The sequence below is a fragment of the Nerophis ophidion genome, unplaced genomic scaffold (assembly GCF_033978795.1).
Source record: "Nerophis ophidion isolate RoL-2023_Sa unplaced genomic scaffold, RoL_Noph_v1.0 HiC_scaffold_68, whole genome shotgun sequence".
NCBI classification, from domain to species: domain Eukaryota; kingdom Metazoa; phylum Chordata; class Actinopteri; order Syngnathiformes; family Syngnathidae; genus Nerophis; species Nerophis ophidion.
The window spans coordinates 60,709-204,887 of record NW_026906990.1 but is presented as its reverse complement, the minus strand read 5'-3'; the positions used below and the strand labels follow the sequence as shown (position 1 = coordinate 204,887).

General features: G+C 35.6%; 1 protein-coding gene across 2 annotated transcripts; it reads left to right on the top strand.

Annotated features, from left to right (window-relative positions):
- Positions 1 to 56,083: 56,083 nt before the first annotated feature.
- On the top strand, positions 56,084 to 120,330 carry LOC133547145 (oocyte zinc finger protein XlCOF6-like). Of its 2 annotated transcripts, XM_061892971.1 has the most exons (4): positions 56,084 to 56,495; positions 65,209 to 65,463; positions 117,591 to 117,689; positions 117,781 to 117,922. In XM_061892971.1, exons 1-3 carry the CDS (start codon positions 56,393 to 56,395, stop codon positions 117,680 to 117,682), a joined length of 450 nt encoding a protein of 149 aa, XP_061748955.1. In that variant the 5' UTR covers positions 56,084 to 56,392; the 3' UTR covers positions 117,683 to 117,689; positions 117,781 to 117,922. The 2 variants fall into 2 exon arrangements, with proteins under 2 accessions (XP_061748955.1, XP_061748953.1); XM_061892969.1 differs by lacking the exon at positions 117,591 to 117,689 and having other exon boundaries at positions 56,087 to 56,495; positions 117,781 to 120,330.
- The last annotated feature ends 23,849 nt before the right edge of the window (positions 120,331 to 144,179 follow it).

The window sequence follows — 144,179 nt, the reverse complement described above, 5'->3', positions numbered from 1 at the left end:
GTGTTATTATGTTGTACATTCCAACAGTAGTTATTATGTTGTACATTCCAACACCTTTTATTATGTTGTACATTCCAACAGGTGTTATTATGTTGTACATTCCAACACCTTTTATTATGTTGTACATTCCAACACCTGTCATTATGTTGTACATTTCAACAGGTGTTATTATGTTGTACATTCCAACACCTGTTATTATGTTGTACATTTCAACAGGTGTTATTATGTTGTACATTCCAACACCTGTTATTATGTTGTACATTCCAACAGGTGGTATTATGTTGTACATTCCAACAGGTGTTATTATGTTGTACATTCCAACAGGTGTTATTATGTTGTACATTCCAACAGGTGTCATTATGTTGTACATTCCAACACCTGTTATTATGTTGTACATTCCAACACGTGTTATTATGTTGTACATTCTAACAGGTGTTATTATGTTGTACATTCCAACAGGTGTCATTATGTTGAACATTCCAACAGGTGTTATTATGTTGTACATTCCAACAGGTGTTATCATGTTGTACATCCCAACACCTGTTATTATGTTGTACATTCCAACACATGTTATTATGTTGTACATTCCAACAGGTGTTATTATGTTGTACATTCCAACAGGTGTTATTATGTTGTACATTCCAACACCTGTTATTATGTTGTACATTCCAACAGGTGTTATTATGTTGTACATTCCAAAAGGTGTTATTATGTTGTACATTCCAACAGGTGTTATTATGTTGTACATTCCAACAGGTATTATTATGTTGTACATTCCAACAGGTGTTATTATGTTGTACATTCCAACACCTTTATTATGTTGTACATTCCAATAGGTGTTATTATGTTGTACATTCCAACACCTTTTATTATGTTGTACATTCCAACACCTGTCATTATGTTTTACATTTCAACAGGTGTTATTATGTTGTACATTCCAACACCTGTTATTATGTTGTACATTTCAACAGGTGTTATTATGTTGTACATTCCAACAGGTGTTATTATGTTGTACATTCCAACAGGTGTTATTATGTTGTACATTCCAACAGGTGTTATTATGTTGTACATTCCAACAGGTGTCATCATGTTGTACATTCCAACACCTGTTATTATGTTGTACATTCTAACAGGTGTTATTATGTTGTACATTCCAACAGGTGTCATTATGTTGAACATTCCAACAGGTGTTATTATGTTGTACATTCCAACAGGTGTTATTATGTTGTACATTCCAACACCTGTTATTATGTTGTACTTTCCAACAGGTGTTATTATGTTGTACATTCCAACAGGTGTTATTATGTTGACAATTCCAACACCTGTTATTATGTTGTACATTCCAACAGGTGTTATTATGTTGTACATTCCAACAGGTGTTATTATGTTGTACATTCCAACAGGTGTTATTATGTTGTACATTCCAACAGGTGTTATTATGTTGTACATTCCAACACCTGTTATTATGTTGTACATTCCAACAGGTGTTATTATGTTGTACATTCCAACAGGTGTTATTATGTTGTACATTCCAACAGGTGTTATTATGTTGTACATTCCAACAGGTGTTATTATGTTGTACATTCCAACAGGTATTATTATGTTGTACATTCCAACAGGTGTTATTATGTTGTACATTCCAACACCTTTTATTATGTTGTACATTCCAACAGGTGTTATTATGTTGTACATTCCAACACCTTTTATTATGTTGTACATTCCAACACCTGTCATTATGTTGTACATTTCAACAGGTGTTATTATGTTGTACATTCCAACACCTGTTATTATGTTGTACATTTCAACAGGTGTTATTATGTTGTACATTCCAACACCTGTTATTATGTTGTACATTCCAACAGGTGTTATTATGTTGTACATTCCAACAGGTGTTATTATGTTGTACATTCCAACTTGTGTTATTATGTTGTACATTCCAACAGGTATTATTATGTTGTACATTCCAACACCTGTTATTATGTTGTACATTCCAACACGTGTTATTATGTTGTACATTCCAACATCTGTTATTATGTTGTACATTCCAACACCTGTTATTATGTTGTACATTCCAACACCTGTTATTATGTTGTACATTCCAACACCTGTTATTATGTTGTACATTCCAACACGTGTTATTGTGTTGTACATTCCAACAGGTGTCATTATGTTGTACATTCCAACACCTGTTATTATGTTGTACATTCCAACACGTGTTATTATGTTGTACATTCTAACAGGTGTTATTATGTTGTACATTCCAACAGGTGTCAGTATGTTGAACATTCCAACAGGTGTTATTATGTTGTACATTCCAACAGGTGTTATTATGTTGTACATTCCAACACCTGTTATTATGTTGTACATTCCAACACCTGTTATTATGTTGTATATTCCAACAGGTGTTATTATGTTGTACATTCCAACACCTGTTATTATGTTGTACATTCCAACACCTGTTATTATGTTGTACATTCCAACACCTGTTATTATGTTGTACATTCCAACAGGTGTTATTATGTTGTACATTCCAACAGGTATTATTATGTTGTACATTCCAACAGGTGTTATTATGTTGTACATTCCAACACATTTTATTATGTTGTACATTCCAACAGGTGTTATTATGTTGTACATTCCAACACCTTTTATTATGTTGTACATTCCAACACCTGTCATTATGTTGTACATTTCAACAGGTGTTATTATGTTGTACATTCCAACACCTGTTATTATGTTGTACATTTCAACAGGTGTTATTATGTTGTACATTCCAACACCTGTTATTATGTTGTACATTCCAACAGGTGTTATTATGTTGTACATTCCAACAGGTGTTATTATGTTGTACATTCCAACAGGTGTTATTATGTTGTACATTCCAACAGGTGTTATTATGTTGTACATTCCAACAGGTGTCATTATGTTGTACATTCCAACAGGTGTCATTATGTTGTACATTCCAACACGTGTTATTATGTTGTACATTCCAACACGTGTTATTATGTTGTACATTCCAACACGTGTTATTATGTTGTACATTCCAACACCTGTTATTATGTTGTACATTCTAACAGGTGTTATTATGTTATACATTCCAACAGGTGTCATTATGTTGAACATTCCAACAGGTGTTATTATGTTGTACATTCCAACAGGTGTTATTATGTTGTACATTCCAACACCTGTTATTATGTTGTACATTCCAACAGGTGTTATTATGTTGTACATTCCAACACCTGTTATTATGTTGTACATTCCAACAGGTGTTATTATGTTGTACATTCCAACAGGTGTTATTATGTTGTACATTCCAACACCTTTTATTATGTTGTACATTCCAACAGGTGTTATTATGTTGTACATTTCAACGGGTGTTATTATGTTGTACATTCCAACAGGTGTCATTATGTTGTACATTCCAACAGGTGTTATTATGTTGTACATTCCAACACCTGTTATTATGTTGTACATTCCAACAGGTGTTATTATGTTGTACATTCCAACAGGTGTAATTATGTTGTACATTCCAACACCTGTTATTATAGTGTACATTCCAACAGGTGTTATTATGTTGTACATTCCAACAGGTGTTATTATGTTGTACATTCCAACAGGTGTTATTATGTTTTACATTCCAACAGTTGTTATTATGTTGTACATTCCAACACCTTTTATTATGGTGTACATTCCAACAGGTGTTATTATGTTGTACATTCCAACACCTTTTATTATGTTGTACATTCCAACACCTGTCATTATGTTGTACATTTCAACAGGTGTTATTATGTTGTACATTCCAACACCTGTTATTATGTTGTACATTTCAAAAGGTGTTATTATGTTGTACATTCCAACACGTGTTATTATGTTGTACATTCCAACAGGTGTCATTATGTTGTACATTCCAACACCTGTTATTATGTTGTACATTCCAACACGTGTTATTATGTTGTACATTCTAACAGGTGTTATTATATTGTACATTCCAACAGGTGTCATTATGTTGAACATTCCAACAGGTGTTATTATGTTGTACATTCCAACAGTTGTTATTATGTTGTACATTCCAACACCTGTTATTATGTTGTACATTCCAACAGGTGTTATTATGTTGTACATTCCAACAGGTGTTATTATGTTGTACATTCCAACACCTGTTATTATGTTGTACATTCCAACAGGTGTTATTATGTTGTACATTCCAACAGGTGTTATTATGTTGTACATTCCAACAGGTGTTATTATGTTGTACATTCCAACAGGTATTATTATGTTGTACATTCCAACAGGTGTTATTATGTTGTACATTCCAACACCTTTTATTATGTTGTACATTCCAACACCTGTCATTATGTTGTACATTTCAACAGGTGTTATTATGTTGTACATTCCAACACCTGTTATTATGTTGTACATTTCAACAGGTGTTATTATGTTGTACATTCCAACACCTGTTATTATGTTGTACATTCCAACAGGTGTTATTATGTTGTACATTCCAACAGGTGTTATTATGTTGTACATTCCAACAGGTGTTATTATGTTGTACATTTCAACAGGTGTCATTATGTTGTACATTCCAACACCTGTTATTAAGTTGTACATTCAAACACGTGTTATTATGTTGTACATTCTAACAGGTGTTATTATGTTGTACATTCCAACAGGTGTCATTATGTTGAACATTCCAACAGGTGTTATTATGTTGTACATTCCAACAGGTGTTATTATGTTGTACATTCCAACAGGTGTTATTATGTTGTACATTCCAACAGGTGTTATTATGTTGTACATTCCAACACCTGTTATTATGTTGTACATTCCAACAGGTGTTATTATGTTGTACATTCCAACAGGTGTTATTATGTTGTACATTCCAACAGGTGTTATTATGTTGTACATTCCAACAGGTGTTATTATGTTGTACATTCCAACACCTTTTATTATGTTGTACATTCCAACAGGTGTTATTATGTTGTACATTCCAACACCTTTTATTATGTTGTACATTCCAACACCTGTCATTATGTTGTACATTTCAACAGGTGTTATTATGTTGTACATTCCAACACCTGTTATTATGTTGTACATTTCAACAGGTGTTATTATGTTGTACATTCCAACAGGTGTCATTATGTTGTACATTCCAACACCTGTTATTATGTTGTACATTCCAACACGTGTTATTATGTTGTACATTCTAACAGGTGTTATTATGTTGTACATTCTAACAGGTGTCATTATGTTGAACATTCCAACAGGTGTTATTATGTTGTACATTCCAACAGGTGTTATTATGTTGTACATTCCAACACCTGTTATTATGTTGTACATTCCAACACCTGTTATTATGTTGTACATTCCAACACCTGTTATTATGTTGTACATTCCAACACCTGTTATTATGTTGTACATTCCAACACCTGTTATTATGTTGTACATTCCAACAGGTGTTATTATGTTGTACATTCCAACAGGTATTATTATGTTGTACATTCCAACAGGTGTTATTATGTTGTACATTCCAACACCTTTTATTATGTTGTACATTCCAACAGGTGTTATTATGTTGTACATTCCAACACCTTTTATTATGTTGTACATTCCAACACCTGTCATTATGTTGTACATTTCAACAGGTGTTATTATGTTGTACATTCCAACACCTGTTATTATGTTGTACATTTCAACAGGTGTTATTATGTTGTACATTTCAACAGGTGTTATTATGTTGTACATTCCAACAGGTGTTATTATGTTGTACATTCCAACACCTGTTATTATGTTGTACATTCCAACAGGTGTTATTATGTTGTACATTCCAACAGGTGTTATTATGTTGTACATTCCAACAGGTGTCATTATGTTGTACATTCCAACACCTGTTATTATGTTGTACATTCCAACACGTGTTATTATGTTGTACATTCTAACAGGTGTTATTATGTTGTACATTCCAACAGGTGTTATTATGTTGTACATTCCAACAGGTGTCATTATGTTGAACATTCCAACAGGTGTTATTATGTTGTACATTCCAACAGGTGTTATTATGTTTTACATTCCAACACCTGTTATTATGTTGTACATTCCAACAGGTGTTATTATGTTGTACATTCCAACACCTGTTATTATGTTGTACATTCCAACAGGTGTTATTATGTTGTACATTCCAACAGGTGTTATTATATTGTACATTCCAACAGGTGTTATTATGTTGTACATTCCAACAGTAGTTATTATGTTGTACATTCCAACACCTTTTATTATGTTGTACATTCCAACACCTTTTATTATGTTGTACATTCCAACACCTGTCATTATGTTGTACATTTCAACAGGTGTTATTATGTTGTACATTCCAACACCTGTTATTATGTTGTACATTTCAACAGGTGTTATTATGTTGTACATTCCAACACCTGTTATTATGTTGTACATTCCAACAGGTGGTATTATGTTGTACATTCCAACAGGTGTTATTATGTTGTACATTCCAACAGGTGTTATTATGTTGTACATTCCAACAGGTGTCATTATGTTGTACATTCCAACACCTGTTATTATGTTGTACATTCCAACACGTGTTATTATGTTGTACATTCTAACAGGTGTTATTATGTTGTACATTCCAACAGGTGTCATTATGTTGAACATTCCAACAGGTGTTATTATGTTGTACATTCCAACAGGTGTTATCATGTTGTACTTCCCAACACCTGTTATTATTTTGTACATTCCAACACATGTTATTATGTTGTACATTCCAACAGGTGTTATTATGTTGTACATTCCAACAGGTGTTATTATGTTGTACATTCCAACACCTGTTATTATGTTGTACATTCCAACAGGTGTTATTATGTTGTACATTCCAAAAGGTGTTATTATGTTGTACATTCCAACAGGTGTTATTATGTTGTACATTCCAACAGGTATTATTATGTTGTACATTCCAACAGGTGTTATTATGTTGTACATTCCAACGCCTTTATTATGTTGTACATTCCAATAGGTGTTATTATGTTGTACATTCCAACACCTTTTATTATGTTGTACATTCCAACACCTGTCATTATGTTTTACATTTCAACAGGTGTTATTATGTTGTACATTCCAACACCTGTTATTATGTTGTACATTTCAACAGGTGTTATTATGTTGTACATTCCAACAGGTGTTATTATGTTGTACATTCCAACAGGTGTTATTATGTTGTACATTCCAACAGGTGTTATTATGTTGTACATTCCAACAGGTGTTATTATGTTGTACATTCCAACACCTGTTATTATGTTGTACATTCCAACACCTGTTATTATGTTGTATATTCCAACATGTGTCATTATGTTGTACATTCCAACACCTGTTATTATGTTGTACATTCCAACAGGTGTCATTATGTTGAACATTCCAACAGGTTTTATTATGTTGTACATTCCAACAGGTGTTATTATGTTGTACAGTCCAACACCTGTTATTATGTTGTACATTCCAACAGGTGTTATTATGTTGTACATTCCAACAGGTGCTATTATGTTGTACATTCCAACAGGTGTTATTATGTTGTACATTCCAACACCTTTTATTATGTTGTACATTCCAACAGGTGTTATTATGTTGTACATTCCAACACCTTTTATTATGTTGTACACTCCAACAGGTGTTATTATGTTGTACATTCCAACACCTGTTATTATGTTGTACATTTCAACAGGTGTTATTATGTTGTACATTCCAACAGGTGTTATTATGTTGTACATTCCAACACCTGTTATTATTTTGTACATTTCAACGGTTTTATTATGTTGTACATTGCAACACCTGTTATCATGTTGTACATTCCAACAGGTATTATTATGTTGTAAATTCCAACACCTGTTATTATGTTGTACATTCCAACAGGTATTATTATGTTGTACATTCCAACACCTGTTATTATGTTGTACATTCCAACACCTGTTATTATGTTGTACATTCCAACAGGTGTTATTATGTTGTACATTCCAACAGGTGTTATTATGTTGTACATTCCAACACCTGTTATTATGTTGTACATTCCAACACCTGTTATTATGTTGTACATTCCAACACCTGTTATTATGTTGTACATTCCAACAGGTGTTATTATGTTGTACATTCCAACAGGTGTTATTATGTTGTACATTCCAACAGGTGTTATTATGTTGTACATTTCAACAGGTATTATTATGTTGTACATTCCAACAGGTATTATTATGTTGTACATTCCAACAGGTGTTATTGTGTTGTACATTCCAACACCTGTTATTATGTTGTACATTCCAACACCTGTTATTATGTTGTACATTCCAACAGGTGTTATTATGTTGTGCATTCCAACAGGTGTTATTATGTTGTACATTCCAACAGGTGTTATTATGTTGTACATTCCAACAGGTGTTATTATGTTGTACATTCTAACAGGTGTTATTATGTTGTACTTTCCAACAGGTGTTATTATGTTGTAAATTCCAACACCTGTTATTATGTTGTACATTCCAACAGGTATTATTATGTTGTACATTCCAACACCTGTTATTATGTTGTACATTCCAACAGGTATTATTATGTTGTACATTCCAACACCTGTTATTATGTTGCACATTCCAACAGGTATTATTATGTTGTACATTCCAACAGGTGTTATTATGTTGTAGAATCCAACACCTGCTATTATGTTGTACATTCCAACACCTGTTATTATGTTGTACATTCCAACAGGTGTTATTATGTTGTACATTCCAACACATGTTATTATGTTGTACATTTCAACAGGTGTTATTATGTTGTACATTCCAACAGGTGTTATTATGTTGTACATTCCAACAGGTGTTATTATGTTGTACATTCCAACAGGTGTTATTATGTTGTACATTCCAACACCTGTTATTATGTTGTACATTCCAACAGGTTTTATTATGTTGTACATTCCAACACCTATTATTATGTTGTACATTCCAACAGGTTTTATTATGTTGTACATTCCAACAGGTGTTATTATGTTGTACATTCCAACACCTGTTATTATGTTGTACATTCCAACAGGTGTTATTATGTTGTACATTCCAACAGGTGTTATTATGTTGTACATTCCAACAGGTGTTATTATGTTGTACATTCCAACTGGTATTATTATGTTGTACATTCCAACAGGTGTTATTATGTTGTACATTCCAACTGGTGTTATTATGTTGTACATTCCAACAGGTGTTATTATGTTGTACATTCCAACACCTGTTATTATGTTGTACATTCCAACACCTGTTATTATGTTGTACATTCCAACAGGTGTTGTTATGTTGTACATTCCAACACCTGTTATTATGTTGTACATTCCAACAGGTGTTATTATGTTGTACATTCCAACAAGTGTTATTATGTTGTACATTCCAACAGGTGTTATTATGTTGTACATTCCAACAGGTGTTATTATGTTGTACATTCCAACACGCGTTATTATGTTGTACATTCCAACAAGTGTTATTATGGTGTACATTCCAACAGGTGTTATTATGTTGTACATTCCAACAGGTGTTATTATGTTGTACATTCCAACACCTTTTATTATGCTGTACATTCCAACAGGTGTTATTATGTTGTACATTCCAACAGGTGTCATTATGTTGAACATTCCAACAGGTGTTATTATGTTGTACATTCCAACAGGTGTTATTATGTTGTACATTCCAACACCTGTTATTATGTTGTACATTCCAACACCTGTTATTATGTTGTACATTCCAACAGGTGTTATTATGTTGTACATTCCAACACCTGTTATTATGTTGTACATTCCAACAGGTGTTATTATGTTGTACATTCCAACAGGTGTTATTATGTTGTACATTCCAACAGGTGTTATTATGTTGTACATTCCAACAGGTGTTATTATGTTGTACATTCCAACAGGTATTATTATGTTGTACATTCCAACAGGTGTTATTATGTTGTACATTCCAACACCTTTTATTATGTTGTACATTCCAACAGGTGTTATTATGTTGTACATTCCAACACCTTTTATTATGTTGTACATTCCAACACCTGTCATTATGTTGTACATTTCAACAGGTGTTATTATGTTGTACATTCCAACACCTGTTATTATGTTGTACATTTCAACAGGTGTTATTATGTTGTACATTCCAACACCTGTTATTATGTTGTACATTCCAACACCTGTTATTATGTTGTACATTCCAACAGGTGTTATTATGTTGTACATTCCAACAGGTGTTATTATGTTGTACATTCCAACAGGTATTATTATGTTGTACATTCCAACACCTGTTATTATGTTGTACATTCCAACACGTGTTATTATGTTGTACATTCCAACATCTGTTATTATGTTGTACATTCCAACACCTGTTATTATGTTGTACATTCCAACACCTGTTATTATGTTGTACATTCCAACACCTGTTATTATGTTGTACATTCCAACACGTGTTATTGTGTTGTACATTCCAACAGGTGTCATTATGTTGTACATTCCAACACCTGTTATTATGTTGTACATTCCAACACGTGTTATTATGTTGTACATTCTAACAGGTGTTATTATGTTGTACATTCCAACAGGTGTTATTATGTTGTACATTCCAACAGGTGTTATTATGTTGTACATTCCAACACCTGTTATTATGTTGTACATTCCAACACCTGTTATTATGTTGTACATTCCAACACCTGTTATTATGTTGTACATTCCAACACCTGTTATTATGTTGTACATTCCAACACCTGTTATTATGTTGTACATTCCAACAGGTGTTATTATGTTGTACATTCCAACAGGTATTATTATGTTGTACATTCCAACAGGTGTTATTATGTTGTACATTCCAACACATTTTATTATGTTGAACATTCCAACAGGTGTTATTATGTTGTACATTCCAACACCTTTTATTATGTTGTACATTCCAACACCTGTCATTATGTTGTACATTTCAACAGGTGTTATTATGTTGTACATTCCAACACCTGTTATTATGTTGTACATTTCAACAGGTGTTATTATGTTGTACATTCCAACACCTGTTATTATGTTGTACATTCCAACAGGTGTTATTATGTTGTACATTCCAACAGGTGTTATTATGTTGTACATTCCAACAGGTGTTATTATGTTGTACATTCCAACAGGTGTCATTATGTTGTACATTCCAACAGGTGTCATTATGTTGTACATTCCAACACGTGTTATTATGTTGTACATTCCAACACGTGTTATTATGTTGTACATTCCAACACGTGTTATTATGTTGTACATTCCAACACCTGTTATTATGTTGTACATTCTAACAGGTGTTATTATGTTATACATTCCAACAGGTGTCATTATGTTGAACATTCCAACAGGTGTTATTATGTTGTACATTCCAACAGGTGTTATTATGTTGTACATTCCAACACCTGTTATTATGTTGTACATTCCAACAGGTGTTATTATGTTGTACATTCCAACACCTGTTATTATGTTGTACATTCCAACAGGTGTTATTATGTTGTACATTCCAACAGGTGTTATTATGTTGTACATTCCAACACCTTTTATTATGTTGTACATTCCAACAGGTGTTATTATGTTGTACATTTCAACGGGTGTTATTATGTTGTACATTCCAACAGGTGTCATTATGTTGTACATTCCAACATCTGTTATTATGTTGTACATTCCAACACCTGTTATTATGTTGTACATTCCAACACGTGTTATTATGTTGTACATTCCAACAGGTGTCATTATGTTGTACATTCCAACACCTGTTATTATGTTGTACATTCCAACACGTGTTATTATGTTTTACATTCTAACAGGTGTTATTATGTTGTACATTCCAACAGGTGTCATTATGTTGAACATTCCAACAGGTGTTATTATGTTGTACATTCCAACAGTTGTTATTATGTTGTACATTCCAACACCTGTTATTATGTTGTACATTCCAACACCTGTTATTATGTTGTACATTCCAACAGGTGTTATTATGTTGTACATTCCAACACCTGTTATTATGTTGTACATTCCAACAGGTGTTATTATGTTGTACATTCCAACAGGTGTTGTTATGTTGTACATTCCAACACCTGTTATTATGTTGTACATTCCAACAGGTATTATTATGTTGTACATTCCAACAGGTGTTATTATGTTGTACATTCCAACACCTTTTATTATGTTGTACATTCCAACAGGTGTTATTATGTTGTACATTCCAACACCTTTTATTATGTTGTACATTCCAACACCTGTCATTATGTTGTACATTTCAACAGGTGTTATTATGTTGTACATCCCAACACCTGTTATTATGTTGTACATTTCAACAGGTTTTATTATGTTGTACATTCCAGCACCTGTTATTATGTTGTACATTCCAACAGGTGTTATTATGTTGTACATTCCAACAGGTGTTATTATGTTGTACATTCCAACAGGTGTCATTATGTTGTACATTCCAACACCTGTTATTATGTTGTACATTCTAACAGGTGTTATTATGTTGTACATTCCAACAGGTGTCATTATGTTGAACATTCCAACAGGTGTTATTATGTTGTACATTCCAACAGGTGTTATTATGTTGTACATTCCAACACCTGTTATTATGTTGTACTTTCCAACAGGTGTTATTATGTTGTACATTCCAACAGGTGTTATTATGTTGACAATTCCAACACCTGTTATTATGTTGTACATTCCAACAGGTGTTATTATGTTGTACATTCCAACAGGTGTTATTATGTTGTACATTCCAACAGGTGTTATTATGTTGTACATTCCAACACCTTTTATTATGTTGTACATTCCAACAGGTGTTATTATGTTGTACATTCCAACACCTTTTATTATGTTGTACATTCCAACACCTGTCATTATGTTGTACATTTCAACAGGTGTTATTATGTTGTACATTCCAACACCTGTTATTATGTTGTACATTCCAACAGGTGTAATTATGTTGTACATTCCAACACCTGTTATTATGTTGTACATTCCAACACCTGTTATTATGTTGTACATTCCAACAGGTGTTATTATGTTGTACATTCCAACAGGTGTTATTATGTTGTACATTCCAACACCTTTTATTATGTTGTACATTCCAACACCTGTCATTATGTTGTACATTTCAACAGGTGTTATTATGTTGTACATTCCAACACCTGTTATTATGTTGTACATTTCAACAGGTGTTATTATGTTGTACATTCCAACAGGTGTCATTATGTTGTACATTCCAACATCTGTTATTATGTTGTACATTCCAACACCTGTTATTATGTTGTACATTCCAACACGTGTTATTATGTTGTACATTCCAACAGGTGTCATTATGTTGTACATTCCAACACCTGTTATTATGTTTTACATTCCAACACGTGTTATTATGTTGTACATTCCAACAGGTGTTATTATGTTGTACATTCCAACAGGTGTCATTATGTTGAACATTCCAACAGGTGTTATTATGTTGTACATTCCAACAGTTGTTATCATGTTGTACATTCCAACACCTGTTATTATGTTGTACATTCCAACACCTGTTATTATGTTGTACATTCCAACAGGTGTTATCATGTTGTACATTCCAACACCTGTTATTATGTTGTACATTCCAACACCTGTTATTATGTTGTACATTCCAACAGGTGTTATAATGTTGTACATTCCAACACCTGTTATTATGTTGTACATTCCAACACCTGTTATTATGTTGTACATTCCAACAGGTGTTATTATGTTGTACATTCCAACAGGTGTTATTATGTTGTACATTCCAACACCTGTTATTATGTTGTACATTCCAACAGGTATTATTATGTTGTACATTCCAACAGGTGTTATTATGTTGTACATTCCAACAGGTTTCATTATGTTGTACATTCCAACACCTGTTATTATGTTGTACATTCTAACAGGTGTTATTATGTTGTACATTCCAACAGGTGTCATTATGTTGAACATTCCAACAGGTGTTATTATGTTGTACATTCCAACAGGTGTTATTATGTTGTACATTCCAACACCTGTTATTATGTTGTACATTCCAACAGGTGTTATTATGTTGTACATTCCAACAGGTGTCATTATGTTGTACATTCCAACACCTGTTATTATGTTGTACATTCTAACAGGTGTTATTATGTTGTACATTCCAACAGGTGTCATTATGTTGAACATTCCAACAGGTGTTATTATGTTGTACATTCCAACAGGTGTTATTATGTTGTACATTCCAACACCTGTTATTATGTTGTACATTCCAACAGGTGTTATTATGTTGTACATTCCAACAGGTGTTATTATGTTGTACATTCCAACACCTGTTATTATGTTGTACATTCCAACACCTGTTATTATGTTGTACATTCCAACAGGTGTTATTATGTTGTACATTCCAACAGATGTTATTATGTTGTACATTCCAACACCTTTTATTATGTTGTACATTCCAACAGGTGTTATTATGTTGTACATTCCAAAACCTTTTATTATGTTGTACATTCCAACACCTGTCATTATGTTGTACATTTCAACAGGTGTTATTATGTTGTACATTCCAACACCTGTTATTATGTTGTACATTCCAACAGGTGTTATTATGTTGTACATTCCAACACCTGTTATTATGTTGTACATTCCAACACCTGTTATTATGTTGTACATTCCAACACCTGTTATTATGTTGTACATTCCAACAGGTGTTATTATGTTGTACATTCCAACAGGTGTTATTATGTTGTACATTCCAACACCTTTTATTATGTTGTACATTCCAACACCTGTTATTATGTTGTACATTCCAACACCTTTTATTATGTTGTACATTCCAACACCTGTCATTATGTTGTACATTTCAACAGGTGTTATTATGTTGTACATTCCAACACCTGTTATTATGTTGTACATTCCAACACCTGTTATTATGTTGTACATTCCAACAGGTGTTATTATGTTGTACATTCCAACAGGTGTTATTATGTTGTACATTCCAACATCTGTTATTATGTTGTACATTCCAACACCTGTTATTATGTTGTACATTCCAACACCTGTTATTATGTTGTACATTCCAACAGGTGTCATTATGTTGTACATTCCAACACCTGTTATTATGTTGTACATTCCAACACGTGTTATTATGTTGTACATTCCGACAGGTGTCATTATGTTGAACATTCCAACAGGTGTTATTATGTTGTACATTCCAACAGGTGTTATTATGTTGTACATTCCAACACCTGTTATTATGTTGTACATTCCAACACCTGTTATTATGTTGTACATTCCAACACCTGTTATTACGTTGTACATTCCAACAGGTGTTATTATGTTGTACATTCCAACAGGTGTTATTATGTTGTACATTCCAACACCTGTTATTATGTTGTACATTCCAACAGGTATTATTATGTTGTACATTCCAACAGGTGTTATTATGTTGTACATTCCAACAGGTTTCATTATGTTGTACATTCCAACAGGTATTATTATGTTGTACATTCCAACAGGTGTTATTATGTTGTACATTCCAACAGGTTTCATTATGTTGTACATTCCAACACCTGTTATTATGTTGTACATTCTAACAGGTGTTATTATGTTGTACATTCCAACAGGTGTCATTATGTTGAACATTCCAACAGGTGTTATTATGTTGTACATTCCAACAGGTGTTATTATGTTGTACATTCCAACACCTGTTATTATGTTGTACATTCCAACAGGTGTTATTATGTTGTACATTCCAACAGGTGTCATTATGTTGTACATTCCAACACCTGTTATTATGTTGTACATTCTAACAGGTGTTATTATGTTGTACATTCCAACAGGTGTCATTATGTTGAACATTCCAACAGGTGTTATTATGTTGTACATTCCAACAGGTGTTATTATGTTGTACATTCCAACACCTGTTATTATGTTGTACATTCCAACAGGTGTTATTATGTTGTACATTCCAACAGGTGTTATTATGTTGTACATTCCAACACCTGTTATTATGTTGTACATTCCAACACCTGTTATTATGTTGTACATTCCAACAGGTGTTATTATGTTGTACATTCCAACAGATGTTATTATGTTGTACATTCCAACACCTTTTATTATGTTGTACATTCCAACAGGTGTTATTATGTTGTACATTCCAAAACCTTTTATTATGTTGTACATTCCAACACCTGTCATTATGTTGTACATTTCAACAGGTGTTATTATGTTGTACATTCCAACACCTGTTATTATGTTGTACATTCCAACAGGTGTTATTATGTTGTACATTCCAACACCTGTTATTATGTTGTACATTCCAACACCTGTTATTATGTTGTACATTCCAACACCTGTTATTATGTTGTACATTCCAACAGGTGTTATTATGTTGTACATTCCAACAGGTGTTATTATGTTGTACATTCCAACACCTTTTATTATGTTGTACATTCCAACACCTGTTATTATGTTGTACATTCCAACACCTTTTATTATGTTGTACATTCCAACACCTGTCATTATGTTGTACATTTCAACAGGTGTTATTATGTTGTACATTCCAACACCTGTTATTATGTTGTACATTCCAACACCTGTTATTATGTTGTACATTCCAACAGGTGTTATTATGTTGTACATTCCAACAGGTGTTATTATGTTGTACATTCCAACATCTGTTATTATGTTGTACATTCCAACACCTGTTATTATGTTGTACATTCCAACACCTGTTATTATGTTGTACATTCCAACAGGTGTCATTATGTTGTACATTCCAACACCTGTTATTATGTTGTACATTCCAACACGTGTTATTATGTTGTACATTCCGACAGGTGTCATTATGTTGAACATTCCAACAGGTGTTATTATGTTGTACATTCCAACAGGTGTTATTATGTTGTACATTCCAACACCTGTTATTATGTTGTACATTCCAACACCTGTTATTATGTTGTACATTCCAACAGGTGTTATTATGTTGTACATTCCAACAGGTGTTATTATGTTGTACATTCCAACAGGTGTTATTATGTTGTACATTCCAACAGGTGTTATTATGTTGTACATTCCAACAGGTGTTATTATGTTGTACATTCCAACAGGTGTTATTATGTTGTACATTCCAACAGGTGTTATTATGTTGTACATTCCAACACCTGTTATTATGTTGTACATTCCAACAGGTATTATTATGTTGTACATTCCAACAGGTGTTATTATGTTGTACATTCCAACACCTTTTATTATGTTGTACATTCCAACAGGTGTTATCATGTTGTACATTCCAACACCTTTTATTATGTTGTACATTCCAGAACCTGTCATTATGTTGTACATTTCAACAGGTGTTATTATGTTGTACATTCCAACACCTGTTATTATGTTGTACATTCCAACAGGTGTTATTATGTTGTCCATTCCAACAGGTGTTATTTTGTTGTACATTCCAACAGGTGTCATTATGTTGTACATTCCAACACCTGTTATTATGTTGTACATTCTAACAGGTGTTATTATGTTGTACATTCCAACAGGTGTCATTATGTTGAACATTCCAACAGGTGTTATTATGTTGTACATTCCAACAGGTGTTATTATGTTGTACATTCCAACACCTGTTATTATGTTGTACATTCCAACAGGTGTTATTATGTTGTACATTCCAACAGGTGTTATTATGTTGTACATTCCAACACCTGTTATTATGTTGTACATTCCAACAGGTGTTATTATGTTGTACATTCCAACAGGTGTTATTATGTTGTACATTCCAACAGGTGTTATTATGTTGTACATTCCAACACCTTTTATTATGTTGTACATTCCAACAGGTGTTATTATGTTGTACATTCCAACACCTTTTATTATGTTGTACATTCCAACACCTGTCATTATGTTGTACATTTCAACAGGTGTTATTATGTTGTACATTCCAACACCTGTTATTATGTTGTACATTCCAACAGGTGTTATTATGTTGTACATTCCAACACCTGTTATTATGTTGTACATTCCAACACCTGTTATTATGTTGTACATTCCAACACCTGTTATTATGTTGTACATTCCAACAGGTGTTATTATGTTGTACATTCCAACAGGTGTTATTATGTTGTACATTCCAACACCTTTTATTATGTTGTACATTCCAACAGGTGTTATTATGTTGTACATTCCAACACCTTTTATTATGTTGTACATTCCAACACCTGTCATTATGTTGTACATTTCAACAGGTGTTATTATGTTGTACATTCCAACACCTGTTATTATGTTGTACATTCCAACACCTGTTATTATGTTGTACATTCCAACAGGTGTTATTATGTTGTACATTCCAACAGGTGTTATTATGTTGTACATTCCAACATCTGTTATTATGTTGTACATTCCAACACCTGTTATTATGTTGTACATTCCAACACCTGTTATTATGTTGTACATTCCAACAGGTGTCATTATGTTGTACATTCCAACACGTGTTATTATGTTGTACATTCCAACACGTGTTATTATGTTGTACATTCTAACAGGTGTTATTATGTTGTACATTCCGACAGGTGTCATTATGTTGAACATTCCAACAGGTGTTATTATGTTGTACATTCCAACAGGTGTTATTATGTTGTACATTCCAACACCTGTTATTATGTTGTACATTCCAACACCTGTTATTATGTTGTACATTCCAACAGGTGTTATTATGTTGTACATTCCAACAGGTGTTATTATGTTGTACATTCCAACACCTGTTATTATGTTGTACATTCCAACAGGTGTTATTATGTTGTACATTCCAACAGGTGTTATTATGTTGTACATTCCAACAGGTGTTATTATGTTGTACATTCCAACAGGTATTATTATGTTGTACATTCCAACAGGTGTTATTATGTTGTACATTCCAACACCTTTTATTATGTTGTACATTCCAACAGGTGTTATTATGTTGTACATTCCAACACCTTTTATAATGTTGTACATTCCAACACCTGTCATTATGTTGTACATTTCAACAGGTGTTATTATGTTGTACATTCCAACACCTGTTATTATGTTGTACATTTCAACAGGTGTTATTATGTTGTACATTCCAACACCTGTTATTATGTTGTACATTCCAACAGGTGTTATTATGTTGTACATTCCAACAGGTGTTATTATGTTGTACATTCCAACAGGTGTTATTATGTTGTACATTCCAACAGGTATTATTATGTTGTACATTCCAACACCTGTTATTATGTTGTACATTCCAACAGGTGTTATTATGTTGTACATTCCAACATCTGTTATTATGTTGTACATTCCAACACCTGTTATTATGTTGTACATTCCAACAGCTGTTATTATGTTGTACATTCCAACACGTGTTATTATGTTGTACATTCCAACAGGTGTCATTATGTTGTACATTCCAACACCTGTTATTATGTTGTACATTCCAACACGTGTTATTATGTTGTACATTCTAACAGGTGTTATTATGTTGTACATTCCAACAGGTGTCATTATGTTGAACATTCCAACAGGTGTTATTATGTTGTACATTCCAACAGGTGTTATTATGTTGTACATTCCAACACCTGTTATTATGTTGTACATTCCAACAGGTGTTATTATGTTGTACATTCCAACACCTGTTATTATGTTGTACATTCCAACACCTGTTATTATGTTGTACATTCCAACAGGTGTTATTATGTTGTACTTTCCAACAGGTGTTATTATGTTGTACATTCCAACAGGTATTATTATGTTGTACATTCCAACAGGTGTTATTATGTTGTACATTCCAACACATTTTATTATGTTGTACATTCCAACAGGTGTTATTATGTTGTACATTCCAACACCTTTTATTATGTTGTACATTCCAACACCTGTCATTATGTTGTACATTTCTACAGGTGTTATTATGTTGTACATTCCAACACCTGTTATTATGTTGTACATTTCAACAGGTGTTATTATGTTGTACATTCCAACACCTGTTATTATGTTGTACATTCCAACAGGTGTTATTATGTTGTACATTCCAACAGGTGTTATTATGTTGTACATTCCAACAGGTGTCATTATGTTGTACATTCCAACACCTGTTATTATGTTGTACATTCCAACACCTGTTATTATGTTGTACATTCTAACAGGTGTTATTATGTTGTACATTCCAACAGGTGTCATTATGTTGAACATTCCAACAGGTGTTATTATGTTGTACATTCCAACAGGTTTATTATGTTGTACATTCCAACACCTGTTATTATGTTGTACATTCCAACAGGTGTTATTATGTTGTACATTCCAACAGGTGTAATTATGTTGTACATTCCAACAGGTGTTATTATGTTGTACATTCCAACAGGTGTAATTATGTTGTACATTCCAACACCTGTTATTATGTTGTACATTCCAACAGGTGTTATTATGTTGTACATTCCAACAGGTGTTATTATGTTGTACATTCCAACAGGTGTTATTATGTTGTACATTCCAACAGGTGTTATTATGTTGTACATTCCAACACCTTTTATTATGTTGTACATTCCAACAGGTGTTATTATGTTGTACATTCCAACACCTTTTATTATGTTGTACATTCCAACACCTGTCATTATGTTGTACATTTCAACAGGTGTTATTATGTTGTACATTCCAACACCTGTTATTATGTTGTACATTTCAAAAGGTGTTATTATGTTGTACATTCCAACAGGTGTCATTATGTTGTACATTCCAACATCTGTTATTATGTTGTACATTCCAACACCTGTTATTATGTTGTACATTCCAACACGTGTTATTATGTTGTACATTCCAACATGTGTCATTATGTTGTACATTCCAACACCTGTTATTATGTTGTACATTCCAACACGTGTTATTATGTTGTACATTCTAACAGGTGTTATTATATTTTACATTCCAACAGGTGTCATTATGTTGAACATTCCAACAGGTGTTATTATGTTGTACATTCCAACAGTTGTTATTATGTTGTACATTCCAACACCTGTTATTATGTTGTACATTCCAACAGGTGTTATTATGTTGTACATTCCAACAGGTGTTATTATGTTGTACATTCCAACACCTGTTATTATGTTGTACATTCCAACAGGTGTTATTATGTTGTACATTCCAACAGGTGTTATTATGTTGTACATTCCAACAGGTGTTATTATGTTGTACATTCCAACAGGTATTATTATGTTGTACATTCCAACAGGTGTTATTATGTTGTACATTCCAACACCTTTTATTATGTTGTACATTCCAACACCTGTCATTATGTTGTACATTTCAACAGGTGTCATTATGTTGTACATTCCAACACCTGTTATTATTTTGTACATTTAAACAGGTGTTATTATGTTGTACATTCCAACACCTGTTATTATGTTGTACATTCCAACAGGTGTTATTATGTTGTACATTCCAACAGGTGTTATTATGTTGTACATTCCAACAGGTGTTATTATGTTGTACATTCCAACAGGTGTCATTATGTTTTACATTCCAACACCTGTTATTATGTTGTACATTCCAACATGTGTTATTATGTTGTACATTCTAACAGGTGTTATTATGTTGTACATTCCAACAGGTGTCATTATGTTGAACATTCCAACAGGTGTCATTATGTTGAACATTCCAACAGGTGTTATTATGTTGTACATTCCAACAGGTGTTATTATGTTGTACATTCCAACAGGTGTTATTATGTTGTACATTCCAACACCTGTTATTATGTTGTACATTCCAACAGGTGTTATTATGTTGTACATTCCAACAGGTGTTATTATGTTGTACATTCCAACCGGTGTTATTATGTTGTACATTCCTACAGGTGTTATTATGTTGTACATTCCAACACCTTTTATTATGTTGTACATTCCAACAGGCGTTATTATGTTGTACATTCCAACACCTTTTATTATGTTGTACATTCCAACACCTGTCATTATGTTGTACATTTCAACAGGTGTTATTATGTTGTACATTCCAACACCTGTTATTATGTTGTACATTTCAACAGGTGTTATTATGTTGTACATTCCAACAGGTGTCATTATGTTGTACATTCCAACACCTGTTATTATGTTGTACATTCCAACACGTGTTATTATGTTGTACATTCTAACAGGTGTTATTATGTTGTACATTCCAACAGGTGTCATTATGTTGAACATTCCAACAGGTGTTATTATGTTGTACATTCCAACAGGTGTCATTATGTTGTACATTCCAACACCTGTTATTATGTTGTACATTCCAACACCTGTTATTATGTTGTACATTCCAACAGGTGTTATTATGTTGTACATTCCAACAGGTGTTATTATGTTGTACATTCCAACATCTGTTATTATGTTGTACATTCCAACACCTGTTATTATGTTGTACATTCCAACACCTGTTATTATGTTGTACATTCCAACAGGTGTTATTATGTTGTACATTCCAACAGGTGTCATTATGTTGAACATTCCAACAGGTGTTATTATGTTGTACATTCCAACAGGTGTTATTATGTTGTACATTCCAACACCTGTTATTATGTTGTACATTCCAACAGGTGTTATTATGTTGTACATTCCAACAGGTATTATTATGTTGTACATTCCAACAGGTGTTATTATGTTGTACATTCCAACAGGTGTTATTATGTTGTACATTCCAACACCTGTTATTATGTTGTACATTCCAACAGGTGTTATTATGTTGTACATTCCAACAGGTGTTATTATGTTGTACATTCCAACAGGTGTTATTATGTTGTACATTCCAACACCTGTTATTATGTTGTACATTCCAACAGGTGTTATTATGTTGTACATTCCAACAGGTGTTATTATGTTGTACATTCCAACAGGTGTTATTATGTTGTACATTCCAACACCTTTTATTATGTTGTACATTCCAACAGGTGTTATTATGTTGTACATTCCAACAGGTGTCATTATGTTGTACATTCCAACACGTGTTATTATGTTGTACATTCCAACACCTGTTATTATGTTGTACATTCCAACACCTGTTATTATGTTGTACATTCCAACAGGTGTTATTATGTTGTACATTCCAACACCTGTTATTATGTTGTACATTCCAACACCTGTTATTATGTTGTACATTCCAACACCTGTTATTATGTTGTACATTCCAACAGGTGTTATTATGTTGTACATTCCAACAGGTGTTATTATGTTGTACATTCCAACACCTTTTATTATGTTGTACATTCCAACAGGTGTTATTATGTTGTACATTCCAACACCTTTTATTATGTTGTACATTCCAACACCTGTCATTATGTTGTACATTTCAACAGGTGTTATTATGTTGTACATTCCAACACCTGTTATTATGTTGTACATTCCAACACCTGTTATTATGTTGTACATTCCAACAGGTGTTATTATGTTGTACATTCCAACAGGTGTTATTATGTTGTACATTCCAACATCTGTTATTATGTTGTACATTCCAACACCTGTTATTATGTTGTACATTCCAACACCTGTTATTATGTTGTACATTCCAACAGGTGTCATTATGTTGTACATTCCAACACGTGTTATTATGTTGTACATTCCAACACGTGTTATTATGTTGTACATTCTAACAGGTGTTATTATGTTGTACATTCCGACAGGTGTCATTATGTTGAACATTCCAACAGGTGTTATTATGTTGTACATTCCAACAGGTGTTATTATGTTGTACATTCCAACACCTGTTATTATGTTGTACATTCCAACACCTGTTATTATGTTGTACATTCCAACAGGTGTTATTATGTTGTACATTCCAACAGGTGTTATTATGTTGTACATTCCAACACCTGTTATTATGTTGTACATTCCAACAGGTGTTATTATGTTGTACATTCCAACAGGTGTTATTATGTTGTACATTCCAACAGGTGTTATTATGTTGTACATTCCAACAGGTATTATTATGTTGTACATTCCAACAGGTGTTATTATGTTGTACATTCCAACACCTTTTATTATGTTGTACATTCCAACAGGTGTTATTATGTTGTACATTCCAACACCTTTTATAATGTTGTACATTCCAACACCTGTCATTATGTTGTACATTTCAACAGGTGTTATTATGTTGTACATTCCAACACCTGTTATTATGTTGTACATTTCAACAGGTGTTATTATGTTGTACATTCCAACACCTGTTATTATGTTGTACATTCCAACAGGTGTTATTATGTTGTACATTCCAACAGGTGTTATTATGTTGTACATTCCAACAGGTGTTATTATGTTGTACATTCCAACAGGTATTATTATGTTGTACATTCCAACACCTGTTATTATGTTGTACATTCCAACAGGTGTTATTATGTTGTACATTCCAACATCTGTTATTATGTTGTACATTCCAACACCTGTTATTATGTTGTACATTCCAACAGCTGTTATTATGTTGTACATTCCAACACGTGTTATTATGTTGTACATTCCAACAGGTGTCATTATGTTGTACATTCCAACACCTGTTATTATGTTGTACATTCCAACACGTGTTATTATGTTGTACATTCTAACAGGTGTTATTATGTTGTACATTCCAACAGGTGTCATTATGTTGAACATTCCAACAGGTGTTATTATGTTGTACATTCCAACAGGTGTTATTATGTTGTACATTCCAACACCTGTTATTATGTTGTACATTCCAACAGGTGTTATTATGTTGTACATTCCAACACCTGTTATTATGTTGTACATTCCAACACCTGTTATTATGTTGTACATTCCAACAGGTGTTATTATGTTGTACTTTCCAACAGGTGTTATTATGTTGTACATTCCAACAGGTATTATTATGTTGTACATTCCAACAGGTGTTATTATGTTGTACATTCCAACACATTTTATTATGTTGTACATTCCAACAGGTGTTATTATGTTGTACATTCCAACACCTTTTATTATGTTGTACATTCCAACACCTGTCATTATGTTGTACATTTCTACAGGTGTTATTATGTTGTACATTCCAACACCTGTTATTATGTTGTACATTTCAACAGGTGTTATTATGTTGTACATTCCAACACCTGTTATTATGTTGTACATTCCAACAGGTGTTATTATGTTGTACATTCCAACAGGTGTTATTATGTTGTACATTCCAACAGGTGTCATTATGTTGTACATTCCAACACCTGTTATTATGTTGTACATTCCAACACCTGTTATTATGTTGTACATTCTAACAGGTGTTATTATGTTGTACATTCCAACAGGTGTCATTATGTTGAACATTCCAACAGGTGTTATTATGTTGTACATTCCAACAGGTGTTATTATGTTGTACATTCCAACACCTGTTATTATGTTGTACATTCCAACAGGTGTTATTATGTTGTACATTCCAACAGGTGTAATTATGTTGTACATTCCAACAGGTGTTATTATGTTGTACATTCCAACAGGTGTAATTATGTTGTACATTCCAACACCTGTTATTATGTTGTACATTCCAACAGGTGTTATTATGTTGTACATTCCAACAGGTGTTATTATGTTGTACATTCCAACAGGTGTTATTATGTTGTACATTCCAACAGGTGTTATTATGTTGTACATTCCAACACCTTTTATTATGTTGTACATTCCAACAGGTGTTATTATGTTGTACATTCCAACACCTTTTATTATGTTGTACATTCCAACACCTGTCATTATGTTGTACATTTCAACAGGTGTTATTATGTTGTACATTCCAACACCTGTTATTATGTTGTACATTTCAAAAGGTGTTATTATGTTGTACATTCCAACAGGTGTCATTATGTTGTACATTCCAACATCTGTTATTATGTTGTACATTCCAACACCTGTTATTATGTTGTACATTCCAACACGTGTTATTATGTTGTACATTCCAACATGTGTCATTATGTTGTACATTCCAACACCTGTTATTATGTTGTACATTCCAACACGTGTTATTATGTTGTACATTCTAACAGGTGTTATTATATTTTACATTCCAACAGGTGTCATTATGTTGAACATTCCAACAGGTGTTATTATGTTGTACATTCCAACAGTTGTTATTATGTTGTACATTCCAACACCTGTTATTATGTTGTACATTCCAACAGGTGTTATTATGTTGTACATTCCAACAGGTGTTATTATGTTGTACATTCCAACACCTGTTATTATGTTGTACATTCCAACAGGTGTTATTATGTTGTACATTCCAACAGGTGTTATTATGTTGTACATTCCAACAGGTGTTATTATGTTGTACATTCCAACAGGTATTATTATGTTGTACATTCCAACAGGTGTTATTATGTTGTACATTCCAACACCTTTTATTATGTTGTACATTCCAACACCTGTCATTATGTTGTACATTTCAACAGGTGTCATTATGTTGTACATTCCAACACCTGTTATTATGTTGTACATTTCAACAGGTGTTATTATGTTGTACATTCCAACACCTGTTATTATGTTGTACATTCCAACAGGTGTTATTATGTTGTACATTCCAACAGGTGTTATTATGTTGTACATTCCAACAGGTGTTATTATGTTGTACATTCCAACAGGTGTCATTATGTTTTACATTCCAACACCTGTTATTATGTTGTACATTCCAACATGTGTTATTATGTTGTACATTCTAACAGGTGTTATTATGTTGTACATTCCAACAGGTGTCATTATGTTGAACATTCCAACAGGTGTCATTATGTTGAACATTCCAACAGGTGTTATTATGTTGTACATTCCAACAGGTGTTATTATGTTGTACATTCCAACAGGTGTTATTATGTTGTACATTCCAACACCTGTTATTATGTTGTACATTCCAACAGGTGTTATTATGTTGTACATTCCAACAGGTGTTATTATGTTGTACATTCCAACCGGTGTTATTATGTTGTACATTCCTACAGGTGTTATTATGTTGTACATTCCAACACCTTTTATTATGTTGTACATTCCAACAGGCGTTATTATGTTGTACATTCCAACACCTTTTATTATGTTGTACATTCCAACACCTGTCATTATGTTGTACATTTCAACAGGTGTTATTATGTTGTACATTCCAACACCTGTTATTATGTTGTACATTTCAACAGGTGTTATTATGTTGTACATTCCAACAGGTGTCATTATGTTGTACATTCCAACACCTGTTATTATGTTGTACATTCCAACACGTGTTATTATGTTGTACATTCTAACAGGTGTTATTATGTTGTACATTCCAACAGGTGTCATTATGTTGAACATTCCAACAGGTGTTATTATGTTGTACATTCCAACAGGTGTTATTATGTTGTACATTCCAACACCTGTTATTATGTTGTACATTCCAACACCTGTTATTATGTTGTACATTCCAACACCTGTTATTATGTTGTACATTCCAACACCTGTTATTATGTTGTACATTCCAACAGGTGTTATTATGTTGTACATTCCAACAGGTGTTATTATGTTGTACATTACAACAGGTGTTATTATGTTGTACATTCCAACAGGTATTATTATGTTGTACATTCCAACAGGTGTTATTATGTTGTACATTCCAACACCTTTTATTATGTTGTACATTCCAACAGGTGTTATTATGTTGTACATTCCAACACCTTTTATTATGTTGTACATTCCAACACCTGTCATTATGTTGTACATTTCAACAGGTGTTATTATGTTGTACATTCCAACACCTGTTATTATGTTGTACATTTCAACAGGTGTTATTATGTTGTACATTCCAACAGGTGTTATTATGTTGTACATTCCAACACCTGTTATTATGTTGTACATTCCAACATGTGTTATTATGTTGTACATTCCAACAGGTGTTATTATGTTGTACATTCCAACAGGTGTCATTATGTTGTACATTCCAACACCTGTTATTATGTTGTACATTCCAACACGTGTTATTATGTTGTACATTCTAACAGGTGTTATTATGTTGTACATTCCAACTGGTGTCATTATGTTGTACATTCCAACAGGTGTCATTATGTTGAACATTCCAACAGGTGTTATTATGTTGTACATTCCAACAGGTGTTATTATGTTTTACATTCCAACACCTGTTATTATGTTGTACATTCCAACAGGTGTTATTATGTTGTACATTCCATCACCTGTTATTATGTTGTACATTCCAACAGGTGTTATTATGTTGTACATTCCAACAGGTGTTATTATATTGTACATTCCAACAGGTGTTATTATGTTGTACATTCCAACAGGTGTTATTATGTTGTACATTCCAACACCTTTTATTATGTTGTACATTCCAACAGGTGTTATTATGTTGTACATTCCAACACCTTTTATTATGTTGTGCATTCCAACACCTGTCACTATGTTGTACATTTCAACAGGTGTTATTATGTTATACATTCCAACACCTGTTATTATGTTGTACATTTCAACAGGTGTTATTATGTTGTACATTCCAACACCTGTTATTATGTTGTACATTCCAACAGGTGGTATTATGTTGTACATTCCAACAGGTGTTATTATGTTGTACATTCCAACAGGTGTTATTATGTTGTACATTCCAACAGGTGTCATTATGTTGTACATTCCAACACCTGTTATTATGTTGTACATTCCAACACGTGTTATTATGTTGTACATTCTAACAGGTGTTATTATGTTGTACATTCCAACAGGTGTCATTATGTTGAACATTCCAACAGGTGTTATTATGTTGTACATTCCAAAAGGTGTTATTATGTTGTACATCCCAACACCTGTTATTATGTTGTACATTCCAACACATGTTATTATGTTGTACATTCCAACAGGTGTTATTATGTTGTACATTCCAACACCTGTTATTATGTTGTACATTCCAACAGGTGTTATTATGTTGTACATTCCAACAGGTGTTATTATGTTGTACATTCCAACAGGTTTCATTATGTTGTACATTCCAACACCTGTTATTATGTTGTACATTCTAACAGGTGTTATTATGTTGTACATTCCAACAGGTGTCATTATGTTGAACATTCCAACAGGTGTTATTATGTTGTACATTCCAACAGGTGTTATTATGTTGTACATTCCAACACCTGTTATTATGTTGTACATTCCAACAGGTGTTATTATGTTGTACATTCCAACAGGTGTTATTATGTTGTACATTCCAACACCTGTTATTATGTTGTACATTCCAACAGGTGTTATTATGTTGTACATTCCAACAGGTGTTATTATGTTGTACATTCCAACAGGTGTTATTATGTTGTACATTCCAACACCTTTTATTATGTTGTACATTCCAACAGGTGTTATTATGTTGTACATTCCAAAACCTTTTATTATGTTGTACATTCCAACACCTGTCATTATGTTGTACATTTCAACAGGTGTTATTATGTTGTACATTCCAACACCTGTTATTATGTTGTACATTCCAACAGGTGTTATTATGTTGTACATTCCAACACCTGTTATTATGTTGTACATTCCAACACCTGTTATTATGTTGTACATTCCAACACCTGTTATTATGTTGTACATTCCAACAGGTGTTATTATGTTGTACATTCCAACAGGTGTTATTATGTTGTACATTCCAACACCTTTTATTATGTTGTACATTCCAACAGGTGTTATTATGTTGTACATTCCAACACCTTTTATTATGTTGTACATTCCAACACCTGTCATTATGTTGTACATTTCAACAGGTGTTATTATGTTGTACATTCCAACACCTGTTATTATGTTGTACATTCCAACACCTGTTATTATGTTGTACATTCCAACAGGTGTTATTATGTTGTAAATTCCAACAGGTGTTATTATGTTGTACATTCCAACATCTGTTATTATGTTGTACATTCCAACACCTGTTATTATGTTGTACATTCCAACACCTGTTATTATGTTGTACATTCCAACAGGTGTCATTATGTTGTACATTCCAACACCTGTTATTATGTTGTACATTCCAACACGTGTTATTATGTTGTACATTCCGACAGGTGTCATTATGTTGAACATTCCAACAGGTGTTATTATGTTGTACATTCCAACAGGTGTTATTATGTTGTACATTCCAACACCTGTTATTATGTTGTACATTCCAACACCTGTTATTATGTTGTATATTCCAACAGGTGTTATTATGTTGTACATTCCAACAGGTGTTATTATGTTGTACATTCCAACAGGTGTTATTATGTTGTACATTCCAACAGGTGTTATTATGTTGTACATTCCAACAGGTGTTATTATGTTGTACATTCCAACAGGTGTTATTATGTTGTACATTCCAACAGGTGTTATTATGTTGTACATTCCAACACCTGTTATTATGTTGTACATTCCAACAGGTATTATTATGTTGTACATTCCAACAGGTGTTATTATGTTGTACATTCCAACACCTTTTATTATGTTGTACATTCCAACAGGTGTTATTATGTTGTACATTCCAACACCTTTTATTATGTTGTACATTCCAACACCTGTCATTATGTTGTACATTTCAACAGGTGTTATTATGTTGTACATTCCAACACCTGTTATTATGTTGTACATTCCAACAGGTGTTATTATGTTGTCCATTCCAACAGGTGTTATTTTGTTGTACATTCCAACAGGTGTCATTATGTTGTACATTCCAACACCTGTTATTATGTTGTACATTCTAACAGGTGTTATTATGTTGTACATTCCAACAGGTGTCATTATGTTGAACATTCCAACAGGTGTTATTATGTTGTACATTCCAACAGGTGTTATTATGTTGTACATTCCAACACCTGTTATTATGTTGTACATTCCAACAGGTGTTATTATGTTGTACATTCCAACAGGTGTTATTATGTTGTACATTCCAACACCTGTTATTATGTTGTACATTCCAACAGGTGTTATTATGTTGTACATTCCAACAGGTGTTATTATGTTGTACATTCCAACAGGTGTTATTATGTTGTACATTCCAACACCTTTTATTATGTTGTACATTCCAACAGGTGTTATTATGTTGTACATTCCAACACCTTTTATTATGTTGTACATTCCAACACCTGTCATTATGTTGTACATTTCAACAGGTGTTATTATGTTGTACATTCCAACACCTGTTATTATGTTGTACATTCCAACAGGTGTTATTATGTTGTACATTCCAACACCTGTTATTATGTTGTACATTCCAACACCTGTTATTATGTTGTACATTCCAACACCTGTTATTATGTTGTACATTCCAACAGGTGTTATTATGTTGTACATTCCAACAGGTGTTATTATGTTGTACATTCCAACACCTTTTATTATGTTGTACATTCCAACAGGTGTTATTATGTTGTACATTCCAACACCTTTTATTATGTTGTACATTCCAACACCTGTCATTATGTTGTACATTTCAACAGGTGTTATTATGTTGTACATTCCAACACCTGTTATTATGTTGTACATTCCAACACCTGTTATTATGTTGTACATTCCAACAGGTGTTATTATGTTGTACATTCCAACAGGTGTTATTATGTTGTACATTCCAACATCTGTTATTATGTTGTACATTCCAACACCTGTTATTATGTTGTACATTCCAACACCTGTTATTATGTTGTACATTCCAACAGGTGTCATTATGTTGTACATTCCAACACCTGTTATTATGTTGTACATTCCAACACGTGTTATTATGTTGTACATTCTAACAGGTGTTATTATGTTGTACATTCCGACAGGTGTCATTATGTTGAACATTCCAACAGGTGTTATTATGTTGTACATTCCAACAGGTGTTATTATGTTGTACATTCCAACACCTGTTATTATGTTGTACATTCCAACACCTGTTATTATGTTGTACATTCCAACAGGTGTTATTATGTTGTACATTCCAACAGGTGTTATTATGTTGTACATTCCAACACCTGTTATTATGTTGTACATTCCAACAGGTGTTATTATGTTGTACATTCCAACAGGTGTTATTATGTTGTACATTCCAACAGGTGTTATTATGTTGTACATTCCAACAGGTATTATTATGTTGTACATTCCAACAGGTGTTATTATGTTGTACATTCCAACACCTTTTATTATGTTGTACATTCCAACAGGTGTTATTATGTTGTACATTCCAACACCTTTTATAATGTTGTACATTCCAACACCTGTCATTATGTTGTACATTTCAACAGGTGTTATTATGTTGTACATTCCAACACCTGTTATTATGTTGTACATTTCAACAGGTGTTATTATGTTGTACATTCCAACACCTGTTATTATGTTGTACATTCCAACAGGTGTTATTATGTTGTACATTCCAACAGGTGTTATTATGTTGTACATTCCAACAGGTGTTATTATGTTGTACATTCCAACAGGTATTATTATGTTGTACATTCCAACACCTGTTATTATGTTGTACATTCCAACAGGTGTTATTATGTTGTACATTCCAACATCTGTTATTATGTTGTACATTCCAACACCTGTTATTATGTTGTACATTCCAACAGCTGTTATTATGTTGTACATTCCAACACGTGTTATTATGTTGTACATTCCAACAGTTGTCATTATGTTGTACATTCCAACACCTGTTATTATGTTGTACATTCCAACACGTGTTATTATGTTGTACATTCTAACAGGTGTTATTATGTTGTACATTCCAACAGGTGTCATTATGTTGAACATTCCAACAGGTGTTATTATGTTGTACATTCCAACAGGTGTTATTATGTTGTACATTCCAACACCTGTTATTATGTTGTACATTCCAACAGGTGTTATTATGTTGTACATTCCAACACCTGTTATTATGTTGTACATTCCAACACCTGTTATTATGTTGTACATTCCAACAGGTGTTATTATGTTGTACTTTCCAACAGGTGTTATTATGTTGTACATTCCAACAGGTATTATTATGTTGTACATTCCAACAGGTGTTATTATGTTGTACATTCCAACACATTTTATTATGTTGTACATTCCAACAGGTGTTATTATGTTGTACATTCCAACACCTTTTATTATGTTGTACATTCCAACACCTGTCATTATGTTGTACATTTCTACAGGTGTTATTATGTTGTACATTCCAACACCTGTTATTATGTTGTACATTTCAACAGGTGTTATTATGTTGTACATTCCAACACCTGTTATTATGTTGTACATTCCAACATGTGTTATTATGTTGTACATTCCAACAGGTGTTATTATGTTGTACATTCCAACAGGTGTCATTATGTTGTACATTCCAACACCTGTTATTATGTTGTACATTCCAACACCTGTTATTATGTTGTACATTCTAACAGGTGTTATTATGTTGTACATTCCAACAGGTGTCATTATGTTGAACATTCCAACAGGTGTTATTATTTTGTACATTCCAACAGGTGTTATTATGTTGTACATTCCAACACCTGTTATTATGTTGTACATTCCAACAGGTGTTATTATGTTGTACATTCCAACAGGTGTAATTATGTTGTACATTCCAACAGGTGTTATTATGTTGTACATTCCAACAGGTGTAATAATGTTGTACATTCCAACACCTGTTATTATGTTGTACATTCCAACAGGTGTTATTATGTTGTACATTCCAACAGGTGTTATTATGTTGTACATTCCAACAGGTGTTATTATGTTGTACATTCCAACAGGTGTTATTATGTTGTACATTCCAACACCTTTTATTATGTTGTACATTCCAACAGGTGTTATTATGTTGTACATTCCAACACCTTTTATTATGTTGTACATTCCAACACCTGTCATTATGTTGTACATTTCAACAGGTGTTATTATGTTGTACATTCCAACACCTGTTATTATGTTGTACATTTCAAAAGGTGTTATTATGTTGTACATTCCAACAGGTGTCATTATGTTGTACATTCCAACATCTGTTATTATGTTGTACATTCCAACACCTGTTATTATGTTGTACATTCCAACACGTGTTATTATGTTGTACATTCCAACAGGTGTCATTATGTTGTACATTCCAACACCTGTTATTATGTTGTACATTCCAACACGTGTTATTATGTTGTACATTCTAACAGGTGTTATTATATTTTACATTCCAACAGGTGTCATTATGTTGAACATTCCAACAGGTGTTATTATGTTGTACATTCCAACAGTTGTTATTATGTTGTACATTCCAACACCTGTTATTATGTTGTACATTCCAACAGGTGTTATTATGTTGTACATTCCAACAGGTGTTATTATGTTGTACATTCCAACACCTGTTATTATGTTTACATTCCAACAGGTGTTATTATGTTGTACATTCCAACAGGTGTTATTATGTTGTACATTCCAACAGGTGTTATTATGTTGTACATTCCAACAGGTATTATTATGTTGTACATTCCAACAGGTGTTATTATGTTGTACATTCCAACACCTTTTATTATGTTGTACATTCCAACACCTGTCATTATGTTGTACATTTCAACAGGTGTCATTATGTTGTACATTCCAACACCTGTTATTATGTTGTACATTTCAACAGGTGTTATTATGTTGTACATTCCAACACCTGTTATTATGTTGTACATTCCAACAGGTGTTATTATGTTGTACATTCCAACAGGTGTTATTATGTTGTACATTCCAACAGGTGTTATAATGTTGTACATTCCAACAGGTGTCATTATGTTTTACATTCCAACACCTGTTATTATGTTGTACATTCCAACATGTGTTATTATGTTGTACATTCTAACAGGTGTTATTATGTTGTACATTCCAACAGGTGTCATTATGTTGAACATTCCAACAGGTGTCATTATGTTGAACATTCCAACAGGTGTTATTATGTTGTACATTCCAACAGGTGTTATTATGTTGTACATTCCAACAGGTGTTATTATGTTGTACATTCCAACACCTGTTATTATGTTGTACATTCCAACAGGTGTTATTATGTTGTACATTCCAACAGGTGTTATTATGTTGTACATTCCAACCGGTGTTATTATGTTGTACATTCCTACAGGTGTTATTATGTTGTACATTCCAACACCTTTTATTATGTTGTACATTCCAACAGGTGTTATTATGTTGTACATTCCAACACCTTTTATTATGTTGTACATTCCAACACCTGTCATTATGTTGTACATTTCAACAGGTGTTATTATGTTGTACATTCCAACACCTGTTATTATGTTGTACATTTCAACAGGTGTTATTATGTTGTACATTCCAACAGGTGTCATTATGTTGTACATTCCAACACCTGTTATTATGTTGTACATTCCAACACGTGTTATTATGTTGTACATTCTAACAGGTGTTATTATGTTGTACATTCCAACAGGTGTCATTATGTTGAACATTCCAACAGGTGTTATTATGTTGTACATTCCAACAGGTGTTATTATGTTGTACATTCCAACACCTGTTATTATGTTGTACATTCCAACACCTGTTATTATGTTGTACATTCCAACACCTGTTATTATGTTGTACATTCCAACACCTGTTATTATGTTGTACATTCCAACAGGTGTTATTATGTTGTACATTCCAACAGGTGTTATTATGTTGTACATTACAACAGGTGTTATTATGTTGTACATTCCAACAGGTATTATTATGTTGTACATTCCAACAGGTGTTATTATGTTGTACATTCCAACACCTTTTATTATGTTGTACATTCCAACAGGTGTTATTATGTTGTACATTCCAACACCTTTTATTATGTTGTACATTCCAACACCTGTCATTATGTTGTACATTTCAACAGGTGTTATTATGTTGTACATTCCAACACCTGTTATTATGTTGTACATTTCAACAGGTGTTATTATGTTGTACATTCCAACAGGTGTTATTATGTTGTACATTCCAACACCTGTTATTATGTTGTACATTCCAACAGGTGTTATTATGTTGTACATTCCAACAGGTGTTATTATGTTGTACATTCCAACAGGTGTCATTATGTTGTACATTCCAACACCTGTTATTATGTTGTACATTCCAACACGTGTTATTATGTTGTACATTCTAACAGGTGTTATTATGTTGTACATTCCAACAGGTGTCATTATGTTGTACATTCCAACAGGTGTCATTATGTTGAACATTCCAACAGGTGTTATTATGTTGTACATTCCAACAGGTGTTATTATGTTTTACATTCCAACACCTGTTATTATGTTGTACATTCCAACAGGTGTTATTATGTTGTACATTCCATCACCTGTTATTATGTTGTACATTCCAACAGGTGTTATTATGTTGTACATTCCAACAGGTGTTATTATATTGTACATTCCAACAGGTGTTATTATGTTGTACATTCCAACAGGTGTTATTATGTTGTACATTCCAACACCTTTTATTATGTTGTACATTCCAACAGGTGTTATTATGTTGTACATTCCAACACCTTTTATTATGTTGTGCATTCCAACACCTGTCACTATGTTGTACATTTCAACAGGTGTTATTTTGTTATACATTCCAACACCTGTTATTATGTTGTACATTTCAACAGGTGTTATTATGTTGTACATTCCAACACCTGTTATTATGTTGTACATTCCAACAGGTGGTATTATGTTGTACATTCCAACAGGTGTTATTATGTTGTACATTCCAACAGGTGTTATTATGTTGTACATTCCAACAGGTGTCATTATGTTGTACATTCCAACACCTGTTATTATGTTGTACATTCCAACACGTGTTATTATGTTGTACATTCTAACAGGTGTTATTATGTTGTACATTCCAACAGGTGTCATTATGTTGAACATTCCAACAGGTGTTATTATGTTGTACATTCCAAAAGGTGTTATTATGTTGTACATCCCAACACCTGTTATTATGTTGTACATTCCAACACATGTTATTATGTTGTACATTCCAACAGGTGTTATTATGTTGTACATTCCAACACCTGTTATTATGTTGTACATTCCAACAGGTGTTATTATGTTGTACATTCCAACAGGTGTTATTATGTTGTACATTCCAACAGGTGTTATTATGTTGTACATTCCAACAGGTTTCATTATGTTGTACATTCCAACACCTGTTATTATGTTGTACATTCTAACAGGTGTTATTATGTTGTACATTCCAACAGGTGTCATTATGTTGAACATTCCAACAGGTGTTATTATGTTGTACATTCCAACAGGTGTTATTATGTTGTACATTCCAACACCTGTTATTATGTTGTACATTCCAACAGGTGTTATTATGTTGTACATTCCAACAGGTGTTATTATGTTGTACATTCCAACACCTGTTATTATGTTGTACATTCCAACAGGTGTTATTATGTTGTACATTCCAACAGGTGTTATTATGTTGTACATTCCAACAGGTGTTATTATGTTGTACATTCCAACACCTTTTATTATGTTGTACATTCCAACAGGTGTTATTATGTTGTACATTCCAAAACCTTTTATTATGTTGTACATTCCAACACCTGTCATTATGTTGTACATTTCAACAGGTGTTATTATGTTGTACATTCCAACACCTGTTATTATGTTGTACATTCCAACAGGTGTTATTATGTTGTACATTCCAACACCTGTTATTATGTTGTACATTCCAACACCTGTTATTATGTTGTACATTCCAACACCTGTTATTATGTTGTACATTCCAACAGGTGTTATTATGTTGTACATTCCAACAGGTGTTATTATGTTGTACATTCCAACACCTTTTATTATGTTGTACATTCCAACAGGTGTTATTATGTTGTACATTCCAACACCTTTTATTATGTTGTACATTCCAACACCTGTCATTGTGTTGTACATTTCAACAGGTGTTATTATGTTGTACATTCCAACACCTGTTATTATGTTGTACATTCCAACACCTGTTATTATGTTGTACATTCCAACAGGTGTTATTATGTTGTACATTCCAACAGGTGTTATTATGTTGTACATTCCAACATCTGTTATTATGTTGTACATTCCAACACCTGTTATTATTTTGTACATTCCAACACCTGTTATTATGTTGTACATTCCAACAGGTGTCATTATGTTGTACATTCCAACACCTGTTATTATGTTGTACATTCCAACACGTGTTATTATGTTGTACATTCTAACAGGTGTTATTATGTTGTACATTCCGACAGGTGTCATTATGTTGAACATTCCAACAGGTGTTATTATGTTGTACATTCCAACAGGTGTTATTATGTTGTACATTCCAACACCTGTTATTATGTTGTACATTCCAACACCTGTTATTATGTTGTACATTCCAACAGGTGTTATTATGTTGTACATTCCAACAGGTGTTATTATGTTGTACATTCCAACACCTGTTATTATGTTGTACATTCCAACAGGTGTTATTATGTTGTACATTCCAACAGGTGTTATTATGTTGTACATTCCAACAGGTGTTATTATGTTGTACATTCCAACAGGTGTTATTATGTTGTACATTCCAACAGGTGTTATTATGTTGTACATTCCAACCCCTGTTATTATGTTGTACATTCCAACAGGTATTATTATGTTGTACATTCCAACAGGTGTTATTATGTTGTACATTCCAACACCTTTTATTATGTTGTACATTCCAACAGGTGTTATTATGTTGTACATTCCAACACCTTTTATTATGTTGTACATTCCAACACCTGTCATTATGTTGTACATTTCAACAGGTGTTATTATGTTGTACATTCCAACACCTGTTATTATGTTGTACATTCCAACAGGTGTTATTATGTTGTACATTCCAACAGGTGTTATTATGTTGTACATTCCAACAGGTGTCATTATGTTGTACATTCCAACACCTGTTATTATGTTGTACATTCCAACACGTGTTATTATGTTGTACATTCTAACAGGTGTTATTATGTTGTACATTCCAACAGGTGTCATTATGTTGAACATTCCAACAGGTGTTATTATGTTGTACATTCCAACAGGTGTTATTATGTTGTACATTCCAACACCTGTTATTATGTTGTACATTCCAACAGGTGTTATTATGTTGTACATTCCAACACCTGTTATTATGTTGTACATTCCAACACCTGTTATTATGTTGTACATTCCAACAGGTGTTATTATGTTGTACATTCCAACAGGTGTTATTATGTTGTACATTCCAACAGGTATTATTATGTTGTACATTCCAACAGGTGTTATTATGTTGTACATTCCAACACATTTTATTATGTTGTACATTCCAACAGGTGTTATTATGTTGTACATTCCAACACCTTTTATTATGTTGTACATTCCAACACCTGTCATTATGTTGTACATTTCAACAGGTGTTATTATGTTGTACATTCCAACACCTGTTATTATGTTGTACATTTCAACAGGTGTTATTATGTTGTACATTCCAACACCTGTTATTATGTTGTACATTCCAACAGGTGTTATTATGTTGTACATTCCAACAGGTGTTATTATGTTGTACATTCCAACAGGTGTTATTATGTTGTACATTCCAACAGGTGTCATTATGTTGTACATTCCAACACGTGTTATTATGTTGTACATTCTAACAGGTGTTATTATGTTGTACATTCCAACAGGTGTCATTATGTTGAACATTCCAACAGGTGTTATTATGTTGTACATTCCAACAGGTGTTATTATGTTGTACATTCCAACACCTGTTATTATGTTGTACATTCCAACAGGTGTTATTATGTTATACATTCCAACAGGTGTAATTATGTTGTACATTCCAACACCTGTTATTATGTTGTACATTCCAACAGGTGTTATTATGTTGTACATTCCAACAGGTGTTATTATGTTGTACATTCCAACAGGTGTTATTATGTTGTACATTCCAACACCTTTTATTATGTTGTACATTCCAACAGGTGTTATTATGTTGTACATTCCAACACCTTTTATTATGTTGTACATTCCAACACCTGTCATTATGTTGTACATTTCAACAGGTGTTATTATGTTGTACATTCCAACACCTGTTATTATGTTGTACATTTCAAAAGGTGTTATTATGTTGTACATTCCAACAGGTGTCATTATGTTGTACATTCCAACATCTGTTATTATGTTGTACATTCCAACACCTGTTATTATGTTGTACATTCCAACACGTGTTATTATGTTGTACATTCCAACAGGTGTCATTATGTTGTACATTCCAACACCTGTTATTATGTTGTACATTCCAACACGTGTTATTATGTTGTACATTCTAACAGGTGTTATTATATTTTACATTCCAACAGGTGTCATTATGTTGAACATTCCAACAGGTGTTATTATGTTGTACATTCCAACAGTTGTTATTATGTTGTACATTCCAACACCTGTTATTATGTTGTACATTCCAACAGGTGTTATTATGTTGTACATTCCAACAGGTGTTATTATGTTGTACATTCCAACACCTGTTATTATGTTGTACATTCCAACACCTGTTATTATGTTGTACATTCCAACAGGTGTTATTATGTTGTACATTCCAACAGGTGTTATTATGTTGTACATTCCAACAGGTATTATTATGTTGTACATTCCAACAGGTGTTATTATGTTGTACATTCCAACACCTTTTATTATGTTGTACATTCCAACACCTGTCATTATGTTGTACATTTCAACAGGTGTTATTATGTTGTACATTCCAACACCTGTTATTATGTTGTACATTTCAACAGGTGTTATTATGTTGTACATTCCAACACCTGTTATTATGTTGTACATTCCAACAGGTGTTATTATGTTGTACATTCCAACAGGTGTTATTATGTTGTACATTCCAACAGGTGTTATTATGTTGTACATTCCAACAGGTGTCATTATGTTTTACATTCCAACACCTGTTATTATGTTGTACATTCCAACACGTGTTATTATGTTGTACATTCTAACAGGTGTTATTATGTTGTACATTCCAACAGGTGTCATTATGTTGAACATTCCAACAGGTGTTATTATGTTGTACATTCCAACAGGTGTTATTATGTTGTACATTCCAACAGGTGTTATTATGTTGTACATTCCAACAGGTGTTATTATGTTGTACATTCCAACAGGTGTTATTATGTTGTACATTCCAACAGGTGTTATTATGTTGTACATTCCAACAGGTGTTATTATGTTGTACATTCCAACACCTGTTATTATGTTGTACATTCCAACAGGTGTTATTATGTTGTACATTCCAACACCTGTTATTATGTTGTACATTCCAACAGGTGTTATTATGTTGTACATTCCTACAGGTGTTATTATGTTGTACATTCCAACACCTTTTATTATGTTGTACATTCCAACAGGTGTTATTATGTTGTACATTCCAACACCTTTTATTATGTTGTACATTCCAACACCTGTCATTATGTTGTACATTTCAACAGGTGTTATTATGTTGTACATTCCAACACCTGTTATTATGTTGTACATTTCAACAGGTGTTATTATGTTGTACATTCCAACAGGTGTCATTATGTTGTACATTCCAACACCTGTTATTATGTTGTACATTCCAACACGTGTTATTATGTTGTACATTCTAACAGGTGTTATTATGTTGTACATTCCAACAGGTGTCATTATGTTGAACATTCCAACAGGTGTTATTATGTTGTACATTCCAACAGGTGTTATTATGTTGTACATTCCAACACCTGTTATTATGTTGTACATTCCAACACCTGTTTTTATGTTGTACATTCCAACACCTGTTATTATGTTGTACATTCCAACAGGTGTTATTATGTTGTACATTCCAACAGGTGTTATTATGTTGTACATTACAACAGGTGTTATTATGTTGTACATTCCAACAGGTATTATTATGTTGTACATTCCAACAGGTGTTATTATGTTGTACATTCCAACACCTTTTATTATGTTGTACATTCCAACAGGTGTTATTATGTTGTACATTCCAACACCTTTTATTATGTTGTACATTCCAACACCTGTCATTATGTTGTACATTTCAACAGGTGTTATTATGTTGTACATTCCAACAGGTGTTATTATGTTGTACATTCCAACACCTGTTATTATGTTGTACATTCCAACAAGTGTTATTATGTTGTACATTCCAACAGGTGTTATTATGTTGTACATTCCAACAGGTGTTATTATGTTGTACATTCCAACAGGTGTTATTATGTTGTACATTCCAACACCTGTTATTATGTTGTACATTCCAACAGGTGTTATTATGTTGTACATTCCAACAGGTGTTATTATGTTGTACATTCCAACAGGTGTTATTATGTTGTACATTCCTACAGGTGTTATTATGTTGTACATTCCAACACCTTTTATTATGTTGTACATTCCAACAGGTGTTATTATGTTGTACATTCCAACACCTTTTATTATGTTGTACATTCCAACACCTGTCATTATGTTGTACATTTCAACAGGTGTTATTATGTTGTACATTCCAACACCTGTTATTATGTTGTACATTTCAACAGGTGTTATTATGTTGTACATTCCAACAGGTGTCATTATGTTGTACATTCCAACACCTGTTATTATGTTGTACATTCCAACACGTGTTATTATGTTGTACATTCTAACAGGTGTTATTATGTTGTACATTCCAACAGGTGTCATTATGTTGAACATTCCAACAGGTGTTATTATGTTGTACATTCCAACAGGTGTTATTATGTTGTACATTCCAACACCTGTTATTATGTTGTACATTCCAACACCTGTTATTATGTTGTACATTCCAACACCTGTTATTATGTTGTACATTCCAACACCTGTTATTATGTTGTACATTCCAACAGGTGTTATTATGTTGTACATTCCAACAGGTGTTATTATGTTGTACATTACAACAGGTGTTATTATGTTGTACATTCCAACAGGTATTATTATGTTGTACATTCCAACAGGTGTTATTATGTTGTACATTCCAACACCTTTTATTATGTTGTACATTCCAACAGGTGTTATTATGTTGTACATTCCAACACCTTTTATTATGTTGTACATTCCAACACCTGTCATTATGTTGTACATTTCAACAGGTGTTATTATGTTGTACATTCCAACACCTGTTATTATGTTGTACATTTCAACAGGTGTTATTATGTTGTACATTCCAACAGGTGTTATTATGTTGTACATTCCAACACCTGTTATTATGTTGTACATTCCAACAGGTGTTATTATGTTGTACATTCCAACAGGTGTTATTATGTTGTACATTCCAACAGGTGTCATTATGTTGTACATTCCAACACCTGTTATTATGGTGTTTATTCCAACACGTGTTATTATGTTGTACATTCTAACAGGTGTTATTATGTTGTACATTCCAACAGGTGTCATTATGTTGAACATTCCAACAGGTGTTATTATGTTGTACATTCCAACAGGTGTTATTATGTTTTACATTCCAACACCTGTTATTATGTTGTACATTCCAACAGGTGTTATTATGTTGTACATTCCAACACCTGTTATTATGTTGTACATTCCAACAGGTGTTATTATGTTGTACATTCCAACAGGTGTTATTATATTGTACATTCCAACAGGTGTTATTATGTTGTACATTCCAACAGGTGTTATTATGTTGTACATTCCAACACCTTTTATTATGTTGTACATTCCAACAGGTGTTATTATGTTGCACATTCCAACACCTTTTATTATGTTGTACATTCCAACACCTGTCATTATGTTGTACATTTCAACAGGTGTTATTATGTTATACATTCCAACACCTGTTATTATGTTGTACATTTCAACAGGTGTTATTATGTTGTACATTCCAACACCTGTTATTATGTTGTACATTCCAACAGGTGGTATTATGTTGTACATTCCAACAGGTGTTATTATGTTGTACATTCCAACAGGTGTTATTATGTTGTACATTCCAACAGGTGTCATTATGTTGTACATTCCAACACCTGTTATTATGTTGTACATTCCAACACGTGTTATTATGTTGTACATTCTAACAGGTGTTATTATGTTGTACATTCCAACAGGTGTCATTATGTTGAACATTCCAACAGGTGTTATTATGTTGTACTTTCCAAGAGGTGTTATTATGTTGTACATCCCAACACCTGTTATTATGTTGTACATTCCAACACATGTTATTATGTTGTACATTCCAACAGGTGTTATTATGTTGTACATTCCAACACCTGTTATTATGTTGTACATTCCAACAGGTGTTATTATGTTGTACATTCCAACAGGTGTTATTATGTTGTACATTCCAACAGGTGTTATTATGTTGTACATTCCAACAGGTATTATTATGTTGTACATTCCAACAGGTGTTATTATGTTGTACATTCCAACACCTTTATTATGTTGTACATTCCAATAGGTGTTATTATGTTGTACATTCCAACACCTTTTATTATGTTGTACATTCCAACACCTGTCATTATGTTGTACATTTCAACAGGTGTTATTATGTTGTACATTCCAACACCTGTTATTATGTTGTACATTTCAACAGGTGTTATTATGTTGTACATTCCAACAGGTGTTATTATGTTGTACATTCCAACAGGTGTTATTATGTTGTACATTCCAACAGGTGTTATTATGTTGTACATTCCAACAGGTGTTATTATGTTGTGCATTCCAACACATGTTATTATGTTGTACATTCCAACACCTGTTATTATGTTGTACATTCCAACAGGTGTCATTATGTTGTACATTCCAACACCTGTTATTTGGCTGTACATTCCAACACCTGTTATTAAGTTGTACATTCTAACAGGTGTTATTATGTTGTACATTCCAACAGGTGTCATTATGTTGAACATTCCAACAGGTTTTATTATGTTGTAAATTCCAACAGGTGTTATTATGTTGTACAGTCCAACACCTGTTATTATGTTGTACATTCCAACAGGTGTTATTATGTTGTACATTCCAACAGGTGTTATTATGTTGTACATTCCAACAGGTGTTATTATGTTGTACATTCCAACAGGTGCTATTATGTTGTACATTCCAACAGGTGTTATTATGTTGTACATTCCAACACCTTTTATTATGTTGTACATTCCAACAGGTGTTATTATGTTGTACATTCCAACACCTTTTATTATGTTGTACACTCCAACAGGTGTTATTATGTTGTACATTCCAACACCTGTTATTATGTTGTACATTTCAACAGGTGTTATTATGTTGTACATTCCAACAGGTGTTATTATGTTGTACATTCCAACACCTGTTATTATTTTGTACATTTCAACAGGTTTTACTATGTTGTACATTGCAACACCTGTTATCATGTTGTACATTCCAACAGGTATTATTATGTTGTACATTCCAACACCTGTTATTATGTTGTACATTCCAACAGGTATTATTATGTTGTACATTCCAACACCTGTTATTATGTTGTACATTCCAACACCTGTTATTATGTTGTACATTCCAAGAGGTATTATTATGTTGTACATTCCAACACCTGTTATTATGTTGTACATTCCAACACCTGTTATTATGTTGTACATTCCAACAGGTGTTATTATGTTGTACATTCCAACAGGTGTTATTATGTTGTACATTCCAACAGGCGTTATTATGTTGTACATTCCAACAGGTGTTATTATGTTGTACATTCCAACAGGTGTTATTATGTTGTACATTCCAACAGGTGTTATTATGTTGTACATTCCAACAGGTGTTATTATGTTGTACATTTCAACAGGTGTTATTATGTTGTACATTCCAACAGGTGTTATTATGTTGTACATTCCAACACCTGTTATTATGTTGTACATTCCAACACCTGTTATTATGTTGTACATTCCAACACCTGTTATTATGTTGTGCATTCCAACAGGTGTTATTATGTTGTACATTCCAACAGGTGTTATTATGTTGTACATTCCAACAGGTGTTATTATGTTGTACATTCTAACAAGTGTTATTATGTTGTACTTTCCAACAGGTGTTATTATGTTGTAAATTCCAACACCTGTTATTATGTTGTACATTCCAACAGGTATTATTATGTTGTACATTCCAACACCTGTTATTATGTTGTACATTCCAACATGTATTATTATGTTGTACATTCCAACACCTGTTATTATGTTGCACATTCCAACAGGTATTATTATGTTGTACATTCCAACAGGTGTTATTATGTTGTAGATTCCAACACCTGCTATTATGTTGTACATTCCAACACCTGTTATTATGTTGTACATTCCAACAGGTGTTATTATGTTGTACATTCCAACACCTGTTATTATGTTGTACATTCCAACACCTGTTATTATGTTGTACATTTCAACAGGTGTTATTATGTTGTACATTCCAACAGGTGTTATTATGTTGTACATTCCAACAGGTGTTATTATGTTGTACATTCCAACACCTGTTATTATGTTGTACATTCCAACAGGTATTATTATGTTGTACATTCCAACACCTATTATTATGTTGTACATTCCAACAGGTTTTATTATGTTGTACATTCCAACAGGTGTTATTATGTTGTACATTCCAACACCTGTTATTATGTTGTACATTCCAACAGGTGTTATTATGTTGTACATTCCAACAGGTGTTATTATGTTGTACATTCCAACTGGTGTTATTATGTTGTACATTCCAACTGGTGTTATTATGTTGTACATTCCAACAGGTGTTATTATGTTGTACATTCCAACTGGTGTTATTATGTTGTACATTCCAACAGGTGTTATTATGTTGTATATTCCAACACCTGTTATTATGTTGTACATTCCAACACCTGTTATTATGTTGTACATTCCAACAGGTGTTGTTATGTTGTACATTCCAACACCTGTTATTATGTTGTACATTCCAACAGGTGTTATTATGTTGTACATTCCAACAAGTGTTATTATGTTGTACATTCCAACAGGTGTTATTATGTAGTACATTCCAACAGGTGTTATTATGTTGTACATTCCAACAAGTGTTATTATGTTGTACATTCCAACAGGTGTTATTATGTTGTACATTCCAACAGGTGTTATTATGTTGTACATTCCAACAGGTGTTATTATGTTGTACATTCCAACAGGTGTTATTATGTTGTACATTCCAACAGGTGTTATTATGTTGTACATTCCAACACCTGTTATTATGTTGTACATTCCAACACCTGTTATTATGTTGTACATTCCAACACCTGTTATTATGTTGTACATTCCAACAGGTGTTATTATGTTGTACATTCCAACAGGTGTTATTATGTTGTACATTCCAACAGGTGTTGTTATGTTGTACATTCCAACAGGTGTTATTATGTTGTACATTCCAACAGGTATTATTATGTTGTACAGGGCTTGTACACCTCCTCTTTCTGCTGTAAACATTGTGAATGATCCACTTGACACTCCTGTGGGGAAACTTTGCTTTGATAAAAAAAAAAGAAAAATCCGCAGCTTATTCCAAAATGATTGTGTGTCTGTCTCCTATGTAATTTCCTTATGGAATAATGTTGTAAATGACATCTGTTGGGTCAAAACGTGGTCCCTTCCTAACAGGTATTTACTTACCAACAAAGTCAAAGAGATATCATTTAAAATCATTCCTGGTTATTACCCTGTAAAGACTGTAATGGTTAAATACAAGAAGGACATTGATGTTATGTAACATGCACCCAGAGACTGTTAACCACTTGTTTTATACTTGTGAAAACACTCCATCACTATGGCAGGCATCTGTCGCTTCATCCTGGACAATATTTATGACAAATTTTTGCTTTGCTTTAAAGATGTGATTTTTGGTTTTACACTTTATGAACAAAAATTTGAAAAGGAATTCTACCTTTGCAACCTCATTATTTTATTGGCTAAGTTTTATATTCATAAATGTAAGTTTCTTAATACCCGACCTATCTTTTGTGCCTTTAAAAAAGATTTTGAACTTTACATTAAAACACTCTCTACCTCTAACAACAAAAAAGCTGTGAAAACGATGATGCTGTGTTCCAAATTTAAGTTATTTAATGAATCTGAATGAACCTATGGCTTTGCACTTTGTTTATTATATATATATATATATATATATTTGTTTGTATTCTATTTTTGTTATTTTGAATTTACAACCCCCTGGCGCTGTTTTGTACTGTTTTCATAATGTTTTATAATGTTTTATATTGTTGTTTGGCTTACTGTTTGTAATTGTTGAAATGTATAAATAAAGATTCAAAAAAAAAAAGGAAGGCAGCAGAACAGAGCAGTACTGCTTTGTAACGTCAAGTGTGCCAACTGTCGTGAAAGCACATGGACTGAGAAAGACGTGAGCAGGACGCTAATAAGTAGTGATGGGTTGATGAGGCTTCATGTATCGTTTGGACACATTGCAAAACTGTATTGATACTGTGTCAATACTGTGTCACTAAATAATGACATCTGCTGGACAGTAAAAATCTCTACAGGCAGTACATCTAAGAAGGACAGCTCCAGACTTGAGAAACTGATCAGGCGGGCCGGTTCTACAATGGGAATATAACTGGACTCACTGGTGAGGGTGGCAGAGAAGAGGACTGTGGACAAACTAGTGAGCATCCTGGATGATGCCAGTCACCCTCTGCATAGTGTTATCCGCAGCCAGAGGAGCCTGTTCAGTTCTAGACTGCTTCATCCCAAGTGCAGGACTAATAGACTCAAAAACTCCTTTGTCCCACACGCCATTAGACTGTACAACTCCTCTCTGGGGCGGGGGGCGGGGGGTACTAGGATGACAGGGGATGCAAAACATTAACAGTGCAATACATTTTCATAACATGGTCACTACTGCCTACTTTGTCTTGTTATATTCTTATTTTACTGTTATATTGTTATTCCCATTGTTGCTTTTTAGTTTTTATTCTCATTGTAATATTTCTCTTTTTTGTTTCCATTTAAACCCCCATTATTTACTTTTTACTTATATTTAAATTGATCTCAACTCTGTACACTGCTGCTGGAATTTTAATTTTCCTGAAGGAACTCTCCTGAAGGAATCAATGAAGTACTATCTATCTGTCTATCTATCTATCTATCTATCTATCTATCTATCTATCTATCTATCTATCTATCTATCTATCTATCTATCTATCTATCTATCTATCTATCTATCTATCTATCTACTTGTGGACTGGGATTTTTTTTTAACATGCGCTCTGAATACGCACTGTTGATCGATTGATTGAAACTTTTATTTATTAGTAGATTGCACAGTTCAGTACATATTCCGTACCATTTACCACTAAATAGTAACACCCCAATAAGTTTTTCAACTTGTTTAAATCGGGGTCCACGTTAAGCAAGTCATGGTAAAAAGTAACTGGGGCCGAGCTGGACTCGAACAACCGCCCTATGGGATCCAATATGAACACTTGTGGTCCTTCATTCTACCAACTCAGCTACCGGAGAAATCAGTTACTGTTGTGTTTTAATGTAATTAATAGGATGGTTGTGTGGGCGGGACAATACCGGAGAGTCTCCAGTGGAGACTTAATGAAACGACAAGAAAATGAACACAAATACCTTTTTTTCCGATATATGATCAAAATATTCCCAGACGGCGGAAATGATCTCCGACGACGATAAATGGCAAAAAAAAAAAAAAAAGCGACAGAAGTGCGGCGATTCTGTTGGCAGCAGCATCTCCTAAAAACCAGGTCTTGATCAGACAACTTTGTCAAATTATCGGCCCATTTCCAAATTAACTTTTGTGTCAAACATTTTGTAGAAATGTGTTTTGGCACAACTGCAGCCTTTTTTAGATGAAAATAGCACTTTCGATCCATTTCAGTCTGGATAGAAAGCTTTGCACAGTACTGAATCTGCACTTTTAAAGGTTTTTAATGACTTGCTTTTAATGTCTGATTCTGGCAGCTCTGCCATTTTAGTGCTTTTAGATCTTACAGCTGCCTTTGACACAGTCGACCACACAATTCTTTTAGACCGCCTGAGAGACTGTGTGGCTGTCAGGGGGACTGCGTCACAGTGGTTCAGATCTTACCTGTCTGAGAGGTCCTTCTCTGTCAGGCTGGGGGACGCCACCTCCTCTTCTGCCCCGCTTTACTGTGGTGTCCCCCAGGGATCTATTTTAGGCCCCATCCTGTTCGCTCTTTATTTCCTCCCTCTTGGAGATATTTTTAGGAAACATGGAGTGTTTTATCACTTTTATGCAGATGACTGCCAAATTTATATGCCAATTTCAAAAAGCCACGGCCCCCTGATACCCCTCCTTAACTGTCTATGTGACGTCAAGGCTTGGTTAGCCCAGAATTTTTTAATAATGAATGAGGGAAAAACGGAAATTTTAGTTTTTGGTCTGGCCCTCACTGACTTGGGACCATTGCAAAATGATGTGTGTCCCAAAGTCACCAGCCTTGGCGTCACTATAGACAGCCATTTTAAACTAGACAAACAAGTCAATAGCGTTTTAAAATCGTGTTTTTATCACCTTCGTCTTTTAGTAAAGGATAAACCGTTTTTATCTTTTAACCTTTTTGAAGAAGTCGTGCATGCTTTTATTTCAAGTGGCCTGGACTACTGCAATGCACTTTATGCTGGCATTAGCCAAAAAGCTCTCTCCCGGTTGCAGTTAGTCCAGAACGCGGCAGCAGGACTTTTAACAGGGGCCAGGAAGCGCCAGCATATAACCCCAATTCTTCAGAGTTTGCACTGGCTCCCTGTTCATTTTAGAATTGATTTTAAAACATTGCTGTTTGTTTTTAAATCTTTACATGGACTGGCACCTCAATATATCTCGGACTTCATCCAAATTTACATTCCTGCGCGCGCTCTGAGGTCCGAGAGCCAGTTCCAGCTCGTGGTGCCCAAGACCAGACTTAAGACCAGGGGAGACAGGGCCTTCTCTGTGGTCGGCCCTAAGCTCTGGAACACTCTGCCCCTCCATGTTCAAACTGCTTCCACAGTGGACTCTTTTAAGTCTCGTCTTAAGACCCACTTTTATTCTTTGGCTTTTAACACTACGTGAGTTGTGCGGTCCTCTGTCCTCTGTTGTCCTCTGTGTTTTTTATACATTTTGATTTCTATTTTACTGTTTTAATTGCTTTTACCCTTTAAAATTGTTTATAATCGTATTTTGTTTTTATATTGTTTTTATATTTGTTTTATCCATCCATCCATTTTCTACCGCTTATTCCCTTTCGGGGTCACGGGGGGCGCTGGCGCCTATCTCAGCTACAATCGGGCGGAAGGCGGGGTACACCCTGGACAAGTCGCCACCTCATCGCAGGGCCAACACAGATAGACAGACAACATTCACACACTAGGGCCAATTTAGTGTTGCCAATCAACCTATCCCCAGGTGCATGTCTTTGGAAGTGGGAGGAAGCCGGAGTACCCGGAGGGAACCCACGCATTCACGGGGAGAACATGCAAACTCCACACAGAAAGATCCTCAGCCTGGATTTGAACCCAGGACTGCAGGACCTTCGTATTGTGTTTTATATTTATTTATTTTGTGTTTTTATTCAGTCATTGGTGGAACATAAAATTGTTTTTTAATATTGTTTTTAACATGGCTGTGCAGCACTTTGGAAACGTTCTTGTTGTTTAAATGTGCTATATAAATAAAGTGGATTGGATTGGATTGGATTGACAAAGATTGAGAGAAAAGTTGAGAATAAAAGTAAAAATGGGGAGAAAAGGAGAGAACGAAGGTGAAAACAGATAGAAAATGAGAGAAAGAAGGTATAGAGTATGAATATTAAATACAATCAGGTGAGCAGATACCTCAGCTGGGACGAGTTATCTAATCACCTGTTTCCTTTATCAGCAGCGTTGGAAACCATGAGAGGGGCTGGCGATTGAGGAGTGAGAGCCAGACGAAGGAGATCAGGAGAAACGCATGTCATTGAGAGCTGAAAAGCTGAAAGAGACATTGAGCACAAAAAGAAATTGTAAAGAAATAAAAAGTGTGTAACCACTGAACCAGGCGTGGTGTTTCCGGGGAGGGAATGGAGGATCCAGGACGAGGATCTCCACAGGGCTATATAAATAAACATTGATTGACATTGATTGATTGATATTTGTAGTTGCTCAGGTGAATGGTGGATGGACTGTGTTGGTAAAGCTTGGCTTGACTGCTGCTGTGTGAGGGGTTGATAGTCTTGAGCCTGGGGGTTGAGAGTGACTGCTGGTTCCTTGGTTCTTTTTAAGTAGGAGCTCATGCCATCAGATGCTGTGTGTGAGGAAGCATGAAGGCTGGAAGCTTTTAAAACTCCTAATTTTGCATCAGCAGCTGCCAATTGAGCATCCAGGTCCATCATTTCCTTTTTCTTTCTGATTCTTTCCCTCTCCTCTTCCAATTTCTTTTTTATCTTTTCCTCCTCCTCTTCCAAGGCAGCGAGGGCAGCCCTGTTGGCCTCTGCCTGTCTGCGAACTGAGGAGGTTCTAGAATTACTAGAACCAGACCGTGTGTGACTCCCATGTGATTTGTGACTTATATTACTAATGCTGTCATTTGGATTAATTTCGTTTTGGAAATCCTCCATATTTTCCAGGGTTGGTGTTTTTATTCAGGTGTTAACATGCTCAATGAATTCATGTAGATTGATTAATTTGGCTTTGTACCATATGTCGTGATTGATTTGGTCCTCTGTTGGTAGAATTGGTAGGAGGGATGTGTGTGCACTTGCGGTTTCCTTTATAACATTGAGATATTTGGTGAAAGCAGATTGCACGTCCATTTTGTCCTCTCCATTTTCCATCATTTCCAGGATATGTTTCTGCATGTTGCTTGCCTTGTTTAATTTAGATCTCCTCTCCTTCTCAACTGTTTCAATTCTGTGCATTAGGGCTTTTGGTGTCATTTTCACTGTGCGTTTTTTTTTTTACATCAGATGTTTGATCTGTGTCATACTTGCCAACCTTGAGACCTCCGATTTCGGGAGGTGGGGGTTGGAGGCATGGTCGAGGGCGTGGTTAAGAGGGAAGGAGTATATTTACCGCTAGATTCATAGATTTACCAAGTCAAGTATTTCATATATATCAATCAATCAATCAATCAATCAATCAATCAATGTTTATTTATATAGCCCTAAATCACTCGTGTCTCAAAGGGCTGCACAAACCACAACACAAAACACCACATATATATATATATATATATATATATATATATATATATATATATATATATATATATATATATATATAAAATACATACTTGAATTTCAGTGTTCATTTATTTACACATTTACACACACACAACACTCATCTACTCATTGTTGAGTTAAGGGTTGAATCGTACATCCTTTTTCTAACCATATGCATGTACAGTAGATGGCAGTATTGTCCTGTTTAAGAGTTTCACAACAATGCTGTTTGGCAGACGAACTGCTTTACGGTAGACGAAAACGGACTGCTGTTGTTGTATGTTGTTTTACCGCGCTGGGAGGACGTTAATGAAACTGCCTAACAATAAACCCACATAAGAAACCAATAACTCGCCCTCGATCATTTTACAGTTATAACATCATTGGGCAGACACGCTCTTTATACACGTCACTCAGGTCCGCATGGAGCTGGAGGGGGCGTGGCCTCCAGCTCCGCCTCAATTTCGGGAGAAAATTGTCCCAGGAGGTTTTCGGGAGAGGCGCTGAATTTCGGGAGTCTCCCGGAAAATCCAGGAGTGTTGGTAAGTATGATCTGTGTCCACCTGTTTTTCCATCTCTGCAGGTTGTGACTGATTTTCAATCATTTCTGACAGTTCAGCCTGTGAGGGTTCCATTTGACCTTTAATTGTATCACACATTGAATGCGTTACTTTTGACTCCATTAACACATGATCATGCATTTCCAAAGCATTGTATTTTCCTTTCCCAGGATCCATGATTATGCACAACCCACAATTCAAAATCAGATCAAATATATGGAAACCTTGTTAATGTCACTCAAAACACCAAACATCAAAACCGCAATTATTCATTTGCATTTGTCCAAACCAAAACCTCACCCACGAATGGGCTTGCACAAGGAATCATAAAACACCACCTTGTATTTTAAATGTACCCACGAACGGGTTGCAATCATGCACAACATCTCCTGGAAAATACCCACTAACCACCAATGCATTGGATTTTTTGTTGCTGTCTTTGTGTGCACACACTGTTATATGGCCATATATTACATACCTTTACTTCATGCTGGCCTGTGACTTTGTTCTTGTCTTCAAAAGATTTTCTTCGAAAAGAGTTCCATATCTTTGAAAAGAGTACACAACTTCAAACAGCGCTGCTCAGCTGTCGCTCCAAAGTGATATCTGTTTGTCGAGACATTATGTATTTTGCATCTAAAGGTCGGAGGTTCTGATGATAGTGAAAGCTAAGAGATGAACAATGTCTCCCTCGTTCAGAATACGCAAATTCACACTTATTTAGTTAGTTCTCGAATAAAATTTGAGTTTTGCCCCATTTGAGAAAAATCCCTCAGAGTATTTTACTATTTCTTTTTTTTTTTTACTTAAATGAAATGCTTTGAAAATAGAATGTGAGGTTACAGTGCACTTGACCTTAACATATATAATAATCATAGTTTGAGTTTGTGCCAAATTTGAGGAAAATCTATCAAAGAATTCTTGAGATATGGCTTTAACAATGTGCTAAGTTAAGACAAAATAATAAAAACAAATATATAAAAAAATACCCAAGACCTGCTGTCACATTGTTTTGTTCATGTAAACATTGTTTTATACCATATTGTGTACAGATTCTAAACTGTAATGCAGTTTTTGGTGTATTTCCATTTTTCATCATTATTCGATATTTTGATTGTTGTCAGCCATTTTGGGCCAAAGTGTTCTTTATTTTATTTTATTTCTTTACTTCCTCTTACAACAAAGTATCAGCTGAAAATTTTAATGTATAAAACATTATTGTTAAGCAAAATGTACCATGTGTATGTTCAATTGTACAGGTTGCTATTCACTTACTTTGAAGCATTTTTTTTTTCATTTGTTTTGTATGTTTCATGGTTTAAATTTAAATTAAAGTATACCAATGCTAAAATACCTGTATCAAATGTTAGGTATATGCATTAATGTCAATTTGTTAGAGAGAGTCTGTTTCCAGAATGAATATAAATACATTTACAAGAAAAAACAGCTGCATAAGATTTTCGATTTTTGGCATTCCTATTTTTATACATTTATGGCTCTTAAAAAAACTGCCAGGATATTTTGCGTAGAACATTTAACCTAATGTCTACAATGGCATTGTGTAGGCAAAAAAAGAGTAGTGCCCAGACGTGGGAACGAAAATCACTTTCTAGCCACTTTTTCCTGGTTCACCTTATGGCCTATAACTAAGAGTTTCCCGCTTGTCTCCAACCTTTCCCCCATGCATTCCTGAGAGTGTGTGCCTCACTGACACTCTGCTGTTAACAGGCGGCCTTTGTCTTTTGAGGCCTCCAATAAATACTAAAACAAAAAGGTATTCTCTGAACATTTCTTCTTAAATAGATTATTACATTGTAAAACAACAGACACTTTACTTTTGTGTGTCCTTATGTCCCTGCAAGATGATGTTACGTTTTGGACGCATGGCTGCAATGGTTGTGATCTCTCGAATGCAGAATTTTAGAATAGAATAGAAAGTACTTTCTTGATCCCTGGTGGAAATTCAGCACCACAGTTCGCTCACAATAGGCAATAATAATTTACACCAGTAAAACCAGCAAACCAGTAATTACAGTCTGCAAATTGTGTTGTTGTTGAATGATATTTATCAGATTTAAAGTCAAATACAGTTTATATACATGTCTGTCTATCTGTGTTGGCCCTGCGATGAGGTGGCGACCTGTCCAGGGTGTACGCCGACTTCCGCCTGAATGCAGCTGAGATAGGCTCTAGCACACCCCGCCATCCCTAAAGGGACACACAGTCGATAAAGGGATGGATGGATCATTGGTGGCCGTGATTTTTTGTGTAGACACCATGAAAACATACATTTAGAATGAATCGTTCATGACTTGCCCATCACGATGACTCGTTGGCCCCGCCCCTAAGTGACGCATGCGTGGAGGATATGCTCCTCGCAGCAAAGTCCTCCTTTACTCCACACACGCTTCTAAGCCTCGGCACATCTACTAACTACACTTTATTCATCCTCCATGTCAGCATCAACTCCACTCGTCTCACTCAACTTTGGACATTATTAGGCCCGCTTAGATTGCTCGTTGTTTGAGCGCGCTAGTTAGCCTAGCATGCTAGTTAGCTTAGCTTGTTAGTCGCTAACAAAGAGACGCGGATTTGATCAACACATCGCTTAGTTAAGATCAAGTGTGAGTGTAAAGTGTTGTGATTGTGTGAAAATGTGTGAAAGAACCATAGCAGAGTACGAGGAGGAACTTTGTCCAACTAAAGAGGAGAAGGAGCGACCACATCAAAAACCTCAAGTTGTGTTACACAGAACAGGTTTGTTTACTTCTTACTCTCACATCTTTACTAACTTTATATTTCATCATGAACATGACGTGTTTGATTAATAATTTATCAATAGGTGTACTCAGACACATGATTGTTATTGTGTTATTAATGTGATTATCAGACAGCAGTCATTTCCATTAGATAATGTTCAAATATAGGTGATTTGGCACACTTATAATTAAAAAAACAAAAATAATGTTGTTTTTCATCAGATATGTAGTAGTATTGTATATGTGGATGGGGGCCCTGCTTTGGTAATAATGTGTACCCCTTTCAGAGATCACATTTAGTTCCACTTCAAACATTCACATGTTGCACAATGAGATGAGATGGTATAACGTGAACAGTTCTGGAACTTTCTAACTCGGGGGAAAGAACGGGATCTCGTTGGAAGCGCGATGTATGAGCAGACGCTGTTTGGGTATAACAAAATGGTGGCTGCCAATGTAGTTTACAATGTCACTACTTCAGTAGTTGTCAAACTTTTTTCACCAAGTACCACCTCAGAAAATACTTGGATTTCCAAGTACCACCATCATGGACAGCATTAAAGTACAGTAGCACAGTAGGCCTTAATTATTCATTAAAAACAAGGAAGACACATTATTTAACAAGTATATTTAATATTTTAGTTACTGTAACATTACACACAGTTTGAACAGTAACACAGTGTTTGCATGTTGGAAAATAAAACAATGTACATAAAAAATGAAATAATATTTGGCGTACCATTAGGTGATACCCGCGTACCACTAGTGGTACACGTACCACAGTTTTAGAATCCCTGCTCGATCGGTTCAAGAAGACATGATCAATGCACGCGTGTGCAGAGACAAGGTCACTTCCATTTTATTTGTTTTACGTCAGTTATGTTCCTGCATGTTGTCACTACTATAGTTTTCCTTTTTGCAATCTTTATTTGAATAACAATTTCACATAAAAGATGACATGCTGATCATTTAAAAAATTACAGAGCTCCTAAAGGGACATAGGTACAATTTTTTTGAGATATGTATCTTGTGCGCACCAGAAACTATGATGCAGCTTCCTCAGTTGACCTCTGACCTGGTCCACAGAGATGACTAATGTTTGCGTAGAGGTGGAGGAGGAGGAGGAGGAGGAGGGGGTTGCAACCATGGCTGGGGGGGAGAAGAAAAGGGGGTGGATGCAATGAGGATTGGGGGGTGGGGAGAACAGTACTGGTTAAACCGGTTGAAGAAGTTCTTCATCTCATTGGCCCTCTCTATTGTCCCCCCTACTGCTCTGGTCTTTGTCTTGTGGCCTGTGATGGTTTTCACACCTTCCCAGACCTCCATCATGTTGTTCTGCTCCAGCTTCTTCCTGTAGCTGTCCTTAATCTTCCTCACGCGTCCTCTCACCTCCCGCTGTGCTGCTCTCATTGCCTCCCTGTCTCCACTCCAGAAGGCAGCTTTCTTCTTGTTGAGCACAGCTTGAACCTCCTGTGTTACCCAGAGTTTGTCATTAGGGTAGCACTGAACAGTCTTAGCAGGGCAGGTCACGTCTAGGCAGAAGTTGAGGTAATCCGTAGAACAGTGAGTCTGACCATCAATGTCCTCACCATGTGGAAACTGTGTACCATTTGTCTGTCACAGAATGACATCACACTAAGATGTTCAGTGACAGTTTTATTTAGCTATTTAGCATTTTTGTTCAGTATCAATCAATCAATGTTATTTATACAGCCCTAAATCACATTTGTCTCAAAGGGCAAAAAAAAGGCAGTACACATCTTCCAAACAAAGTGTTTGCGAGCGAAATTTTCTGAAATGTGTAGGTATATTCTTGCTATCGTTTACATTTTCAGAATGTATAATATTGTATTTTAGAGAAATGCTTTGACATTCTTGTCAGGTTCAAACACCGATGACATCTATTTGACAAGACAAGAAGCAAAGAAATCAAACAGAGACAGGATTCCATTTAGCTTATGAGGAGAAACGTCTGGGCTGCAACTTCGTACAGTTTCCCACCACGCTTTAAATAAATAAATGATAAATGGGTGTGAAAGTGAAGTGTGAATGTTGTCTGTCTATCTGTGTTGGCCCTGCGATGAGGTGGCGACTTGTCCAGGGTGTACCCCGCCTTCTGCCCGATTGTAGCTGAGATAGGCGCCAGAGCCCCCCGCGACCCCAAAAGGGAATAAGCGGTAGAAAATGGATGGATGGATGGATGGGTTGTACTTGTATAGCGCTTTTCTACCTTCAAGGTACTCAAAGCGCTTTGACACTACTTCCACATTTACCCATTCACACACACATTCACACACTGATGGAGGGAGCTGCCATGCAAGGCGCCAACCAGCACCCATCAGGAGCAAGGGTGAAGTGTCTTGCTCAGGACACAACGAGGTTGGTACTAGGTGGGATTTGAACCAGTGACCCTTGGGAGAGTGCGCACGGCCACTCTCCCAATGCGCCACGCCTCCCTTTGACGAGGGAGTTCCACGCTTCCTCTTTTATGTGGGCCTTTTCTGATTACATAGCTGCAGCTGTTTTTAAAGGGATGGGGGGGGGGGTCGTAAGCAGCTTTTGCACTCGGTCGTAAACAGTTTAAAGAAATGGTCTGCTTTGTAGATCTCAGGTTAGGAAAAGGTCTTCCTGTGGCTGTCAATAGATCAAAGAAACCGACACCTCCATGTTGCATCCCATTGCAGACAGTGGAGTTTTACAAGCCTTTTGTTTGATAAGATGAAAGACAGTTTTGGTCTTCTCACAGGGGACCTGAACTCAATGGAACACAAAGTTTTTTCATAACTTCCATCCATCCATTTTCTACCGCTTATTCCCTTTTGGGGTCGCGGGGGGCGCTGAACTCATATACAATTATTCTGAAAATTTTGTTATTATTGTTAATATCATATGGAATCAATTATTGGTCGCAGTAAAGTGGCAAATTGGGTACTTTTTAGCTCTAAAAAGGGTATTTCAACAAGTAAACAGTACAGTAGGTACTTTGATAGATGTAATGCTCATAATGCTCATAGGGACTGCGTGGCGTAGTGGGAGAGTGGCCGTGCGCAACCCGAGGGTCCCTGGTTCAATCCCCACCTAGTACCATCTTCGTCACGTCCGTTGTGTCCTGAGCAAGACACTTCACCCTTGCTCCTGATGGGTGCTGGTTTGGCGCCTTGCATGGCAGCTCCCTCCATCAGTGTGTGAATGTGTGTGTGAATGGGTAAATGTGGAAATAGTGTCAAAGCGCTTTGAGTACCTTGAAGGTAGAAAAGCGCTATACAAGAACAACCCACTTATTTTACCATAAGGGTATTCTAGTAAACTATACAGAGATGAGATTTTTCAGTATCAAAATATTACTTGAAATCAAATTTTGGCAGCAGCAGAGTGGTTGTTTCGGTATATTTTAGCTTTGTAAAGGGTATTTCTACAAGTATACAGTACAGTAGGTACTTCCATCAATCCATCTTCTTCCGCTTATCCGAGATCGGGTCGCGGGGGCAACAGCCTAAGCAGGGAAACCCAGACTTCCCTCTCCCCAGCCACTTCGTCTAGCTCTTCCTGAGGGATCCCGAGGCGTTCCCAGGCCAGCCGGGAGACATAGTCTTCCCAACGTGTTCTGGGTCTTCCCCGTGGCCTCGTACCGGTTGGACGTGCCCTAAACACCTCCCTCGGGAGGTGTTCGGGTGGCATCCTGACCAAATGCCCAGATGCCGAACCACCTCATCTGGCTCCTCTCCATGTGGAGGAACAGCGGCTTTACTTTGAGTTCCTCCCGGATGGCAGAGCTTCTCACCTTATCTCAGTAGGTACTTGATATATATATATATATATATATATATATATATATATATATATATATATATATATATATATATATATATATAATGCTCATTAGAGTATTCTAGTAAAATAAGCAGAGATGAGATGTGTCAATATCAAACTATTATTTAAAATACATTTTTGGCAGCAACAAAGTGGCCATTTCGGCAGATATTTGCTCTAAAAATGGTATTTCAACAAGCAAACAGTACAGTAGGTACTTGATATTGATATATCTGTGAATTGTGAATTATATTATATAGCGCTTTTTCTCTAGTGACTCAAAGCGCTTTACATAGTGAAACCCAATATCTAAGTTACATTCAAACCAGTGTGGGTGGCACTGGGAGCAGGTGGGTAAAGTGTCTTGCCCAAGGACACAACGGCAGTGACTAGGATGGCGGAAGCGGGAATCGAACCTGCAACCCTCAAGTTGCTGGCACGGCCACTCTACCAACCGAGCTAATGGTCATAAGGGCATTCTAGTAAAATGCGTGTGTGTAAATATGCGATGTGTAAATATCAAAATATTACATCAGATCACTTTTTGATTGAAGATTCAAGATTGTTTATTGTCATATGCACAGTTAAACACACAGTTTGCCGTACAATGAAAATCTTACTTTGCTAGTCCACCCTTCAACAAGTCACACTGTACTTAGCTAAAAATAAAAATGTATATACAAGGCACAGTAAGTAACATAACATTATTGCACATTCTGATTGACAGTCAACAGTATAAATATGGAGGTGACCTTGGGTCACAGCAGCAGTTAAAGTGTTTTTAGTGATCAACGGTGAAACGTGTCTACAGTGATGGTTCACAGTTAGGGGGTGGTCATTGTAGCTGTCTTTTGTTCAAAAAGACAAAAGTAAAGGGTTGGGGGGGAGCTGGCATTCAAAAGTTAGCATTCACAAGCCTGATGGCCTGTGGGTAAAAACTGTTTGTCTGTCTGGTAGTCCTGGATTTCAGGCTCCTGTATGGTCTGCCTGATGGTAGGAGGCTGAAGAGACTGTGTACTGTCCTTGATGATGATGTGTGCTCTCCTGGTGGCCCTGGTAGACTACATGTCCTGTAGTGAGGGGAAGGCTGCTCCTGATATGTACTGAGCAGTTTTAATCACTCACTGGAGTGCCTTCCTGTCCTTAGCAGTGCAGTTTCCATACCAGACCGTGATTGAGCTGGTAAGGACACTCTCAACCGTACTTCTATAGAAGTCGCTGAGAATTTTGGGTGGCATGCCAAATTTTCTCAGCTTTCTTAGGAAATACAGTCACTACTGGCCTTTCTTTATTGTTTGTTGGGTGTTGTGATCCCAGGTGAGGTCCTCGCTGATGTGAGTCCCGAGGAATTTAAAGGTTTTCACCCTGTCCACCTTTGTCCCACCTATGTACATCATCTCCTTGGTCTTGTCTGTGTTCAAGGAGAGATTATTATCCTTACACCAGGCCACCAGTTCCGCTACCTCCCTTCTGTACGTAGTATCATCTGCAAACTTGATGACAGTGGTGTTTGGCAGTCGTGTGTGAAGAGGGTGTACAATAGGGGGCTCAGCACGCAGCCTTGGGGGGTCCCAATGCCTAGAACCTTTGTGCCTGATGTCTGGTTGCCGATACTGACTGACTGGGGCCGGTTTGTGAGAAAGTTCAGGACCCAGTCACAGAGAGTTGGTGTCAGACCAACAGTGATGAGTTTAGCAGTGAGTTTTTGTGGGATGACCGTGTTAAAAGCAGAGCTGTAGTCGATGAATAATAGCCTGGCATAGGTGTCCTTGCCCTCTACGTGGGTGAGGGTGGTGTGGATGACGGGGTTGACTGCAACCTAACTGGACCGATTCTGCCGGCAGGCAAACTGTAGAGCAGGGGTCACCAACGCGGTGACCGCGGGCACCAGGTCGCCTGTAAGGACCAGATGAGTCGCCCGCTGGCCTGTTCTAAAAATAGCTCAAATAGCAGCACTTACCAGTGAGCTGCCTCTATTCTTTAAATTGTATTCATTTACTAGCAAGGTGGTCTCGCTTTGGTCGACCTTTTTAATTCTAAGAGAGACAAAACTCCAATAGAATTTGAAAATCCAAGAAAATATTTTAAAGACTTGGTCTTCACTTGTTTAAATACATTCATTTATTTTTTTACTTTGCTTCTTATAACTTTCAGAAAGACAATTTTTTGAAGAAAAAAAACAACCTTAAAATTTATTTTAGGATTGTTAAACACATTCACCTTTTTACCTTTTCAATTCCTTCCTCTTCTTTCCTGTCAATTTAAATCAATGTTCAAGTATTTTTTTTTTATTGTAAGGAATAATAAATACATTTTAATATAATTCTTCATTTTAGCTTCTGTTTTTTCGACAAAGTATCCATCCATCCATTTTCTACCGCTTATTCCCTTTCGGGGTCGCAGGGGGCGCTGGCGCCTATCTCAGCTACAATCGGGCGGAAGGCAGGGTACACCCTGGACAAGTCGCCACCTTATCGCAGGGCCAACACAGAGAGACAGACAACATTCACACTCACATTCACACACTAGGGACCATTTAGTGTTGCCAATCAACCTATCCCCAGGTGCATGTCTTTGGAGACAAAGTATATTAGTGAAATATTTCTTCAAACTTATTATGATTAAAATTCAGAGAAATTATTCTGGCAAATCTACAAAATCTGTAGAATCAAATTTAAATCTTATTTCAAAGTATTTTGAATTACTTTTAAAATTTTTGTTATGGAAAATCTAGAAGAAATAATGATTTGTCTTTGTTAGAAATATCGCTTGGTCCAATTTATTATATATTCTAACAAAGTGCAGATTGGATTTTAACCTATTCAAAAGATGTCATCAACATTCAAAAATTAATATTAATTAGGAAAAATGACTAATGATGTTCCATAAATTATTTTTTTAAATTGTTTCAAAAAGATTCAAATTAGCTAGTTTTTCTCTTCATTTTTTTCGGTTGAATTTGGAATTTTAAAGATAAACTGTTTTTAAAAATTGTATTTTAATTTTTTTCGTGTTTTCTCCTCTTTTAAACTGTTCAATTAAGTGTTTTTTCATCATTTATTCTCTACAAAAAAAAACTTCCGTAAAAAGAAAAAACATTTACGACAAAATGATAGACAGAAATATCAATTTTTTATATATATAGATTTGTTTATTAAAGGTAATTTGAGCAAATTGGCTATTTCTGGCAATTTATTTAAGTATGTATCAAACTGGAAGCCCTTCGCATTGATCAGTACCCAAGAAGTAGCTCTTGGTTTCAAAAAGGTTGGTGACCCCTGCTGTAGAGGGTCCAGTGTGTCTGGGATGGTCTTCTTGATGTGTGACATGACTATCCTCTCGAAGCACTTCATCACTATTGGGGTGAGTTGTCTAGTATGTTTACTATTTTATTTAGGAAAAACTTTCAATAAGAATCATATGTTTAATGTACCCGAAGATTTTTTGTTAAAATGAAGCCAATAATGTACTTTTTTGTGGTCCCATTTATTTAGAGAAGTATTGAAAAGTATCAAAATACATTTTGGTATAGGTCCCGGTACTATAATATTGGTATCGGGACAACACTAGTAAGAGCAGAATTCATTGGTTGATTCTTTGACCACCTTAGTAGTCATTTTTTCACTGGAGAGATTAGTCTCTACGATGCAACCAAGATAGGTAATCTCATTTTTGTTTGTTATTATATTGTCACCCACTTTGACTGTGAAGTTGTCTACTTTTCTGAGGTTAGGAATTGACCCAAAGACCTGTGTACTTGCAAGTACCGAGGCAAGTCTTATTTCGGCAGTTTCTCATTGAAAGCCTTGCTAGTCTAGGTCTTGAGGATTGTAGCTTCGCTTATTTTGTGGCCGTCAGCCTCGGTTCTGTTCTTTATGGGTACAGAAAATGATGGAATGATCACTTAAGCCGCACACAGTTGTTCCACTCGTGGTGATCTGAGACTGGTCAGAAGTAACAAGGAGGTCTATGAAGGTTTAACAGGACTCACTCACCCTGGTAGTGTGCTTAATGAGCTAAGTGAGACAATGTTGGTGGCACAGCTTAGTGAAGGTTTTAAAAATGGGTGCATCCTTTCAGGACATATCTGTGTTCCAGTCCCCAAGAAGTAAACCTGTATCAACATGTTTACATAAAACTCACACACTCACTAAATACATTTTATACTGTAAACAAATCTAATTAAAGTTATAATTTCACTTCCTAAATCTGACTTACAAGTATCAATAAGTGAACATAAACAATTATTTTCAATAACTAAAGTAGTCAAAACTTGAATTATTAAGGTGACTGACTTTCCTTCAGCGTGTCGTAGATGGTCTCCAATTCCTAAAGAGGAATTGTTGATGAAGATACTCCATAAAACAGCACATAGTAAAACATGTTTTTGTGAAAGTTCCTTTTGGCCCAGGCAACAAAATGACCACCAAAAAATATTTTGCATGATCACAAAAACATACCATGAATGTTTTTGCAGTGATTTTGGAATTAGATTTTTTGAATTTCCAGGATATTTTAGTTATAGTAATGACTATGGCATTAAAAGAATATGTTTAAGTTTACAGATAAAGTTTAGGTGTCATAGACCGTATACACAATACAATTTTTACACACTTTACATCAGTGAAGTTAGTAATTGCTTCAATCAATGCTGCCTCGTACTTATAAAAACTTTTCAAATTGCCCCTCATCAAATTTCCAAGTCTGTTTTTGTACTCACTGTTCCACTTTTGAATTAATTTTAGGAACCAATTGGGTATTTCCTGTGTTTTTATTGTTTGTTTTGCTACACACTTTTAACACAACACACGGAAGAACACAAATAATGTAATTGTGTCAACAGTGTCAGTTCAAAACTATTTCTATTCCCTCTTGATCTTATTTACTTATTTACCCAACAGATGTCCAGCAGCCCTCTCACATTAAAGAGGAAGAGGAGAATCCACAGCCCCCTCACATTAAAGAGGAAGAGGAGAATCCACAGCCCCCCCACATTAAAGAGGAAGAGGAGGAAGTGTGGATGAGTCAGGAGGGAGAGTGTCCTGTAGGGCAGGAGGAGGCTGATGTCAGCAAGTTTCCACTGACTGTTGTCTCTGTGAAGACTGAAGAGCATGAAGACAAACCACCTGAGTCCTCACAGCTTCATCACAGTCCAAGTAAGCACAACATTTTATTCTCAGGGCATTCAATCCATCACAACTGGACTCTTCACTTTGTCTTACAAGACCTTTGTGCTCTCATCCAAGTAGGCTTCATCACTTCATGCTCATACACTTCAAGTCTTAAATCTAATCATTGGAATTTAGAGGAGAACTGCACTTTTTTGAGGAATTTTTCTATCGTTCACAATCATTATAAAAGACATGATGGTGGATATATAAAAAAAAATAAATCCCATTCTAACTAGGGCTGGGCGATATGGCCTTTTAATAATATCTCAATATTTTTAGTCCACATCACGATACAGCATATATATGTGGATATTTTGCCTTAGCCTTGAATGAACACTTGATGCATATAATCACAGCAGTATGATGATTCTATGTGTCTACATTCAAACATTCTTCTTCATACTGCATTCATATATGCTACTTTTAAACTTTCATGCAGAGAGGGAAACCACAACTAAGTCAAATTAGCAAAAGTGTATTTATTAAACAGTTATTAAGCAGTGGCACAAACATTCATGTCATTTCCAAAGCAAAAAGTGCAAGATTGTCAGAGACATTTTAAAACAAGCTATGAGTGCACTTTTGTGCAAGATGTCACTAAGATGACATAGCAAAACAACACTATATTAAAGTGCACCTGTTGTACAGAACACCACTACAATAGTTTAAAACAAATAAAGTGCACTTTTCTGCATGATGTCACACAAGATATTTCAATAAGTGTCAAATAAAAATGTGCTGCATAATAGGAAATCAAATAGTGTATGTCCTTCACTATGTGGTAGGTTCCTACGGACGTTATCTCCTTCTGTTGTTGACCAGTTTTTTCATATGGGGTTGATGTGGAAATGTTTGCTTGGGCATTTTGTGGGTGTGGCACCAAACTGAGATGTTGACATGCAGAGTTTCAAGCACTCCTCATTCTCTAGCGGGTGACTTTTCAAATGATGCTACACATTAGCAGTGCTGCTACTTTTTGTAGCAACACTTTTGCCGCATACTTGACATATTACGGTTGTCTTTTCAACATCTTCCCTTTTGAAACCAAACCACCGCCAGACAATGGACTCTGTGCTGCTTTTCTTGGGAATTAATTATTCCTTCATTTGTTACCAGACTAGCACCTTCTTTCTCTCGTATTACCACTAGCACCACCCCGTTAGCACCACAGCTAACGTTATAATGCCGCTACCTGTCTGCTCTGCGAGGGCGTATGACGTTGCACACGCGACAGTATGTGACGTATGTGAGAAGGTGCGCTTGTTTTATGTCTCTGTGAGAAGGACAGACAAGGAGTGAGAAGAGGATGTAGTGTAATGCCCGCGGCTAAAAGCAACTGAGTGAGAATCTATACTCCAATACTAACAATATAGTCATTTTCTATATCGCACAGAGACAAACCCACAATATATGGAGTATATTACATATATCACCCAGCCCTAATTCTAACTCATAAATGTAAATAAAAGTCCACTTGCAATGGAGCCAATGGGAGGTCCTCTCTAATCATCCAAAAAACGCCAACCAAGTATTGAGTTGAGTTGAGAGGAGTATGACTTTATTTGGAACATGCATGCATACAACATGATACATCACACATGCATGCATACAACATGATACATCACACATGCATGCATACAACATGATACATCACACATGCATGCATACAACATGATACATCACACATGCATGCATACAACATGATACATCACACATGCATGCATACAACATGATACATCACACATGCATGCATACAACATGATACATCACACATGCATGCATACAACATGATACATCACACATGCATGCATACAACATGATACATCACACATGCATGTATACAACATGATAAATCACACATGCATGCATACAACATGATACATCGCACATGCATGCATACAACATGATACATCACACATGCACGCATACAACATGATACATCACACATGCATGCATACAACATGATACATCACACATGCATGCATACAACATGATACATCACACATGCATGCATACAACATGATACATCACACATGCATGCATACAACATGATACATCACACATGCATGCATACAACATGATACATCACACATGCATGCATACAACATGATACATCACACATGCATGCATACAACATGATACATCACACATGCATGCATACAACATGATACATCACACATGCATGCATACAACATGATAAATCACACATGCATGCATACAACATGATACATCGCACATGCATGCATACAACATGATACATCACACATGCACGCATACAACATGATACATCACACATGCATGCATACAACATGATACATCACACATGCATGCATACAACATGATACATCACACATGCATGCATACAACATGATACATCACACATGCATGCATACAACATGATACATCACACATGCATGCATACAACATGATACATCACACATGCATGCATACAACATGATGCATCACACATGCATGCATACAACATGATACATCACACATGCATGCATACAACATGATACATCACACATGCATGTATACAACATGATAAATCACACATGCATGCATACAACATGATACATCGCACATGGATGCATACAACATGATACATCACACATGGATGCATACAACATGATACATCACACATGCACGCATACAACATGATAATCACACATGCATGTATACAACATGATACATCACACATGCATGCATACAACATGATACATCACACATGCACGCATACAACATGATACGTCACACATGCATGCATACTACATGATACATCACACATGCATGTATACAACATGATACATCACACATGCATGTATACAACATGATACATCACACATGCATGCATACAACATGATACGTCACACATGCATGCATACAACATGATACATCGCACATGCATGCATACAACATGATACATCACACATGCACGCATACAACATGATAATCACACATGCATGTATACAACATGATACATCACACATGCATGCATACAACATGATACATCACACATGCATGCATACAACATGATACATCACACATGCATGCATACAACATGATACATCACACATGCATGCATACAACATGATACATCACACATGCATGCATACAACATGATACATCACACATGCATGCATACAACATGATACATCACACATGCATGCATACAACATGATACATCGCACATGCATGCATACAACATGATACATCACACATGCACGCATACAACATGATAATCACACATGCATGTATACAACATGATACATCACACATGCATGCATACAACATGATACATCACACATGCACGCATACAACATGATACATCACACATGCATGTATACAACATGATACATCACAATTGCATGCATACAACATGATACATCGCACATGCATGCATACAACATGATACATCGCACATGCATGCATACAACATGATACGTCACACATGCATGCATACTACATGATACATCACACATGCATGTATACAACATGATACATCACACATGCATGTATACAACATGATACATCACACATGCATGCATACAACATGATACGTCACACATGCATGCATACAACATGATACATCGCACATGCATGCATACAACATGATACATCACACATGCACGCATACAACATGATAATCACACATGCATGTATACAACATGATACATCACACATGCATGCATACAACATGATACATCACACATGCACGCATACAACATGATACATCACACATGCATGTATACAACATGATACATCACAATTGCATGCATACAACATGATACATCGCACATGCATGCATACAACATGATACGTCACACATGCATGCATACTACATGATACATCACGCATGCATGTATACAACATGATACATCACACATGCATGTATACAACATGATACGTCACACATGCATGCATACTACATGATACATCACACATGCATGTATACAACATGATACATCACACATGCATGTATACAACATGATACATCACACATGCATGCATACAACATGATACGTCACACATGCATGCATACAACATGATACATCGCACATGCATGCATACAACATGATACATCACACATGCACGCATACAACATGATAATCACACATGCATGTATACAACATGATACATCACACATGCATGCATACAACATGATACATCACACATGCACGCATACAACATGATACATCACACATGCATGTATACAACATGATACATCACAATTGCATGCATACAACATGATACATCGCACATGCATGCATACAACATGATACGTCACACATGCATGCATACTACATGATACATCACGCATGCATGTATACAACATGATACATCACACATGCATGTATACAACATGATACATCACACATGCATGCATACAACATGATACATCACACATGCATGCATACAACATGATACATCACACATGCATGTATACAACATGATACATCGCACATGCATGCATACAACATGATACATCACACATGCATGCATACAACATGATACATCACACATGCATGCATACAACATGATACATCACACATGCATGCATACAACATGATACATCACGCATGCATGCATAGAACATGATACATCACACATGCATGTATACAACATGATAAATCACACATGCATGCATACAACATGATACATCGCACATGCATGCATACAACATGATACATCACACATGCACGCATACAACATGATAATCACACATGCATGTATACAACATGATACATCACACATGCATGCATACAACATGATACATCACACATGCACGCATACAACATGATACATCACACATGCATGTATACAACATGATACATCACAATTGCATGCATACAACATGATACATCGCACATGCATGCATACAACATGATACATCGCACATGCATGCATACAACATGATACGTCACACATGCATGCATACTACATGATACATCACACATGCATGTATACAACATGATACATCACACATGCATGTATACAACATGATACATCACACATGCAAGCATACAACATGATACATCACACATGCATGCATACAACATGATACATCACACATGCATGCATACAACATGATACATCACACATGCCTGCATACAACATGATACATCACACATGCAACATGATACATCACACATGCAAGCATACAACATGATACATCACACATGCATGCATACAACATGATACATCACACATGCAAGTATACAACATGATAAATCACACATGCAAGCATACAACATGATACATAACACATGCATGCATACAACATGATACATCACACATGCATGCATACAACATGATACATCCCACATGCATGAATACAACATATACACCACACATACAACATGATACATCACACATGCATGCATACAACATGATACATCACACATGCATGTATACAACATGATACATCACACATACAACATGATACATCACACATGCATGTATACAACTTGATACATCACACATGCATGCATACCACATGATACATCACACATGCATGCATACAACATGATACTTCACACATACAACATGATACATCACACATGCATGCATACAACATGATACATCACACATGCAAGTATACAACATGATACATCACACATGCAAGCATACAACATGATACATCCCACATACATGAATACAACATATACATCACACATACAACATGATACATCACACATGCATGCATACAACATGAAACATCACACATGCATTCATACAACATGATACATCACACATACAACATGATACATCACACATGCATGTATACAACTTGATACATCACACATGCATGCATACCACATGATACATCACACATACATGCATACAACATGATACTTCACGCATACAACATGATACTTCACACATACAACATGATACATCACACATGCATGCATACAACATGATACATCACACATGCTTGCATACAACTAGATACATCACACATGCATGCATACAACATGATACATCACACATGCTTGCATACAACATGATACATCACACATGCATGCATACAACATGATACATCACACATGCATGTATACAACATGATACATCACACATGCATGCATACAACATGATACATCACACATACAGCATGCATACAACATGATACATCACACATGCATGTATACAACATTATACATCACACATACATGCATACAACATGATACATCACACATACATGCATACAACATGATACATCACACATGCATGCATACAACATGATACATCACACATACAGCATGCATACAACATGATACATCACACATGCATGTATACAACATGATACATCACACATGCATGCATACAACATGATACATCACACATGCTTGCATACAACATGATACATCACACATGCATGCATACAACATGATACATCACACATGCATGCATACAACATGATACATCACACATGCATGCATACAACATGATACATCACACATGCATGTATACAACATGATACATCACACATGCATGCATACAACATGATACATAACACATACAACATGATACATCACATATGCATGCATACAACATGATACATCACACATACAACATGATACATCACACATGCATGCATACAACATGATATCATGTTGTATGCATGCATGTGTGATGTATCATGTTGTATGCATGCATGTGTGATGTATCATGTTGTATGCATGCATGTGTGATGTATCATGCATGCATTTATACAACATGATACATCACACATGCACGCATACAACATGATACATCACACATACATGCATACAACATGATACATCACGCATGCATACAACATGATACATCACACATGCACGCATACAACATGATACATCACACATGCACGCATACAACATGATACATCACACATGCACGCATACAACATGATACATCACACATACAACATGAAACATCACACATGCACGCATACAACATGATACATCACACATGCACGCATACAACATGATACATCACACATGCACGCATACAACATGATACATCACACATGCATGTATACAACATGATATCATGTTGTATGCATGCATGTGTGATGTATCATGCATGCATGCATACAACATGATACATCACACATGCACGCATACAACATGATACATCACACATACATGCATACAACATGATACATCACACATGCACGCATACAACATGATACATCACACATGCACGCATACATTATGATACATCACACATGCACGCATACAACATGATACATCACACATGCACGCATACAACATGATACATCACACATGCACGCATACAACATGATACATCACACATTCACGCATACAACGTGATACATCACACATACAACATGAAACATCACACATGCACGCATACAACATGATACATCACACATGCATGCATACAACATGATACATCACACATGCATGCATACAACATGATACATCACACATGCACGCATACAACATGATACATCACACATGCACGCATACAACATGATACATCACACATGCACGCATACAACATGATACATCACACATGCACGCATACAACATGATACATCACAAATGCACGCATACAACATGATACATCACACATACAACATGAAACATCACACATGCACTCATACAACATGATACATCACACATGCACGCATACAACATGATACATCACACATGCATTAATACAACATTATATCATGTTGTATGCATGCATGTGTGATGTATCATGCATGCATGCATACAACATGATACATCACACATGCACGCATACAACATGATACATCACACATACATGCATACAACATGATACATCACACATGCACACATACAACATGATACATCACACATGCACGCATACAACATGATACATCACACATGCACGCATACAACATGATACATCACACATGCACGCATACAACATGATACATCACACATGCACGCATACAACATGATACATCACACATTCACGCATACAACGTGATACATCACACATACAACATGAAACATCACACATGCACGCATACAACATGATACATCACACATGCACGCATACAACATGATACATCACACATGCATGTATACAACATGATATCATGTTGTATGCATGCATGTGTGATGTATCATGGATGCATGCATACAACATGATACATCACACATGCATGTATACAACATGATACATCACACATGCATGCATACAACATGATACGTCGCACATGCATGCATACAACATGATACATCGCACATGCATGCATACAACATGATACATCACGCATGCATGTATACAACATGATACATCACACATGCATGCATATAACATGATACATCACACATGCATGCATACAACATGATACATCACACATGCATGCATACAACATGATACATCACACATGCATGCATACAACATGATACATCACACATACAACATGATACATCACACATGCAAGCATACAACATGATACATCACACATGCATGCATACAACATGATACATCACACATGCAAGAATACAACATGATACATCACACATGGAAGCATACAACATGATACATAACACATGCATGTATACAACATGATACATCACCCATGCATGCATACAACATGATACATCACACATGTATGTATACAAAATGATACATCACACATGCAAGAATACAACATGATACATCACACATGGAAGCATACAACATGATACATAACACATGCATGTATACAACATGATACATCACACATGTATGCATACAACATGATACATCACACATACAACATGATACATCACACATACAACATGATACATCACACATGCAAGAATACAACATGATACATCACACATGGAAGCATACAACATGATACATAACACATGCATGTATACAACATGATACATCACACATGCATGCATACAACATGATACATCACACATACAACATGATACATCACACATGCATGTATACAACATGATACATCACACATGTTTGCATACAACATGATACATCACACATGCATGCATACAACATAATACATCACACATGCATGCATACAACATGATACATCACACATGCATGCATACAACATGATACATCACACATGCATGCATACAACATGATACATCACACATGCATGCATACAACATGATACATCACACATGCATGCATACAACATGATACATCACACTTGCATGCATACAACATGATACATCACACATGCATGCATACAACATGATACATCACACATGCAAGAATACAACATGATACATCACACATGGAAGCATACAACATGATACATAACACATGCATGTATACAACATGATACATCACACATGCATGCATACAACATGATACATCACACATGCATGTATACAACATGATACATCACACATGCAAGAATACAACATGATACATCACACATGGAAGCATACAACATGATACATAACACATGCATGTATACAACATGATACATAACACATGCATGTATACAACATGATACATCACACATGTATGCATACAACATGATACATCACACATACAACATGATACATCACACATACAACATGATACATCACACATGCAAGAATACAACATGATACATCACACATGGAAGCATACAACATGATACATAACACATGCATGTATACAACATGATACATCACACATGCATGCATACAACATGATACATCACACATACAACATGATACATCACACATGCATGTATACAACATGATACATCACACATGCTTGCATACAACATGATACATCACACATGCATGCATACAACATGATACATCACACATGCATGTATACAACATGATACATCACACATGCATGCATACAACATGATACATCACACATGCATGCATACAACATGATACATCACACATGCATGCATACATCATGATACATCACACATACAACATGATACATCACACATGCAAGCATACAACATGATACATCACACATGCATGCATACAACATGATACATCACACATGCAAGAATAGAACATGATACATCACACATGGAAGCATACAACATGATACATAACACATGCATGTATACAACATGATACATCACACATGCATGCATACAACATGATACATCACACATACAACATGATACATCACACATACAACATGATACATCACACATGCAAGAATACAACATGATACATCACACATGGAAGCATACAACATGATACATAACACATGCATGTATACAACATGATACATCACACATGCATGCATACAACATGATACATCACACATACAACATGATACATCACACATGCATGTATACAACATTATACATCACACATGCATGCCTACAACATGATACATCACACATACAACATGATACATCACACATTCATGCATACAACATGATACATCACACATGCTTGCATACAACATGATACATCACACATGCATGCATACAACATGATACATCACACATGCATGCATACAACATGATACATCACACATGCATGCATACAACATGATACATCACACATGCATGCATACAACATGATACATCACACATGCATGCATACAACATGATACATCACACATGCATGCATACAACATGATACATCACACATACATGCATACAACATGATACATCACACGTACATGCATACAACATGATACATCACACATGCATGTATACAACATGATACATCACACATGCATGCATACAACATGATACATCACACATGCATGCATACAACATGATACATCACACATGCATGCATACAACATGATACATCACACTTGCATGCATACAACATGATACATCACACATGCATGCATACAACATGATACATCACACATGCATGCATACAACATGATACATCACACATACATGCATACAACATGATACATCACACATACATGCATACAATATGATACATCACACATACATGCATACAACATGATACATCACACATACAACATGATACATCACACATGCATGCATACAACATGATACATCACACATGCATGCATACAACATGATACATCACACATGCATGCATACAACATGATACATCACACATACAACATGATACATCACACTTGCATGCATACAACATGATACATCACACATGCATGCATACAACATGATACATCACACATGCATGCATACAACATGATACATCACACATGCATGCATACAACATGATACATCACACTTGCATGCATACAACATGATACATCACACATGCATGCATACAACATGATACATCACACATGGATGCATACAACATGATACATCACACATGCATGCATACAACATGATACATCACACATGCATGCATACAACATGATACATCACACATGCATGCATACAACATGATACATCACACATACAACATGATACATCACACTTGCATGCATACAACATGATACATCACACTTGCATGCATACAACATGATACATCACACATGCATGCATACAACATGATACATCACACTTGCATGTATACAACATGATACATCACACATGCATGCATACAACATGATACATCACACATGGATGCATACAACATGATACATCACACATGCATGCATACAACATGATACATCACACATGCATGTATACAACATGATACATCACACATGCATGCATACAACATGATACATCACACATGCCTGCATACAACATGATACATCACACATGCATGCATACAACATGATACATCACACATACAACATGATACATCACACTTGCATGCATACAACATGATACATCACACATGCATGCATACAACATGATACATCACACATGCATGCATACAACATGATACATCACACTTGCATGCATACAACATGATACATCACACATGCATGCATACAACATGATACATCACATATGCATGCATACAACATGAGACATAACACATGGATGCATACATCATGATACATCCCACATGCATGCATACAACATGATACATCACACATGCATACAACATGATACATCACACATGCATGCATACAACATGATACATCACACATGGATGCATACAACATGATACATCACACATGCATGCATACAACATGATACATCACACATGCATGCATACAACATGATACATCACACATGCATGCATACAACATGATACATCACACTTGCATGCATACAACATGATACATCACACATGCATGCATACAACATGATACATCACACATGCATGCATACAACATGATACATCACACATACAACATGATACATCACACTTGCATGCATACAACATGACACATCACACATGCATGCACACAACATGATACATCACACATGCATGCATACAACATGATACATCACACATGCATGCATACAACATGATACATCACACATACAACATGATACATCACACATGCATGCATACAACATGATACATCACACATGCATGCATACAACATGATACATCACACATGCATGCATACAACATGATACATCACACATACAACATGATACATCACACATGCAAGCATACAACATGATACATCACACATGCATGCATACAACATGATACATCACACATGCATGCATACAACATGATACATCACACATGCATGCATACAACATGATACATCACACATGCATGCATACAACATGATACATCACACATGCAAGAATACAACATGATACATCACACATGGAAGCATACAACATGATACATAACACATGCATGTATACAACATGATACATCACACATGCATGCATACAACATGATACATCACACATACAACATGATACATCACACATACAACATGATACATCACACATGCAAGAATACAACATGATACATCACACATGGAAGCATACAACATGATACATAACACATGCATGTAAACAACATGATACATCACACATGCATGCATACAACATGATACATCACACATACAACATGATACATCACACATGCATGTATACAACATGATACATCACACATGCTTGCATACAACATGATACATCACACATGCATGCATACAACATGATACATCACACATGCATGTATACAACATGATACATCACACATGCATGCATACAACATGATACATCACACATGCATGCATACAACATGATACATCACACATGCATGCATACAACATGATACATCACACATACAACATGATACATCACACATGCAAGCATACAACATGATACATCACACATGCATGCATACAACATGATACATCACACATGCAAGAATAGAACATGATACATCACACATGGAAGCATACAACATGATACATAACACATGCATGTATACAACATGATACATCACACATGCATGCATACAACATGATACATCACACATGCATGTATACAACATGATACATCACACATGCAAGAATACAACATGATACATCACACATGGAAGCATACAACATGATACATAACACATGCATGTATACAACATGATACATCACACATGCATGCATACAACATTATACATCACACATGCATGCATACAACATGATACATCACACATACAACATGATACATCACACATTCATGCATACAACATGATACATCACACATGCTTGCATAAAACATGATACATCACACATGCATGCATACAACATGATACATCACACATGCATGCATACAACATGATACATCACACATGCATGCATACAACATGATACATCACACATTTATGCATACAACATGATACATCACACATGCATGCATACAACATGATACATCACACATGCATGCATACAACATGATACATCACACATACGTGCATACAACATGATACATTACACATACATGCATACAACATGATACATCACACATGCATGTATACAACATGATACATCACACATGCATGTATACAACATGATACATCACACATGCATGCATACAACATGATACATCACACATGCATGCATACAACATGATACATCACACATGCATGCATACAACATGATACATCACACTTGCATGCATACAACATGATACATCACACATGCATGCATACAACATGATACATCACACATGCATGCATACAACATGATACATCACACATGCATGCATACAACATGATACATCACACATACATGCATACAACATGATACATCACACATACATGCATACAACATGATACATCACACATACAACATGATACATCACACATGCATGTATACAACATGATACATCACACATGCATGCATACAACATGATACATCACACATGCATGCATACAACATGATACATCACACATGCTTGCATACAACATGATACATCACACATACAACATGATACATCACACTTGCATGCATACAACATGATACATCACACATCTATGCATACAACATGATACATCACACATGCATGCATACAACATGATACATCACACTTGCATGCATACAACATGATACATCACACATGCATGCATACAACATGATACATCACACATGGATGCATACAACATGATACATCACACATGCATGCATACAACATGATACATCACACATGCATGTATACAACATGATACATCACACATTCATGCATACAACATGATACATCACACATGCATGCATACGACATGATACATCACACATGCATGCATACAACATGATACATCACACATGCATGCATACAACATGATACATCACACATACAACATGATACATCACACATGCATGCATACAACATGATACATCACACATGCATGCATACAACATGATACATCACACTTGCATGCATACAACATGATACATCACACATGCATGCATACAACATGATACATCACACATGGATGCATACAACATGATACATCACACATGCATGCATACAACATGATACATCACACATGCATGTATACAACATGATACATCACACATGCATGCATACAACATGATACATCACACATGGAAGCATACAACATGATACATAACACATGCATGTATACAACATGATACATCACACATGCATGCATACAACATGATACATCACACATGCATGTATACAACATGATACATCACACATGCAAGAATACAACATGATACATCACACATGGAAGCATACAACATGATACATAACACATGCATGTATACAACATGATACATCACACATGCATGCATACAACATTATACATCACACATGCATGCATACAACATGATACATCACACATACAACATGATACATCACACATTCATGCATACAACATGATACATCACACATGCTTGCATAAAACATGATACATCACACATGCATGCATACAACATGATACATCACACATGCATGCATACAACATGATACATCACACATGCATGCATACAACATGATACATCACACATGCATGCATACAACATGATACATCACACATGCATGCATACAACATGATACATCACACATGCATGCATACAACATGATACATCACACATACGTGCATACAACATGATACATCACACATACATGCATACAACATGATACATCACACATGCATGTATACAACATGATACATCACACATGCATGTATACAACATGATACATCACACATGCATGCATACAACATGATACATCACACATGCATGCATACAACATGATACATCACACATGCATGCATACAACATGATACATCACACTTGCATGCATACAACATGATACATCACACATGCATGCATACAACATGATACATCACACATGCATGCATACAACATGATACATCACACATACATGCATACAACATGATACATCACACATACATGCATACAACATGATACATCACACATACATGCATACAACATGATACATCACACATACAACATGATACATCACACATGCATGCATACAACATGATACATCACACATGCATGCATACAACATGATACATCACACATGCTTGCATACAACATGATACATCACACATACAACATGATACATCACACTTGCATGCATACAACATGATACATCACACATGCATGCATACAACATGATACATCACACATGCATGCATACAACATGATACATCACACTTGCATGCATACAACATGATACATCACACATGCATGCATACAACATGATACATCACACATGGATGCATACAACATGATACATCACACATGCATGCATACAACATGATACATCACACATGCATGTATACAACATGATACATCACACATTCATGCATACAACATGATACATCACACATGCATGCATACAACATGATACATCACACATGCATGCATACAACATGATACATCACACATGCATGCATACAACATGATACATCACACATACAACATGATACATCACACATGCATGCATACAACATGATACATCACACATGCATGCATACAACATGATACATCACACTTGCATGCATACAACATGATACATCACACATGCATGCATACAACATGATACATCACACATGGATGCATACAACATGATACATCACACATGCATGCATACAACATGATACATCACACATGCATGTATACAACATGATACATCACACATGCATGCATACAACATGATACATCACACATGGAAGCATACAACATGATACATAACACATGCATGTATACAACATGATACATCACACATGCATGCATACAACATGATACATCACACATGCATGTATACAACATGATACATCACACATGCAAGAATACAACATGATACATCACACATGGAAGCATACAACATGATACATAACACATGCATGTATACAACATGATACATCACACATGCATGCATACAACATTATACATCACACATGCATGCATACAACATGATACATCACACATACAACATGATACATCACACATTCATGCATACAACATGATACATCACACATGCTTGCATAAAACATGATACATCACACATGCATGCATACAACATGATACATCACACATGCATGCATACAACATGATACATCACACATGCATGCATACAACATGATACATCACACATGCATGCATACAACATGATACATCACACATGCATGCATACAACATGATACATCACACATGCATGCATACAACATGATACATCACACATACGTGCATACAACATGATACATCACACATACATGCATACAACATGATACATCACACATGCATGTATACAACATGATACATCACACATGCATGTATACAACATGATACATCACACATGCATGCATACAACATGATACATCACACATGCATGCATACAACATGATACATCACACATGCATGCATACAACATGATACATCACACTTGCATGCATACAACATGATACATCACACATGCATGCATACAACATGATACATCACACATGCATGCATACAACATGATACATCACACATACATGCATACAACATGATACATCACACATACATGCATACAACATGATACATCACACATACATGCATACATGCATACAACATGATACATCACACATACAACATGATACATCACACATGCATGCATACAACATGATACATCACACATGCATGCATACAACATGATACATCACACATGCATGCATACAACATGATACATCACACATGCTTGCATACAACATGATACATCACACATACAACATGATACATCACACTTGCATGCATACAACATGATACATCACACATGCATGCATACAACATGATACATCACACATGCATGCATACAACATGATACATCACACTTGCATGCATACAACATGATACATCACACATGCATGCATACAACATGATACATCACACATGGATGCATACAACATGATACATCACACATGCATGAATACAACATGATACATCACACATGCATGTATACAACATGATACATCACACATTCATGCATACAACATGCTACATCACACATGCATGCATACAACATGATACATCACACATGCATGCATACAACATGATACATCACACATGCATGCATACAACATGATACATCACACATACAACATGATACATCACACATGCATGCATACAACATGATACATCACACATGCATGCATACAACATGATACATCACACTTGCATGCATACAACATGATACATCACACATGCATGCATACAACATGATACATCACACATGGATGCATACAACATGATACATCACACATGCATGCATACAACATGATACATCACACATGCATGTATACAACATGATACATCACACATGCATGCATACAACATGATACATCACACATACAACATGATACATCACACTTGCATGCATACAACATGATACATCACACATGCATGCATACAACATGATACATCACACATGCATGCATACAACATGATACATCACACTTGCATGCATACAACATGATACATCACACATGCATGCATACAACATGATACATCACACATGGATGCATACAACATGATACATCACACATGCATGCATACAACATGATGCATCACACATGCATGCATACAACATGATACATCACACATGCCTGCATACAACATGATACATCACACATGCATGCATACAACATGATACATCACACATACAACATGATACATCACACTTGCATGCATACAACATGATACATCACACATGCATGCATACAACATGATACATCACACATGCATGCATACAACATGATACATCACACTTGCATGCATACAACATGATACATCACACATGCATGCATACAACATGATACATCACATATGCATGCATACAACATGAGACATAACACATGGATGCATACATCATGATACATCCCACATGCATGCATACAACATGATACATCACACATGCATACAACATGATACATCACACATGCATGCATACAACATGATACATCACACATGCATGCATACAACATGATACATCACACATGCATGCATACAACATGATACATCACACATGCATGCATACAACATGATACATCACACTTGCATGCATACAACATGATACATCACACATGCATGCATACAACATGATACATCACACATGCATGCATACAACATGATACATCACACATACAACATGATACATCACACTTGCATGCATACAACATGACACATCACACATGCATGCACACAACATGATACATCACACATGCATGCATACAACATGATACATCACACATGCATGCATACAACATGATACATCACACATACAACATGATACATCACACATGCATGCATACAACATGATACATCACACATGCATGCATACAACATGATACATCACACATGCATGCATACAACATGATACTTCACACATACAACATGATACATCACACATGCAAGCATACAACATGATACATCACACATGCATGCATACAACATGATACATCACACATGCATGCATACAACATGATACATCACACATGCATGCATACAACATGATACATCACACATGCATGCATACAACATGATACATCACACATGCAAGAATACAACATGATACATCACACATGGAAGCATACAACATGATACATAACACATGCATGTATACAACATGATACATCACACATGCATGCATACAACATGATACATCACACATACAACATGATACATCACACATACAACATGATACATCACACATGCAAGAATACAACATGATACATCACACATGGAAGCATACAACATGATACATAACACATGCATGTAAACAACATGATACATCACACATGCATGCATACAACATGATACATCACACATACAACATGATACATCACACATGCATGTATACAACATGATACATCACACATGCTTGCATACAACATGATACATCACACATGCATGCATACAACATGATACATCACACATGCATGTATACAACATGATACATCACACATGCATGCATATCAATCAATCAATCAATGTTTACTTATATAGCCCTAAATCACTAGTGTCTCAAAGGGCTGCACAAACCACCACGACATCCTCGGTAGGCCCACATAAGGGCAAGGAAAACTCACACCCAGTGGGACATTGGTGACAATAATGACCCAGTGGGACGTCGGTGACAATGATGACTATGAGAACCTTAGAGAGGAGGAAAGCAATGGATGTCGAGCGGGTCTAACATGATACTGTGAAAGTTCAATCCACAATGGATACAACACAGTCGCGGGAGTCCAGTCCAAAGAGGATCCAAGACACAGCAGCGAGAGTCCCGTTCACAGCGGAGCCAGCAGGAAACCATCCCAAGCGTAGGCGGACCAGCAGCGCAGAGATGTCCCCAGCCGATACACAGGCAAGCAGTACATGGCCACCGGATCGGACTGGACCCCCTCCACACGGGAGAGTGGGACATAGAAGAAAAAGAAAAGAAACGGCAGATCAACTGGTCTAAAAAGGGAGTCTATTTAAAGGCTAGAGTATACAAATGAGTTTTAAGGTGAGACTTAAATGCTTCTACTGAGGTGGCATCGCGAACTGTTACCGGGAGGGTATTCCAGAGTACTGGAGCCCGAACGGAAAATGCTCTATAGCCCGCAGACTTTTTTTGGGCTTTGGGAATCACTAATAAGCCGGAATCCTTTGAACGCAGATTTCTTGCCGGGACATATGGTACAATACAATCGGCAAGATAAGATGGAGCTAGACCGTGTAGTATTTTATACGTAAGTAGTAAAACCTTAAAGTCACATCTTAAGTGCACAGGAAGCCAGTGCAGGTGAGCCAGTACAGGCGTAATGTGATCAAACTTTCTTGTTCTTGTCAAAAGTCTAGCAGCCGCATTTTGTACCAACTGTAATCTTTTAATGCTAGACATGGGGAGACCCGAAAATAATACGTTACAGTAGTCGAGGCGAGACGTAACAAACGCATGGATAATGATCTCAGCGTCTTTAGTGGACAGAATGGAGCGAATTTTAGCGATGTTACGGAGATGAAAGAAGGCCGTTTTAGTAACGCTTTTAATGTGTGCCTCAAAGGAGAGAGTTGGGTCGAAGATAATACCCAGATTCTTTACCGTGTCGCCTTGTTTAATTGTTTGGTTGTCAAATGTTAGAGTTGTATTATTAAATAGAGTTCGGTGTCTAGCAGGACCGATAATCAGCATTTCCGTTTTTTTGGCGTTGAGTTGCAAAAAGTTAGCGGACATCCATTGTTTAATTTCATTAAGACACGCCTCCAGCTGACTACAATCCGGCGTGTTGGTCAGCTTTAGGGGCATGTAGAGTTGGGTGTCATCAGCATAACAGTGAAAGCTAACACCGTATTTGCGTATGATGTCACCTAGCGGCAGCATGTAGATGCTGAAGAGTGCAGGGCCAAGGACCGAACCCTGGGGAACTCCACACGTTACCTTAACGTAGTCCGAGGTCACATTGTTATGGGAGACACACTGCATCCTATCAGTAAGATAAGAGTTAGATAGACCTTAAAGTCACATCTTAAGTGCACAGGAAGCCAGTGCAGGTGAGCCAGTACAGGTATATATGTATGTATATATGTATATAAAGGTATATACAGTATAGGTATATATGTATGTATATATGTATATAAAGGTATATACAGTACAGGTATATATGTATGTATATATGTATATAAAGGTATATACAGTACAGGCGTAATGTGATCAAACTTTCTTGTTCTTGTCAAAAGTCTAGCAGCCGCATTTTGTACCAACTGTAATCTTTTAATGCTAGACATGGGGAGACCCGAAAATAATCAATCAATCAATCAATGTTTACTTATATAGCCCTAAATCACTAGTGTCTCAAAGGGCTGCACAAACCACCACGACATCCTCGGTAGGAAAACTCACACCCAGTGGGACGTCGGTGACAATGATGACTATGAGAACCTTAGAGAGGAGGAAAGCAATGGATGTCGAGCGGGTCTAACATGATACTGTGAAAGTTCAATCCACAATGGATACAACACAGTCGCGAGAGTCCAGTCCAAAGAGGATCCAAGACACAGCAGCGAGAGTCCCGTTCACAGCGGAGCCAGCAGGAAACCATCCCAAGCGTAGGCGGACCAGCAGCGCAGAGATGTCCCCAGCCGATACACAGGCGAGCAGTACATGGCCACCGGATCGGACCGGACCCCCTCCACACGGGAGAGTGGGACATAGAAGAAAAAGAAAAGAAACGGCAGATCAACTGGTCTAAAAAGGGAGTCTATTTAAAGGCTAGAGTATACAAATGAGTTTTAAGGTGAGACTTAAATGCTTCTACTGAGGTGGCATCGCGAACTGTTACCGGGAGGGCATTCCAGAGTACTGGAGCCCGAACGGAAAATGCTCTATAGCCCGCAGACTTTTTTTGGGCTTTGGGAATCACTAATAAGCCGGAGTCCTTTGAACGCAGATTTCTTGCCGGGACATATGGTACAATACAATCGGCAAGATAAGATGGAGCTAGACCGTGTAGTATTTTATACGTAAGTAGTAAAACCTTAAAGTCACATCTTAAGTGCACAGGAAGCCAGTGCAGGTGAGCCAGTACAGGCGTAATGTGATCAAACTTTCTTGTTCTTGTCAAAAGTCTAGCAGCCGCATTTTGTACCAACTGTAATCTTTTAATGCTAGACATGGGGAGACCCGAAAATAATACGTTACAGTAGTCGAGGCGAGACGTAACAAACGCATGGATAATGATCTCAGCGTCTTTAGTGGACAGAATGGAGCGAATTTTAGCGATATTACGGAGATGAAAGAAGGCCGTTTTAGTAACGCTTTTAATGTGTGCCTCAAAGGAGAGAGTTGGGTCGAAGATAACACCCAGATTCTTTACCGTGTCGCCTTGTTTAATTGTTTGGTTGTCAAATGTTAGAGTTGTATTATTAAATAGAGTTCGGTGTCTAGCAGGACCGATAATCAGCATTTCCGTTTTTTTGGCGTTGAGTTGCAAAAAGTTAGCGGACATCCATTGTTTAATTTCATTAAGACACGCCTCCAGCTGACTACAATCCGGCGTGTTGGTCAGCTTTAGGGGCATGTAGAGTTGGGTGTCATCAGCATAACAGTGAAAGCTAATACCGTATTTGCGTATGATGTCACCTAGCGGCAGCATGTAGATGCTGAAGAGTGCAGGGCCAAGGACCGAACCCTGGGGAACTCCACACGTTACCTTAACGTAGTCCGAGGTCACATTGTTATGGGAGACACACTGCATCCTATCAGTAAGATAAGAGTTAAACCAAGACAGGGCTAAGTCTGACATACCAATTCGTGTTTTGATACGTTCTAATAAAATATTATGATCGACGGTATCGAAAGCAGCGCTAAGATCGAGGAGCAGCAACATAGATGACGCATCAGAATCCATCGTTAGCAATAGATCATTAGTCATTTTTGCGAGGGCTGTCTCCGTGGAGTGATTTGCCCTGAAACCGGATTGAAAGGTTTCACATAGATTGTTAGACGCTAAGTGTTCATTTAACTGCTCCGCAACAATTTTTTCAAGGATTTTTGAAATAAAGGGAAGGTGAGACACCGGTCGGTAGTTTACCATGAGGTCAGGATCGAGGTTAGGTCTTTTAAGAAGAGGATGAATAACCGCTTTTTTGAATGCTAGGGGAACAGTGCCCGAGGAGAGTGATAAGTTTATAATATTTAGCACTGATGGACCTAATAATACAAAGAGCTCCTTGATCAGTTTCCCAGGAAGAGGGTCAAGTAAACATGTTGTCTGTTTTATTCCATTTACACGTTGTAACAATTCCTCTAATGTTATTTCCTCAAAACGAGAGAAAGTATTTTGGAGGGCAGTATCCGCCGTATATACAATCGTGTCAGTGTTAATAGAACCCCGTTGTAGCTGGGACGCATTGTCTTTAATCTCCTTTCTAATGACTTCAATTTTCTTACTAAAGAATTGCATAAAGTCATCAGCTGAGTGGGTTGAGCTACTGGAAGGAGTCCCTTGTTGGGTTAGCGATGCTACCGTACTAAACAAAAATTTAGGATCGTTTTTATTACGGTGGATGAGATTTGAGTAATATTTAGCTTTAGCTAAGGTAAGCATGCGTTTATAAGTTATTAAACCATCACTCCATGCTTGATGGTGCACCTCAAGTTTAGTCGTGCGCCATTTGCGTTCCAGCTTTCTACATAATAATTTCTGAGCTCTAGTTTCTTCTGTAAACCACGGGGTGCGCTTTTTTGGAGCCTTTTTTAACTTTAGCGGTGCTATGTTATCAATGGTTTCGCGCAGGGCGTCGTTAAAGTTGTTAGTGAGGTTATCAATAGAGCCCACATACTTTGGGAATGGTGCCATAACCGAGGGCAGTAGGTCAGCAAGAGTTGTCGTTGTGGCTGTATTAATGTTGCGGCTGCTATAGCAGTTATTATTATTATTAGTTTGACGAACATGCGTCTGAACCTCGAATTTTATAAGGTAATGATCAGACAATACTTTAGTATACGGGAGTATCGTAACTTTGGAAACGTTGATGCCCCTGACAAGCACTAGGTGCATACAACATGATACATCACACATGCATGCATACAACATGATACATCACACATGCATGCATACAACATGATACATCACACATACGTGCATACAACATGATACATCACACATACATGCATACAACATGATACATCACACATGCATGTATACAACATGATACATCACACATGCATGTATACAACATGATACATCACACATGCATGCATACAACATGATACATCACACATGCATGCATACAACATGATACATCACACATGCATGCATACAACATGATACATCACACATGCATGCATACAACATGATACATCACACATACAACATGATACATCACACATGCAAGCATACAACATGATACATCACACATGCATGCATACAACATGATACATCACACATGCAAGAATAGAACATGATACATCACACATGGAAGCATACAACATGATACATAACACATGCATGTATACAACATGATACATCACACATGCATGCATACAACATGATACATCACACATGCATGTATACAACATGATACATCACACATGCAAGAATACAACATGATACATCACACATGGAAGCATACAACATGATACATAACACATGCATGTATACAACATGATACATCACACATGCATGCATACAACATTATACATCACACATGCATGCATACAACATGATACATCACACATACAACATGATACATCACACATTCATGCATACAACATGATACATCACACATGCTTGCATAAAACATGATACATCACACATGCATGCATACAACATGATACATCACACATGCATGCATACAACATGATACATCACACATGCATGCATACAACATGATACATCACACATTTATGCATACAACATGATACATCACACATGCATGCATACAACATGATACATCACACATGCATGCATACAACATGATACATCACACATACGTGCATACAACATGATACATCACACATACATGCATACAACATGATACATCACACATGCATGTATACAACATGATACATCACACATGCATGTATACAACATGATACATCACACATGCATGCATACAACATGATACATCACACATGCATGCATACAACATGATACATCACACATGCATGCATACAACATGATACATCACACTTGCATGCATACAACATGATACATCACACATGCATGCATACAACATGATACATCACACATGCATGCATACAACATGATACATCACACATACATGCATACAACATGATACATCACACATACATGCATACAACATGATACATCACACATACATGCATACAACATGATACATCACACATACAACATGATACATCACACATGCATGTATACAACATGATACATCACACATGCATGCATACAACATGATACATCACACATGCATGCATACAACATGATACATCACACATGCTTGCATACAACATGATACATCACACATACAACATGATACATCACACTTGCATGCATACAACATGATACATCACACATCTATGCATACAACATGATACATCACACATGCATGCATACAACATGATACATCACACTTGCATGCATACAACATGATACATCACACATGCATGCATACAACATGATACATCACACATGGATGCATACAACATGATACATCACACATGCATGCATACAACATGATACATCACACATGCATGTATACAACATGATACATCACACATTCATGCATACAACATGATACATCACACATGCATGCATACGACATGATACATCACACATGCATGCATACAACATGATACATCACACATGCATGCATACAACATGATACATCACACATACAACATGATACATCACACATGCATGCATACAACATGATACATCACACATGCATGCATACAACATGATACATCACACTTGCATGCATACAACATGATACATCACACATGCATGCATACAACATGATACATCACACATGGATGCATACAACATGATACATCACACATGCATGCATACAACATGATACATCACACATGCATGTATACAACATGATACATCACAAATGCATGCATACAACATGATACATCACACATGGAAGCATACAACATGATACATAACACATGCATGTATACAACATGATACATCACACATGCATGCATACAACATGATACATCACACATGCATGTATACAACATGATACATCACACATGCAAGAATACAACATGATACATCACACATGGAAGCATACAACATGATACATAACACATGCATGTATACAACATGATACATCACACATGCATGCATACAACATTATACATCACACATGCATGCATACAACATGATACATCACACATACAACATGATACATCACACATTCATGCATACAACATGATACATCACACATGCTTGCATAAAACATGATACATCACACATGCATGCATACAACATGATACATCACACATGCATGCATACAACATGATACATCACACATGCATGCATACAACATGATACATCACACATGCATGCATACAACATGATACATCACACATGCATGCATACAACATGATACATCACACATGCATGCATACAACATGATACATCACACATACGTGCATACAACATGATACATCACACATACATGCATACAACATGATACATCACACATGCATGTATACAACATGATACATCACACATGCATGTATACAACATGATACATCACACATGCATGCATACAACATGATACATCACACATGCATGCATACAACATGATACATCACACATGCATGCATACAACATGATACATCACACTTGCATGCATACAACATGATACATCACACATGCATGCATACAACATGATACATCACACATGCATGCATACAACATGATACATCACACATACATGCATACAACATGATACATCACACATACATGCATACAACATGATACATCACACATACATGCATACAACATGATACATCACACATACAACATGATACATCACACATGCATGCATACAACATGATACATCACACATGCATGCATACAACATGATACATCACACATGCTTGCATACAACATGATACATCACACATACAACATGATACATCACACTTGCATGCATACAACATGATACATCACACATGCATGCATACAACATGATACATCACACATGCATGCATACAACATGATACATCACACTTGCATGCATACAACATGATACATCACACATGCATGCATACAACATGATACATCACACATGGATGCATACAACATGATACATCACACATGCATGCATACAACATGATACATCACACATGCATGTATACAACATGATACATCACACATTCATGCATACAACATGATACATCACACATGCATGCATACAACATGATACATCACACATGCATGCATACAACATGATACATCACACATGCATGCATACAACATGATACATCACACATACAACATGATACATCACACATGCATGCATACAACATGATACATCACACATGCATGCATACAACATGATACATCACACTTGCATGCATACAACATGATACATCACACATGCATGCATACAACATGATACATCACACATGGATGCATACAACATGATACATCACACATGCATGCATACAACATGATACATCACACATGCATGTATACAACATGATACATCACACATGCATGCATACAACATGATACATCACACATGGAAGCATACAACATGATACATAACACATGCATGTATACAACATGATACATCACACATGCATGCATACAACATGATACATCACACATGCATGTATACAACATGATACATCACACATGCAAGAATACAACATGATACATCACACATGGAAGCATACAACATGATACATAACACATGCATGTATACAACATGATACATCACACATGCATGCATACAACATTATACATCACACATGCATGCATACAACATGATACATCACACATACAACATGATACATCACACATTCATGCATACAACATGATACATCACACATGCTTGCATAAAACATGATACATCACACATGCATGCATACAACATGATACATCACACATGCATGCATACAACATGATACATCACACATGCATGCATACAACATGATACATCACACATGCATGCATACAACATGATACATCACACATGCATGCATACAACATGATACATCACACATGCATGCATACAACATGATACATCACACATACGTGCATACAACATGATACATCACACATACATGCATACAACATGATACATCACACATGCATGTATACAACATGATACATCACACATGCATGTATACAACATGATACATCACACATGCATGCATACAACATGATACATCACACATGCATGCATACAACATGATACATCACACATGCATGCATACAACATGATACATCACACTTGCATGCATACAACATGATACATCACACATGCATGCATACAACATGATACATCACACATGCATGCATACAACATGATACATCACACATACATGCATACAACATGATACATCACACATACATGCATACAACATGATACATCACACATACATGCATACATGCATACAACATGATACATCACACATACAACATGATACATCACACATGCATGCATACAACATGATACATCACACATGCATGCATACAACATGATACATCACACATGCATGCATACAACATGATACATCACACATGCTTGCATACAACATGATACATCACACATACAACATGATACATCACACTTGCATGCATACAACATGATACATCACACATGCATGCATACAACATGATACATCACACATGCATGCATACAACATGATACATCACACTTGCATGCATACAACATGATACATCACACATGCATGCATACAACATGATACATCACACATGGATGCATACAACATGATACATCACACATGCATGAATACAACATGATACATCACACATGCATGTATACAACATGATACATCACACATTCATGCATACAACATGCTACATCACACATGCATGCATACAACATGATACATCACACATGCATGCATACAACATGATACATCACACATGCATGCATACAACATGATACATCACACATACAACATGATACATCACACATGCATGCATACAACATGATACATCACACATGCATGCATACAACATGATACATCACACTTGCATGCATACAACATGATACATCACACATGCATGCATACAACATGATACATCACACATGGATGCATACAACATGATACATCACACATGCATGCATACAACATGATACATCACACATGCATGTATACAACATGATACATCACACATGCATGCATACAACATGATACATCACACATACAACATGATACATCACACTTGCATGCATACAACATGATACATCACACATGCATGCATACAACATGATACATCACACATGCATGCATACAACATGATACATCACACTTGCATGCATACAACATGATACATCACACATGCATGCATACAACATGATACATCACACATGGATGCATACAACATGATACATCACACATGCATGCATACAACATGATGCATCACACATGCATGTATACAACATGATACATCACACATGCATGCATACAACATGATACATCACACATGCATGCATACAACATGATACATCACACATACAACATGATACATCACACATGCATGCATACAACATGATACATCACACATGCATGCATACAACATGATACATCACACTTGCATGCATACAACATGATACATCACACATGCATGCATACAACATGATACATCACACATGGATGCATACAACATGATACATCACACATGCATGCATACAACATGATACATCACACATGCATGTATACAACATGATACATCACACATGCATGCATACAACATGATACATCACACATGCCTGCATACAACATGATACATCACACATGCATGCATACAACATGATACATCACACATACAACATGATACATCACACTTGCATGCATACAACATGATACATCACACATGCATGCATACAACATGATACATCACACATGCATGCATACAACATGATACATCACACTTGCATGCATACAACATGATACATCACACATGCATGCATACAACATGATACATCACACATGGATGCATACAACATGATACATCACACATGCATGCATACAACATGATGCATCACACATGCATGTATACAACATGATACATCACACATGCATGCATACAACATGATACATCACACATGCATGCATACAACATGATACATCACACATGCATGCATACAACATGATACATCACACATACAACATGAAACATCACACTTGCATGCAAACAACATGATACATCACACATGCATGCATACAACATGATACATCACACATGCATGCATACACCATGATACATCACACTTGCATGCATACAACATGATACATCACACATGCATGCATACAACATGATACATCACACATGGATGCATACAACATGATACATCACACATGCATGCATACAACATGATACATCACACATGCATGTATACAACATGATACATCACACATGCATGCATACAACATGATACATCACACATGCCTGCATACAACATGATACATCACACATGCATGCATACAACATGATACATCACACATACAACATGATACATCACACTTGCATGCATACAACATGATACATCACACATGCATGCATACAACATGATACATCACACATGCATGCATACAACATGATACATCACACATGGATGCATACATCATGATACATCCCACATGCATGCATACAACATGATACATCACACATGCATACAACATGATACATCACACATGCATGCATACAACATGATACATCACACATGGATGCATACAACATGATACATCACACATGCATGCATACAACATGATACATCACACATGGATGCATACAACATGATACATCACACATGCATGCATACAACATGATACATCACACATCCATGCATACAACATGATTCATCACACATACAACATGATACATCACACTTGCATGCATACAACATGATACATCACACATGCATGCATACAACATGATACATCACACATGCATGCATACAACATGATACATCACACATGCATGCATACAACATGATACATCACACATACAACATGATACATCACACATGCATGCATACAACATGATACATCACACATGCATGCATACACCATGATACATCACACATACAACATGATACATCACACTTGCATGCATACAACATGATACATCACACATGCATGCATACAACATGATACATCACACATGCATGCATACAACATGATACATCACACTTGCATGCATACAACATGATACATCACACATGCATGCATACAACATGATACATCACACATGGATGCATACAACATGATACATCACACATGCATGCATACAACATGATACATCACACATGCATGTATACAACATGATACATCACACATGCATGTATACAACATGATACATCACACATGCATGCATACAACATGATACATCACACATGCATGCATACAACATGATACATCACACTTGCATGCATACAACATGATACATCACACATGCATGCATACAACATGATACATCACACATGGATGCATACAACATGATACATCACACATGCATGCATACAACATGATACATCACACATGCATGTATACAACATGATACATCACACATGCATGCATACAACATGATACTTCACACATACCTGCATACAACATGATACATCACACATGCATGCATACAACATGATACATCACACATACAACATGATACATCACACTTGCATGCATACAACATGATACATCACACATGCATGCATACAACATGATACATCACACTTGCATGCATACAACATGATACATCACACATGCATGCATACAACATGATACATCACACATGGATGCATACATCATGATAAATCCCACATGCATGCAATCAACATGATACATCACACATGCATACAACATGATACATCACACATGCATGCATACAACATGATACATCACACATGGATGCATACAACATGATACATCACACATGCATGCATACAACATGATACATCACACATGCATGCATACAACATGATACATCACACATACAACATGATACATCACACTTGCATGCATACAACATGATACATCACACATGCATGCATACAACATGATACATCACACATGCATGCATACAACATGATACATCACACATGCATGTATACAACATGATACATCACACATGCATGCATACAACATGATACATCACACATGCATGCATACAACATGATACATCACACTTGCATGCATACAACATGATACATCACACATGCATGCATACAACATGATACATCACACATGGATGCATACATCATGATACATCCCACATGCATGCATACAACATGATACATCACACATGCATACAACATGATACATCACACATGCATGCATACAACATGATACATAACACATGGATGCATACAACATGATACATCACACATGCATGCATACAACATGATACATCACACATGCATGCATACAACATGATACATCACACATACAACATGATACATCACACTTGCATGCATACAACATGATACATCACACATGCATGCATACAACATGATACATCACACATGCATGCATACAACATGATACATCACACATGCATGCATACAACATGATACATCACACATACAGCATGATACATCACACATGCATGCATACAACATGACACATCACACATGCATGCATACAACATGATACATCACACATACAACATGATACATCACACTTGCATGCATACAACATGATACATCACACATGCATGCATACAACATGATACATCACACATGCATGCATACAACATGATACATCACACTTGCATGCATACAACATGATACATCACACATGCATGCATACAACATGATACATCACACATGGATGCATACAACATGATACATCACACATGCATGCATACAACATGATACATCACACATGCATGTATACAACATGATACATCACACATGCATGCATACAACATGATACATCACACATGCATGCATACAACATGATACATCACACATGCATGCATACAACATGATACATCACACATACAACATGATACATCACACTTGCATGCATACAACATGATACATCACACATGCATGCATACAACATGATACATCACACATGCATGCATACAACATGATACATCACACTTGCATGCATACAACATGATACATCACACATGCATGCATACAACATGATACATCACACATGGATGCATACAACATGATACATCACACATGCATGCATACAACATGATACATCACACATGCAAGCATACAACATGATACATCACACATGCATGCATACAACATGATACATCACACATGCAAGAATAGAACATGATACATCACACATGGAAGCATACAACATGATACATAACACATGCATGTATACAACATGATACATCACACATGCATGCATACAACATGATACAACACACATGCATGTATACAACATGATACATCACACATGCAAGAATACAACATGATACATCACACATGGAAGCATACAACATGATACATAACACATGCATGTATACAACATGATACATCACACATGCATGCATACAACATTATACATCACACATGCATGCATACAACATGATACATCACACATACAACATGATACATCACACGTTCATGCATACAACATGATACATCACACATGCTTGCATAAAACATGATACATCACACATGCATGCATACAACATGATACATCACACATGCATGCATACAACATGATACATCACACATGCATGCATACAACATGATACATCACACATTTATGCATACAACATGATACATCACACATGCATGCATACAACATGATACATCACACATGCATGCATACAACATGATACATCACACATACGTGCATACAACATGATACATCACACATACATGCATACAACATGATACATCACACATGCATGTATACAACATGATACATCACACATGCATGTATACAACATGATACATCACACATGCATGCATACAACATGATACATCACACATGCATGCATACAACATGATACATCACACATGCATGCATACAACATGATACATCACACTTGCATGCATACAACATGATACATCACACATGCATGCATACAACATGATACATCACACATGCATGCATACAACATGATACATCACACATACATGCATACAACATGATACATCACACATACATGCATACAACATGATACATCACACATACATGCATACAACATGATACATCACACATACAACATGATACATCACACATGCATGTATACAACATGATACATCACACATGCATGCATACAACATGATACATCACACATGCATGCATACAACATGATACATCACACATGCTTGCATACAACATGATACATCACACATACAACATGATACATCACACTTGCATGCATACAACATGATACATCACACATCTATGCATACAACATGATACATCACACATGCATGCATACAACATGATACATCACACTTGCATGCATACAACATGATACATCACACATGCATGCATACAACATGATACATCACACATGGATGCATACAACATGATACATCACACATGCATGCATACAACATGATACATCACACATGCATGTATACAACATGATACATCACACATTCATGCATACAACATGATACATCACACATGCATGCATACGACATGATACATCACACATGCATGCATACAACATGATACATCACACATGCATGCATACAACATGATACATCACACATACAACATGATACATCACACATGCATGCATACAACATGATACATCACACATGCATGCATACAACATGATACATCACACTTGCATGCATACAACATGATACATCACACATGCATGCATACAACATGATACATCACACATGGATGCATACAACATGATACATCACACATGCATGCATACAACATGATACATCACACATGCATGTATACAACATGATACATCACACATGCATGCATACAACATGATACATCACACATGGAAGCATACAACATGATACATAACACATGCATGTATACAACATGATACATCACACATGCATGCATACAACATGATACATCACACATGCATGTATACAACATGATACATCACACATGCAAGAATACAACATGATACATCACACATGGAAGCATACAACATGATACATAACACATGCATGTATACAACATGATACATCACACATGCATGCATACAACATTATACATCACACATGCATGCATACAACATGATACATCACACATACAACATGATACATCACACATTCATGCATACAACATGATACATCACACATGCTTGCATAAAACATGATACATCACACATGCATGCATACAACATGATACATCACACATGCATGCATACAACATGATACATCACACATGCATGCATACAACATGATACATCACACATGCATGCATACAACATGATACATCACACATGCATGCATACAACATGATACATCACACATGCATGCATACAACATGATACATCACACATACGTGCATACAACATGATACATCACACATACATGCATACAACATGATACATCACACATGCATGTATACAACATGATACATCACACATGCATGTATACAACATGATACATCACACATGCATGCATACAACATGATACATCACACGTGCATGCATACAACATGATACATCACACATGCATGCATACAACATGATACATCACACTTGCATGCATACAACATGATACATCACACATGCATGCATACAACATGATACATCACACATGCATGCATACAACATGATACATCACACATACATGCATACAACATGATACATCACACATACATGCATACAACATGATACATCACACATACATGCATACAACATGATACATCACACATACAACATGATACATCACACATGCATGCATACAACATGATACATCACACATGCATGCATACAACATGATACATCACACATGCTTGCATACAACATGATACATCACACATACAACATGATACATCACACTTGCATGCATACAACATGATACATCACACATGCATGCATACAACATGATACATCACACATGCATGCATACAACATGATACATCACACTTGCATGCATACAACATGATACATCACACATGCATGCATACAACATGATACATCACACATGGATGCATACAACATGATACATCACACATGCATGCATACAACATGATACATCACACATGCATGTATACAACATGATACATCACACATTCATGCATACAACATGATACATCACACATGCATGCATACAACATGATACATCACACATGCATGCATACAACATGATACATCACACATGCATGCATACAACATGATACATCACACATACAACATGATACATCACACATGCATGCATACAACATGATACATCACACATGCATGCATACAACATGATACATCACACTTGCATGCATACAACATGATACATCACACATGCATGCATACAACATGATACATCACACATGCATGTATACAACATGATACGTCACACATGCATGCATACAACATGATACATCACACATGGATGCATACAACATGATACATCACACATGCATGCATACAACATGATACATCACACATGCATGTATACAACATGATACATCACACATGCATGCATACAACATGATACATCACACATGGAAGCATACAACATGATACATAACACATGCATGTATACAACATGATACATCACACATGCATGCATACAACATGATACATCACACATGCATGTATACAACATGATACATCACACATGCAAGAATACAACATGATACATCACACATGGAAGCATACAACATGATACATAACACATGCATGTATACAACATGATACATCACACATGCATGCATACAACATTATACATCACACATGCATGCATACAACATGATACATCACACATACAACATGATACATCACACATTCATGCATACAACATGATACATCACACATGCTTGCATAAAACATGATACATCACACATGCATGCATACAACATGATACATCACACATGCATGCATACAACATGATACATCACACATGCATGCATACAACATGATACATCACACATGCATGCATACAACATGATACATCACACATGCATGCATACAACATGATACATCACACATGCATGCATACAACATGATACATCACACATACGTGCATACAACATGATACATCACACATACATGCATACAACATGATACATCACACATGCATGTATACAACATGATACATCACACATGCATGTATACAACATGATACATCACACATGCATGCATACAACATGATACATCACACATGCATGCATACAACATGATACATCACACATGCATGCATACAACATGATACATCACACTTGCATGCATACAACATGATACATCACACATGCATGCATACAACATGATACATCACACATGCATGCATACAACATGATACATCACACATACATGCATACAACATGATACATCACACATACATGCATACAACATGATACATCACACATACATGCATACAACATGATACATCACACATACAACATGATACATCACACATGCATGCATACAACATGATACATCACACATGCATGCATACAACATGATACATCACACATGCATGCATACAACATGATACATCACACATGCTTGCATACAACATGATACATCACACATACAACATGATACATCACACTTGCATGCATACAACATGATACATCACACATGCATGCATACAACATGATACATCACACATGCATGCATACAACATGATACATCACACTTGCATGCATACAACATGATACATCACACATGCATGCATACAACATGATACATCACACATGGATGCATACAACATGATACATCACACATGCATGAATACAACATGATACATCACACATGCATGTATACAACATGATACATCACACATTCATGCATACAACATGCTACATCACACATGCATGCATACAACATGATACATCACACATGCATGCATACAACATGATACATCACACATGCATGCATACAACATGATACATCACACATGCATGCATACAACATGATACATCACACATGCATGCATACAACATGATACATCACACATGCATGCATACAACATGATACATCACACTTGCATGCATACAACATGATACATCACACATGCATGCATACAACATGATACATCACACATGGATGCATACAACATGATACATCACACATGCATGCATACAACATGATACATCACACATGCATGTATACAACATGATACATCACACATGCATGCATACAACATGATACATCACACATACAACATGATACATCACACTTGCATGCATACAACATGATACATCACACATGCATGCATACAACATGATACATCACACATGCATGCATACAACATGATACATCACACTTGCATGCATACAACATGATACATCACACATGCATGCATACAACATGATACATCACACATGGATGCATACAACATGATACATCACACATGCATGCATACAACATGATGCATCACACATGCATGTATACAACATGATACATCACACATGCATGCATACAACATGATACATCACACATGCATGCATACAACATGATACATCACACATACAACATGATACATCACACATGCATGCATACAACATGATACATCACACATGCATGCATACAACATGATACATCACACTTGCATGCATACAACATAATACATCACACATGCATGCATACAACATGATACATCACACATGGATGCATACAACATGATACATCACACATGCATGCATACAACATGATACATCACACATGCATGTATACAACATGATACATCACACATGCATGCATACAACATGATACATCACACATGCCTGCATACAACATGATACATCACACATGCATGCATACAACATGATACATCACACATACAACATGATACATCACACTTGCATGCATACAACATGATACATCACACATGCATGCATACAACATGATACATCACACATGCATGCATACAACATGATACATCACACTTGCATGCATACAACATGATACATCACACATGCATGCATACAACATGATACATCACACATGGATGCATACAACATGATACATCACACATGCATGCATACAACATGATGCATCACACATGCATGTATACAACATGATACATCACACATGCATGCATACAACATGATACATCACACATGCATGCATACAACATGATACATCACACATGCATGCATACAACATGATACATCACACATACAACATGAAACATCACACTTGCATGCAAACAACATGATACATCACACATGCATGCCTACAACATGATACATCACACATGCATGCATACAACATGATACATCACACTTGCATGCATACAACATGATACATCACACATGCATGCATACAACATGATACATCACACATGGATGCATACAACATGATACATCACACATGCATGCATACAACATGATACATCACACATGCATGTATACAACATGATACATCACACATGCATGCATACAACATGATACATCACACATGCCTGCATACAACATGATACATCACACATGCATGCATACAACATGATACATCACACATACAACATGATACATCACACTTGCATGCATACAACATGATACATCACACATGCATGCATACAACATGATACATCACACATGCATGCATACAACATGATACATCACACATGGATGCATACATCATGATACATCCCACATGCATGCATACAACATGATACATCACACATGCATACAACATGATACATCACACATGCATGCATACAACATGATACATCACACATGGATGCATACAACATGATACATCACACATGCATGCATACAACATGATACATCACACATGGATGCATACAACATGATACATCACACATGCATGCATACAACATGATACATCACACATCCATGCATACAACATGATTCATCACACATACAACATGATACATCACACTTGCATGCATACAACATGATACATCACACATGCATGCATACAACATGATACATCACACATGCATGCATACAACATGATACATCACACATGCATGCATACAACATGATACATCACACATACAACATGATACATCACACATGCATGCATACAACATGATACATCACACATGCATGCATACACCATGATACATCACACATACAACATGATACATCACACTTGCATGCATACAACATGATACATCACACATGCATGCATACAACATGATACATCACACATGCATGCATACAACATGATACATCACACTTGCATGCATACAACATGATACATCACACATGCATGCATACAACATGATACATCACACATGGATGCATACAACATGATACATCACACATGCATGCATACAACATGATACATCACACATGCATGTATACAACATGATACATCACACATGCATGTATACAACATGATACATCACACATGCATGCATACAACATGATACATCACACATGCATGCATACAACATGATACATCACACTTGCATGCATACAACATGATACATCACACATGCATGCATACAACATGATACATCACACATGGATGCATACAACATGATACATCACACATGCATGCATACAACATGATACATCACACATGCATGTATACAACATGATACATCACACATGCATGCATACAACATGATACTTCACACATACCTGCATACAACATGATACATCACACATGCATGCATACAACATGATACATCACACATACAACATGATACATCACACTTGCATGCATACAACATGATACATCACACATGCATGCATACAACATGATACATCACACTTGCATGCATACAACATGATACATCACACATGCATGCATACAACATGATACATCACACATGGATGCATACATCATGATAAATCCCACATGCATGCAATCAACATGATACATCACACATGCATACAACATGATACATCACACATGCATGCATACAACATGATACATCACACATGGATGCATACAACATGATACATCACACATGCATGCATACAACATGATACATCACACATGCATGCATACAACATGATACATCACACATACAACATGATACATCACACTTGCATGCATACAACATGATACATCACACATGCATGCATACAACATGATACATCACACATGCATGCATACAACATGATACATCACACATGCATGCATACAACATGATACATCACACATGCATGTATACAACATGATACATCACACATGCATGCATACAACATGATACATCACACATGCATGCATACAACATGATACATCACACTTGCATGCATACAACATGATACATCACACATGCATGCATACAACATGATACATCACACATGGATGCATACATCATGATACATCCCACATGCATGCATACAACATGATACATCACACATGCATACAACATGATACATCACACATGCATGCATACAACATGATACATCACACATGGATGCATACAACATGATACATCACACATGCATGCATACAACATGATACATCACACATGCATGCATACAACATGATACATCACACATACAACATGATACATCACACTTGCATGCATACAACATGATACATCACACATGCATGCATACAACATGATACATCACACATGCATGCATACAACATGATACATCACACATGCATGCATACAACATGATACATCACACATACAGCATGATACATCACACATGCATGCATACAACATGACACATCACACATGCATGCATACAACATGATACATCACACATACAACATGATACATCACACTTGCATGCATACAACATGATACATCACACATGCATGCATACAACATGATACATCACACATGCATGCATACAACATGATACATCACACTTGCATGCATACAACATGATACATCACACATGCATGCATACAACATGATACATCACACATGGATGCATACAACATGATACATCACACATGCATGCATACAACATGATACATCACACATGCATGTATACAACATGATACATCACACATGCATGCATACAACATGATACATCACACATGCATGCATACAACATGATACATCACACATGCATGCATACAACATGATACATCACACATACAACATGATACATCACACTTGCATGCATACAACATGATACATCACACATGCATGCATACAACATGATACATCACACATGCATGCATACAACATGATACATCACACTTGCATGCATACAACATGATACATCACACATGCATGCATACAACATGATACATCACACATGGATGCATACAACATGATACATCACACATGCATGCATACAACATGATACATCACACATGCATGTATACAACATGATACATCACACATGCATGCATACAACATGATACATCACACATGCCTGCATACAACATGATACATCACACATGCATGCATACAACATGATACATCACACATACAACATGATACATCACACTTGCATGCATACAACATGATACATCACACATGCATGCATACAACATGATACATCACACTTGCATGCATACAACATGATACATCACACATGCATGCATACAACATGATACATCACACATGGATGCATACATCATGATACATCCCACATGCATGCATACAACATGATACATCACACATGCATACAACATGATACATCACACATGCATGCATACAACATGATACATCACACATGGATGCATACAACATGATACATCACACATGCATGCATACAACATGATACATCACACATACAACATGATACATCACACTTGCATGCATACAACATGATACATCACACTTGCATGCATACAACATGATACATCACACATGCATGCATACAACATGATACATCACACATGCATGCATACAACATGATACATCACAAATGCATGCATACAACATGATACATCACACATGCATGTATACAACATGATACATCACACATGCATGCATACAACATGATACATCACACATGCATGCATACAACATGATACATCACACATGCATGCATACAACATGATACATCACACATACAACATGATACATCACACTTGCATGCACACAACATGATACATCACACATGCATGCATACAACATGATACATCACACATGCATGCATACAACATGATACATCACACTTGCATGCATACAACATGATACATCACACATGCATGCATACAACATGATACATCACACATGGATGCATACAACATGATACATCACACATGCATGCATACAACATGATACATCACACATGCATGCATACAACATGATACATCACACATACAACATGATACATCACACTTGCATGCTTACAACATGATACATCACACATGCATGTATACAACATGATACATCACACATGCATGCATACAACATGATACATCACACATGCCTGCATACAGCATGATACATCACACATGCATGCATACAACATGATAAGTCACACATACAACATGATACATCACACTTGCATGCATACAACATGATACATCACACATGCATGCATACAACATGATACATCACACATGCATGCATACAACATGATACATCACACTTGCATGCATACAACATGATACATCACACATGCATGCATACAACATGATACATCACACATGCATGCATACAACATGATACATCACACATGCATGCATACAACATGATACATCACACATGCATGTATACAACATGATACATCACACATGCATGCATACAACATGATACATCACACATGCATGCATACAACATGATACATCACACATGCATGCATACAACATGATACATCACACATACAACATGATACATCACACTTGCATGCACACAACATGATACATCACACATGCATGCATACAACATGATACATCACACATGCATGCATACAACATGATACATCACATTTGCATGCATACAACATGATACATCACACATGCATGCATACAACATGATACATCACACATGCATGCATACAACATGATACATCACACTTGCATGCATACAACATGATACATCACACATGCATGAATACAACATGATACATCACACATGCATGCATACAACATGATACATCACACATACAACATGATACATCACACATGCATGCATACAACATGATACATCACACATGCATGCATACAACATGATACATCACACATGCATGCATACAACATGATACATCACACATGCATGCATACAACATGATACATCACACATGCATGTATACAACATGATACATCACACATGCATGCATACAACATGATACATCACACATGCATGCATACAACATGATACATCACACATACAACATGATACATCACACTTGCATGCACACAACATGATACATCACACATGCATGCATACAACATGATACATCACACATGCATGCATACAACATGATACATCACACTTGCATGCATACAACATGATACATCACACATGCATGCATACAACATGATACATCACACATGGATGCATACAACATGATACATCACACATGCATGCATACAACATGATACATCACACATGCATGTATACAACATGATACATCACACATGCATGCATACAACATGATACATCACACATGCCTGCATACAACATGATACATCACACATGCATGCATACAACATGATACATCACACATGCCTGCATACAACATGATACATCACACATGCATGCATACAACATGATACATCACACTTGCATGCATACAACATGATACATCACACATGCATGCATACAACATGATACATCACACATGCATGTATACAACATGATACCTCACACATGCATGCATACAACATGATACATCACACATGCATGCATACAACATGATACATCACACATGCATGCATACAACATGATACATCACACATACAACATGATACATCACACTTGCATGCACACAACATGATACATCACACATGCATGCATACAACATGATACATCACACATACATGCATACAACATGATACATCACACTTGCATGCATACAACATGATACATCACACATGCATGCATACAACATGATACATCACACATGGATGCATACAACATGATACATCACACATGCATGTATACAACATGATACATCACACATGAATGCATACAACATGATACATCACACATGCCTGCATACAACATGATACATCACACATGCATGCATACAACATGATACATCACACATACAACATGATACATCACACATGCATGCATACAACATGATACATCACACATGCATGTATACAACATGATACATCACACATGAATGCATACAACATGATACATCACACATGCATGCATACAACATGATACATCACACATGCATGTATACAACATGATACATCACACATGAATGCATACAACATGATACATCACACATGCCTGCATACAACATGATACATCACACATGCATGCATACAACATGATACATCACACATGCATGCATACAACATGATACATCACACATACATGCATACAACATGATACATCACACTTGCATGCATACAACATGATACATCACACATGCATGCATACAACATGATACATCACACATGGATGCATACAACATGATACATCACACATGCATGTATACAACATGATACATCACACATGAATGCATACAACATGATACATCACACATGCCTGCATACAACATGATACATCACACATGCATGCATACAACATGATACATCACACATACAACATGATACATCACACCTGCATGCATACAACATGATACATCACACATGCATGTATACAACATGATACATCACACATGAATGCATACAACATGATACATCACACATGCATGCATACAACATGATACATCACACATGCATGTATACAACATGATACATCACACATGAATGCATACAACATGATACATCACACATGCATGCATACAACATGATACATCACACTTGCATGCATACAACATGATACATCACACATGCATGCATACAACATGATACATCACACATGGATGCATACATCATGATACATCCCACATGCATGCATACAACATGATACATCACACATGCATACAACATGATACATCACACATGGATGCATACATCATGATACATCCCACATGCATGCATACAACATGATACATCACACATGCATACAACATGATACATCACACATGCATGCATACAACATGATACATCACACATGGATGCATACAACATGATACATCACACATGCATGCATACAACATGATACATCACACATGCATGCATACAACATGATACATCACACATACAACATGATACATCACACATGCATGCATACAACATGATACATCACACATGCATGCATACAACATGATACATCACACATGCATGCATACAACATGATACATCACACATACAACATGATACATCACACTTGCATGCATACAACATGACACATCACACATGCATGCACACAACATGATACATCACACATGCATGCATACAACATGATACATCACACATGGATGCATACAACATGATACATCACACATGCATGCATACAACATGATACATCACACATGCATGCATACAACATGATACATCACACATACAACATGATACATCACACATGCATGCATACAACATGATACATCACACATGCATGCATACAACATGATACATCACACATACAACATGATACATCACACTTGCATGCATACAACATGACACATCACACATGCATGCACACAACATGATACATCACACATGCATGCATACAACATGATACATCACACATACAACATGATACATCACACATGCATGCATACAACATGATACATCACACATACAACATGATACATCACACATGCATGCATACAACATGATACATCACACATGCATGCATACAACATGATACATCACACATGCATGCATACAGCATGATACATCACACATACAACATGATACATCACACTTGCATGCATACAACATGACACATCACACATGCATGCATACAACATGATACATCACACATGCATGCATACAACATGATACATCACACATGCATGCATACAACATGATACATCACACATACAACATGATACATCACACATGCATGCATACAACATGATACATCACACATACAACATGATACATCACACATGCATGCATACAACATGATACATCACACATGCATGCATACAACATGATACATCACACATGCATGCATACAACATGATACATCACACATACAACATGATACATCACACTTGCATGCATACAACATGACACATCACACATGCATGCATACAACATGATACATCACACATGCATGCATACAACATGATACATCACACATGCATACAACATGATACATCACACATGCATGCATACAACATGATACATCACACATGGATGCATACAACATGATACATCACACATGCATGCATACAACATGATACATCACACATGCATGCATACAACATGATACATCACACATGCATGCATACAACATGATACATCACACATGCATGCATACAACATGATACATCACACATGCATGCATACAACATGATACATCACACATGCATACAACATGATACATCACACATGCATGCATACAACATGATACATAACACATGGATGCATACAACATGATACATCACACATGCATGCATACAACATGATACATCACACATGCATGCATACAACATGATACATCACACATACAACATGATACATCACACTTGCATGCACACAACATGATACATCACACATGCATGCATACAACATGATACATCACACATGCATGCATACAACATGATACATCACACTTGCATGCATACAACATGATACATCACACATGCATGCATACAACATGATACATCACACATGGATGCATACAACATGATACATCACACATGCATGCATACAACATGATACATCACACATGCATGTATACAACATGATACATCACACATGCATGCATACAACATGATACATCACACATGCCTGCATACAACATGATACATCACACATACAACATGATACATCACACTTGCATGCATACAACATGATGCATCACACATGCATGCATACAACATGATACATCACACATGCATGCATACAACATGATACATCACACTTGCATGCATACAACATGATACATCACACATGCATGCATACAACATGATACATCACACATGGATGCATACATCATGATACATCCCACATGCATGCATACAACATGATACATCACACATGCATGCATACAACATGATACATCACACATGCATGCATACAACATGATACATCACACATGCATGCATACAACATGATACATCACACATGCATGCATACAACATGATACATCACACATGCATGCATACAACATGATACATCACACATGCATACAACATGATACATCACACATGGATGCATACATCATGATACATCCCACATGCATGCATACAACATGATACATCACACATGCATACAACATGATACATCACACATGCATGCATACAACATGATACATCACACATGGATGCATACAACATGATACATCACACATGCATGCATACAACATGATACATCACACATGCATGCATACAACATGATACATCACACATACAACATGATACATCACACATGCATGCATACAACATGATACATCACACATGCATGCATACAACATGATACATCACACATGCATGCATACAACATGATACATCACACATACAACATGATACATCACACTTGCATGCATACAACATGACACATCACACATGCTTGCACACAACATGATACATCACACATGCATGCATACAACATGATACATCACACATACAACATGATACATCACACATGCATGCATACAACATGATACATCACACATACAACATGATACATCACACATGCATGCATACAACATGATACATCACACATGCATGCATACAACATGATACATCACACATGCATGCATACAACATGATACATCACACATACAACATGATACATCACACTTGCATGCATACAACATGACACATCACACATGCATGCATACAACATGATACATCACACATGCATGCATACAACATGATACATCACACATGCATGCATACAACATGATACATCACACATACAACATGATACATCACACATGCATGCATACAACATGATACATCACACATACAACATGATACATCACACTTGCATGCATACAACATGACACATCACACATGCATGCATACAACATGATACATCACACATGCATGCATACAACATGATACATCACACATGCATGCATACAACATGATACATCACACATACAACATGATACATCACACATGCATACAACATTATACATCACACATGCATGCATACAACATGATACATCACACATGCATGCATACAACATGATACATCACACTTGCATGCACACAACATGATACATCACACATGGATGCATACAACATGATACATCACACATGCATGCATACAACATGATACATCACACATGCATGCATACAACATGATACATCACACATGCATGCATACAACATGATACATCACACATGCATGCATACAACATGATACATCACACATGCATGCATACAACATGATACATCACACATGCATGCATACAACATGATACATCACACATGCATACAACATGATACATCACACATGGATGCATACAACATGATACATCACACATGCATGCATACAACATGATACATCACACATGCATGCATACAACATGATACATCACACATGCATGCATACAACATGATACATCACACATGCATGCATACAACATGATACATCACACATGCATGCATACAACATGATACATCACACATGCATGCATACAACATGATACATCACACATGCATACAACATGATACATCACACATGCATGCATACAACATGATACATCACACATGGATGCATACAACATGATACATCACACATGCATACAACATGATACATCACACATGCATGCATACAACATGATACATCACACATGGATGCATACAACATGATACATCACACATACAACATGATACATCACACATACAACATGATACATCACACATACAACATGATACATCACACATACAACATGATACATCACACATACAACATGATACATCACACATACAACATGATACATCACACATACAACATTATACATCACACATGCATGCATACAACATGATACATCACACATACAACATGATACATCACACATGCATGCATACAACATGATACATCACACATGCATACAACATGATACATCACACATGGATGCATACAACATGATACATCACACATGCATGCATACAACATGATACATCACACATGCATGCATACAACATGATACATCACACATGCATGCATACAACATGATACATCACACATGCATGCATACAACATGATACATCACACATGCATGCATACAACATGATACATCACACATGCATGCATACAACATGATACATCACACATGCATACAACATGATACATCACACATGCATGCATACAACATGATACATCACACATGGATGCATACAACATGATACATCACACATGCATACAACATGATACATCACACATGCATGCATACAACATGATACATCACACATGGATGCATACAACATGATACATCACACATACAACATGATACATCACACATACAACATGATACATCACACATACAACATGATACATCACACATACAACATGATACATCACACATACAACATGATACATCACACATACAACATGATACATCACACATACAACATTATACATCACACATGCATGCATACAACATGATACATCACACATACAACATGATACATCACACATACAACATGATACATCACACATACAACATGATACATCACACATACAACATGATACATCACACATGGATGCATACAACATGATACAGTCAGGACAAAAAAAGCATGTTGGTTTGAGAACTTAAAAAAATCCCAGTTTTCCCGAGATTCAAACTCTTCAACATTCAAACTATTCTTACATTCATACTACATTCTGTCAACCTTTCAGTTCAGCTTCAGCATTGGAGCATTCAAACACAATTATTTCAGGAATTTCTTCATCTACTTAATATTATTATAATAATTAAATGTAGCTTACCACATTGAGTGGGTGGACTGCATGAATGATGTCTTCTCAGTTCTCACTGCAACGCAATTTGAGTGTCTAGAAACACTTTAAATTAATTCAATATTACTATTATTAATAAGGTAAACAAGTTATCTTTTGAAGGAGTAGTCAGTAATCTGATTACTTCTTCCCAGTTTAACTGTGGTGACACTATCTAAATGAAAGTAAAACAGATGTCATCTTTTTTGGACAACATGTTTGACTTTGAACAGTACAGTAGAAAATGGATGGATGGATGTTGACTATGCTCATGCTATTTTTAGTGTGACATGTCTCTAAAGATGAATAGGAAAATGACTGTAATTATTGTCCACCAGCAGGGGGAGCTCATCACTAGTACTACTGCGTGGAGGCTGGCATGTGGTACATTATTTCCTGTGTGTGTATGACTTATTCAGAGAGAGAACAGCACACTAGTATGGATTGCAGGAATTAATTTGAGGATGTTTTTATATGAATAAGGTGGATTGGATGTTAGCCTGGGAAGGCATTCCCCTGAAGGTCTTCTTCATGTGTCAGCTGGAAGTACCCTGACTGCTGTGAGGGGAAACTGATGAGATTGTGAGATCATATGTTGGTGCAGGACAATGTCTCATGTGACTGAGCAAAGCTGGACTTTTCTAATGAAAGTTTGTTTTCTCCCGTCCCGTAGATGTCGAAGAACATCTTTTTCGTGAGCAGGAAGAGGAACCACAGCCCCCCCACATTAAAGAGGAAGTTGAGACGCCACAGACCCATAATGTTAAACTGACCCTTCACATTAAAGGGCAAGCGGAGGACCCACTGAACTTACACATCAAAAATAAAGAGGAGGACCCACTGACCCCTCACATTAAACAGGAAGAGGAGGACCCACTGAACCCTCACATTAAAGAGGAAGAGGAAGACCAAGATACGCCGCACATTAAAGAGGAAGAGGAGGACCAAGAGCCGCCGCACATTAAAGTGGAAGAGGAGGACCAAGAGCCGCCGCACATTAGAGAGGAAGAGGAGGAAGAGGGCATCAGTCAGCCTAAATGGTTGGAGGAGTTCCCAGTGACTGGTGTCCCTGTGAAGAGTGAAGATGATGAGGTGAAAGGTGAAAGTGAGGAGAGGGGAGGGGGGGAGCCTCCAAGCAGCAGCTCAACACAACACATGACAACAGAAGCTGATGGAGACCACTGTGGAGGATCACAAGCAGACAAGCTCTTAGCTCCACTATCAGATAGTGAGGACACAACGTCACACTCTCCTGACACTGATGATGAAGACTCTAAAGATGATAAGACATGTCACACTGACAACACTCACTTCACATCTTCTCACTCTCACAAAACTTTTAAATACCATTGTAGTCTGAAAGTACACGTGAGAACACACACTGGAGAAAAAACTTTTTCCTGTTCAATCTGCGGTAAAGGTTTTACAGAAAGTCAACATTTGAAAGTACACATGAGAACACACACTGGAGAAAACCCTTTTTCCTGTTCAATCTGTGGTAAAGGTTTTGTTCTCAGTGAACATTTGAAAGTACACATGAGAACACACACTGGTGAAAAACCTTTTTCCTGTTCAATCTGTGGTAAAGATTTTACACAAAGTAATAATTTGAAAAGACACAAGAGAACACACACTGGAGAAAAACCTTTTTCCTGTTCGACCTGTGGTAAAGGTTGTACAAGCAGTACAGATGTGAAAGGACACATGAGAACACACACTGGTGAAAAACCTTTTTCTTGTTCAATCTGTGGTAAAGGTTTTACACAAAGTCAGGATGTGAAAAGACACATGAGAACACACACTGGTGAAAAAACCTTTTCATGTTCAACCTGTGGTAAAGGTTTTGCACAAAGTAATCATTTGAAAAGACACAAGAGAACACACACTGGAGAAAAACCTTTTTCCTGTTCGACCTGTGGTAAAGGTTTTACAAATAGTACAGATGTGAAAACACACATGAGAACACACACTAGTGAAAAACCTTTTTCTTGTTCAATCTGTGGTAAAGGTTTTACAGAAAGTCAGAATGTGAAAGTACACATGAGAACACACACTGGTGAAAAAACTTTTCCCTGTTCAATCTGTGGTAAAGGTTTTACAAGAAGTCAACATTTGAAAGTACACATGAGAACACACACTGGTGAAAAAGCTTTTTCTTGTTCAACCTGTGGTAAAAGTTTTACACAAAGTCAACATTTGAAAGTACACATGAGAACACACACTGGTGAAAAAGCTTTTTCCTGTTCAACCTGTGGTAAAGGTTTTACACAAAGTCAAAATATGAAAGTACACATGAGAACACACACTGGTGAAAAATCACATTCCTGTTCAATCTGCAACAGAAGCTTTGGTGAACGATCAACCCTTGTAAGACACATGAGAACACACACTGGTGAAAAAACTTTTCCCTGTTCAATCTGTGGTAAAGGTTTTGCAAGAAGTCAACATTTGAAAAGACACATGAGAACACACACTGGTGAAAAAGCTTTTTCTTGTTCAACCTGTGGTAAAGGTTTTACACAAAGTCAAGATGTGAAAGTACACATGAGAACACACACTGGTGAAAAACCTTTTTCCTGTTCAATCTGCAACAGAAGCTTTTGTTGACGATCAACCCTTGTAAGACACATGAGAAGACACCCAGGAGAGAAAGTGTTGAGTTGCAGTGTGTGTGGTGAAAGATTGTCTTCTAAGTACCAGTGTAAGAAACACAAGTGTGCTGGTGAGAACAGCAGCAGCAAATGAAACTGCAGGATTTGAAATAAACTGTCCAGACTTTCATTTTGACTTTCTAACAACATCAGCACATATAACATGTGTGACATTGTTGTTTGTCTAACAATCTGGTTAATGTGCTTCTACATTTATAGATTAAGATAGTTTGAAATATGAAAGTATTACATATTTGTATTTGTAATTGTTAATAATCCCATAGATTATCACCTTTATATGATATACATATGTACTGGTTCACATCTGAAACATCTTCTGGACCACTTCAGGAAGCATATTATTATTTACTTTATACATCATTTGAACAGTTGTCTTTTACACAATTTTAAAATGTGTGACTTTATGAATCATTTGTTGGGTCTCTGTAATCCATTTTATTAATCATCTTTACTACTCTCTTTTGTAATATGATGATTGTGTTGTGATTGTTTTATACTTTAACTTAATATGTATGTACTTGTACGTTTATGCAATAAAAAGTGAGAGAAAATGGCTGAGTTGTTTGTGGAAGGATGTTTTGTTTTTACTAACATACATTTGTGGGTTAAAAAAAAAATCCCCACTATTGTGTTTTAAACATTCTTTACCTTTTTTTTTCTTTCTTTCTTTTTTAACATCCCCAAAACAATATCAGTCAAAGTTTGGAATGTCAGGCAAAAGCCAATATTGTACATCATCTCACATAGCTTTATTTTGCATACATTCATGAAAAAAAAATGTTTAATTTGTTTCCCTATCACCGAACGAACAAGTGTTGTCTTCAATTGCAAAACAACATCTTAAAAATTATTTCAAATTTTTTCCTTAAATTAACTCCTTGGCGTTTGGAAGAATGGAAACTTTCAAATTATGAGTTTTATTTTTTTGTTCCGGAGAAAATACAATAAAGAAGAAATGGTAAATAATTAAAAAAAAATATATATATATATATATATTTACTGGAATTACAATATTTTGAACAAATGCCTTTATAATTGTTTAAAATATTTTGTCTGTTTGTAGGTCGTACTTAATGAAATCTACAAATAACAAAATACTTTTATCATTCAATAAGTGCATCAGTGACCAAATGCCTTTTTCAAACCATTGCTGTACAAAGATGGATTTGTTTCTCATTTTAATATAAGAACAATTCCATAGTGGAGTATTGTGTGTGATGAAGTTGTGTTTGTAAATTAGTTTCCAGTACAACAACACTTGCTGGTAGGGATGGGTACTGTTCACTTCTAATTCCATGTTTTATGTGTTATATATGTCAATATATTGTGTGTTTGTATTTTGCCAACATGGTAGAATCACATGGGGCTTCACGGTGGAAGAGGGGTTAGTGCGTCTGCCTCACAATACGAAGTTCCTGCAGTCCTGGGTTCAAATCCAGGCTCGGGATCTTTCTGTGTGGAGTTTGCATGTTCTCCCCGTGACTGCGTGGGTTCCCTCCGGGTACTCCGGCTTCCTCCCACCTCCAAAGACATGCACCTGGGGATAGGTTGATTGGCAACACTAAATGGTCCCTAGTGTGTGAATGTGAGTGTGAATGTTGTCTGTCTATCTGTGTTGGCCCTGTGATGAGGTGGCGACTTGTCCAGGGTGTACCCTGCCTTCCGCCCGATTGTAGCTGAGATAGGCGCCAGCGCCCCCCGCGACCCCGAAAGGGAATAAGCGGTAGAAAATGGATGGATGGATGGTAGAATCACATGATAGGCAGATTGGTACCGGCCGCAGAAGAATTTTTTATAAAAAAAAAAATTCTTAAATCAACAAAAAAACACAATATACACTTACAATTAGTGGACTAACCACAAAAACCTCCCTTTTTCATGACAAAGAAGAAAAAAAGAAAAAAAAAGGACCCCCCTGATTCTAGTGGCATTTAAAAAACTGTTTTTATTCTCTCTCCATTTTCCCAACTGACCACAAGACTCAAAAGACAACATTTTCGATGGAGCTTGGGCGGTTTATAACTTGTCGAATTTCCCGGCAAATCTGTACTGCTTCCTGAAGCGGTCACGGGGCTTCTCACGTCATCATTTCTGGCTCCTCCCCTGAATGAAATAGGCCTCCATACACGCCTGGTGGAAACACCCCCTCCATTAGTCCACACACGCCTCCAAGCCTCCGCACCATCGGAAGCGGACCAAGGATCGCTGGCTGACACCGATATATCAATTTAATAGCATGACACATAGATAGAAAAAATGGAAAAAAGCCGATAGGGCTGGGCGATCAAACAATGTCAATATATATTGCAAATATTGCAAAAGACATCAAATCGAAACCAATTAAAAAAATAGTCATTTGAAAAAAATACATAGGGCTGGGCTGTAAAACAATACAATATATATAATGATAGACACATGACTGATGTTAAAAAAGTAGGAAAATGGCCAATAGGGCTGGCTGATAAAACTAGACAAGGACTGGGGGGGGAGCACGCTAGAGAGAGAGAGGGAGAGAGCGAGAGAGAGAGAGAGACAGAGAGAGAGAGAGAGAGAGAGAGAGAGAGAGAGAGGGAGGGAGAAAACCAAACTTATGAAGAGGGAACGTGCGCCCTCCTGTGGACTTCTGCCGCAATTGCACACACAAAGAACTTCATTACTTCCAAGTGTGCCTTATTTAGTGTCCCAGACTTCCAATTCCTCCTTTACATGTTTAGTGTATAAGTATTAATTAAACAACTGTTTAATATATGAATATTAAAAACTTGTTTAGTGTATAAATATTAAATACATGTTTAGCGTATAAATTATATATATATATATATATATATGTATATATATATATATATACATATATATATATATAAATATATATTTAGAGAGAGAGAGAGCAAGAGAGAGAAAGAGAGAGAAAAAGAGAGAGAGAGAGAGAGAGAGAGAGAGAGAGAGACCAGACTTATTAAGAGGGAACGTGCGCCCTCCTGTGGACTTCTGCTGCCTCTGCTGTCGTGGAAATTTCCTAAAGACGATCCTTTAGTGACAAATAGCTTTAAAATGATTGATTAAAGTTACAAACAAATAATAACAAGCTTTGCAAAGCGAGACCAAACCAGAACGACACATCCGTTCGTTCCAGCTTGTTCTAACTCTTTTAGAATATGTCATGACAATATTATATTCTCAGAAGTCCCACCCTCCATGCTCATTTACATACAGTATCCCAGTAAAAGAATGCCCAAGGTCCTGTGAAGGGGAGAGGGTGTGGTTTGTCCAGAAGGATGACACAGAAGACAGAGCTTGATCAGATTAGAGGTCTCCTGCAGAACGTCACATTCCTAAGCCTAATAACAACTTTTGGCGACCCGTTTAAAGAACATCATCAATTAAAACAAGTACAAGTAATTTTCCTATCACAATCCTCCCTTTTATTACCTATAATAAACTACAAACAACAACATTACTAACTAGCGAAAAAAACACACACCAAATAACCCTTAGAAAGTAATAACATGATTAAAAATAAAATTACAAAACGCCACACAAATACTCAACCTAATCAACATTATAATCAAGTAACATCTCAAAGAACGGATCTTCATTTCCATCCTTGAAATCTACCTCACCTTGTCCCAAGGCTGTGTACTGAACGAACGTAGACGAAATCATACGCGTGATTAGTGATCTTATCAGCGGAATCACACAAACTGACAAGACAAACAATAGAGCTAAGACCACTAGCATAATCGTCCCAATTTGCATTATCCACGAACGCCAAGTTGCTACTCAGGACGGATCCACCACAAAATCTTCTCCTATTGCGTCTCGCAGAGAAGTCAAATTCTGAGTACTCTGCGAAATGACGGAATCATCTCCAGTATTGTCTGGAATGTACGTACAGCACCATGAATTCAGCATAGCACAAACTCCTCCGACGCTCGCTACCAAATGGTCTAATACTATACGATTTTGCAAAGTCACTGCCCGTAACGCCTTCATTTCCACTCTGCTCGCCTCCGTAATAGTAACTGTCCAATTTACAAAACCTGAAAACCGATGATTCAGCATCTCCATTCTAAGCATGAGTTTCCCCACGCCCAGCTGTGGAAACAATGACAATGCCACCTTTTCTCCTGGTGTCCAAAGTTCAAGATCTGCAGGCACATTTGTACCCCAAATCGCATCATGGGGTGCATACTCACGCTTACCCCTATGACTCGGAACAGCTGACACAATGTAAGAGTGGTCAGCAGCTGTTATCATAGCACAACGGCCCATCCAATTCTATGGCAATCTAACATAAACGTTAAAGCCACAAAGCCACAGAACATCCTCCTGAGGCCGCGTGCCAGTTTGATCTGTAAAATAGGGAGAACAGCCCCCTCCTTGCGCAGCCTGTGAAATGTTCAAACTAGTGTTACCGTGATATGTAGTGCATGAACTAGTCACATTTAAACAATACATCAGTGGAATTTGTCCCATCTGCACTGGCGGCTCTCTAAGGCTCCAAGATACCGCATAACACGCACATTTCATACCCGGCCTAATATAAACTGGACCAAAAAGCTCATTCGTATCATTATCGGACCACAGATCATAAAAATCTAACTTCGGATCTTCAAGCGAAGACAAAGGTGTCCCCGTATGCGCTTTAACCGTATCATTCAGATTTGCTGCAAAAAGGTATAACACATCCTGGGAAAATATCTATAACCCTCCATTACAGGCTTAGGTGTGACATGTGGATTGGACGCCGCTATAGGCATATATGTACAGACATAGCAGTTTGAGACATTATGTGAGTCCGCTACACATTTGTCCTGGTGATTTTGGCCCTCAGCGCCTTCACCTGTGTCTGCAAACTAGTAGTGTTTCTCTAAAGATGTGATGCGAGGGAGGTGTGTGTAACTCTCGTCTCTGCAGCCGCGGATCCTGCCGTAGGAGCCAAAAGCGATTTTACAGCTCCTCACTCCTCTGCGGCCACCGCTACAGGGCCCGAAATCGCCTTGCATTGCGAAGCGTGGACCCACGTCGGCCGTTCTTCCACTTTCACTGCAGTGTGGGTGACGAGGAGAACTTGGAACGGGCCGAGCCAGCCTCATTGTTTCCAGCTCTTCCGTCTGAAGTTCTTGATAAGCACGAAGTCGGCCGGCACAATGGTGTGTAGAGGATGATCCGCTCGCCCCGGAAGCGCCAAAGAGACTTGCCTTCAAATATTAGCAAAACACTTTGTTAAAGATATACAATATCTTACCAGTCCGTGTTCACAGAGGGTCGTCTCAATTGGCGGTCCTGATGGTCCTATCCCCACATTAGGGGGGACTGCAAACAGAATCTCAAAAGGTGACAGGTTATGACGCGTGCACACCTGCATACGCATGTACATGACAACTATCCGCAAACATTTAGGCCAGCTGAGCTTAGTCTCTTCACAACATTTGGCAAGTTTTAATTGAATTGTTCCGTTTCCTCTTTCAACAGCACCTCCGGATTGTGGATGGTAGCTGCAATGAGTTCTCAAATCAATTTGCAAATAATCAGACAATTGCTGTATCACCTCATTTACAAAATGTGAACCATTGTCACTCCATAACTTCTTCGGAATGCCCCACTTTGCCACAATTTCAGTTAAAAGTGCTTTTGCCACTGCAGCGGAAGAAGCATGTTTCGCTGGGAAGGCTTCTACCCATTCTGAAAACATATCAACCATCCATCCACCCATCCATTTTCTACCGCTTATTCCCTTTTTGGGTCGCGGGGGGCGCTGGCGCCTATCTCAGCTACAATCGGGCGGAAGGCGGGGTACACCCTGGACAAGTCGCCACCTCATCGCAGGGCCGACACAGATACACAGACAACATTCATACTCACATTCACACACTAAGGACCATTTACACATCACTAGACAATATTTTTTCCCTTCACTGGGTGTAAGTTCAATGAAATCCATCATGACATGCTCAAAAGCCCTACTTGGCGGTGGGTGTGCTGCTTGTGGTAATGGTCTAAGTTTACCTGGATTATTTTGAGCACAAATCAAACAACTTTTGCAGAGATGTTCTGTGAAAGCGTAAAAGCCCTTAGTAAACCGGAATTGCTGTACTGCTCGACACATCCCTCCCTTTGACACATGGTCCAACCCATCACTCAATTTCACATAACAATCAAACAAGCGTTTAGGAAGACAAGGCTTCCCATCCATCCATCCATTTTCTGCTGCTTATTCCCTTCGGGGTCGCGGGGGGTGCTGGTGCCTATCCCAGCTACAATCGGGCGGAAGGCGGGGTACACCCTGGACAAGTCACCACCGCATCACAGGGCCAACACAGATAGACAGACAACATTCATACAAAGCTTCAGGCGTCAGGGCCAAACCCGGCTCCATCCCGGAAAACAGCACCAGAATTAGCCCATGCCTGTCGTTCCTCGCCCACAAACAACTCGCCACTTGCGCCAACAAGGAGGAAATCTCAGTCGGAGAAGTCACCGCAGTCAAAGTCAGGTGTGCGTCATACTTTTCGTCAGTCGGAGATGCTAATTGCACCGAACGTAGCAAATGAATTTTTGCCGCATAATTAATCCGATATGCATCAACTGATTGTGAATAGAATACATTTTTTCCTGCGTGCACACGGTTGCCAATCCTTTGCCAAAAAACAGTCATGCATAAAAGGATTTAAATCCCGCCAATTATCAGATTTAGCTTTTGCTATCGGAATGTGCGGACTGGAATTTTCAACATGATCCAATATTTCTTGTGATGGAGTTAATTTTACTGCAACTGCACATTTGCATCCATCAAAATAGACGTCATTAATAAACAAACTATCATTCAAACCATGATAGAATGAAGCTTCATATTCTTGGTCCGGACCTTCGTGAACATGTGACACACAATACATGCTTTCAGATTCAATTCTGTCAGATACTGGATTCAAACAGGGTGATATTGTGCTCTCTAGATCCTGCAAAGCAGTGGTCGTTACCCACCACTGATAGATATAGAGCGGACAATTCACCTCCAATGAGACAAAATTCGACCCATTTGCATTCCTCTCCACTTTGAGGCCTTCTGGCATCGGAGTGATTCCGATACCCCATTTTAACATTAAATCACGACCCAACAGATTGATTGGACAAAGATCAGACATTAAAAACAAATGTTTTGTTGTCATTGTACAATCAGCCGTCGCCCATGTACAACGAATTGGTATTGAAAACTTTTCTAGACAGTTTGCCCACTCGCACTAGTGGAAAACATAGTTCTACCACTCAATTTTGTAGAGAATTCACTCGTTTGAATTACGCTGTTTGTCGCTCCAGAATCGACAAGAAACGTCAATGACCTTCCACCCACATCACACACAATCATCGGCATTTTCTTATAGGCTAAGTCCTCACAAAAAGCATACGTCCCAACCATTGGCTGTTCACGCTCTTCTAATTCCCTAATTCTGTCCTGCACCTTAGCAAGCAGCAATGTATCAGTAAAAGCAAGTGCGTCTTCGTTGCGGTTAGCGGTTAGTATGGTGTTGTCGTGAGAGGGTGTGGGTGCAACACTTATCTGTTTCGTTGTCTCAGGTCCCGAGCCGGTCAGTCAATCTGAATTGTTTCTGAGTTGGCCTCCATCCGCTCTGCCCCAATAGTCCCGCTGTCCATCCCGTTTATTCTCAGGACAGTCTCGCCTCCGGTGACCTTCCTTTCCGCACGTGAAACAATAGTTACGGCCACGTCCATCTTTCTTCTTGCCTCCATCCCGCGTTCATTTCACAGTGGCAGTCCTCAAAGTGTTCAAAAATCAGTCCTTGGTGGGGTCCCACAAGTCCCCCATGTCCCAAAAATGCAAAAAAATGAATAAAAAAAACAGGGGCCGGATTTGGACCCCGGCGTGCCATAGCTTGGACACCTATTTCAAAAATTGCCCCCGGCCGGGTATCTTTTCCTTGGAGTTCATAGAGAGCAAATCTAGCAGAAAATTGGCATTTTAAACAAAGAGAGGGAGTTTGGAGGGGGCAAAACGTCCCGCGTGCACCTCTGCTGCTATCTTTGCCAACTGCTCCGGTCCCAGATGCACCAGCAGAAGTTTTTGTATTTCTGCTCCTGTGGGACGCCATGCCCGACAGAAAGCCTGGAATGCGGCTGCAAGCGCGTCTCCACCTCTGTGTGGTGACGGCCAGTCTCTGATCGCTTCACGCATTTCCTGGTCCATCTGGTGTAAGACCAAAGCGGGAGTCCCTTGCGGTCCTGGATATTCCATCATCGGAGCCTGGAAGGTTCTGCCACTTCTCAGAGTCCTGCCAGCACTGTCCTCACTCAGAGACATTTTATTCACTTCGTTGGTCACATGTTGAATTGATGAGCCCGATGCTCCTTGATTGTCATCCTGATGTGAGTGGGAGGACCCCGCCGGGGCTGCTGCGCCGTGCCCCGAGACTGCCCGCTGGTAGTTAGTGGGCGAAAACGGCGTTGTGAGGGGTAGAGTTGGGAGCTGCTGAAGCTGGAGCTGGAGGGGTGACATCGGCGGGTGCTGTTGTTGGTGCTGGTGCTGCTGTTGCTGTTGCTGTTGCTGCTGCTGCTGTTGCTGCTGCTGGTCGTAGTGCGGGGGCAGAGTGGGGTAAAGTGGCGTCCAGTCCTCAGAAACCCTTCGACTGCGACTCAGGCCCTGAGATTGGCTCGAAAACAGAGTACTGGGAAAAATATCAGTTGCAAGATCGATCTTTTCTTTATTTTCTGCTTCACTCATCTAATGTTTCTTTATGTTGTTCAAACAATTCAAATCTTTCACACCCTCAGTCTTTCCCTTTCGCATGTTGACCTCTTGTAGCGCTAACTTTTCTTTAATTTTACTCAATTGATTCATCCTAAATGAACCAGTCTTGGGAAATCCCAATTCATTCACCCATACTTTCACACACATTAGGGCTCCCTCTACATATTTTCTTTCATTGTGCACATACATGGGAAATCACAATCGAATACCTCAGGCTTAACTTTCCTGGACTACATATTCGAGCTCGTTTTAATTTTCCGCTCTTTTTGTTTAAACTTAACATACTAAAATGTGTGTTGTTTCTTCCGGCCTCTAACCGGGCATACATTCACGGCCTTATAGACACTGTTAATCATCGGGACTCTAACCCATTAAAATTTATGACGAGACGGCTCCAACCCTAAATCCGTGTTATTTCTTCTGGCCTCTAACCGGGCATATATATACGTTTTTATGAAGACACGGCTACTTTCATTGGGACTCCAACCCGGCATTAAAATCGGGACTCTAACCCAGGGACTCTAACCCAGCGCTACATTTTGGGACTCTAACCCAGCGCTACAATTGGGACTCTAACCCAGGGACTCTAACCCAGCGCTACAATTGGGACTCTAACCCAGGGACTCTAACCCAGCGCTACAATTGGGACTCTAACCCATTGACTCTAACCCAGTGCTACAATTGGGACTCTAACCCAGGGACTCTAACCCAGCGCTACATTTTGGGACTCTAACCCATTGACTCTAACCCAGTGCTACAATTGGGACTCTAACCCAGGGACTCTAACCCAGCGCTACATTTTGGGACTCTAACCCAGGGACTCTAACCCAGTGCTACAATTGGGACTCTAACCCAGGGACTCTAACCCAGTGCTACGATTGGGACTCTAACCCAGGGACTCTAACCCAGCGCTACATTTTGGGACTCTAACCCAGGGACTCTAACCCAGCGCTACATTTTGGGACTCTAACCCAGGGACTCTAACCCGGCATTAAAAATCGTAGGGAGACGGAAAAAGAACGGCTAATTTCCCATGTATGAAACATATAAATCACTCAAGCTTTGTCACACAAAAAAACCTTTTGTGGAATCGTCTTTTGTTTGAAATTCAAATGTCAGAGATTCGTCTTAAAATTTCAGTCAGGATGATTCAATTAATTTACCGTTACGATGTTGCAGCGGGTTAAACGTGATCTCGAAGAGACGGCCGTCCGATTCGCAGGGGCCTCGAAAACTCTCCCGTCCTTTCAAATTTCTGGGAAGGAGAAGTCAGCTTTTTTGTGCTGCCGGGTTGATTAGTCCATTTCAGCGGCCTCTGCCAACGGGAACAGCGATCTTCTTGGGATCCCGCTTCTGCACACCAACTTGTCGTGGAAATTTCTTAAAGACGATCCTTTAGTGACAAATAGCTTTAAAATAATTTGTCAAAGTAACAAACAAATAATAACAAGCTTTGCAAAGCGAGACCAAACCAGAACGACACATCCGTTCGTTCCAGCTTGTTCTAAATCTTTTAGAATATGTCATGACAATTATACATTCTCAGAAGTCTCACCCTCCATGCTCATTTACATACAGTACACCAGTGGAATGAATACCCAAAGTCCTGTGAAGAAGGAGAGGGTGTCGTTTGCCCAGAAGGGGAGGGGGGTCACTCGGGAAAGGGCAACAGTTTAGCACGGGGGGGGGTACCAGGGAGAGAAAACACACATGTCCAGGTCAACTAAAGTCCACATGTCACATCAAAGACACAGGAGCCAGACCTTGATCAGATAAGAGATCTCCTGCTGAGTGTCACATTTCTGAGTTTAATAAACAACTTTTGGTACCCAGTTCAAAGAAAATCATCTATTTAAACGAGTATAAGTATTTTTTTTATCACACTGTCCTAGGTAAATACATTATAATAATAATAATGGATTAGATTTATATCGCGCTTTTCTATTATTAGATACTCAAAGCGCTCACAGAAAAGTGGGAACCCATCATTCATTCACACGATGGTGGTGGTAAGCTACATCTGTAGCCACAGCTGCCCTGGGGTAGACTGACGGAAGCGTGGCTGCCAGTTTGCGCCTACGGCCCCTCCGACCACCACCTATCATTCATTCATCATCTATTCACCAGTGTGAGCGGCACCGGGGGCAAGGGTGAAGTGTCCTGCCCAAGGACACAACGGCAGCGATTTGGATGTCAATAGGTGGGAAGCGAACCTGCAACCCTCAGGTTTCTGGCACGGCCGCTCTACCCACTACGCCATGCCGCCCCCAACTGCCAACCACATGTACTCTGCCTCACATGTGGATAAAGCAACAGTAGCTTGTTTTCTTGTTTTCCATGAGATTAGAGAGCTACCTCCGCTTAGACTAGCACAATAACCTGATGTGCTTCTCCTGTCAGACACATCTGAAGCCCAGTCAGCGTCACTGTACACTCTCAATCCCAGTTTTTCACTTTCATTTCTTTTGAAACATAACTTGTTTTCTGCTGTACCTTTGAGGTATCTAAAGACATATTTTACTGTGTTGGCTCAGCAAAGTGATGGGATAACTTCCTGACCACAAAACTTCTGTCTGGACGTGTGCATGTGGACAAGTAAATTAGGCTTCCAACTGCCTCCCTGAACCTTCTTTGATCTGTCGTTTTGTCTGCAACATCTGTGTACTCTAGTTTTGGTTCACATGGAGTCTCTCTGGACTTGCAATTTTGCATTTCAAATCTCTCTAAGATGTTGTGAACATATCTCTCTTGAGACATTGTGACTTTACCATTTGTTTGGTCAAAATCTATTCCCAGAAAATGTTTCAATTTTCCTAGATCCTTCATTTTGAATCTTTCAGTGAGCATCATTTTCACACTGTTGAGTACACCATTGTTTTTAGATGCTATGATGAGATGGTCTACCCATACTAGTAAAATCACGTTCTCATAATACTTCTCTCGTAAGTACACACAATGATCAGCAGAATTTTGTACAAAACCATTCTCAGTTAGACATGTGTGCAACATTGCATTCCAATTTCTACCGGACTGTTTCAAGCCGTAGAGAGACTTGTGCAATTTACACACTAGCTTTTCACCTGTGACTGATTCTTTGTCGTAGCCTTCTGGCTGTTCGATATGAATTTCACAATCGATCGGAGCGTGAAGATAAGCAGTCTTCACATCAAGCCGGTGCAGCACTAGCTCCTCTTGTGCCGCCTTTTGCATGATCACCCTCACACTTGTCATGTCTGCTGTGGGTGAAAATGTCTCTTTGTAGTCAGTTCCCTTTTCTGACTGTAGCCTTTCGCTACGAACCTCGCTTTGTATTTATCTGTTCCGTCAATGTCACTCTTGAGGCCATAGACCCATTTTCCCCCCACTGTCTGGTGGCAAATGGGTGAGGGTAAAGGTGTCGTTTTCCTCCAGTGACTTTACCTCTTCATCCATAGCATTTTTCCACTGCCCTGATTTGTTTGACATTATCGCTTCCTTGTAGGTTTGAGGAATGTCACATACTGCTCTGTAGCAAGAGTCCACGCATGTTACAAATGTGTCCAATGTTTTCAAAGTCCTGTAAGTGAACCGGCCTCCTCCTGGTTCGTGGTGGGTTCCTTCCGTTTACAGTGTCAGGGACTCTGTGCGTTCAGTCTGTTCAGGTAAAGTCTCAGAAACACCCTGTAAACCTTGATCTGGTACATTTTCAACCTTGTCATCATCAACACAAATTTCTCTTTCATTAACCCTGGGGTTTACATCACCATACCCCGTGTATGACTCACATGTTTGTGTTTCTTTTTCTGTTGCAGTTTTGGTTGTGAATTTTACCATTCTGTGTTTCTGAACTTTCTCTTGTTCTGGGTAGTACACTAGGTAGTCTGGGCAGTTTTTATCATAACCCACAAAAACACCCTGCTCACACCTAGAGTCTAGCTTGCCCTTGGCTTGTTGCTGGTAAGCATAGCACACTGATCCAAATGTTTGCATTTTGGAAATGTTTGGTTCTTTCCCTACGAACAACTCGTATGGCGTTTTCTGTGTACGCCTAGAGTAGCATCTGTTCCGTACAAAGGCTGCCGTCTGTACAGCGTAGTTCAACAGGTAAGTTACTTTCTAGCAGTAAGCGTCTACCCATCTCATGAAGGGTTCTCCACCCTCTCTAGGCCGTGCCATTTTAGTGTGGTGAATAGGGTGAAGACGTTTCATGTCTAATCCTATTCTTTATTAACAGTGCCTGGAACTCTTTGCTTGTATACTCAGAAGCATTATCTGATCTGATGCACCGAACCTCACTGTATGGTGCTACGTCAGCTAAGAACCGTTCTGTTGCGAGACCTGCATTACTCTTAGACCTTAGAAAGTACACCATCATGGTACCAGAATAGTCATCAGTAAATATTTGTGCATATTTGTGACCATTGATGCTAGGCGTTTGCATGAGACCGGCTAGGTCAGTGTGGACTAGCTCCAAGGGTTTCTTAGCCCACCTGTCAGGCTCCTTGTTTCTCGTCTGGGTAAATTTGCCTTTTGTGCACACTTCACATAATTGTGCTGGTTTAGCCACACTCCCTATTATCTCCATGCCTCTCACTACACCTTATAATTTCTGCACATCTTCATAATTACAATGGCCCAACATTTCATGCCAGGTTTGTACATCATGACACACTTTACATTGATCAATATCAGTTTGAACAGTAGGCAAGTAATACAGATGACCACTTTGGTGTATGTCAAACCTGCTACCGTCCCTTGTGACCATGCGATTGTCCCCTTTCTCGAAGGTGATCGTCGCTCCTCCATTTGTGGCACGCGGCATGGAAAATATGTCATGTGGATATGTGGGTATCATTATTTAATATTTATACACTAAACATGTATTTAATATTAATACACTAAACATATTTAATTATATACTAATTATATATTTAATATTCATACAGTATACATGTATTTTTTTAAACATGTATCTAATATGTATACACTAAACATGTATTTAATATCAATACGCTGGACATGTATTTAATATTAATACACTGAACATGTATTTAATAATCATATACTAAACGTATATGTAATCATACACTAATCATATATTTAATATTCATACAGTAAACATGTATTTATTATCCTCTAAATAAGGCACACTTGGAAATAATGAATTTCTTTATGTGTGCAGTTGCGGCAGGAGTCCACAGGAGGGCGCACGTTCCCTCTTAATAAGTCTGCCCCCTCACATAAGTTATGACCTAGGTTTATCGACCAGCCCTATTGGCCTTTTTCCTTCTTCTTTTTTTACTTTTATTTTTATTTATTTTTTTACATAAGTTAAGTTTCTCATACACGTATATTCATACACTAAAGATGTATTTAATATTAATACATTAAACATGTATGTAATATTCATACACTAAACATGTATTTAATATTCATACACTAAACATGTATTTAATATTATACACTAAACATGTATTTAATATTTATACAAAAACATGTATTTAATGTTCGTAAACTAAACATATATTTAATATTAATACACTAAACATATATTTAATATTTATACACTAAACATGTATTTAATATTCATACACTAAACATGCGTTTAATATTTATACATTAAATATGTATTTATTATTTATACACTGAACATGTATTTAATATTAATTAACTAAACATGTATTTAATATTCATACACTAAACATGTATTTAATATTAATACACTTAACATGTATTTAATATTCATACACTAAACATGCATTTAATATTTATACATTACATATGTATTTATTATTTATACACTGAACATGTATTTAATATTAATTAACTAAACATGTATTTAATATTTATACACTAAACATGTATTTAATATTTTTACATTAAATATATATGTATTATTTATACACTGAACATGTATTTAATATTGATTCAACAAGCATGTATTTAATATTAATTAACTAAACATGTATTTAATATTCATACACTAAACATATATTTAATATTTATACAAAAACATGTATTTAATATGAATACACTAAACATGTATTTAATATTTTTACACTAAACGTGTATTTAATATTTATACACTAAACATGTATTTAATATTTATACACTAAACATGCATTTAATATTTATACATTAAATATGTATTTATTATTCATACACTGAACATGTATTTAATATTTATACACCAAACATGTATTTAATATTTATACAAAAAAGATGTATTTAATATTTATACACTAAACATGCATTTAATATTCATACACTAAACATGTATTTAATTTTAATAAACTAAACATATATTTAATATTAATACACTAAACATGTATTTAATATTATAAACTAAACATGTATTTAATATTTATACACTAAACATGTATTTAATATTCATACACTAAACATGTATTTTATATTAATACACTAAACATGTATTTAATATTCATACACTAAACATGTATTTTATATTAATACACTAAACATGTATTTAATATTAATACACTAAACATGTATTTAATATTAATACACTAAACATGTATTTAATATTCATTCAATAAACATGTAGTTATTATTCTTACACTTAATATGTATTTAATATTAATACAAAAACATGTATTTAATTTTAATAAACTAAACATATATTTAATATTAATACACTAAACATGTATTTAATATTTTTACACTAAACGAGTATTTAATATTTATACACTAAAAGTGTATTTAATATTTATACACTAAACATGTATTTAATATTTATACACTAAACATGTATTTAATATTCATACACTAAACATGTATTTAATATTACTACACTAAACATGTATTTAATAATCATTAACTAAACGTATATGTAATTATATACTAATCATATATTTAATATTCATACAGTAAACATGTATTTATTATCCTCTAAATAAGGCACACTTGGAAATAATGAATTTCTTTATAAGTGCAGTTGCGGCAGAAGTCCACAGGAGGGCGCACGTTCCCTCTTAATAAGTCCGGTCCTCTCCGTCTCTCTCTCTCTCTCTTTTTCCTTTTTTTTTTGTTTCTTTTATTTTTTTTACATAAGTTTGGTTTCTCATACACTTATATTTATACACTAAACATGTATTTAATATTAATACACTAAACATGTATTTAATATTCATGAAATAAACATGTATTTAATATTCATACACTAAACATGTATTTAATATTAATGCACTAAACATATATTGAATTATATACCAATTATATATATTAATACAGTATACATGTATTTTTTAAACATGTATTTAATATTAATACAAAACATGTATTTAATTTTAATAAACTAAACATATATTTAATATTAATGCACTAAACATGTGTTTAATATTTATACACTAAACATGTATTTAATATTCATACACTAAACATGTATTTAATATTTATAAACTAAACATGTATTTAATATTAATACACTAAACATGTATTTAATATCAATACACTAAACGTGTATTTAATAATTATACACTAAACATGTATTTAATATTAATACACTAAACATGTATTTAATATTTTCACACTAAACTTGTATTTAATATTCATACACTAAACATGTAGTTATTATTCATACACTAAACATGTATTTAATATTTATACACTAAACATGTATTTAATATTAATACAAAACATGTATTTAATTTTAATAAACTAAACATATATTTTATATTTATACACTAAACATTTATTTGATATTCATCTACTAAACATGTATATAATATTAATACACTAAATATGTATTTATTATTGATCCACTAAACATGTATTTAATATTCATAAACTAAAAAATTATTTAATATTTATACACTAAACATGTATTTAATATTCATACACTAAACATGTATTTAATTTTAATAAACTAAACATATATTTAATATTAATACAAAAACATGTATTCAATTTTAATAAACTAAACATATATTTAATATTAATACACTAAACATGTATTTAATATTCATACACTAAACATGTATTTAATATTTTCACACTAAAATTGTATTTCATATTTATACACTAATCATGTATTTAATATTTATACACTAAACATGTATTTAATATTAATACACTAAACATCCATCCATCCATCCATTTTCTACCGCTTATTCCCTTTCGGGGTCACGGGGGGCGCTGGCGCCTATCTCAGCTACAATCGGGCGGAAGGCGGGGTACACCCTGGACAAGTCGCCACCTCATCGCAGACACTAAACATGTATTTAATATTAATACACTAAACATGTATTTAATATTAATACACTAAACATGTATTTAATATTTATACACCAAACATATATTTAATATTCATAAACGAAACATGTATTTAATATTCATACACTAAACATGTATTTAATGTTAATACAAAAACATGTATTTAAGTTTAATAAACTATACATATATTTAACATTAATACACTAAACATGTATTTAATATTTATACAGTAAACATGTATTTAATTTTAATAAACTAAACATATATTTAATATTATTACACTAAACTTGTATTTAATATTCATTCAATAAACATGTAGTTATTATTCTTACACTTAATATGTATATAATATTAATACAAAAACATGTATTTAATTTTAATAAACTAAACATGTATTTAATATTTTTACACTAAACATGTATTTAATATTCATATACTAAACATGTATTTAATATTAATACACTAAACATGTATTTAATATTTATACACTAAACATGTATTTAATATTTATACACTAAACATGTATTTAATATTAATACACTAAATATGTATTTATTATTTATCCACCAAACATGTATTTAATATTCATAAACTAAACATGTATTTAATATTAATAAACTAAACATGTATTTAATATTCATACACTAAACATGTATTTAATATTTATACACTAAACATGTATTTAATAATAATACACTGAACATTTATTTAATAATCATATACTAAACATATATGTAATTATATACTAATCATATATTTAATATTCATACAGTAAACATGTATTTATTATCCTCTAAATAAGGCACACTTGGAAATAATAAATTTCTTTATGTGTGCAGTTGCGGCAGAACTCCACAGGAGGGCGCACGTTCCCTCTTAATAAGTCCGGTCCTCTCCGTCTCTCTCTCTTATTTTTCCTTTTTTTTGTTTCTTTTATTTTTTTTACACAAGTTTGGTTTCTCATACACTTATATTTATACACTAAACATGTATTTAATATTAATACACTAAACATGTATTTAATATTTATTTACTAAACATGTATTTACTATTAATACAAAAACATGTATTTAATTTTAATAAACTAATAATTTATTTAATATTAATACACTAAACATGTATTTAATATTTATACACTAAACATGTATTTAACATTTATACACTAAACAAGTTTTTAATATTTATACACTAAACATGTATTTAATATTAATACAAAAACATGTATTTAATTTTAATAAACTAAACATATTTAATATTAATACACTAAACATGTATTTAATATTTATACACTAAACATGTATTTAACATTTATACACTAAACATGTTTTTAATATTTATACACTAAACATGTATTTAATATTAATACAAAAACATGTATTTAATTTTAATAAACTAAACATATTTAATATTAATACACTAAACATGTATTTAGTGGCGCAGTGGAAGAGTGGCCGTGCGCAACCCGAGCGTCCCTGGTTCAATTCCCACCTAGTACCAACCTCGTCACGTCCGTTGTGTCCTGAGCAAAACACTTCACCCTTGCTCCTGATGGGTGCTGGTTGGCGCCTTGCATGGCAGCTCCCTCCATCAGTGTGTGAATGTGTGTGTGAATGGGTAAATGTGGAAGTAGTGTCAAAGCGCTTTGAGTACCTTGAAGGTAGAAAAGCGCTATACAAGTACAACCCATTTATCATTTTATTTATAATATTAATACACTAAACTTGTATTTAATATTAATACAAAAACATGTATTTAATTTTAATAAACTAAACATATATTTAATATTAATACACTAAACATGTATTTAATATTTATACACTAAACATGTATTAAACAATCATACACTAAACATGTTTTTAATATTAATACACTAAACATGTATTTAATATTAATACAAAAACATGTATTTAATTTTAATAAACTAAACATATATTTAATATTAATACACTAAACATGTATTTAATATTTATACACTAAACATGTATTTAATATTAATACAAAAACATTAATTTAATTTTAATAAACTAAACATTTATTTAATATTATTACACTAAACATGTGTTTAATATTTATACACTAAACATGTATTTAATATTCATACACTAAACATGTAGTTATTATTTATACACTAAACATGTATTTAATATTAATACACTAAACATGTATTTAATATGAATACAAAAAATGTATTTAATTTTAATAAACTAAACATATATTTAATATTAATACACTAAACGTGTATTTAATATTTATACACCAAACATGTATTTAACATTCATACACTAAACATGTTTTTAATATTTATACACTAAACATGTATTTAATATTAATACAAAAACATGTATTTAATTTTAATTAACCAAACATATTTAATATTAATACACTAAACATGTATTTAATATTCATACACTAAACATGTATTCAACATTTATACACTAAACATGTATTTAATATTAATACACTAAACATGTATTTAATATTAATACAAAAACATGTATTTAATTTTAATAAACTAAACATATATTTAATATTAATACACTAATAATGTATTTAATATTCATACACTAAACATGTATTTAATATTAATACACTAAACATGTATTTAATATTAATACAAAACATGTATTTAATTTTAATAAACTAAACATATATTTAATATTAATACACTAAACATGTATTTAATATTCATACACTAAATATGTAGTTATTATTCATTCTTGAACATGTATTTAATATTTATACACTAAACATGTATTTAATATTCATACACTAAACATGTATTTGATATTTATACACTAAACATGTATTTAATATTAATACACTAAACATGTATTTAATATTCATACACTAAACATGTATTTAATATTCATACACTAAACATGTATTTAATATTAATACACTGAACATGTATTTAATAATCATATACTAAACGTATATGTAATTATACACTAATCATATATTTAATATTCATACAGTAAACATGTATTTAATATTTATACACTAAACATGTATTTAATATTCATGAAATAAACATGTATTTAATATTCATACACTAAACATGTATTTAATATTAATGCACTAAACATATATTGAATTATATACCAATTATATATATTAATACAGTATACATGTATTTTTTAAACATGTATTTAATATTAATACAAAACATGTATTTAATTTTAATAAACTAAACATATATTTAATATTAATACACTAAACATGTATTTAATATTTATACACTAAACATGTATTTAATATTCATACACTAAACATGTAGTTATTATTTATACACTAAACATTTATTTAATATTCATACACTAAACATGTATTTAATATTAATACACTAAACATGTATTTAATATTAATACACTAAATATGTATTTATTATTTATCCACTAAACATGTATTTAATATTCATACTTTAAAAATGTATTTAATATTCATACACTAAACATATATTTAATATTAATACACTAAACATGTATTTAATATTTTTACAATAAATGTGTATTTAATATTCATACACTAAAAGTATATTTAATATTAATACACTAAACATGTATTTAATATTAATACACTAAACATGTATTTAATATTTATACACTAAACATGTATTTAATATTCATACACTAAACATGTATTTAATGTTAATACACTAAACATGTATTTAATATTTATACACTAAACATGTATTTAATATTAATACAAAACATGTATTTAATTTTAATAAACTAAATATATATTTAATATTAATACACTAAACATGTATTTAATATTAATACACTAAACATGTATTTAATATTCATACACTAAACATGTAGTTATTATTTATACACTAAACATGTATTTAATATTAATACATTAAACATGTATTTAATATTTATACACTAAACATGTATTTAATATTTATACACCAAACATGTATGTAATATTCATAAACTAAACATGTATTTAATATTCATACACTAAACATGTATTTAATATTCATACTTTAAAAATGTATTTAATATTCATACACTAAACATGTATTTAATATTCATACACTAAACATGTATTTAATATTAATACACTGAACATGTATTTAATAATCATATACTAAACGTATATGTAACCATACACTAATCATATATTTAATTTTCATACAGTAAACATGTATTTATTATCCTCTAAATAAGGCACACTTGGAAATAATGAATTTCTTTATGTGTGCAGTTGCGGCAAAACTCCACAGGAGGGCGCACGTTCCCTCTTAATAAGTCCGGTCCTCTCCGTCTCTCTCTCTCTCTTTTTCCTTTTTTTTGTTTCTTTTATTTTTTTTTACATAAGTTTGGTTTCTCATACACTTATATTTATACACTAAACATGTATTTAATATTTATACACTAAGCATGTATTTAATATTTATACACTAAACATGTATTTAATATTAATACCCTGAATGTGTATTTATTATTAATCCACTAAACATGTATTTAATATTCATAAAGTAAACATGTATGTAATATTAATACACTAAACATGTATTTAATATTCATGAACTAAACATGTATTTAATATTCATACTTTAAACATGTATTTAATATTTATACACTAAACATGTATTTAATATTTATACACTAAACATGTATTTAATATTAATACAAAAAGGTGTATTTAATTTTAATAAACTAAACATATATTTAATATTTATACACTAAACATGTATTTAACATTCATACACTAAACATATATTTAATATTAATACACTAAACATGTATTTAATATGAATACAAAAACATGTATTTAATTTTAATAAACTAAACATATATTTAATATTAATACATTAAACATGTATTTAATATTTATACACTAAACATGTATTTAATATTCATAAACTAAACATGTATTTAATATTCATACTTTAAACATGCATTTAATATTTATACACTAAACATGTATTTAATATTCATACACTAAACATGTATTTAATATTTATACACTAAACATGTATTTAATATTTATAAACCAAACATGTATTTAATATTCATACACTAAACATGTAGTTATTATTTATACACTAAACATGTATTTAATATTAATACACTAAACATGTATTTAATATTCATACACGAGACATGTATTTAATATTCATAAACTAAACATGTATTTAATATTCATACTTTAAACATGTATTTAATATTAATACACTAAACATGTATTTAATATTTATACACTAAACAAGTATTTAATATTAATACACTAATCATGTATTTAATATTCATACACTAAACATGTATTTAATATTCATAAACTAAACATGTATTTAATATTCATACTTTAAACATGTATTTAATATTTATACACTAAACATGTATTTAATATTCATACATTAAACATTTATTCAATATTTATACACTAAACATGTATTTAATATTAATACAAAACATGTATTTAATTTTAATAAACTAAATATATTTTTAATATTAATACATTAAACATGTATTTAATATTTATACACTAAACATGTATTTAATATTTATACACTAAACATGTATTTAATATTAATACACTGAATATGTATTTATTATTAATCCACTAAACATGTATTTAATATTCATAAAGTAAACATGTATTTAATATTAATACACTAAACATGTATTTAATATTCATACACTAAACATGTAGTTATTATTCATACACTAAACATATATTTAATATTAATACACTAAACATGTATTTAATATTAATACACTAAACATGTATTTAATATTCATACACTAAATATGTATTTCATATTTATACACTTAACATGTATTTAATATTTATACACTAAACATGTATTTAATATTTATACACTAAACAAGTATTTAATATTAATACACTAATCATGTATTTAATATTCATACACTAAATATGTATTTAATATTCATACACTAAAGATGTATTTAATATTCATACACGAAACATGTCTTAAATATTTATACACTAAACATGTATTTAATATTCATAAACTAAACATGTATTTAATATTCATACTTTAAACATGTATTTAATATTCATACACTAAACATGTATTTGATTTTTATACACTAAACATGTATTTAATATCCATACACTCAACATGTATTTAATATTAATACACTGAACATGTATTTAATAATCATATACTAAACATATATGTAATTATACACTAATCATATATTTAATATTCATACAGTAAACATGTATTTATTATCCTCTAAATAAGGCACACTTGGAAATAATGAATTTCTTCATTCGTGCAGTTGCGGCAGAAGTCCACAGGAGGGCGCACGTTCCCTCTTAATAAGTCCGGTCCTCTCCGTCTCTCTCTCTCTTTTTCCTTTTTTTTTGTTTCTTTTATTTTTTTTTACATAAGTTTGGTTTCTCATACACTTATATTTATACACTAAACATGTATTTAATATTTATACACTAAACATGTATTTAATATTAATACCCTGAATATGTATTTATTATTAATCCACTAAACATGTATTTAATATTCATAAAGTAAACATGTATTTAACATTAATACACTAAACATGTATTTAATATTCATGAACTAAACATGTATTTAATATTCATACTTTAAACATGTATTTAATATTTATACACTAAACATGTATTTAATATTTATACACTAAACATGTATTTAATATTAATACAAAAAGGTGTATTTAATTTTAATAAACTAAACATATATTTAATATTTATACACTAAACATGTATTTAACATTCATACACTAAACATATATTTAATATTAATACACTAAACATGTATTTAATATGAATACAAAAACATGTATTTAATTTTAATAAACTAAACATATATTTAATATTAATACATTAAACATGTATTTAATATTTATACACTAAACAGGTATTCAATATTCATAAACTAAACATGTATTTAATATTCATACTTTAAACATGCATTTAATATTTATACACTAAACATGTATTTAATAGTCATACACTAAACATGTATTTAATATTTATACACTAAACATGTATTTAATATTAATACAAAACATGTATTTAATTTTAATAAACTAAATATATATTTAATGTTAATACACTAAACATGTATTTAATATTCATACACTAAACATGTATTTAATATTTATAAACCAAACATGTATTTAATATTAATACACTAAACATGTATTTAATATTTATACACTAAACAAGTATTTAATATTAATACACTAATCATGTATTTAATATTCATACACGAAACATGTATTTAATATTAATACACTAAACATGTATTTAATATTCATAAACTAAACATGTATTTAATATTCATACTTTAAACATGTATTTAATATTCATACACTAAACATGTATTTAATATTCATACATTAAACATGTATTCAATATTTATACACTAAACATGTATTTAATATTAATACAAAACATGTA

What these genes read in the sequence shown, in the direction of transcription:
- LOC133547145 (XM_061892969.1), top strand. Translation starts at nt 56,393, where the DNA reads ATGTGTGAAAGAACCATAGCAGAGTACGAGGAGGAACTTTGTCCAACT. An exon ending in AGTTGTGTTACACAGAACAG is followed by an intron (nt 56,496 to 65,208) that starts GTTTGTTTACTT and finishes TTTACCCAACAG; the next exon opens with ATGTCCAGCAGCCCTCTCAC. An exon ending in ACAGCTTCATCACAGTCCAA is followed by an intron (nt 65,464 to 117,780) that starts GTAAGCACAACA and finishes CCCGTCCCGTAG; the next exon opens with ATGTCGAAGAACATCTTTTT.